Genomic DNA, 142,909 nt, shown 5'->3' on the forward strand with positions numbered 1-142,909 from the left:
CGCATCGTTACTTTGAGCCCCGGGGGCCGTTTTTGTTGTTCTAAGCTGGGTACAGGACTTGCAGGATAGCGCTTCCCTCGCACTGCTCGGCAGCAGCGGGGCCGGGGACTCCGCTCCAGGCCCGGGATTCCCCTCAGCCCGGCCGCCCGGGGGAACCACAACTCCCAGCGTGCGCTGCGCCGCGGGGCGCCATTGGCTGAGGCCGGGGGTCGGGCCTGCCAGCGCTTTCCGGGCGCCGCGGGGAGGGGGCCCGGAAGTGTTCTTGGAGAGCACCGGAAGCTCTCCTGCCCCTGGCAACGGCGGCGGCGGGCCCGTAGCAACAGGCGCGGCCATGCCGGTGTGGCTGCGGGAGTTCCGCTGGCGGCAGACGCCCGCCGCCGTCTACCTCTCGCTGCCCTTGCGCGGGGTTCGCGTCACCTCCGCCAACATCTTCTGCACTGACCAGTACCTGAAGGTGGGGCGGCCGCGTCCCGCGCCCTCGTTCGTCTCACGGGGCTTCTGTGGTGCAGAATCACCGCCTTGGGATGCGTTGTGCCCGTCGGGCCTGGCGCTATTCTGTAGCTCTGTTAGAAACCACATGCTTGATACACCATAGCAGCGCTGTCAAGTTTATCATATTTTATGATATTTAGTCTATAATTTTTCTTTGTAAACTGCAGGCTGTTAAATAGCTGTCCCACTAGAGATAAATGGCTTTACTACTGTTTGTTTTCTCTGCTAATGTTTTTGCTACTCAATAGGTATCAGCTGCTTTTCCTCTTACAAGTGGCCTTATACACATCTGCTGATATTATGAATAATAATTACAAAGCTGAGGTCTACAGCTCCTGTTGCAGTGCTGAACAACCAACTTCTAAAATGTCTTCTATCATGTCTAATAAAATATGTAACCTCCGTACTGCATACTAAACAAATTAGTTTTGTCAATAACATGTGTTTCTTGAGGTTTGCTGTATGCCTGTGCTGAATATTTTGAATATGTGAGATTGAATTAAAAATTGAAAATATTAGTACAAACTAATTATATTTTTGTAGGTAAGCGTCCCTCCCTTTTTATTTGAAGCCATTTTATATGCTCCTATTGATGACACAAATAGCACAGCAAAGATTGGAAATGGAATAATTTTCTTCACTTTGTATAAAAAAGACATGGCCATGTGGGATTCCCTAACTCTACCAAATGGTAAGTTCTCTATTGTGAGAAGTAGGTTGCGTGTAAGAAACCCAAATCTTTACAAACAATAACAGCCATCATGAAACTTCTGCCACTAGATATCTGCTAAATTAAACCTTGTTGTTCATTGTTAAAAATAGAAAGTACGTGAAAACAGACCAAGAACATCTGCTGGCTCTAGTGTGCACAAAACAAAACAATGTTTCTTGTAAAACTTACATTTTGTGTGTAAGCAAGTCCTAGTTTTTCTTCGTTAGGGATGGGCTCAATAGAGGCTGCTTTGTGGAATTTGAACCATGTTGGGTTTTCTGAGACAAAGTAACAAAAGGAATTGTGCTTTTATTAATATGGTATATAACAGTAGAACTTCAGGCCTAAATTACCAAGATAGTTTTTATTTGTTGTTTAAGCTAACAAGGAGAAACTTCAATATCTAAGAGAGAATGCTGTTCTAAAAGCCCATGAAAAGGCAAAAGAGGAGACAGAAGCAAAAAAAGTTACAAAACAGGAACACAAAAAATACGCTTTGGAGGCCACAATGAAGGTAAACTTAAAAGGAACAAGACATATATATGTAAACAGTTATCAACTAATCTAGCAGCTGTTTGGTTAAATGTACCTTAAAAATATGAAAAGTACTCATTTTTGTTACAGTGGTGGAGAAACATATCTGTTACCAATTTTGAAAATTAAGAGCTCAGTTTTTGTTGGTTTAAAGGAGACTACAATAATGTGGCAAAACTATATTCTTTGGTGCCCTTTGCATCAGTGCAAGTGTTTAGTCATTTGGCACTGTCAAAAATACTGATTTTTAAAAAAATCTTATCTATCAATTGTTATATTTTATATTGGACTTGCTGTTTATATTTTTTATTAAAAGATAAGACTTTTACAAGCTAATCAGAAATCTTTACTCTCCCAATCATTTTTAAGCGTCTTTCATAACTCTGCTTGTACGATCACATTAACGATGATGCTGTGCTTGGCATGTGAAACTGGAAGAATAATGGTAGCTTTTACTTATTCGTCTTACTATTATCAGATGTTACGTATCTCATAGGTTTATCGTTCAAACAGCTAGAAGAAGCAGAAAGAAAAAGAATTGAAGATCTGAAAGAAAAGGAGCGGCAGAACGTCACTAAGGAGTTGGAGTTATGGAGAAAAGAGCAAAAAGATACTGAGAAACAAAAGAGGGTACAAAAAGAAGAGGAACTATATCAAGAAGCAGAGCAATTAAAGGAGAAGAAAAAGGAAAAAATGAACAACGCTGGGATTCCTAATGAAGGAACTTCTAAGACCAGACTCAAACCTACTAAAGGTTGGATTATTGGAGTGTATTTTATTATTCTTTCAAGTGTGGGTATACCTTTATTACTAGATGTTTCTAATTCATCCTTTATCTTTGTCTCTACCATACTGAACTAATTCTCTTTCAGTTTGCAGTTATTTTAGTGTCTTCATTTTCTGCCAATTTATTGAGCTAAAGCATGTGAGTTCTTAGCTCTTGTTTAAGTCTTTGGAAATAGAAGGACAGGTTTTGTTCTGAGCTTTAGAAAAACAAAACAAAAAAGCCTTTCTGGCAGTGTAATGCAGCCTTTCTGAGGATGGAGTTTACGTTACTCTGAGTTACCTCATTGCTGGTTTTCATGGAAATATGCAATCTCATTTCGTGCTCTCTATCCCATGTCTTTGCCACACAGAGCGCTAATTCAGGGAACTAAACCAAAATAAAAAATTTCATTTTTGGTTTGTTTGTTTTGGTAAGGTTAGTGTTAGCTCTTGCAGTTGCCATGCCAGAGAATTCTATAAGTGACAGACATAGAGGTGTAAGAGGAGTTTAAGTTCATTTGTGACAGATAATCTAGCCAGTAAATAGATGGCATGATACAGCAAGAACAAACATTTTTTGAACCTTCCCTTCAAAAGAACAAGTCTAAACCTTTCTCAAGCCATTAGAGGTCTAGTTCTAATATGCATAATTTCTAAAGTAAGTGTACTTTGGACTTTGGTAGAAAAGTAGAAAAATCCCTTTGCTTAATTTTTCATTTTCAGTACTCCAATTCTCTTCATAGGTTGTGGTTCCTATAGTATGTTTTCAGAAAATTTAAAGGAAGAATGGTTACCAGCTCCTCGATCTGCTGCTACAATTAAAATCAACTTTACACCACGAGTTTTTCCTACAGCTCTGCGAGAATCTTATGTTGCAGAAGAGGAGGAGGTAAGGATTGCTCTCTGCTTTAGTATGAGGCTTCTACTGTCTTCCAAGGTGGTGAATTGTTTACTGCTTTTTCAGTAAGATGACAAAAATGTTGCATCTGCCAAGGAATGTTACCTGTGCAATATTCTTATCTTTCAAAGAAGGCAGCCTTATTGAAAGTAAGATTTAAATAAACACTTATATAAAAAATAATTTTTACCGAGCTTATGATTGTGCAGATTAATAAATAGCATGTTCCTTGTTTTTTCTTTGGTGGTGTGGTGGTTTTTTTTTTGGCGGGGGTGGGGAGAGGAGAGGGAAAGGCAGCAATATTAATTTAATTCCTTGAAGTACAAAATTTAAAATATCTTTACTCTTATGTTTAAGATACTTTAAGTTCCGTCTTCTTAAAAAGAAGTTTGCAGTCAGCTCTTTTGAGCTTTATTGAATGAACACAGAGTCATTTTGGAAGTTCTAAAACAAGCAAGCAAACAAAAATGGAAACTTGGAAGTTTTTCATATCTGACATCATTAGATATTTCTCTCTGTTCAAAATATGTGGCAAGTAGAATTCTTTTGATAGGAGTGAGTCCATAGATTAAAGCAAAATACTTTTTTGGATTTGAATTTTCCTTCAGAAATAATACTTTTGTGTTATATATTTACAGTGGCTACGTAAACAAGCAGAAGCTCGAAGAACAATAAATGCTGATTTGTCTGAGCTGGAAGATTTAAAAGAGGAGGAGAAGAATCCAGATTGGTTGAAGGACAAAGGAAAGTAAGTTAGATTCCACTTGAAGGTGTGTTTAAATGAAATATTAGTTATATAGTATGTGCCTATTTTTTAGTTTGGATATTTTCTATTTATCCTTGACACAGATGGTGAATGTCTACATAGTAGAGAACTTACTGACAGCTTATACGATTTGAACGTGATAAAGTCACGAGATGCAACTGCTGAAGCTCATGATGAACAAAATCATTGTGAATGCATAATGCTTATTCTTCTATGAGAACAGCTAAATCAGTGCAATATTATACCCAGGTGGATTTCCTTTCATTTGTACTCTTTATTGAGAGGTTAAACATAGGTCTAAAATGAACTTTAGGAATTTGATAAAAATATTGGTAAGTTTATATAACTGTGTTATATGAAAAGGTTTGATTAGGCAATCATAATCAGATATGTAGCTTTCAAAATTGGTCCCATGTCTGCATAGATGTGTCCCCGTCTTGCTGTTCTTCTTTGCTTTTAAGCAGTGACTATTTTTGTGAAGTTGTGTGTCTAAATGCTATGTTGTCAGCATCAAGTTTGACTGACCTTCAGCTATGTTTTTCATGGGAAAGGCTATAAATGGCCATTTCCAAGGAAAAGCTGCTAAAACTTTTTTTTTTTTTTTTTTTTTTGGAAAATGAGTTATTAACAATAAGGGTTTTTTTGTGTCATGTGTCACCTTGTTTAAAATGCATGTCTTGCTTTTTGTTTTATACTTAGCAAAATGTTTGCAACAGGAAACTATCTTGCAGCTGTAAATGCATATAACCTCGCAGTGCGGCTAAACAATAAGCTTCCCCTGCTGTACCTGAATCGTGCTGCTTGCCACCTGAAACTGAGAAATTTACATAAAGCTATTGAAGATTCCTCTAAGGTATAAAAATGTAGGTTCTCAGACTGCCATCTTATACACGATTGTCATTTATTACTGTGATGCTTCTGTTTCAAGCAGACTTATAATTACTTATTAGCACGATTCAAAATTTTTAAATTCAAAATTGATGTAATGAAGCCATAGTGAAATATTTAAATTTGATAGCAAGCGATTAATGAACTTCCAGAAATTTTAAAACAACACAACAACCTCCCCTACCCCCTAGCCACGCTTCCTCGTGTTTGGGTTGAATGGCCATATGTTGACTTGGGACATGATTCTTTACAGGTGAAATATTGTAGCAATATATAAACTTGGAAAACAACGCCAGCTTGGAGCAGAGAGGAATTGTATCAATGTTTTAGCAGCCACTATTTGTGCAGGGAGAGAGAAGTGATCTCAAATGGCACCTGAGTCATTTGGAGAAAGTTGTCCCAGAATTATTATTTTTTGAACTAATAAGTACTTGAGGCTTGAAACTTGTATTTTCTAGTAATTACTGCTGTAACACATGGACTTTTAGAGGGCTGCTCTTTTTGTAGCATGGTATGTAATGTCGTGTATGAAAACAGAGTACATTATTTGACTGCAATAATCATTTAGCACAGTATTTGTCAGTTTTTAGCCATGGCAATGAAACTGTATTTAGCAAACTGTGGAGTAAAAGATAAAAATCATAATGGCTAGTTTCACAAGCCATATAAATTTGAATAGTTATTTTCTATTTCTCTTTGAATGGTTACTATGTTCCTGTATAATAATAGTAATTAGGTGAAAGAAGTGTGTGTAAATGAGGGAAAAAAAAAAAAGGAAAATCTACCTCTAAATGTTTTGAGTGTTTTCATTTGTAAAGGCACTAGAACTGCTTACACCACCTGTTCCCGATAATGAGAATGCTCGAGTAAAAGCATATGTGAGACGTGGAACAGCATTTTGTCAGCTGGAATTATATACTGAAGGTGAGACTTTGATTTCATGAAAACATGCGGATAAATTTGTAGTGACATGCAAGTAATTCTGTTTAGCTCAATGAGACTGCTCACACCTTTATTTTTCTGGCAGGGATGTAAAAGGAGACCTATACAATCTATGTCTCTTTTTGATATGAACCTTTATACCACTTTTTAAAAAAAAAATTTATTTACTGGCTGATTGTAGTCTTTCTGTGCATGCTGGCCAGCTAGTGACCACAGCAGCTGGGTGGCCATGGAAGGTATTAGTGAGAAATGAAGAGAGGTCAGAGATGAGTTATTTGCATTGGGAAGCATTCAAATGTAGGATGCAAACTGATATGAAACTAGGTTGCGCTAGTTTTGCTGTTCATGAAGCAATGTTTTATTGGTTTTGAGATAGTATTTACAGTATTTCCAGCTGTAGAACAAATTAACCTGAAATATTTCTAAAATATTTGCTTGTGAAGTGCTTAGTAACATATATTTGTAAAATGATGGATGAAACCCATATCGGTAACCAAAATGTTTCATCAAGTAATGTGGTTTGTGTGAATATATCTGAATTAACGGTGTCCCTACTGAGTTCTCCAAGAGTATCGGTTCAGTTTTGTAAGGCAAATTTACAAGTGAAAGTGGATAATATAAAGAGAAGATTATTGAAAATGTTAACCTTGAAATACTAAGCTTTTCACATCGGTTACCTTTTTCTACTTAGGAATCCCTTTGTCATTACCTCACAGCTTCATTTGCACTCGGAAACCTTATTAAAAAAAGACAAGTTTTTATTATACTTCCTGTACTCGTGCTTTGCATTTTTTTTCCTCAAGCTCTAACATTCACAGTTCATGGTTTATTTTTCCTTGTTTTCATGTACTTTCGTTCTGTTATTCAATTTTTCTCTCTTCTGCAGAACACTTGAACATTCCTGTCATGCCTGTGTACAAATATATGTATATATACATGTATATATGAATGAAGAGGCTCTGTTTTCCTGTTTCAATGTCTGAAAATGTTTATATAGTACAGTGTTTCCACTAAAATGTTTTGTAAAATAGTATAAATTTATTTATTGACAAAAGTTAAACCTAGTGTCATTCTGATTCCATCTTGCTCAACAGCAAAACTCAAGATCAATACTTTACACATATGATTAGAGACCAGTTATTTCCAGTTAATTGCTAAGGAGGACACTCTTGCATTATTGATTCACATTCTTATTAATGTATCTATCTTAGGTCTCCAGGACTATGAAGCAGCTCTCAAGATCAATCCTAAAAATAAAACTGTAGAAAAAGATGCTGAGAAGATTCGACACCTAATTCAAGGAACAACACAAGATTCTTAATAAAAAACAAAAACAACCTTTGAGAGGGATGCCTTTTGAGGGCATCAGAATGAATCTTAGTTCTCTTCAATGTGTTGTTAGCTAGACATTTTTCTGTTTCACTCAAAACACCTACAGAATTGGTAAAAGTCTGGGTATATGAATTACCATTTTTTTGAAAGTATATTATTATAACAAATATGATTAGTTTTATTTTATGTCATTTTGATACCAGGTTATGACATTTTTGCTTTCTGTGAAATATTGGCGGGCCGAATACTAAAACATGCTCTTTGTACTTGATTTAAAGTTAGTTATAACTGAATGAAATATTTGTCTGGAAATATCTGCTGAATATAGACAATGTGTTTTCAAACAACTTGAGAAGCTCCATGTAGTCAACACCTGTTAACTTCTTAGCTTTTTATTCTCCACCAAAGCTGTAACAGTTCTGTGTTACATGGTTATGGTTATATATACGCTTTTCTCTTTTCTTATTGTTCATAGTGTTTGGCACATCTGAAACTAAGACAGTGAATTTAGATACTCTAATTCAGGCATGTCATTTGGAAAACCTCCACCTGGACACATAGAGGTAGATTTTATGTAGTGCAGAACATTCTTTTTAACATTACGTAGTGTACATTGAATATTTTCAGACTGTTTTGACACATTTGTTTGGGCTGACCAAACAAAGAACTGGAAAAAATGGTAAACTTGTAGTATTGCAGTGGTAAATTAATTCTGTGATAAATTGTCCTATCAATGAATATGACTTCTTCCATCCTACCACAATTAATAATCTTATGGTGTAGCTGTATAGCATATTCAAAAACATTGCTATTTATATGAGAATATATATTTTTCTTGAGCTGGTATTTTAATTTGTACTCTGACATTGGCTCGTATCTCAGGAATACTGGTGTGATGAAAGATTCTCAAAGAAGGGGTCATCCTGGTGAGGTAACAAGCTTTGTAAAATGGCATGAAGCATGACACTGTGCTTTGAAATCCTGCACCTGTTGTTTCGCATAGTGGAAGAATGTAATATAGAATTGTATTGCTTATATAGATATATAGTATGTTAGCATTTGTATTACTGTGACAATCTGAAACCTGGACTTGAAGTGGTTGTGTTTTGTTTGGCATTTTATCCAAATTGTGACTGTTTCAACTACACTCCTTTCAGTAGCAGTTTTAGCAGACTTCTGAATTTTCCACCTCAGTCTGTTTCCTGAATACCATTTATGACTAATTTATGCCTTTAGAAGTAAGTATTTGTTATGCCGATGTATTTTATTCTGTGTAAATGTTATACTTGTGGAACAGGCAGAAGGTGGCAGGTGTTAACGTCCAGTTGCTTTGAGTGTTGAGAGGAGTGCTGAGGCAAGTCAGAAATATCAGGGGTAGCTGCTGTTCCTCCTTTGCTGCAGATGCCCACTGCATTGCAATGGAAGGGGGTGAAAATTCTTTACAGCAGTTCAGGAGTTTGTGTCTCAGTGGAGTGTAATGGTAAGGAGGAGAGACACTGGCAATGGGAAAAAGAAAATGCAAAGCAGTAGATGCTGGTTGTAAGTTCCTGATTTTCTGTTTTGGTGGAAGAGCCTATTAGAACAATCTGTATGCAACTGTATGAGCTTTTGTATTGTAGTGATGGATTATAGCTACTCAAGGCTATTTTTGATGTAGGCAGGCATCTTTTTCTACTGCTATGAAATAGAAAGAGTGTCCTCTTTAAAGGTTAGGGAAGCAGATGTGCTTGGTGGCATGAACAACATCTGCCTGTTTCATCTGATCATATTGGGAGCAAATGGATGTTAAACTTCTGAGTTCAATAGCTGAGCTGATGGTGTGTACACCGCATCAAAGTCATGTGCATTATGTTGATATTAGCGTCCTGTGGTGTAGGAATGTGCAGACTGACTTCAAGCTTTAAAACCGGACACTTAACTCATACTTAACTCTTTCCATAAAATCAGAGTTCCACATTTATGATGCCCGTTTCAAAAGTTTTATTTTAATGGGTGTAGGTCTGATTGAGAGAAGTGTACCATCCAATGGGCTACATCCTTTCTGATACATCTTATTCAACCCAGCAAAACCAAAATAAATCAGATATTGACAGTTATTCCCAGAATGACCCAAATAAGTCAGACTTTGTATTTATTTTTTTCTTTTTTTATTTAGCTAAGTGTTTAGTCTAAGTCTATGGCATAAAGATGCAGATGCATTTTTAGAGAGTATGCTGTAAATTGGGGTAGTCATGTACCCTACTTCTGTCAATGGCTGTGTTTAAATAACTATTTTGAGATGACCCACAAGTGAGTAGGTGTTTTGAAAAGGTATGATCCACTGGATGATAAGTACGGGGTACCATCTGTGAGATAGGTGGTATAGCGCCATATTCACTTGAAGTTGTTTTAAACAGTAAAACCTGAGGCTTTGCCAAAGAACCACTGGTCCCAAATATTTTGAGGTCCAGCATACAGGAAAACACTGGATTGCCAGGATTTGTGCAGAGAGGCCGATGAGGAGATCGGTTTTGCTCAGTGTTCGGACTTGGTGGCAGCTGCTCAGCAGAAGTCATCTTCTTTCCCTACTAAGGAGACAGATTTTAATTCAGTTTTTAAACTAACAGGGCAAATCATTTCACATTTGTTAAATGTCTGTGGTCAGGGCAAATGTTGCTCAAGATGTGTATTGAAATACATGCATGGTGGAGAGTGAGGAACTAAACACTTCGACTTTTGACCTTATTTAGTAAACAATGCACAGTGATAAATGGACTCATGTTGACTAGGAAGTGTAGTAAAAATTTGAATTTGCGTCAATTTCTGCATTAGTGATAATCTTGAGCATAGAATATATCTTAATATGTGTGAGAGAAATAATTAGTATAGGTAATAAAAATATGAAAGAGAGTAAGAATATAGTGAGGCTTTGTGGATGGTTTGTTTTGGTTTTGACTTTTCTAATATATAGAAATACGTACACTAAAATAGAGCCCTAAACAAACCTCCTAATACTGTACTTCCTTGCTCATGTTCACATGCCTGCGTTGTTTTTTTTTTCCTCCATAGGGAGTGAATTAACAGTTACTGCTTAGTGCATTCATGGCAAGTGCTCCAGTGCTGTACTGGTGAGCATGTGGTAAAACTGCCCAGAATAAGGTACCTCCCTTTGTTTTGCTGAGCAAGCTGTTCAAAACCTGTTGTTCTTCAGAGGTGCAATGAAATCTTTTTTCGTTGTTTCTCCATCATGTAAGAGATGAAGAAAACATCTAAGCTGCCAGCTTAGATAAAACTCAAGTAAGAAATTCGGACTTTTCCTTTTCTTTGTTTATTAATGAGGCCCGTTGTTGTCTCCTGTTAGTTTTGCACCACTGTTAGAGCACTGCTGGGGCCCAGGTCTGAGTGTGGGATGTACCTGTGGATGAGATGTGGTCTCGGTGCAGGTGGGAGCTGCCTCACCCGCAGCTACAGGCAGCTCTCGGGACAGGACGGCTCCTGAAGCGGCAGGGCTGCAGGTCGCTGATTCCAAATCTGTGCTGTTGGGAAACTTTCAAAATTAGTTAATTCAGAGTCATCAGAGTTTTTCCACCTGCCAAAGACTAGAAGGATCAAGTATTTCTAGTCCATATACTACACTTCATTTTTTTTGGTTGGGGCTCGGGGTGTTCTTTGGAGCGCTTCTTGTTTGTTTGTTTTGTTTCTTTCCCTTAGTACAAGCGCTATTTGCATGTAACGGAGCGCGTCCCTTCAGACCTGGCTGCCCCGTTGCCTGGTTATCCTGTGATTACATCTGAAAAAAGCTCCCCGCGCTGTCGGTGCCTCCGCGCTCCCTCCCTCAGGGCCGAGCACCACCACTGGGCGGCCTTCCCTCCCGCCTTCCCGCCCGCCGCGTCCCAGCCCGACCCGGCCGTACCGCTACCGCTGTCCGAGGCACCGCGGCCGCCGGGCCCGCTCTCAGAGCGTGGCGTTGCCATGACAGCGGGAGCGCCGGGGGCCCGGCGCGGGCGGGGCGGCCGCCCGCCGCGGTGCACTCTGGGCGCTGTAGTTGGCCGGGCGCGCCGGCCGGCCGGGCGCGCCGGGGCGCGGACTACGCTCGCCAGGGTGCTGCGGGACGCCGCCGCCGTGCGCAGGCGCGGCCCTGGCGGGTCGGTGTTGTTTTTGACGGCGTCACGGGCGGCTGCAGCCGGCGGCCCCTCGTCCGTGCCGGGCCCCGCGCGGGGCCGCGCTCAGGTAGGCGGCGGGACCGGCCCGCGAGGGGCTGCCGCCCTCCGGCCTGGCCTCGGTGCGCGGCCTCCCGGGGGGCGCGGCGGCCGGGCGTGCGGAGGGGCCGCCCGCAGCGGGGCGACCCCGGGGGCGGTGGAGCCGGGGCAGCCGCTGTTGGCCGCGGGGGGCGAGTAGCCGGGGCGCTGCGGGGCCGGCGCGGTCTCGGTGGCGGCTGAGCGGGCCCCGCGGGCGGCGTTCCCGCCCTGCCGGCCCGGCCGCGGGCGTTTGCCAACTTCCTTCTCTTTCATCATCTCCCTCCCCGGCTGATGCAAGGTGTGCTGTGCCATCAGCTGTTACTGTTGCCTTAACTGCTGTGGCCCGGGGCCGCTTTCTGCGGCAGGTGTGATAGAACACCTGCTGAGCACGGGGTGCCCGGCTTGGGGGTGGGTTGGCTTTTAGAAGCCACACTTGGCTAGTGCAAATCAGAGTGAGGAAACGGTCTTCATGGGTTGCGAAATATATTCATAACGAAGAATGTTACTTTGGGGAAGAAATTATACCACTTAGTAGAAATAATAAGCTTGCATGAAAACCCTGAAGTATAATACCACTGTAATGTGGTTTTGTTTCTGCTGTGCGGCAAAGAAGCTACTGTAGAAGAGAACTGTGAGTTTTTACTTTGAATGACAGCACAGCAAACTCGAAAGAACATCGATTCCTATCGGTGCCTTCTTCATCTTTGTCAATGCTTATTGAGGTTTTTGTAGGTTAGGAAATCCTCTTTTAAGATGGAAGAACGTATGGGTTTGTTTAGATTGGAATGGTTATTCTTTCCGAGACTGGTATTTATTCTACTTCATTGTGGATAAATAGGATGTGGTATCTTCTATTTATTTTTATATAGATATATGGGATAACTTGGTATTATGTTATCAACAGTACATACAGCTGAAAACTTTTACACCTTGTGCTTCTGGTTTGCATTTTAGTAAGCTTAGGAAAGCAGTTCACATTTCTGATTCCCTGACCCCTCAACAAAAATACAGACAGATTGAATTCTGAGTATGATAGATATTTATTTTGTCTAGACGGAAATGTAAAAGGAGATGTCACTCGGAGTGTAGGACATTTGTGGGCCTAGAATCAGCTTTGCAGTTTAAACTGGAATATAGAAGAACTTGAACTGTAAATTTCTTCTGGAAAATAGTGGCAATGAAGGTATTTAGTGAGAAGACAAACCAGTGAAGCTGTGTGCGTGGGATGTGTTTTTCTTTTTTTCAATCTTCCCTTCTGGCTTGGCCTGCCATACAGAAGATGTGGAATACTCTACTGTATCCTCCAGCTATCCCTGCTGTTGTTGGACTAGAACCCATCAGCATAATCTTGATTCATTAGGAAGTTTGCAGGCTTCATGTCTGTTTAATTCCTGCCTCGAGCAACTTTTTTTTTTTTTTAATGGCTTGCGTTCAGGAAGACTGTGTCAACCGTATCCAGCACTTTTGGGTGGGTAGGATAAGCCTCCTCAGCCTTAGTGTGTCTTTGTCATTTGATGGCAAAGAATATAAGCTGGGGAAGATTTTATGAATAGGTCAGTTGATCCACTGCGCTCAGATTAGTCTTCTGTGTTTCTGTTTACTTTAGGGACTGGATTTGCCCTCAGATTTAGTTATGACTGTGTGTGTTTACTCTAGCTGATGATGAAGTGTAGAAACGCTGTCCCTAGGTATTTTTTTTCTTAAAGCTTTTTAGGCTTTTTTTCTTTTAGAGCTAACTAATTATAACATAGCTTTACTTTTGATAGCTGTTTCACACATGTATGTTTGCTGAATGTGCTTGTAGGAATATAGTGACCCTAGGAGTGCCCTTCAGTCTGATGCCTATCTATCTATCTATCTGTCTATGTCAATCTATCATCTTTGATAAAGCCATCTGTGAACTGTGATCTGTGAACCTTAATGATTTTGTAATTATTCTTTTCTATTCCATTCTTTTTCTTGATATTAAAAGCTTTTCTGTTTTGGAGATTGATCACCTGTATTCAGTTAAATATGCGATATTAGTGTAATATTCAGGTTGAATACAAGATAAGTAACTTTTAAATCAAAGCCATTGTTTGTCTGCTTGTTCCTCTGTTTGTTTTATTATTTTTTATTATGCTGATACCTACATAGTTAGGTCCTGAAGCTTTCATTTGGGAAGGCAGATGTTTAGTGCTCTATGGAGCCTGAGGCCATGGCTGTATATTCCGCAGAACTGGTTTCATGCGGTGCTCAGTCACCTGCCAGCCTGTGATCTGGACGGAGAGGGGGACAGCATGGCACTCCTGTGGAGTTAGCCAGGGCCCCTGCTGAAATGCTGAGTTAGCCAGAGGAAGACAGACACCACCAGCACAGAGCCTGCTGTTAAAACTTGCCCTTTCAAAATTTGTAAATGCACTTGTATCAACAGATTTTTTATTTTTTTTCCACTGTTAAAGGATTTGCATTATGTGACTTCATTGTTTTTTGTCTAGCACTGAGATGCACTAAAACTGGAATTGTCATGTTATGAAGCCACAGCCTGAATTTCTTCCACACTGGAGATCAGACTCGCTAGTAAGAACAGGGCTGCCTGTACTATATTTGCCCCAAACTGTATTTTTTGTTGTTATGCAAAAGGCTTGGTTTTTAATGACTATAAATTTTGGTACTCTCATGATTGCGCTATTCACTGAACTGTAAAATAATTAAACGGGGATGTTTTTATACCGAATGGAATTCTCAAAAGATAATTTCAGATCACCAGTACAGTTTTTGCAACATAGCCAGCGATGTTTCTGATAGGTGGCAAGTTCTGGTGCCGGTAGTTACCTTCCTCTGAAAGGAATGCTGCTGCTGATCGCCTGGTCAAATTAAAAATAATTTAATGCAGCAAGCAGATGTTATTGTCTCATGAGAACTCAGGAATGCAGTGTTTACCATTTGGGCATTTGTTGTTTTGATGATTGAAGAAGTATGATTTAAAAAAAAAAAATCACAATTTGAAAAAAAAAAGATGAATACAGTATGATTAAAAAAACCCAAACAAACATGACAAAACAAAACCAAAATCATCATCAACAACAACAAAACAAAACCAACCCAAACCAAACACACACAGCCCTGATGTTCCCTAGCTGAGATTCCAGGAAAAACACTAATGAAGGAAGAAAAAGATTTAAAGGAAATTTACAACCACGTTCAAAGTAGGGCTTTATAATAAGTAGAAATCCAGTTGCTCTGTAAGTTTGACACCTAAGTTGATTGTTAGTGAATATTTTTGCTTAATAAACTGTAGTTGTGATTTTACAGAGGAACCCCAACTGTATTAGTTGATGAGGAAAAAGTGTTATATTAGCAAAACACATGATAACTACCATAATGCAGATATATAATACAAGTATTTGATTTTTTTTTAAGAAAGCTAAATGAAATTGGAAGTTTGATTTGTTTGGTTTTGTTCCAATTACTAGCCACACTGGCATAATTAGGTGTTCTAATTCAATGTTTCTGTATATTTTATGTGTTAACAAACTGGGAGTAAAGACAGGATTGATAATAAAGTAGAGAGTAAATAAATTTAAACAAATAGGTGCTTTTCTCTGTGTTCTTACCAGAAGTAACTAGTTGTGGGAACTAAAGCAGATGTCTGAAGTTCTCAGAAGTCTCTGCTTTTCTGTAGAAGGATGATTAAATGGACAGCTTTATTGAACCATTATTTCTTTAGCTGTTTTATTACATTGGATGTATAATGTAACATACAATAGATTGGAAATTGTTAAATTGTTCTGGTTTTGGGAAGATTTTTTGGGTTTTTTTTGTGGTTTTTTTGGTCGGGTTTTTTTGGTGGTGTTTTTTGTTGTTGTTGTTTTTTGTTTGGTTGATTGGTTTTTTGTTTTTGTTTTTCCCCAAGATAAATGTACAGTAAATTTAATTTAACAATTTTAGATGTTTTTATTTTAAGGAACAAGAAACGCATTATATTTATTTTTAAGTCATTCTATTAGTTAAGAACTTTAGAAAATAATGAATACTCAGTATTCGTGGTACAGGAGAGATAATAAACAGGCAGCTGCAGCCAGACAGCTCTTCTGAAAATAACTGTCAGAGTCATCTGGCAGTGTTGTAACAAGTAAAATTTGTACTTCAGTTTTTTCATTCTGTTTTTGTACCCTCCAGGTACTCTCTCAATTTTCTTCAGAATCAGCATTTTTCATAGTACTTGAAAGGAATGAAAGCAACACGAAACATTATTTTTTTCCCAGTAGTTGAAGACAATTAGTTCCAACAGACCCTAATTTGTGTCTTCTCTAAAAAAAGGTGTTTTTCTTGAATAAACTGTAGTTCCTGTGCATGTAACAATTCAGAAATGACTTTACCTACTGAAACATGACTTAAACAATGATGCTACAGAAAAATTTTAAATCTTGCATGTTAAAAGAACCTACTTTTACTTGCAGTGTGCTTTGAAAATGTCTGAGAATTCCAGTGACAGTGATTCATCTTGTGGCTGGACTGTCATCAATCATGAGGTACACAATCTCAAATTAATAAAATTCTGTCTAAGACTAGCCATATGCAGTGAAATATTATTTCAACTTTGTAATTTTGTTTTGTGTGCATCTTGCATATCGACAGGGAATATAGAAGAGAGATTTATGAATAAGAAAACATAAAACTGCTCTTTAAAAATGCGTATCCTTTATTATATCTGATATAAATTTTGTTGTTTAAAATAATACTTTTTTTTAAAAGGTTTTACTTTGGAGGATTGCTAGAATTTTAGTGATATGTTTTCCGGTGTTCCCTCTTTCCTGAAAACATTGACATTCTGTGTGGCTTGTCCGTTGCTTATTTCTCCTTTTCCTTCCAAATCTCCTTCCACTATCCTTCCCCTGACAGCGCCTCCCCCCCACCTCCGCAAGAAAAGTTTGTGAGTTTGGGAATAATGGCTCAAAATACTTGTCTCTTAAAACCTATTCAACTGATGTGTGGTGGTCCATCAGATTTGTATGGCTTCAGTTGTGTTTCTGTCCATCTTTTTTGATCTCTGCTATACCTTCCTTTATTAGGCATACTTTTATTTGGGATGAAATGCTAGAATTCTCCCATTCTTTGGTCAAGTCTTGGAGTATAGCTCTTTGTAAAGTCACTATTATGTTCGTGTGCACTGGTTTAATTTGTGTGTTTGTTTCCCATTTTCTGATGTTTGACTAGTTGTATAAAGTGACTATGGCTTTATTAAAACAAAAGTAATTTTTAATTCCTAGTAGAATAAAGCTTGCGACGAAAGGTCTGTTGGGATGAGATGTGTTGTTGCCTAGGCGTTGTCTACATGGTAGGCATTTGAATCTGATGTTAGGTTCTACGTTTGCATTCGTGTAGATTAAATCAATACAATCCATGGAGTCTGGAGAGCAATAATTCTTACGTTAAGGTCAACGCTTACATTTGATCAAGTGACTTGCTGTCCTGACTCCACTGACTGTATTGATTGTAAAGGTGCCTTCAACAATTTGCTCGGGTGTAGACACTTGAAGTAAGAGAAGATTAATGTTTTATCTGATTTTCCCCTGAGGTGAACAAGGCAGGCCTAAACGTTGCTCAGAAACTCTGCGGGGCCCTACCTGTTAGTGTGGGCCTCCAATGTACTTTTCTTCTTTAGTCCTCAGGATTTTTGTATCACTTCAGATCTTGGTTGATGTGTGAGTGTGGTTTGGTCTGGTTTTTGTTTTTTAAGCATTTAGCACTGTCTTGTAAACTGAGCAGGTTGTTGAGCCAGAATCCTCAGAGCAAATGAGTTAACTGTTTTCCTGGAATGACACTCGCATATTGGCTGTCTGCATCTCCTTGTTTCCTGCCCCAAAACATTTTCAAGGAACAGGAAAATAGGAAATAACGGGAAGAGATCATGGGTAGTGATCAGCTGTTTCTCCTTCACTGCAGATTATAATGCGAATCTAGGTAATTCGGAAAGCAAGCCATTGCAGGCTTGTGATTGTACTTAAGTTTTGAAAACTCAGTTCAGTTTCAAAAGCAAAAGATAAGGTTTGTGGCTTATAAATGTTGGGTCATTGTTTCATTTTTTGTTGTTAGCAAGGTGATATTTAAGAGATCATTAAAACTTTTCCTTGTTTTGTGTTGGATGACAAGTTAGGAATCCTGTCACCAAAAGAGGAGCAGAAAACCCACTCGGTGCGGTGCCCAGGGCTGAACGGGGCTGCAGCACACGGCCGGCCAGACTGCACAGGGAAAGGCTCTGGGAGATTCACACAGCCACACCAGACCGCGCGTGTTTAAAAAAGGATGGCTTACCTTGTACTCAGCCTAGTTTCTTGCTATTTTAGCTGAAATTGTAATCTGTTTTAAGCTATATTCCTGATGTTTGCTTTGTTGTGGAGCCTAGGCAAACTAAATTTTTGTTATTCATTCTTCTTCACAACTTAAGAAACAAAAGTAATGGTTCTGTTACACCAGAGAGCAATTTTCTATATTTCGTATGTACAAAATACGTAGATATTGTGCGTCTATATACATATATACACATATTGTATATATACAAATAATTTTGTTTTTTCTTTCCTGAGATTTCACTCTGATTTTAGTAAGTTACTTATAAGTGAGTGGTGAATGTCTACGAAACATTTGCGATTAAAATTGTGATGCTTTTGTAGTCAAAATTAAGAAATACAAAGTATTTGCCAACTTGCTAAAGCAGTTAATTTTCAAAGGCTTTTAAAAAGGAACATAGCTTTGTAATGTGATTGCAGAATGTATCTTATGCAACTCTTTTCAAGGTATCTAATTTTCCTGAAGTAGTCTCTTCTTAAAAACGAAAACATACATGTTTGCCTGAGTCCTGGAATGAAGCATTTAGGGAAACCGATCTGGAAGTATTACTACTACTGTAATTTCACACCTGCTGTTGCAAAAATAACTATCTCTGTTTACAAAACCAGCACAAGTTATTTATGGATCAGAATGACTTAGTATTTTTCAATTATGTTTTGCATGTTTATAGTTTTCTAATAACCTTACTTGTGTTCCATCAGTTCTTTCAAACAAAAATTACCATATGAAGATTAAATATTTAGAGTTGTTAACCATGTTGCTTGCCTGCAGTGCCCTGCAGCCTCTGAGCATTGTTTGTCTTCAGTTCCTGATTCAGTCTGAGGTTGGTGCTGACTGGCAGCTGACCAATAACTGAGACTCCTTTCTGGATTAAACACAGAAATCCAATTTAGAGATTGTATAAATGTTTGTTTTCCTGGTGTCAGAGATTTACTATTAAAACAGCCATTCACATTTGCTGACAGCAGTCGAGATGGAGTAGAATGATACATGGTTTTCCTGCTACTGGTACTTGTTAGAGTTCGCGGTGGTGCTCCTGAAGTTCCATTTTTTGGGGGGGGGGCAGGGAGTGGTGTGTTTACATAAAATGCATGGACCTGTGTGCAAGAATTAGATCCCATATTCAAAACTCATTTGAAAATCTCCTTTGTTTCTTTAAATTCTGTTTAATAAATAGGTCTAATAAAGCTAATAGAAAATAATTATTTAAAATACTTAGCATAGTTGTTAATTAATGCCTAAATTGTCTTTTATTTTTTCCTAGAGTTTTCCTCCTCTGCCTTTTTTCAATCATGGTCATAAGTGGTACACACTAACAGTTGTTTCCCTCTTGTCAATTACTTGGTAGTTCTCTTGCTTATTTTTGCTTAAAATCTTCTTAAGTTTTAAAGGTTTTTATTCTTCTCTTCCGTTTTCATTATTAATGTCCCGTTTCCTTTGTAACCCTTTCCTTCTGCTTTACTGATGGAAACCCCAATAACTGTAATGTTCATTTAAAATTCTTTAACTCCAGGGTTCTGACATAGAGACGGTGACTTCAGAAAATGGAAGCACAAACGATAACCATGAGTTTGTTTCAGAAGAATATGTTTCTTTGCAAGAAGAGGAGCAACCAATTGATTTGCAAGGTTAGATGTTAAAAGAGGAGCAGTTCCATAAAATAGGTGCCTGTAGCATTGGCACAAAATTAGTATTTTTAATAAAGTTTGCACACTTCGCAGGCCTCTGTCAAAGTTCTTCCTTCATCATTGTCATGGAAAATATTCAGTCATCAACTTTACGAAAGTATTTTTTCTTGGAACAGAGGAAATTAGTAGAATATCTTTCATTTCGTCAATACTTCAGATGTGTTATAGAATAGTATGTACTGATGTTGCCGGAAAATAGTTTATAGAAGTGCTCTTGATAAACGAAATTTTCTATTTTAAACTTTCCTTAATAATGACATAGACCAAGTAAGAGTAATTTGGAAGGAGCCATCGATACTTTTACACCTATAAGATAACATTGTGGCACTAAATTTATGACTCAATTTCTTAATACTGGTATGAGAACACAGACTTTACAGGTTCAGTGTGTAGTTGACTGAATTTGAGCTTGACCATGTTTCCAAATTCATAACTTCGCCTTGTAGAAAGAGGATGCTCAAACTCCAATGACTAGCTGGAAAATATTTTAATTATCCTAGCATACAAAAGTGCAGTGGTATCAGTTTACAGCGTAGTGTTGTTTTTTATCTAACTGTGCTTTTTATTTATAGGTTACTTGCATTATGGCCAGTATGAGCATTTGAATTTAAGTATCCTCCCTGAGTGTATTACGTAATGATAAATTGGATTCTGGTGTTTGTTAGGGGGATATTAAAAGTGAGATTGTGTATTTTTAGGAAACCTTCCCTAATTTGAGTAGATAATAAAAAGCTGTCACAATTATGCTTGTTTTAATATTATGTGAGAGTGGGCATAATTTGTTGAGTTACTGGTTTTAATCCCAATGTTTGTTTTTTGCTCTTTTTATTTATATAGCTCAGTGCAACACTGATGGAGAGATACCAGTGGTAGATAATACTCTTTCTGCTTTTGAGGAAACTCAGACAGTTCCAGAGGTAAATTACCTTATGTCGTTCAGGTGCTTCTGTAAGCCCCATCTGACAATGCCAAGAAATGTTTTTAAGGCATCAAAATAAAGATACTGATTTTTCCTTTTCTTTAAGGCATTAAGAATTCTTACGATTTTAAAAATCACTTCATATTGTATGTATCTGAATAAATTTTACATTGTCCATTTCCCTAGGAAAAGAATGAGAACATCCCTGGTGATGGATCCTGCATTGGAACTATTAGCGATGATTCTGACATTGTTACGCTTGAAGCTCCAAAACCAGAAGAAATTCAAAGTCAGGAGGAAGCTCCAGCTGATGGTGAAGAAGCTCCAAGTTCAGAGCATTTTAACATGGGTTCCTCCTCTAGCAGTCAATATGCGTTTTCCCATCTAGAAACTGGTAAGAGCAATAATTTACTAAGCAACTGTATGCAAAGTTGTCACTGGGGAAAAAAAATTTAAAATCTTTGCTTAGGGAACCTTTCTTTGTGTGAAAAGGAGAAAAACTATTGGTCTTGTTGAGTATGTGTCCAAATATTTGCACTCTCTAGGACAACTCTAGTTGCCCTAACTCCAAAACTTTGTCCAAATCTATGTCTGCAATCTTTTTATTTGAAAGTGCTCTCTTCCATTAAGTGTTCACTATTTTTAAATAGAAAGTAAATTTCTAGCATATTTTAGAGAATTAAAATGACTTTTAGTTCATAGAATAATTGTAGGTTTTCTCTTGGCTTTTTTTTTTTTCACTTTTATAGAGTTGGCATAAATAACTAGCAGCTGGGAGAGAACTGATTTTTTGGGCCATGAGGACTAATAGCAGAATGACTACAAAAACTTTTTGCTTACCTTCATAGCTATGTAGAATATATAGCTACGTTTAAGATACTCCCCGTACTTGGCAGAAATGCAACTCATGATATTCAGGAGGAAGGATATGAATACTTGGCTAATTAAACAAAAAACAACGAACCCAAACAAAAAGAAAAAAATTACTGTTGTGTTACTCTTCTCTAGCTCTCTAGTCTTCCTTTTTCATTCTGTTTGGCTGCTTATTTGTAGTCTTTTCTGTTCTATTTATCCTCCATAACAGTTTTGTGTTACTGAGTTTTACCTTTTTGAGTAAGTTTATTACAAGGGCAAGATTTTTCTTAAAATACTATTTTATCTTTATCTAGGTATCATTAAATGTTCATGTATCTGTATAGCATCCATTGGAATGAGAAAATTACACTTATGACCAGTGATGATTCATAAAAAAGCTGTTGCCTTCTTTAAGTCTTCTGGATGACTTGACTTAATTTTTAATTTAAAATTTAGTTGACTTTCTTTTAGGACTGAGTTCTAAAAATGTATTTTTTTCCCCCCATGGTTTTGTGCACAAAAGTCAGTTGGCTGGAGAAGTTGAGGAAGATTCCTGATTGTGTGAGGGGATGGGGAAATGAGGTGAAACACCATGTGTCTCGCAGTCTTCCTTTCCAAGGTGGTGTGATTAAATTTGATCAGCTTGTGTAAAGCTGATTGCTTATGGTTTGCATGGAGTGTTGTTAAAATTATCAGTAGCAATTTGACTTAGTCTTATAGTAGTGATATTCCAAACAGATGCTGAAAGCCCATCCTCATTGAAGAATTCAGCTAAACTGTCAGTGGTTTATTTGCTTTTTTGAAAAATGTTAAACTTACATGTAAATTTGGAATGGGCATCAGTAACCTTTGTAATACATTTTAATATGTATGCTTGACCATTTAAATGAATGGTTCTTGTTGGATTCCAAATCTATGTGTGATGGGCAAGAAGAATTTCTTCCTTCTAATTTAAGCTGATTTCAATATGGTCTTTAGTGCTTAGTATGTGATTGACCAAGTAGTACAGAAAATGTCTGGAGTACTTTTGCATTTATTTTAAATGCCAAAGTTTTAGCAGTCAAAATTTTCATGCCACTTTTTGGCAATGGAAATCTTTGCAATCCACTTCTTGTTGATTTTTCTATTGTGTTGGAAAAGGATGAGCTTCAGATTTTCCTCATGTAGATACTGAAATGCTCTACAAGGATTTTCTGCCGCTTTTACTTGCAAACTAATTCCTGTTTAGGCTGTCTTCACCATGCAAACAGAAATATTTTAATATTGCTTGGTGAATTAAATTAACTAACAGAAGTGCTTGAATGCTGAAATAAACTGCGTCTAAGCTTGAGATGTGTCTGTGCAGAAATGTCAAAGAAAATGACATTTTGAACTGATATTGTTACTTCATCTGGGTTTCATTGTAGACCTGACACTTCCAAATCACAGCAGAAGCTAGAATTTCAGACTGTTAATGTGGTCACACTTTGTTTCATTTATATTCCTTTTCATCCTCTGAATGTTAGAGTACAGCTTTGTACTGAGTTCGTAGAGCAGCTGTAAGGCAATGTCATTCTTGCCTGGAAGTGTAATGCTGTTGACAACTTGCCAGCAAGTGCTTATGAATGCCTCTAAGTGCCTAACAGCTTGTTGATTTTTGCTTTCCGATTGTCTAGGGTGTGTGGTGGTTGCTGGGTTTTGTTTGCATTAGTTTGTTTTGTGGGTTTTTTTTATTCCCCCACTATACTTTGTTTATTTTGCTGTCCAGCGTGTATCAGAGAATTTCCCATTTGGCAAGAAGCAGCTTGTTCCTTAACCACTTTTGTAGTCTATACGTATAAGCCACTTTGGTTGTTGAAACAACCCTAAAAAAAACCAAATAAGCAATAATAAAACCTGTCTTATTAAGTATGCCCTGTATAATCCTTTATAATGTCTGACCTCTGCATTCTAGTTAAAATATCTCTGTCCTGGCTAATTTCTGAATGCCTGTCTTTATTGTCCAGGATTGGGGAAGTAGGCATCTGCTTAAATGACTGATTCTAAAATAGTGTCCTTTTCTGCCAAGCTACAGAAATTCATTTAAGAATCTGCAAATCTGCATGTCAAGTAGCCGTTTAAGTGATGTGACCTTGTTGCAATGTCTGCTTGGTCAGTCTGGTTTGACTAATTGACTAAAATGGATTTTTTTTTTTTTTTTTTAGTAAGGGAGGAAGTAATCTTTCATTATCTGACCTGTTGCTTGTCCACAGAGTCAGAAATTAGATATGTATTATGTATTCCAGATACTAATTGGTACTATTTTCTGGGGTTGATACAAACACTTCCATGCAGTCGGAATTCATTTTCAGTAAAGAACCTTAACTGGTAATGCTTTTAGCTCTGCTTGGCATTCTTGTCTGTTCAGCAATGTGTGCATGGCTCTGCTCAAACAAATGATTCTCAGCTGTGAAATGTTCAAGGACAGTAACTCTGTCTTTATCTTTTTACATTTGAGTGATGATCTCTGATACGAGAATGAACAACCATATTTCTAGAAGGGGCATTAGCATTGTGTAATTGCGGGCATCAAATTTAGAACTGTCTGAGCAGGAGCACGTTGTCATGTGCTGGAGGCTTCATTCATCACATTGCATCTATTTCAGGCATGTGAACACAGACATTTGAAAGCTGCCTTTTCACCCCGCTACTGCTTCCCCTTGATATTTGCCTTACACTTGAAAATGATGTGTTCAAAGGAGGGAGATTAAATAATCATTACCTATATACTGGATTATATAAATTTATTTACGGTACATTCAGCAAGCATTTGTACTACTAATAGCAATAAGCAATTACAGCTCTGTTGCTATTTTCCCAGTTAGAATAAATGGCTTTTGTGCCATAGGAATATGAACATACAAATGGTATCATAAATACTATTATACAAAAATGCTATAAAAGATAATTTGTTTATGGTTAGAATTTGTTCTTATCTCAAGTCTTGGCTGATTCAATCTTCCAAACAGCCAGATCATAGGAGTGTTTTGGATTCAGAGTGTTAGGGAGAGACAAACCCAGAAGCACCCAAGTAGTTCTTTTCCTGTGCAGTAGTGGTTGAAAAAGGCTTTTTTGAAAGGTGGTATATGGCAGATATTAAAAGCAAACACAATTACATATTTAAATAAACTTGCAATGCAAAAGTTTGTTTGGATATTTGTAATACCTGCATTAATGGAACTTTAATGGAATTTTGTCTGCAGCTGCATGTAGATCACAGAATGAAGTTTTTTGAGATAATAGGACCATGTCTGTCTTTTAGGTGGCTTTCTTTAAGCAAGTCTTTCTCTTGCTCTTTTGTTATTAATTAGTTCAGTCTCAATATATGTAAGAGAAGGAAACCTGAATTCTTAACCTTTCTACTTCACGTGTATTTGCAGAGGCAGTACATGCAGGTGCTTTAAGAGGCAGGATTGTCTGAAAGAAACACTTTCTAATGAGTGAGTGATAAGGTATAGGGAAGTGCCATACATTTTTTTTTGCCAATATGTTGATTATCTATGTTTTCCTTTTAAAAAAAAAGAAAGGAATTTTTCACTGTGTAGACCAAGCATTCCTTGCATAATATCCAGCATTACTTATCACATTGAGGATTTTTATTTTGTTTATTAATGTTCTCTAAGATAACTGCCCAATACGTTTTTCATAAACATGATGGATTTGGGTACCTAAATTGATTTTTTTTAAAGCAACAATTAATGCATTTTAAAGACTGTTCTTGTTGTTTTTCAGTTTTTTCGTCTCAGGCTAGCAATGATGAATCGAGTAGCGATGAAACTAGCAACCAGTCCAGTCCCACAGTGCGAAAACGTCGGGCTAAGAAGAGGCTGGTCTCTAGCTCTGAGGCTGAGGGTGGGTCACCTGCAGAACCCGAGTCTGAACCTCCCAGAGAAGAGCAGCACAAACGCCAGTTCGGCAGCGGCCTGAACAGATGCATCATCCTGGCTTTGGTAGTTGCAATCAGCATGGGCTTTGGACACTTTTATGGTGAGTTCATAGAAAATAAAATGCACAAAATCAACATCTTGCATAACAAAGACCATTTTATTCTGACTCTTGATTGTTTTTTTTTCTTGTTCTCTGCTAACAATCTAAACCTAAAAATTAGAAAAAGCAACTGCTAATGTATGGATAATATAGAGAGGCCCTTCAGTGCTGCAGTTGTATTTAATATACACCACATTAAAATTAAAGTAAATAAAAAGAAATTGATTTTGTGTTGCCCTTCCAGATAGAAATTTCTTGTTGTTCTCATAATGCAGTGTGTACCTTTCATTTTGCACATCTTTTCTTTTGAAATAAATTCGTAGTAGTGCTTAGCATTCCCGACAGCATTCACAGAGCTATTTCAGGCTTTTGTCCCATATGTACTCATCTGGTAAACGTAAGAGCAAGGCATGTTTTTTACAGGAGTCATAGTATCAAATTTTTTTTCTCTCTAGTGGAGAAAAATACACTGTAGTTGTCCTTGCAATTCCAGGGTGGTTTAGGGAATCCAGGACAGCAGCAGTTTTTCTGTGTTCAGTGTGTTGCCTGAAGTTAAGCATTACACAGATTGTTACAACATTTAACAAAACAGCAGAACTCATTACAGATCTAAGTCTACTTACTGCAATCCTGATCTTCTAAGATACATGTGTTCCGATAAAAATGATAGAGGGCATTTATTTTTAATAGTAATTTTTCCTGAGTAGTTTTGGTTTCATATGAAAATGTGCCTTCATAAGAAGACTTATGATTCAATTTGAGACTGGGAATATGGTTCAAGTTGGATTTGATTTTGACTAATTTTTAGGGTTCTAAATTTTGACATCTATTTTGAGATTTATACTAATTTTCACTCGACTCTGATTTTTTTGTTGTTGTTGTGCTTAGGTAAACCTGAAGGTAAGAGTCATGAGTGATGTACTGTGGATGCTGTGCTTGCATTCAGATTTTCTTTTTAAATTGTGAGTGTGTATGTGTACAAACGCATCCATATATGTATGCATACTTACATGGAAAAAAAAAATCAAGTCTTAAGAATTACTCGTGTATGCAGGATTATAGGAATGACTAATCCAGTCATGTAAAATACTTTTTATTTAGCAGCTGCCGCTAGTAGTAGCTGTATAAAACCTGACTGATGTATATTGGCATGCCAGAAGCAGAGAGGAGCACAATAGCTAGACCGATCTTTGATAGTGCTTTGTGGTGGTAACTTGAGGTTTCACTTCTGTTAATCATTTTATGGTGTTTAAGTTGGGGTTAGTGGTAAATACTATCCTTTTAAAGAACTTTGAGATCTATGGATGAGAAACAGCTTTTGGAAATGTACTCAGGGTCATATCTTTATTAATGAATGCACTGTATTCATTGAATGCACTGCATTCATTGAATCTGTACTTCTAAATAAAAATTGTCATCACTGACAGTGCTGTCAGCATTCTCAGCAGAAAGAAGGCAACTTTGTGTGGCTTTAGTTTATGCCTCTTCAAGTGAAAAATCTTCATGTTTATGTGGTAACTAATCTTTCTACCACTAGAAAGGAAATCAAATCCTGCTTTCCATCTTCCTGTGTGTTTTTATTCTATTTTTTTTAAAGCACCCACAAACCTGCAAAGAGAAATCCATCTCCCTGGAGGACTAATTTGCATTTTTGTGATTCAGCTTGGAATGAATGTTTTCCGCAGCAGTCTTTTAACGCTAGGCTAGTTGCCATGTAAGATGATTGGAAAGGGTTACTTTTTATGAAATTACTATTTTTGGGGGAGAGTGGGGTGTCAGTATCAGGATAGTGTTTTCCCTTTAGACAGAGCTGTAGGACCCCTTTGAGACTTCTAAAGATGTAGGAAGCAACTAGGATTAGGTTTAAATCAAGAACTGTTTCCTAATCGGTATTAAAAGGAGTTATCTGGCTTTATGATGTTCTAGGAAAGAGATCTGGAAGAGGGCAGCTTTCCAGGAAAACAGGTAACTGGAAAAGCTAAAGTTAGGAAGCCCTTGCCAGAAGAGTCTTCTTATGGACATTCAGATATTTATTTTTTTTCTTTAACCAGAATCTGCAAAAGGGAATATTGCTGCAATGCTAGGGATTTGGATAGATTACTTAAACAATCTGAAGGATAATGTGACTTAGAGTGCCAGCGGGGAATGGAAACCAATTACTGAGGAATGGTACCTCATTATGTGCATTTTGAGTGTCTTTGCTGCCAAATGTCATTTTTGCTTACCGTATCTAAATTATGATTCTTGATAAGGAGAGAAAACAGAGTTTGTGTTTTTTCTATAATCCAGGTTCCTCTCAACATGAACCCTTTACACGAAATGATGATTTTTCAGAAGCAGTCTTTAGATTCTTAGGACTTCAAAAGTACCTGTAAAACACAAAAATGAACAAGAAGTTTACTGTCAGTATACTTAAATTCACTTATGCAAGGATCTTTGCTTCCAATAAGTATTTATTAGGACTCCGCAAACTTAAAATAATGGGTGTAAAAATGTTGCTTTCCTGTAGCTGAATTGAACTATTGAGATTCAACTTGGTTTAATAGAGCATTGTATGTTTTTAAGTACATACTTGAGAATACATTAGATAGAAATTGAGAGCACAAAAAATTCCTCAGTATAATAGTAGTTATAGAATTTCTTATGTTTAATATTATAGCCCCCTTTAAATACAGAAATAGAATGCAGCATATGCTGCAGTGGATTGAAAGAAATATATAAAACCTGTTGCCATCTGCTGTAGACTCAATTCAAGAGAATCTTAAAGAAATAAAAACTCGATCAGTGTTAGTATTTACAGACGTGTATAGGTAGGGAAGTACCAGTAAAGAAGTTTTACTTGATAGAAAAAATCGGTGGCTAGTACAATGAAGGTATTTTTTTCAGAAGAATAGTGTGTCTCAGCCTTTATCTGACAATTAAAAAACAGGAGATGTGCTTATTCTTCAGCTTTCACTCGTGGATAGGACTGACAAGATAGGGCCTGCAAATAGTTGCTGGTTTGTGAGCAGTGTGTAACGATTGTGTTTTGGCATGAAAGTTTAAATACTGTGTGAAGATCCTCTTATTCATGTAACTTTACTTAGAAGTAAAAGTTGTAGTTCTGGAGTGGATAATGCATGGACTAATGGTCTCTCTTTTATCCTGATTGTCTTGCATGCTACTAAAAAACAACCAAAAAAATCACACATTCTTTCCTGCATAACTTTCGTTGTTTTGTGTCTAACTGATTTCTAGGTAGTGTTCCAAAATTCTTTATTTGTTATCGTCAAAGAAAAGCAAATTTTTGGCTCTGTTTGAGAAATTATTTATCATTAGAAGAAGCATAATCAGTGTGCAATAATCAGGTTTTATAATCTTTGTTTTGTTGCAGCTAAACAGTTACTAATTGCAGGGTAAGCATGCTTTTGAATTTGCAGAGAAGATGAAGATGGTCTCTGAGTTTGTCTGTTCCTCTAACTACTTAATTTAAGTCAGACTATCAAAAGGAAGTTTTTATCTTTGTAGGTACAATACAGATCCAGAAACGTCAGCAGCTGGTGACAAAGACACGTGAATTAAAGGATATGAAAGATGACCTTTACCAGTGCCAACAAGTGCCAGGAGATAAAGTGGGGGTACGTATGAGTTTAGCTGGAAGTCATTGGGTTATTCTGTCGTTATGTGTGTAATTTACACAAACTGAAATTCAATCAGCACACAAATCCATTACATTTTTTTCTTTAGAAAGTTCTTTCTGAAAATGTATTTTTTTAGTTTCCCTTGAATTCTTGACAAAGATTTGGTATTTTGATCTAATTTGTTGCTGGAATGTGTTTAAATAAACTGTTATTTATGTATGTAGTCTAGGAGTTATCTGGACACAGAGACTGTCCCTGTGACAAAAGTTGCCATTAGTGAAGACAGCTGAAGTAGAACAGAGTAGGTAAAAACCTACTAGAGGTTGAACCTACAGGTTTTGTGAATTTGCTTTCTAAATTGGCAATGTTTATTAGTTTTTTTCAATACTTAACCTGTGCTTTTAGTTTTTTACTGTTAGATCATTCAGAGAGAAGATTAGGGAGTGCTTTGTGTGTGCGTGTCTCTTTTTTCTTTAAGTTTTCTTTCATGTTGCTGATAGCATTTATATATAATTCTGTATGTTTAGATCTACAGTTTGTCAAGGATGCCAAGAGACTGGGGAGATCCTTTTGTGTTAGGATATAGTTACATGAACGCGCATTTTCAGCAGCAAATTTCGTTCAAAATCAGTTCCTGAATTTCTGCCTCAACTGTTGAATGCCCTTGCTTCTGCTCATGTATTTTGTTTTGTAATCTGTAAACCCAGTTTACTGAACATAAATCAACGGCAAACACACACCTTTTTGTTTATTTTTAAGATGGATCAATTCATGTTCCCAGTTTGCTATCCTTCAGCTAGTTAAACCAGTAAAGGTGAGGGGTGATGGCCTGTGGTTGGAAGGGGGAGTCTCTCACGTGGTGGTTGTTGCCAAGAAAGCGTTTGTGTGTGTATATCTGAGATAAACAGTCTAGCTCTATTTTTGCATCTTGCTGTGACATCTGTGTCACTGCATCCAAAATGATAAGTAACCTCAGTCTGGGCTACCTTGGTCTTTCATCTTTCTAGCTGAAATTGCAACAATTCTAATTGTAGTATTTTTGCTTGTTTTCTTTTTGTTTGTATTAGTCACTCAAGGGAGATCTTGCCACATGTTTGACCTCTACTGAGGTGGAGAAGAAATCCTTTGAATCTCAAAAAAAGAGTCTTGCTGCAGAAAATCAGCACTTAAGAGAATCTCTAGAGAAGGAAGAAAAAGCTTTGGCCTCACTTCAGGAAGAATTAAGGAAGCTAAGACAACAAATTAGAAACTTAGAAGATAAAGGTACTAGCACTGAGTCTATTGTAATGGAAAATCAGAAACTAAGGGAACATTTGGAAGAGGAAAAGCAAAGAAACCACAACTTTCTTAGGCAAAAGGAAACACTCTTTGCAGAAGCACAGATGTTAAGGAGAGAACTGGACAAAGAACGTCATGTTACAGAAGCTCTAAAAAAAGAACTGGAACAGTTAAGTTCTCGTCAAACACCTGACAATGCTGATGATGATACATTAAGAGAAAATCAAGAAATAGAAACTCTGCGAGGAAGACTAGCAGAACTAGAAAAAAAGCTAAACTTTGAGCAACAACGTTCTGACTTATGGGAGAAGCTGTATGTTGAAGTGAAAGACCAAACTGAAAAACAAGAATTGAATGAAAAGGGACAAAAGAAAGGTGCTAAAGGGCAAAGTAAGACTAAAAAGAAATCAAAGGAATCATTTTTTGGTTCGGTTAAAGAAACTTTCGATGCTATGAAAAATTCCACGAAAGAGTTTGTAAGACACCATAAAGAAAAGATTAAGCAGGCTAAAGAAGCAGTGAAAGAAAACCTGAAAAAATTCTCTGATTCTGTAAAGTCTACATTCAGACACTTCAAAGATACCACAAAGAACATCTTTGATGAAAAGAAGAAGTCAAATGATAAAAGACATGAGGCGAACAAGAAAGCTCGAACTTTTTACCGAGAACATAACTCCTATGAGAATCTGAAGCACATGCATTACAGGGGACCTAGCATGCCAAAAGAGTTCAAAGATGGAAGAAAACATCAGTTTACGACATTTGAAAAAGATACAGATTCACAGAAGTGTCTCCATGATCCTTTGTGTAATAGAAGACATCAGTTTGTCCTAAAGGGCTGCTCTGGTATTTTTGAATGTGCTCATCAAGAATTCATTAGTCTCTTCAACAGTGCATCGGATCCTATCAGGGTGGATGAATTTAATCGGCTAATGAAAACATATTTGCAACAAGTTGCACATAATTTTCATCACTGGAGAGAACTAGAAAATTTCATCAATAAGTTTTTTCATAATGGGGTATTTATACATGACCAGATGCTGTTCACTGATTTTGTTAATGATGTCAAGGATTACCTGGAAGATATGAAGGAATACCAAAATAATAATGAAAAGGTTTTCGAGGATTTGGACAAATACATCTACAGATACTACTTTCATTATGATAATTTACCCCAATATGGACCCAGGTTTGTTTCCATGTTTCCTGAACTTGTTAACAAAATGAAGTAGTCTTCATAAAGGCAACTAGTGGCCTCGTTCTAATAGGTGGTTTTCTAGGGTATATGTGTATGTGTATGTACATGCATGCACGCTAGAATACTTTTTGAAGGACTCCATGGCAGTACTAGCTTGTGTTACATAAAGTGGATCTGTAGTTCCTTCTATATAAATTGGGGGGGCGTTAGTTTAGGAGTGTCATGGTTTGATTGTGGGGTGACAATAAAACCGCGGCAGATGTATTGTTAAACCTCTCTCTCCCCGCTTCCCACTAAGGACAGGCGATTGGGAGGGAAAGAAGGACAGAGAAGAGAGTTGGAAAAATTAAAAATGTTTTACTAATGCTACCAATAAAAATAGAGAAAATAATACAAAATATACAGAACCAATCTTGAAAGTCCCGGCAACTGCTCCGGCAGATGTGGGGCCGGCACCCGAAGTCCTGGACTGGACTTTCCAGCCAACCGGAGCTGGATTCAGTCTGTCACTAGGCCTCTGTTTGCAGGGACAACTCGCAAGGTCCTCTCCCAATGTCGGCCATAAGGAAAAAGGGACGAGATCCTCGTGATCTTCCACTTTTATATGAAGTATGACGTGAATGGGATGGAATACTTTAGTTGGTCAGTTTTTCAGTTCACCTCCTGCTTGCGCATCTCGCAAGATGCGTCATTATCAATGACCTCGCATTCCATTGCTATGCCTACCAAAACATGTATCTAGCTTTCAGGAAAGCTGCAGTTATTTAGAAGGCTTTAGCTGACAGGGAAATTCACTAAAAAAGAAACTTGTTTTTTAACAAAACCAGGACAGGGAGGCACTACAGTTCTACTGTACAGAGCACAATCTAATATTTCTACTGAGTTCTTTAGCGAACTGTGTAACTGCAAGTAGGATTAGACTGAGCAGCTATGATTGCCTGTCTGCTGGAGTGAGTAACTAGTTCAGAAGCAGCATTAACTAGGACTTCCTTGTTGTCCTTCCCCGAATGAGGTTTTTGGACATATTTGAGCAGTCTCAAAGTCCTGTTCCGGTAGGTAGTCCTGCTGGCTTACTGCTCTTTTGTAGCTTCGTGTAAAACTGAGTTAGACTGTATGCCCAGAGCAGAGCTACTCAAATGGCAAACTTTAGTTCAGATCCTGACCCTCACTAAATTTTATTCAGACTTGCTTGCAAAGGTTCTTGGCATGAATTGTTTCCTCTGTTACTTTCCGGTATTTAACAGTGTTCTTGGGGCTTCTGCTGAGCAGTTGTGGTACACTAGATGTGATCATGGAGCTAGATTGGGTGGACTGTTTCTACTGCATAGACTTTGGTGAAAGAAAATTAAGCTAGCAGCCTTAAGAAATTGTGTGGAACTTGCTCTTTCTGGAACATTTATGTATTAATATATATTATTAATATTTATGTGGCTTTTAGTATCATTGCTATTACAAAATTGGCTGTATGGTCTCTTGTGCTAATGTTTATTCTGATCAGGTAAGAAAAAATGTGATGTATTAACTAATTTATAATACACAAGAAGTTGTCCTTGTAGCCATAATAGAACTTTCCCTGTGCTGGTGTTCAGTGCAAAGCATATTTAGTATTTCAATCAAGGTGCAGTTCTTCGGTCAGGTTTCTCTTTGGGCCTTGTATTATTTATTATTTCATGTGTTTTATTGCAGCAGTAAGTCTGAATACTTAACTACTTTGAGGTTATTAAATATTATGTGAGGTAGTACTTTCTCTTATTAAAAGTTGAACCATAAGGATGATATTCCTATCAACTACTAAGTGACCTTTTTAGTGCATAGTTTTGGCAAACACATGGCATAGGATTTATTTTTTAATTTATAGTCCAGGTACTTCTTACTAATTTGTTATTAAAATGAACTATAATTTTTAATTAAATACTTAAAATTAAGTACTTTAATTCTGTTTGCAGAAAAACAGAATTTCAAATTCATTTACTGATAATATTCTACAGGAGTTTGTATGATACTGAGGATGAAAATAACCTTAACTTAGCAGGCTAGAGATGCTAGTCATATGAGAACAGCATGTAGTATAATGGGACTGCATCAAAAACTGCAGCAGGTGAGCAAGTGTTTTGTCAGTGCCCCGTCTTTGTATAAATGTACTTACTGTACATGAAAACCTCTGAATTGCCCATGTTTACACAAAGCATGCTTTCCTAAGGGTCTATCGTTTTCATTATTTTTACAGGGCAGAATGTAATAGAGTAACTGAAAAACAGATTGAGACTGCACTTAAGCACCACAGTAGGGATAATCAAACAGCTGCTTAGCTGGCTTTATTCTAAAATGAACTTTGGGCAACCAGCTGCAGAGCATTTTTGTTTTTAGAAAGCATTTATTTCAGATACACCAGCTTATTGATGATTTAAACAAACTAACCTCACCCCTATTTTGCTTACAAGAGAAAGGACTACTTCATAGAACTAATTTTGTTTTCCTTTCAGTCAACCTCAGCATGTTAAAAGCTGTTGACAATGTAATTGTGTTTCAAAATGCTTTTAGAGAGATGCTTTCATAAGAATAGTAATAAGCTTTTGTTTACTCCTTGCAGTCGACCTAAAAGGCCTTCTTTTACACAAACTGAAAATTCCAGACATGAAAAACAAGCTCAGAAGTACCACCACCGTAATAAAAGAGAAGGTAAATGGCACAAACATGGTCGCACTAATGGAAGACACATGGCAAACCTTGAAATAGAATTGGGGCAATTACCCTTTGATCCAAAATATTGAGTAATTTATGGTAAAAATAAGATTAGAATTAATAATTTACATCTTCTCTGGAAACGAATTGTTTTTCAACAAAGCAGCAAGATGCAAGTTTTTTCTCTAATTTGATTTTTACACATTTTTGTTAAAAGGCAGAAGTCAAGCTGTCTAATTTGCATATTCTGTACTGTTGCTTTAACTGTTCTTTGGAGGTGACAATAGTTTGGGCGCCAGCAGTATTGTTGCAGAAACTAGGCATGCAATGACTTGTGTATGAAAAATATGCTTAATTGCATTCCATTAGTGTAGTTCAAGCTAGAGTCATGCATAACATACCAATAATTAACTGCAATGTTTGATATACTAACTTCATCTCATCGTTCAAAAAATAGGACTACATTTTGGTAATGTATTTGTCAGTGTTTTATAATCTTCCACTTGCTGCTTGTCTTTGGGGGGATGGGGGGAAGGTCAAGAGCCTGTTGAATTGTGAAGAATTTGCTATGCTGCATTCTAATCAGCTTGCTGATTTAAGCACTTGAAATGTCTTGCATATCTGCATATTGTAGAGGAAAAATAAAGAGACATTGTGCATAAAAGTCTTTATTTATAAAACAAACTTAGCGTAGCTGTACAGTTCTATAAAAATGGTCCGGTCTTGTCTAATTTCATTGTTTAAGTAGTCACATGGTAACTTTGGTCTTCCTGATGTTTTCTAGTGTTGTAAGGTAGGTCAGTACCCCCACCCTGCCATACTGCTACTGAAGTTGCCTTCAGAAAGAGGTTTAGGTGCTTCCAGCCAGCCAGTGGCTGCCTAATCACACTTCCCCGTTTGACTTACCCAGTTTCAGACTCACTGCTCTCTCCTTTCTGCAGTACAAGATCTTCTAAGCATAGTACTGCAGAGCAAATCTGACTTCACTAGGTCTTAAGTCTAGAAACTGATCTTCAGGTGTAATTCATTTCAGTTTTTTTCCTGTAGACATAGATGTGGCTTCCAACTCGCCCTTCAGGTACATGAGTGTGGAAGACAGTGGCCATTTTCTCATAGCGCCTTAAAGCCAGAAATGGTGATATTTCCTGTAAATGAACATACATAAGTTTCCACAGTCAGAAAGTATAGTCGGGAGCATCAAAACAATGTTCTGAACTCCTCTGAAAACCATCAATTCAACTGTCCCCTGGAAGTTTTACCCTTTATTTTAGGAAAGACTGCTAGAAAAAGAGGTACCTATCCTGTTTGATCCTGTCCGGAGTGGGTATTCACCAGATACTGTTGTTTGAGTATGTGGACTTCATTAAAGAACTGATGAGAAAAGGTACTCTGACTGCAGGCATTTTTGCAAGTGTATGGTTCTGGGAACAGACCACACATTTGTTTTAATATGGCCTGAGAATTCCATAAAACAATATCTTATGGAATGCAGAATTTGCACAAAGGGCATACATGAATATTAAGTACCTAGCACTGGAATGGTATCTGTACTGTATTATCGACTACAGGGTTCAATTTTCATTTAAGCTGTGTTTTAGAACATTATGGACAACAATTTTCAAAAATCTTAACTATAACTTGCCCTTAATTCATTTTGTAACTTGATCTCAAAACTAGTTTGTTTCATCTTGCAGTTACCATACCTGTTCTAGCACACTGAAGAAGATCAAGTGGCTGGGTAATAAGGTATCATTGTAAAATTCCTTATTAAGCCAGACAAGTGGATTAGAGTAAAATGCATCTGCTTCATCAATATAGCTCTCCTTTCCAGTTAGGTCTGGGGGACACTCGAGGAATCTCATTTTTAGAGGACAGTGAACATGACTAGGGAGAAAAACAAACACACACTTTAGGATAAACTGACCAATATCTAAGATACTTAAACATACCTCGGTCAAGGCCAAATTGAATGATTTCCCCCCCGCTCCGAGTAATATTTTTTCTCTTTTTGTAGTTCATATGAAAGCTAAAGTATGGACAGTAGAACAAGTAGATTTGGCTCCGAACTGCTGTGACTATGCTGTTAGCAGTTCACAGAAAGCAGATTTATCTTAATTAAAAACACCATCTGCGTAACATCGGTTTCTTACAAAGTTACTTTTCTGTATCAGCTTCACTGTTTGTGTACTTTAATGTTTTGTTTACTTGCCAGGATCTATTGCAAACTTTTTGGAATAGTGAATTCAGTCATTGTATGTTGTAATGACATTTCTTTACCAGCAGAAGTAAAGGTATAATGGAATACATTTTGACTGTAACAATTAAGTCTTTAGTTTTGCTAGAAAAGTTACTGTAACAAAGCAGTATGAGTTACTTTCAAACATCCTAAGACTTGCTGCATATCCTCATAAAAAGCTATTTTACAAAAACTGAATAAAGCTGAGATGCTGAATTTTATTCTATGGTATAAGCATCTGGCTTATTTTCCCCATACATTCTGTATTAACTGTATGAAAAATCAAAATTCTTCCTGTATACATCTGTCCACCTCAATTTATTAAGCTTTGGGGAAAAAAAAATCATCTTAATTTCTGCTTAAGTGTATGGATTTTAATGTAGTACACTGTTAACTATTTTAATACCTATAAAATGGAGTAGAGTGGCACGGCATCATGATGAAGACAAAAGCTTGTAACTGGTAGGAGTTCTTACAGAGTTGCTGTATGTGACTCATGACATCAAGGGAGCCTCGCTGGTGAATCAAGCCTGTGTACAGGGCTGGAATTAAGTTGGATAGAAGCAGGAAACTTGCTGTGGGTTTCTTCCATGCTTTCAGGTGTTTCAAAGAGTATCCTAGAGAAACATTTGAGTACATTTTAGAGTTAAATACTAAGTTCCACACAGTATTTTTGACAGTACCATAACTTACTGGAAAACCATTACCCAGTTGATAACAATACCTTGCTTTGAGGTATTTTAATACAGTGTTCTTGCAGTCTTTACTCTTTAAATGGAAATGTAAAGGTTAAACTTTGCCCTTATTAACTCTTGAATGTAAATGTTAATCCCATACCTATCTTCTGAAAGTACAGAAATAAGATTTCAAAGCCAGTGCTTTGTCTCTTTAGAGCTTAATTTTAAGTTCTGGTGGGGGGGCGGAAATAGTCCATTCAGTAGTGTGGATGAATTATATGTTGCAACTTACTGATGTGATCTGATTCACGCATATCCAAGTAGAGCCTGAATAAATGGTAACTACATGTGCTTTGGTATGGCTGTGGTATTCTTTTTCTCCAGCATGCTGAAAGCTACAGCATTCCCTTATTGTTATTCAGTTTTGAGCTACTATCCTTGGAAAAGCTTACTTCTACATCTCTTCCCATCTCACATCCCTGCTTTTCTTGAAGGAGATAACAACAGGGAGAGCCTTTTCTCCAGGTGGGCGATAGCTGTATAAACCTGTTTCTCTCAACCACTACTTTGATGAGCCTGGCAGGGAAGGCAGCTTTACATTGCAGCCAGTCTGGAAACCCTTAGTAAGTCAGTATTAGGAGACAGAAATATTTTATGCAGCCTAGCTCTGTGACCACCTTTACTGAATCACAAGTTAGCAGAGGCCTGTTTCAGAAGTCAGTAATACGGTGGATTAGTCGACTTTCAGTGGGTCTGTTCCGACAAGTTGCAGATCTTTATCTCAGATGAAAACAAAGTCCACTAATTAGCCTACGGTTTAAACATAGGTGGACACATTCTATTACAGACATTTTTTACTGCTTTTGTGAAATGCTCTTAGCTTATCTTTCAAGTGTTCTTAGAAATGACTTGGAAATTAATGGGGGGGGGAGGGGGTCTGCTTTTATTTATAATGTTTTGAGCAATTTAAAGACCTCTTTGTAATCACCAAGTTATCAGAAATCACTTTTGTCTATTTTTGTTTACTAAAGTATCCAAACAGATGACAATTAGCTCTTGATAAGTTGAGGTGATGACCTCATTTCGTTATACACATGGCAGTTAAGAGGGATATTAACGAAAAATACAGCTTCATGTTCTGGAAGTTTTAATCTTCCCTTTGTAACTTTACAGTATACTAGACTTCACATCAAGATTTTACGTTTCCTATAGATACCCTAGTGTAGTTACATGCCTATTTTTGCAAAATACTTCCTTATTAGGCTCTTCTCTTTGTTTAAAAGAAAAAAAAAACAAAACAAAACCGGAAAAAAGATAAATGAATAATCTAAAAGTGTCAGAAAAATCTCAGTGAAAGCAATATGCTTGCCAGTTTAAACTGTTGACAAATTCTCTTTAATGTTTAAGTTAACCACATCAGTTTAGGGACCTTATTCCTCTTTTAACAAATTCACCTTACTGTGTCTGAAGGAAAAAGCTATCACATTAACTACTCTAAAACTTCTGGGGGAAGTGACCTCCAGCTGGTGGTTGGTCAAGAGCAGCCAGAAAACTAGCATCAGCTACTAATACACCTGAATCTAGAAAAGGATCATTTTATGGTTCTAATACTTTAATTTTTTTTGTTGCATACTCAAAGGCATATTTGAGACAAGCAGGTGGAAAAATACTACAAAGGACCCAAGGAACAAAATTCACTTTAAGGGTGGCATTGCTGAAAAGTTAGGAGTCGCTGAGGCAATTTTCCTTTTTTTTACAGGAAGTACTTTTATGCATGCTAAGGATTCTCCAGCTCTATTTCAGTCACTTGCTGTTCCTCATTCTGGTGCTTTTGTAGTGTGTGGTTGTGGTTGGTTGGTTTGTTTGTTTTTCCCTAGCTGTAAGAAAAGGTTAGACTAGTTTGAAGCATCTTTTGTCAAATACCTACATTAACAGTCTCTCTTTAGGTAAAAATTATATACAAAGAAGGTTCCAAGACATTTTAAACCAATACTTACCACAAAAAAACATGCAAAATGGTAGTACCGGATAGATGAACCTGAATTCTTTATGACTCAGCGTGCTGTAATAAAACAGATATAATACTACAGCGAAAAAGTTAAATGTATTGGTTCTGTTCACAAAATGTGTTTTGGAGCATGGAGGACTGGAAGAAAGACACTTGCATGTACTAAAAGCTTTTGGCATTGAAGCAGTAAAAGTGCAAATTGTCACTTTTTAAGAACATAATGAGTACATTCAAATTAACATTATTTAGTCCATTTAAACCAAGCACTAATAAAAGTACCTGGCTACTACTATAGCAATTAAGTGGTCTGATTGTATGACTATTAAATATAACTTAGGTAGTTCTTCACCAATTTGCTTTCTGTAATAAAATGCAATAAAAAGTGTGGATGGTAAGCTAAGATTCAAGTACATGTTTGTATTTAGCTACGTAACTTTCACCCCTGCTAATATAACTTTACACAACTTTCCATGCCAATTTTGGGGGGCTTTTGGGGGGATTACTGCAAGACTTGTGTCACAGGAACCAAACAGGTTCTTACAAGACTAAGAGAGACAAAAAAGGCCTAAAACCAACAGAGCTACATCCAGTTGTGAGTTGGACTGAAAGAAGAGATAGCCTTTGTGGCCTCACTACTGTTTTGCTGTACTACTGTAGTTACTCTTTATTACTTAGTATTTATTTATTTGATGTATCTTTTTCTGCCTGAAAGTGTCCCTTTTGTTTAGTCTACAGTTAATTCTGATGCTTTAGAAAGAGCTTACCTTCTTGTCTACATAACTTAACATGAGACATACAGTCCCATGATAAATGCTAAGAGATGTGTCTAGACTTGTGAATGGAGTAAGTTTTAGAGGCCTAAGAACCGCTCATCTTACTGGGGATGTATTAAATCAAATGAAATGCTATTTTCATGGATGAGCATCTAGTAAAGAGTTTTCTAAGTAGTTCTATTGTGGCTTAAATACCTGTTAGCTGATTGATGGTGGGGTTTTTTCCATTTTCCATTGAATTTCACATTGAATTATTTTATTCTTTAAAGGTCTAATCAATTCTAAAAATACACATTCGGTAATGATACAAGAAGTAGCATTACACAGAATTCTATAAATTATTGTATAATCGACTGCATTTCTTAGAGTATTTTAATAGTTTAAAGTTTTCTGTCACTTAGCTTGAATTCTATGCTAATTTGTTTAGAGAGGATATGAGCTTTGAAAAAAACACAACCAGTGAAAGATAGTAGTTACACTTAGGAGAAATTACCTGTATATCAACACTGTCCAAATCACTGCCACTAGAAAGATGCGATACCTTTTTGGTGCCAGCACACAGCCATGAATGAAAAAAGGCAGATGGGTACCCAAGATGACTGGTAGTCCCTGAGTGAAGTACCAATGCCAAGGATGAGATCCATAAAATGTTCCCAAATTCTGCAGCACGTTGAACTTCAAGAAGTTCAGCTGAACCAGTACCCACTGGGAGATTTAAGGGAGGTGGGGGGAGAAGATGTTAAATACAAATCCAAAGCGAAAACTAACAGCTAAATTGAATTACAGTCATCACTGTCCTTAAATGATACAGCATCTTCATTCATAATTATATTTCTTCTAAGACTCATCACAGACTTCCTATATTTAGCAATTAAACACAGAAGTGTGTAAGTTTTGTTGTTTGTTGGTATTGCGAGCTGAGCATACTGATTTTAAGTAACAGCTGTCATTTAAAGTAACTGAGAAGTCAGTGTTTAAGGGTTTATGGCCTAGGATATGTTTAGGGATCGCAGGCCAGACACACTCACAGAAGTAACAAAAGTTAAAGAAGTCTGAAGCATCTGTCCATGTTACAATGCTAAAACCCAACCTTTTTCTTAGAAGTCAAGATTAAAGCAACTTACCTCACCAAAAAACACACGGTCAATTATTAAAGAGGTTCCCACTGTGACCAATCTGAAAAAAATGGAAAGTTGATTGCACTGGTGTTGCCTGAATTACTTTTGTATCATTTTCTACTCTTCTCCAAATAGCTGTCAGAACTCCCTCAATAGTTATTCCTAATCTTTTTTTGAGATCATCCATACACATGGCCATTTTCCAGTGGCTAGCTGCCATCACTCAGTATCCTTGGCACAATCCCAGATTAAGCTGGAATGCTGTTCATGTCTCATCCTCATGAAATCTCTCATAGTGCTTCTTTGCACAATATACATTAATTTAAAGGAAGCATGCCCCTTCTTTAAACTTTTGCAAAAGGAATCTATTCTTTTCCTTGTGTTTTACATGAAATCAGCTTTTTTGGTTTGTCTGCCTTTGTGGCGGTAAAATCAATCTTAAGATACAACTATGCAAAGTCACAGTTTAAACTCATAAAGAACTTACGCAACTGGAATGCAATTGTGTAGGATAAAATCTGCTTTCTTCTGTTCTTGCAAAAAATGACTGAAGACCAAAGGTATCCATGGGATAATAGCGGTGGGACGAATAATAATTGCAAGTGCTATCAAAGCTAAATATTTGCAACTAGAATGAGGGAACATAAAAAGAACAGAAGTTTATCAGAAAGTTTGGTCAATTCTTTTGCAGACAGTGACATTTCAACAATTTAAATGCTGTCATGTCTCTGACCACAAGCTTTTCATACTGCAGATACTGTTTTGCTTGGAAGGCTGCCAACTATGTAATTGCTTTATTAGCAATGCAGTTGCTAACTGGAAGCACATACTTGCTTTAAAATACATGGCTGGTAAAGAAAGTTGTGACTACAAATTCATCTGGGTCTGAACCCAAACAAGCTTTTGTTATCTTTTCCCAAGTTACCACAAATTTCAGTCAGTTAAAGCTTAAATTACAAAGTTTCCCATAAAGTGATACTTTGCATAAGGGAACTGGAGAACAGTAATTTTATATACCAGCTGTATCATGGCTTCGAAAACATTTTTAGAGGAAATACCACAATGCTGATCCTTCCAAGATAGAGGAAATACCACAATGCTGATCCTTCCAAGATCTGGAGGTCTCGCTACATGAATGAGGTGGTATTGGAGGCCTTATATTTTAAGATAAAAGTTAGCATTTTAAACAGTTTCAGTAGATTGCTGTTATCTCAAGCCAGAAACTACCAGTACTGTTAGTAGAAAGTTTCTCACCTGCTCCCCATCTTGGAACCTTTTATCGGATAGTAGGAAAGAGCAAAAATGGTAAGAAGAGTTTCCATGGTGTTTGTTAGAGTTCTGGTACAGGAATACCATGTAAACCAGGAACACAGCTGGCAGAAGTACTGAAATAATTATGAACAACAGGATGCACAAGGAGAAATGTTAAAACATTCTGTGTTTTTAAGTGAAGGTGATAATTCTTCACAGTGTGACTTATTTTTTAAAGGCTGTGACTCACCACACACTTTGCTGTTTCTGCATTTTCAAGGTGTTGCACTAATGAGTAAAGCTTCACATCAGCAAAAGCAGCCAGCACTGCTTGTGCAAGTCTAGGGACCCATATCTATGTAAACGGAGAGAAAATCATACTTGCAACAAACCTGTTATATTCCAGTTTCAAACAGAGGACTACTGAATTAGCGGATGACTGTTCAGACATGAAAACAGTGAATTAGTGAATGCTCTCGGTAGCTTTTTATGATTTTTTTTTTTTTAAAGTAAGGTCCTTTGATACGACTGGTATTTCTGCCAAAACAAAGGAAGTCTAAATTTCAACTGAATGTGTTCAGAAGTTGAAAGCAGAATTCATCGCCATTCATCTCCAACAGAAGTCAAAAAGGGCTGTTATTACTGACTGTAGTACAAATATATATTCCTAAACACTTTGGAAAACTGAACCACTGAGCAATTATGACGCAGTGGCAAATAACGTCAGTATGAAACTCAAGGAGATTGATGGAGGCCAAGAATAATCCTCTGCAGTCACAGGCACCAGTACTGTGACCGGTGACCCACGAATGAGCTCTGTACCCACACAAAGCCCTTCAGGGAGCTCTCTGTGCTTGTGCTTCTCTAATTGCCAGATTCAAGGCTTTGCTTTTTACCTGGACAACGACAAAAATACACTGAATTTAAATACAGTGCTTTAAAGTTGATTACACTCACCAGCAGCTGGACGTCATCCTTAGCCAGCAGCTGTAAAGCTTTGTAGATGCTTGCAAAGATCAGTGGGTACGAATAGCCCCTTAAGCCGTGTGCCCATTCCCAAGTTAAGTAGCCATAATTATTAATATTAAGGATAGATCATGAACAACTTGACACCCCAAGCTTCATTCGAGTTCTGTTATTCTCGGACTTGTCCAGGGTGAGACATTGACCCCTGTGGCCCAAGCAGGGGGTCGTTACCGGCCCGGCTAACGCCTCGCTGCCCTGCGAACCTCCTGCCGTCCCGCTCCCCACATTGCGGGCGTGACACTCGGGCAGCGCCGGCGGCAGGAGAGGCCGGCGGCAGGAGAGGCCCGCGGGGCGGCCCCGGGAAGGATATTTGAAGACCATGCGATGCGCCACCTCCAGTGACTGCCAGTACTCGTCCGGGACGAAGCTGGTCCGCACCAGGAAGCAGTTGAGCGTGCGCAGCGCCACTGTGAGCGCCAGCAGCGGCGCGGGCCCGCGGGCAGCGCCTGCGGGAGGGACCCGTCTGTCACCGGCCCGTCACCTGTGCGTCACCGCGCCCCCCCCCCGCCGCCCTTACCGGCGCCCCGCTGCCCGGCGGCTCCTCCGGAGTCGCTGTACAGCACCGACCGCCGCTTGCGCAGCCGCATGGCCTCCGGCCGCCGCGCCCGGGCCCGCGGCAGCAGCCCGCCGGCCGCCTCCGTCCGCATGCGCGACCTCACGGCGGCGGGGGCGCGGCCGGCATTTCCTTCCGGTCGCTCTAGCGAACGGGAGGCTTCCGCTCTGTGGTCGCCCGTCCTTCAGGTGAGGGGTGCCGCGTCTGGCACGGTGCTGCTCGGGGCCGTTGGGCGAAGCACCCCGCGGGGCGGGGAGCGCCGAGCTTTCTGCCCCCGTCCCCGCTTCCCCCTTCCCTGCCCGGGCGCGGAGGTGCCGCCGGGGAGCGGGGAGAGGCCGCGGCCCCTCACGCGCGTGTCTGTGGGCGCAGGTGCTGCAGCGCCCCCTGCCGGCATGGGGCGGCTGCCGCTGCCGCACGTGGCGGTGGCCGTGGCGCTGGGCGTGCTGAGCGGGCTCTACATCTACCGGCCGCTCTTCTCGCCCGCCGCGCCCCGGCAGCCGCCAGAGGGCTCGGCGGAGCCGCCCGCGGTCGCCGCGCCGGAGAAGAGGCCGTGAGGGAGCCGTGTGAGCCGCGCCGCTGTCCCGGCGCCGTTCCCCGGCACCGCCTCGCCGCCCGGAGCTTCGCGCCTCCCCCGGGAGGAGATGGCGCCCAAGTCCCTCAGCAGGTCGGAGCGTTCGTCGCCAGCCGGGGAACGTCGCTCCGGCGCCGGGCGCCAGCCGTGGCGGGCTGAGCGGCCTCCGCGACCCGGCCGGGCTGCGGCACCGTCCCCCAGCTGAAGATGTGACTGTGTACGCGTGTTCGGTGCCAGCCTGTAGGGACACGGATGTTGAAATATGTATAAAGTTGTGAATGCTTAAGGGTACGTCTCCATGTATAAGTTCAAATAACCACCAGGGAACTGGAAAAAGAAAGTCACTTCTGTACGGTTACACTTCATAGGTTTTTTGGGATTGTCTCTGATCTGGTCCTCCAAGTGATAAATACCATTTTTATCCACTTGTTATGGTTTCAGTTCTTAATACTTCGGTTCTTTTGGGAGTGCAGTTGTACTGATGGCTGAGAAGGGAACTGCACCCACCTCTGGTGTCCCTGTATTCACAGCTGTATATACACATACACACGTGTTCCCCATGCATATGTTCATTCCTGAAAGGATGAGTGGCTATTTAATAAGACTGAAGGTCAGATCGTACTTGGAGAAGTGCTTCAACTCAGTAGGACCGTGTTAATCTCGCAATAGATGCGGATCAGTCTGACAAAGAGCACAGAATCTGAGACTCGAGGCAACTGGATCAGTATTTCAAGACTTTAGTAAATCTAAAACCAAAACCTGTAGATTTTGGCAACAACTTCTGTTAGATTTTGATTTTAACACAATCTTGTTGGGACAGCATAAGGGAAGAAAACCTTTGCCTGGATATGCTTTTCTTTAAAGCCAGGAATGGTGTGACAGCTGGAGGCAGTGGGCAGGCTTCCCAGGAGCTCAGATGAGAAGATGGCAGTAAAAGGTGGACTGGGAGCTGCAGCTGATTGTGATAAATGTAATTTGGACATAAAGTAATGCCACAAGTCTGTGATGAGTGCAAATGCTGTGGTGACTCCAGCAATGTTTTTTATTTACAAGATAAATATATATTGAAAAGGCTATTTTTAAAAGGCTAGTAGGCACTTTGTTTTTAAGTATAATTGCTGGAAGTTTGTCCGTAAAGATGGGAGTTGATTTTAAGAAGTCTCGAGAAAGAATGTCTTAACTGGTGCAGTCAGAAAGGGTTATTGATGCAGCTGAGCCTAAGACTGTGCTTGCTGAATCCTGGAGATTGCTGGCTTTAAAGTGGGTGTGTTGAGCAGCTGAGCAAAGAGAATGTTCTTTCCTCTTGTGAGGAAGGCAGCCAGCAGGCGGCAGAAAAAAATCACTAAGTGCACAGTGGTGGAAGTTACCTGACACCGCGTATTTTCTCTTCAAAACCCGCTTCGCCTCTCATGAAGTTTATTAAACGCGCGTGGTCTTTCAGGAAAGCGAGAAGTACGGCTGCAGGGCCAGCCTGTTTAGAAATGGCCTGGGTGTGAGCAAAGCGAGCGGCAGGAGGCAGCGGCCGAGCCCCGCACGGCTGCGGGCCGGGGCTGCCGTCCCAGAGCGGGGGGGCCGGGCCGGGGCGGCGCTGCCCCGCGGCCGGGAGGGGCCGTTCCGGCCCTACCTCGGGCCCTACGGGAAGTGATGTTGCCTTGACGGAAAACACACGCTTTGCAGCCCAAAAAAGGGCAGGTGCGGAGGGACGCGGGTGCCGGTGGCCGGGGAGGCGAGCAGGTAGGGGGCAGCGAGCGGGGTGCGGGCTCTCCCCGCCCTGCCCGCTCCGACGGGGCCGCCGCAGCCGCGGGAGGCTCGGGGGGGTCAGGGAAGCGCCTGCGCTGCAAAAGGAGTTAATGGGTCGTCTCGGGCACCCCCGGCCCGCAGCCGCGGCGTGGGCGCTGCTCGGAACCCGCTGCGTGGGGTTTAACCAGGGGGGCTCATTCCTGAGATTAAAGAAGAAAGTCGGAAGCCTCGGCCTTTCAACAGCTCGTACGTGTGCTTAACTTCACAGCTGCTGCCGTGAACACGACTACGCCGATAGTCCCTCTCAGGCCTTCACATGTAGCAGCTGTAGGATGTATGAGTTTCCCACAGCTCAAGACGTGCATTTCTTTTGTAAAAAGGAGAAATGGATTACATGTCTGATTTTTTAAAAAAAAAGGCCTTTAAAAATGGTAGATTGTTGATGGAGCAATATAAATCTGTTTTATCTGTTGAGCAAGAACTTAAATCTTTTGAGTATCAACAGGTCTGTTGCTTCTTTCTGGGTGCTGCATGTTTGTCTGACAGTCTGCTTGCTGAGAGGGTTCAGGAGGTCTAAAATAATGCTTTGATGATCTTGCATCTAAAGAAAGCTAAACGCATCAGAAAAACATCTTGGTTTTTCTAGCTCTGTCAGTAACTAGGTTATATAATACATAAGTAGTATTTTCTATGGTGCTAGCAAGGTATAAAGGACATGCCTAGAACTGTCAAAACCACCCAACTTTAATTTTTATCTCTCCCTAGAGATGCATCAGGTGTATTTTGAGCTTTCTGATCGTATGACTCCTCCAGCATTTTCTCTAATGATTAGTTATGTTGAGTTTTTCATCAGGATAACACATATGCGTGTTTGAAGTTAGGAGTTCTGCTAGGCGTTACTGGCAAGGTGATGTTTCTCTATACTTACAGTTTTTATTTAATATCTACAAAATGTTTATTGATTTCCACGCATAAAATGCATTAGCAGCACTAATCAGTTTCTACAATCTATTCTGCCCGTCTGGTCTTGGAAATTTATTCTTATGTAGACTTATCTTCTCAGCCCTTGTTTCTTTTCATACTTTTGTGACTGTTCCAGTATTTTCCAGCCTGGGAAAAGCATATAGTACCACATGAATTTCAAATGTTGATACATAATTGTAGGAATAGTATTTGTGATGCTAAATGGATGTCTCAAAAGCATGGTTAAAAAGATGGAAAAAAAGAACAGCATGTTCCTGTGTTTCTAGTTCAGGATTCTAATTTTACATCTACTTGATCTCTTGCACAAAGGAGTTCTGGGTGGGGAAAATGTGCTACAACTCACACTGTTTTGTTTTTACAGTTAATAGAATTTCTCATCTGCAACCAGATATCTAAGACCAGACTGTACATTTGTTTTTATCACTATCGTTAAATGTGGGAACACATTATTTTATCACTTGACTACACATTTCCTTTTCTTTCAAAGAGAAGATTGGTGAGATAAAAGAACTTTTAAGTAGCTTTTGACATTTACAGTAACAAGTATTATGAGCAGTAATCCTTATGTGTCTTCTTTGGCTTCTTGGTGGTCCTGTTACTGCCAGGTATCTGCTGTGCTGGCAGAATGACCATTGATTAGTCTGTCAGTTTTCAGCATAACCCTGAACTTGCAGATCAACGCCGTTACTAAGAGCAGTCTGTCGTCATCCACAGAGGACTGGTAAGAATATAATTTAGAAACAAGCAAAATTGGCACTAGCGATGGAATATAAGGAATGACAACTCTATTTTCCCCTGTGAATGTCTCAGCAAACAATTATAACAAGGTGCATTTAAAATGTGTTAGACTTATGATTTAAATAGTTAATCATCACATACTCTCTTCTGTCTTAAAGCTGAGTTATCGTACTCCACTGTACATGTGATCTGATCCTGCATAGAAGTTTGTTCTTCAATAATTTCAAAGGGTTACTTAGACATTTATAGCTAAGCATTTTTTCTGTGCTGGAGATACTTTTTTTTTTTTTCTATTAGTACAAATATATTCTCAACTAATCTTCCTCTGGGAATAGCTGTGTGGTTATGAGATTTCTTTTCCTCATTTCTCTTTTGGTTGTCTTAGTCTGAAAACTGCATCCCTGTCAGGAGGTAGCACTAACTTGAAGCACATTCAATCAGCTGAGATCATACCCTTTTACTTCCAGTGGAGGTAAAACCATAGTGAATGAGAAGTCCTGGCCTCTAATTTCTTTCCTGTTTTGTTTTCAGACATAATACAACAGAATTTACTTTTGATCATTGTAATAAGTACTCTCAATGTCTCTGATTTATTTCCCAATCTAATAAGCTTTGAAGATTAAGTTATGGCATATAGATTAAAAAAATTACATATAACCAGCATAATTTTTTCCTGTGATGTTGCTGTGGCTTCAAGAGGTTGAAAATACGCTCGTAAATGTCTAACAGTTTTGCATAGTACTGGGCCTTGGAATCCTTTTTACTTACTTGCTGGCTAGCACTTTGGAGCTGGCCTGACAAGTTCTTCAGTATTTTAAACTACTGCAAGGAAAAGAAAAAAGCAAACGTCCTTGCTTTTTTGACTCTGAAGAGAATATCAAAGTGTACACCAATGCGGTGCTATTTTCCTGAGTTTGCAAACCCATTTCCCATAGCTGTTCCCTTTCTCTATGTCAGATACTTGTGAAAAATCGGTAAGACTAAACCATATTAGATAAAGGCACTTCTGGAAGACAACGTGAAGACTGGCAGTAAGGTAGGAAGCAGGCAGGAAGCAGCAATGAAGATACAAGCTTAGGAGGAGGAGTACAGCTTTTCTAGAAATTTGTGGTTTGCAGTGGAAGAAATGAGTTAGTAGATACATGAACAGTGTTTTTAAATTAAAAGTTAAATTTGTTGGCGCTTGCAAATAGTATATTGAAAATCATTCTACACTTCTGCAGTGATTCTTTGTGTAAAAGATGTATGTGAATGAAAGGACTGTAAAGAGTATACCTAGCTGAAATATTTATGTGCAAATAGAACAGTGGATGGGTGTAAGGATGACCACTACACAAACCAAGTAACCGATTCCAGATTACTTTTGGAATTTGCAATTGCAGTTTTGCAGTGGCCATCTGACTGCTTGGGTGTACAGCTATCGGTTGGAAAGGTGATAAAAGAATAAATAGCAAAATAGTTGAGTATTACCCAAGATTCAATTGTTTTTTCTTTCAGGTAAGGTGAGCTCCATGGGTAGAAGTATTGCCTTTTATCAGACCAAATTATGTTGTTGGTAAGGGTAGGTGAGCTTTCAGGTATGTAAGCCCCTTTCAGGTTTGAATTAGAAACAGCAAATACAAAACAAAATTGAAAACAATTGATAGACGATTTTTATAGTACTTCTGTTAAGCATATTGACCCATGAGGCAGCATATGTCATTAGAAAGCGATGAAGTTTCTCTTGCAGAAGTACTAATGTTTTCAAGGCATCCTCCCATTTCTAATGAAACGCTTCAGAATGGCTGTGCTGTCACAGTGGCTGCTATACAGCCATGAAAGTGAACAGCATGTGCTCTCCAAATCAACCAAGTTTTACTCTGAGGGCCTATCTCATTTTCATAACTAATGGATATTCTATTTGGTTCTCATAGCTGCTCAGAGCTATAAGGAAAAAGGTTGCTCTGTGAGCCTAAAACAATTCTTTCCAGTAAAATCCTTGGGGAACGGGAACGTTTGGACTATACTGAAGGCTGCTATTAGTGATAAGGACTAATAAAGCATGTGTGTTGGGTAGGAGGAAAAGAAAATTTGATTCATTTTTACGATAAAAAAATGCAAGTTTTGTGGTTTTCTCGTGTGTCTCTGCCAGTCTTGCAATATAATATTTCATACTAGTAGTTGCTGAGGGAAATTACATTCCTTCTGGAAATGCCTGCTGATAATTGCATGACTAACATGGTCATGAGTGCGTCACACATGGGGAGTGATACATTTTTGAAACTTCAGGATGTCACTGAAAGCTAGCAGTTGTGGGAGCTGCTTATGCTGCAAAACTGTTTTATGCAAGGTTTGCATGAGAGATGAGTTGCTGTTAAAGTTATTGCCAGTGGGTGGTGCTTTCCAAGTTTGAAGCCTAGCTAACATTCAGAATGTGGATTATAGCAAAAAGTAGAATTTTTTTTAATTTTTATTTTTTTATTGCAAATCTTAATCATAATTCTCCTCCCTTCACTTGTTTGGTTCCAAACCAAATGTTATGCATGACTGAATGTGACCCAAAATACAGGTATCAGATTAGATTCTAGCCCTGCTGATACCATCCATTTGCAACAGAGTGTTTCTCATCCAGCACTTTAAAATCCTGTGCATGTAACAGCACATGCTCCACTGACTTTCTCCTCTAACAATAATTCAGCTTGACAGGTCTTTTCTGCTGGGGCATGAACTGTCTGGCTATACTTAACTTTTCCATATTCTTTCCTGCATTACAGTGGTGTCAGGATAGATATCTTTATACAGAGATGGTGTCATCCAAGTTTGAAAACAATACTGTCTGAATTCAATTGTACTTCTGAATCTGACAGCAACACTCTCATAATTTTAGTTTGGATAAACGCAGCCCTAAGTTGGAGTTGTTCAAGTAGTAGGTGTGTGTGTGTTTGTTTGTTTTTTAATGTTCTTTAGCTATGAAGTAGAAGAGGTGACTATAAATCTTTATTTGATATTTTTCTAGAATTGTTAGTTTGGATATAGCACCTGATGAACAGGATGGGGACTGATATCTTGCTGTGTGTCAGTAGAAGCTGAAGAGCAGGCTTTGGAAGACCTATGAAAAGAACATGCTGCAAAAGTAGAATCATGCTTTCTAGTAGATTTAAAAACAAAACATAAAAAATTCCCAAAATTTTAACTGCTAATACAGTGAAAGTAAACTAGTTTTTATGCTATTAACTTTTTATTTGTAATAATAGATGTGCTTAAAATTTAATTTGCTTTTAAACAGAAAATGTCTTTAAATTGAAAGGAAACGTAAAATTGAATGGTTGTCACAGTATGTGCTGTGGCTGGTCTGGAGCAGCGCACGTACAACTTGTCCAGCTAGAGGGTGCCCCTTACGGAACTGAAAACCCGTAACTGCCAACTTGCACTGGAGGCGTGCAGCTCTTTCCTTTATCCACCTGCCAATTTTTCACAAAGTGTATAGGAACTTCATATCTTTGCAGCTTCTTCCACTCTGTGAAGGAGCTTTAAAACTGATCCACAGATTCGAATGTTGGGAGGGAAGGCAGAGATGACAGAAATTCCGTGTCTCTACTCCTCTCTCTAAGAGGCTTTGTTTCCTTAGGAGACCAGGCTCAGAGCCATGTCCTCATTTCAGCTTTGGTTTTTGCATTGCAAATTTGGGGCTTTCCTCCACGGAGTCCTTCTTGCATTCATAATCTCCAGGGTGGTGTGTTGAGCCGTAGGGTATTTTTCTTGTGCCTAGCATCCTGAGGGATCATGAGGAATGGGAGCAGTACCATTTTTCGTAACTGGGAGTTGCACAGGGATTTGAATAGGGCCAATGGAACTCAAACACCTACTTTGGTAATGTCCTCCAGAACCACCACCTGTACAAGCCCACCCACTCCTCTTGCACACCCTGAAGAAGATAAGATCAACCAGTCAGGTTAGTTATGTTTAACTTTGGGAGTCACTGAATAAATGAAGGAGCTCTAATGTTAATGATGTTCACAGTTTAAGAAATGGTAAAGGTGAAAACCAGATATCGCAGGTATCTAGTGAGGTTTCATGTGCTTCATTGTATGGAAGATTGAACAGTAATATAGGACAAAAGGAAAACTTTGCTGCAGTCATAAGAGGCATATGTCTGTATCTGTCAAATAGGGCAAATAACCAGCTTTTCAATTTTACCTCCTGAGAGCAAATTTAAAGTGTAAAAGACACTGTTGTCAGCTTATGAGAAGAGTGAAGGACTGCTTGCTCTGTTAAGTAGATTTACAAAAGATATGGACAGGGTCGTCTTGTGCTGGAAAGAAAACCTAGCTGTGACCGAACTGGAGCTGTGCTGAGATCAGTTTTAAAAAGCAGTGTCTTTTACTTGGCAATGATGTATGGAATCAGGTAGTGCATATCAGTTCAGCTTAAGCATGAACATAAATATGAAAGCAACTTTCAAGACTGTATTAATATGATTGGATTGTAAAACATTGAAAATAATTTCTAAGGAAGCTGCAGTGCGTATGTTCCTTTGCACTGGTACAACAGCTTCCTGTAAAGCTACTGTGTTTTTAAATAAAAAATACACTTAGTCATCAACCCTTTTAATATGTAGATAAAGATGACTGATCTAAAATGAGATTTGTAACTCTTCAGAGTGAAGATAGAGACATCAGATTATTTTGCAGCTTCTGACCGAAATGCAGAGACACTTCTGCCTGTGTGCATTACTGTTCTGGGTGCTCTCTTCACGCAATCAGCCGCCCTCTTCATAAGTTTTACAAAACATGGAACCAACATAAGTCTCACAGAAGAGCTGTGGCATGTTGAGTAATTCATCCATCTTTAGGTTAAATATTCCTGTTTTAAGTACAGATGATGTAATTTGAATAGTGTGGATGTTGCCAAAATACCGTTTCCTACGTGCAAAAGGATAAATTTGTTCACTTCAGTCAAAATGAATAATCTTGTTTGTTCTTATGCTAATACATTTTTTTGCCATTTTAAATACAGAACTTTTTATTCACCATTTCTTGGTGTCTTAACACCTGTATATGGACGCTGTATTTTTTTCTATTATTTTCTTTCTAATATTTCAGAACTGTAATAAGACAGAACCTGATTCAGGATTTCTTTTTTGTTTTTCCCCCCTTTGCATTCAGATCTGGAGCAAGCACCCACACTCATGGCTTTGCCTCGGGATAAACTGTGCCTGTGCTGACGTAATAAAAAGTGATGGTGGAGGCAGTAAACTTGTAGTTCAACGGTATTGACAAATCAATTAGATCTGCTTGTTTGGGATAATTCTACCAGTCTTTTCTGAAATACTAATGGGTTCTTAAAATATAAACAAATTTTATTTTAGGAAACAATGTTTTGATGTTCTTCCTGCAAAAAAAGATGACAGGGTTTGGTCTAAACTTTCCCTAAGTGCTGATGTTGAGTGCCCAATTGTTGGGAAGGATTCCTGTCATTAGGCAGTACGATGTTCCATGAAAACAACTTTTTTTTTTTTTTTTTTCTAATTTTTGAAGAAACCCTGGTAACTCTTGAAGTTAGTCATCTAGAGCCTCTCTTGCAGGGGACTATTTCTAAGAAGTGCTTTTCCATATAAAATGCTACTGACCTTAAACATACCAATACTTTATCTCTTACAGTGCTAAATGAAAGCTCGGTCACCATTACTAGAAACTGCCTAGATTGGCTTATAGTTGAAACAACAAAACATGGAAGTTTTACTTTAATCTATAGTATTACTAAATATTTAGCAGATGTGCCTTTTGGGTAGCAGGAGGGCCTACCTGACATACTTTCATTTTAATCAGTGAAGGGGTATTTCATGATTTGATGCTGGAAAGTTCAGCTATTACATTTCTGGTGTGAAAGCCGATCTTCTGAGTGTGGGCTGTCTTCCCTTCCTCTTTTTCTTAGAATGATATTGGTGAGAGGAAAGCAGAAAAAAATCAATATAAAGGATTTTGTCTCCTCCTTTCAGGTATTTTTAGTGCTGTCTTGAGGTACTGGCGTGTTACGGCGTTTATGGACTGCTGCAGCAGTAAGTTGCAAGCTCATTCACATGACAGCTGGTCAATTTTCCTTTGCAGCGCATCCTGTCATCCCCTCTAATTTTTTCCAGAGTGTCTTTTAGTAAGAAGCTGACTTTCTTCTAAGGAAACAACTGTAATTCTGCTTTACAGTTGTAGGAATCTGTCTGCACCAATTAATACGTTCATATTTTTCCCATTTACTTTTTAAATCATATTTTCTTTTTGTATTTTGTAGGGTTATTCTCTCACTGTGAAATAATTGCTGTATAGCATGTGCTCTGGCTCTTCTTGAAGTTTGCCACCGTGCATGTGAATCAGTTCATAGGCAGTGTGTCCTGGTGGCTGCTTTTCCCTGCTGCATTTTTCAGGTTTCCTCCTTGATTGCCTGTAGAGGTTTTGTGGAACAGATAAGATTTGTGAGTGCTGAGAAATAAAATTACACTTGGCTGCCTGCTGGTTGGTTTTCATTCCATAGACTTGCAGGTCATCTGTTGAACCCACGTGTGAAAACTATGGCTGTTGGTAAGGGCGTGGTGAGTTTTTAATGTGTGTTGGAAGAAGCCATTAACTGATGAGAGTGCTGAAGGGGAGCCCTCCAAGAGAACTGGGTAAGTGGAGTGGAGGCAGTTGGCACTGCTGTTAGTCGCAGCTTTAGGCTTTGAAAACAGAGATGAGTTATTCTGTAGCATTATCTGAGATGGACTGTTGCTAGATCCTCTTCCCCCTTTTCTGTCTCCAGTGGCAGATGTCTTAATTCCTGCAAGAACCGTGGTCAGACACATAACAGTCCAGCATTTTCTTCTAGGGGAAGCACCTGCTTCAGAACAGTTTGGACACTTGCAGATTTTCTCAAGAGTGTGGAATGTATGAAGGCAAATATGCCGATGCTTGTGATGAAGAGTGCTCCACACTGTCCACTGTGTTTGACTGTCCTCAAATTTCCTCCTAAATTCTTTGCCCTGTAGAGATTATTTTTACAAGAAGGCCATAAATTCCATGTATTCAGGTCATCTTGTTCATACAGTCTGCTCATAAAACTTGTTTGTATAAACGGTGGGAAGATTTAATAATTAAATAGGTGGCCATTCCTATGTAGAACTGTAGCTTCAAAACTACATTTCAGAGTTTCAGGACTTCACTGGAGTAATTTTGATCCCATACATAAACTTAGAAAAATGTCCAAGCTCTTGTAACCCCCTGAGATGGGGGTAGCGGGGAGAGGGAGGCTCGCTTTGGGCTGCCTGCAGCCGGTCCTGTTCCAGCTCCTGCCGCACGGTTTGCGTGTGTTTCCTGCCACTGCGGCAGGGCTGGCCCAGCTGTTTGTGCAGCGTTTGCTGAGACCTGCAAATGTGTTTGTTTAAATGTGTTCAATGTGTTTGTTTAAAAACCAGAGACTTTAGGTAACCAAACATTGATGTCCTCCCAGTTTGTAAACGGAGGCCCTCTGTTTTGGTATTAACTCTGCAGTTTGAAATCAACGTAACTTCAAACTTGGAAAAGCAGCTTCATTTCAGCTGTACCTTCCTAGCAAAGTCTTGCTGTTTCAGATAAAACCCTTTCCTGGAAGACGGAAGGGAAAATTAGTTGGTATTCCTCACAGCAAGTTGCTAAGAGGAAAGGTAAACAGCCTCATTTTGTCCTGGGATCAAATGCTGAAGTCTGGGAATTATTTATGAATTGTTTTCCCCTTAAAGATGGCAAAAATCTCAGTGTCAAAGAGCTGGAACTCCATTTCCATTGCTGGTTGAGAAATCCAGGCAGGCAGTTTGTGTTCCGTGTGTGTAGCCACCCCCCAGGGCTGTTTGCAGCACAGCAGCAGGCTTGTTGCTTTGTCAACGCTTCTCATCCTGTTCCCCCTCTGTGCTCTGGAGCACATACCAGAGATTCGCGTGTGCTTGTGGTCTGAATATTCCTTCACAGTAAGCAAATGTGATGTTATCGATCAGGGAAGCATTTAAAGATTGAAAATGTTAATGTTGCTGAAAATTCAACCCTTTTTTCTTGCATATGGGAGCAAAAAAGAGACTTTTATGTTCTTCTGAAACTGGTGAAATTTATAGAAAATTGGAACAAGCCAAGAATGGGTAGAGTTTTAAAAATTATAACCCGTAACAAAATGTAATGGGAATGGATTTTAGCTAAATCTGGAAAAAATGCTAAGGCAGGGCATGAAAAAGTGTTCCACCATTTACAGTTTTTTGCCAGCTCTGTATAACTGTTCACTGGGGAAAGTGCAATAAAAATTTCCTTGATTCACAGGGAAGGAGGTGGGAGAGTTGAGCACTGAAACAAGTGAATCAAGGAGCTTGTGGAGTTCTTGTCATTACTGGTAGATGAATACATCAAGGATATGTTAAACGTTACAGCAGGCTGTCTGCAGCACTCCTTAAATTATAAGACTGGAGAGTAGTCTTAGAAACATTCTTAATTTCCTTTCTTCTCTGCTTTTGAAACACCATGAGGAAAGAAACTGAGACAAGAAAGGGTTGTGCAAGGGGACCCGTTTTCTGTAAAAGCTCACATCTGCTAAATCTGACATGGCGAGCGCAAAACTTGCTTTGTCCTCACCTGTCAGTCCTCTGCTGTTAGCACCTGTAATGCCAAGGGTGTTTGTGCGAGGGGACTCGTGGTGGCTGCAGGCGGCTGTGTCGTTCCTCTCACCCCTTGGACGCAGCAGAGGGACCTGCATCCGGCGAGTGCCGTGGTGTGGCCACCAGAGCCGCGATGTGGCCAGACGTGGATCTTGCCTGTTGAGTGCTTGTGTCAACAGACCATGATGAATGGACTCGTTGTTGAGGAGGAGCTGGCTCACATGTTAAATCAGTAACTTTATTTCCTCGAAATTATGTGAATGTTTAAAATGTCTGCGTGTATCTCTTAGGATTGGGCAGGGGAGGAGGGCTTGCAAATTTAGCTGCAACGGTTCAGAAGGTTTCTGGCAACATCTTAACTCTGGTCTTTCGTTGGAGCTTGTTGCCTTCAGAAGAGGTTCAGCAGAAGGGGCTGGACATGGCCACCCCCAAATCCCTGCTGCCCTCCCGGATCCTGCCAGCTCCTTCTCACGTGGTCTCACTCTGGTCTCTGTGCCAATGTTGTTATTGGAAACTTTTTCTACCATTTCTAAAGGTGTAAAATAAAACCAGACTCAAAACTGAAATTCTCAGTTAGGTTTTTGGAGCTTTTGATACTCGCTTTATTTCATTATAGTACACTACTGTGTTTGCTGTATTTTTATTTTTTGTAATGAAACACACTGCAACTTCCTCCCTTTATGACAAGAAGGAACGTCAGTAGTTTATGCAAAGGCTTAATGTTTGTTACCTGGTTCAGGGAGATCTAGTTAGCGACGTTGCTTAGTTTTAAAAGGAGGAAAAGAGATCACTTGATCGGGCAGTGAGGCCACATGACAAGCAGCTGAGTGTAATTAGGTGGGTAGGGTGGCTGTGTGGGGCTGGCAGCTTTGCATGTCAGTGTGAATTTTAGAGCTGTTATTCTGAGCTACAGTATTTTGGTCTTATTTTCTTTCTCTCCTGATACTACCTGTAGATGAGAAATGGCTCTTTTTGCATGACTATGGTATTCAAGAGATCTGAACTGTGTGAGGAAACTCATCACTGAAGTACCCTTGGAAAACTACAGATCCATTTGCAGCTGTTAAGCATAGGTATGTAAACACTTTATTTTTTTCATGGGATTTATTATATTGTTTTCCTTGAGCTGACAGTTGTGTGCCAACTGTTCCTCTGTTCAGAGCTTTGAAACAATGTTGCTGTACTTGTAAGAAACTGCCTGAAAGATTTTGATTTTGAGAGACAGTTCAGCATTGCTGCATCCTCATGTTCTAGAGGGAAAAGTAAACTTAAAACTGGGAAGTATGCTGGCTTATGTAAAACACAGGCTTTGGATTTAAATAACAAAACTGCAGGCCTTTGGTCATTGCTTTTCCCAAAGGAGCCAGTCAGATTTAAAGAAACACCTAGATAAGTTTATCATTAAGATTAAAATAAATGACTGCAGTGACCAGTGTCTAGATTCAGTAACTGTAAGATGCCCTTTCTGGTCCCAAGTCATCAGCCTACATTTCCTTCTTTTGTTCTACAGTTAGAAGGTAGAACCACCTTTGGTCATAAAGTGTCCTGCACAAATAACGTTTCATAATACAGAACAAAGTAACTCAGTATTTTTAAATTTTGCTTGAACGTATACTAAATGTAATGATGATAAAAGGAATAAAAATGGTGTGTTGCACAATCTGTTATTTTTAATTAGCAAAAGAAATCAGACTGCAAGGAACCATGAGAGCTCACCTAGTTCACGTGTTTTCAACCATATAGTAATAGTTTCCATCTTAAAATTAATTATGGTAAAGGCAATGTGGAGGTGGGATGTTATTACTGTTGGTTTGTATCTCCTCTGGAAGAAACTCCAAACGTATGTGCCCATCTGACTAGGTCATTCCTTGCCACCCCAGGCATGAATTTGTGGTCAGGCATCCTTTCTAGCCCATGTGTTTGCCAGCGTTTTTCTAACCATGGAGCAAACCTCCCGTTTTTGTAGACTGTAAATAACCAAGGGGGAGTTGTTGAGAGAACAGAAAACCGTATTCTCCTCCACTTCTGTGGGAAGGTCACAAGGCTTTCCCAGGGTTTTAATTGATACCTAGCAAAGAGTATCTTAATGATTTTTCTAGTCCTGATCATCACCCCTTGACTTGTTTTTATGAGAAAGAAGTGACAAATTCATAAATGTAGTTAAATAAATGTTTTCTTGTTGTTTCCTTAGAGACATCCTCAGTATATGAAAAAGCTTATATAAAAATAACTGGTAGGAAGGATTTTTGTAAACATTTGTGCTTGACTTAATGATTTTTTGTGTATGTGTGCTGGATGGATTGGTTGTCATAGTTGCTTCATTGAAATTTACTATTATATAATGCTTCTCAATTATTGCATTGTGTGTGCATTTTGAATGTGTGTTATAAAAACAATTTCTAGTACGTGCTAGGGTAATGATTTCTATTAGCCTAAGTTACTTGAGGATTACATTTTGATAATGTTGGGATTCTGTTGTATAGAGCAAAACAATATTCTAGCTGCCTCCCTTATCCTCACCATACTCCCAGTGGGTTTCAGTATATTTGCTTTTTTTCCAGCGTGTCTTTCATTTACAACACTATTTTAAACAAAACACCCTTAGGAATTAAGCCTGGTAAAGACAAAATAGGAATCTAATTCATCTGGAATTCTTTAAACATGTCACTAAGAATGACATCGAGGAGAAATAGTTTGGTGGTTTTTTTTCCTTTAAAAAAATAAATTGAAAAAAAGACTAACAAAAAATCTGAAACTATACAAAATTTGAAGAATGAACTCAAAAAATCTTAAAAGCATTTAATGGAAAAAAACCTGGAATATATCCTAGTGGAACGAGGGAAATAAGCTCTAGTCAAAGGGAAGTAGAAATAACTTTTTAAGGAGAAATTTCTTTGGTCTAAAATGTTTGACTTCCTAACTAGGAAATAATATAGCTCTTGCTTCTGAATTTTGTTTAAACACTATGTCATAGGGATAAAGTTTCTTTACATAAATTCAGTTTTAATGTTTTGTGTTGCAACTGTTTGTATAAACAGAAGTAGAACTGGGATCCTGGTGAGGTGGGAATTCTCTGGGAGTGAGAGGCCGTGTATATTAGCAGAGCTGTACTGAGCAGTGCTGACATTTTCTGTTTTCACACGCTGAATTTTTTTTCGCTGGAATCTCATTACTGGATTTTTATTTCCTTCTCTAGGAAATCATATGCCTTGGTTTAAAATCAAACCAAACACTGCAAGCCAAATTCAGCCTTTTAATAGAAGATGCAGTGCCTGCTTTATCGAGCCTTTTCAAACAGAAGCTCCTGTGGGGTAGTGCCATTGCATACTCCCTGTTTCTTGTGACTTGTGCACGGAAGTGCAGGGTTGAATAGATTCTTTCATATCTACTTAACCTTTATATCCCATTTTTCAGTTCAGACGTTTGATGCCTTTCTCAGTCATAATGTAGAATGTAAAAAAATTGCAAATCGCTATATGAAGTTGGTTTGTCAGTTTGTGTGAGACTTCCAGATTCTTCATAAGGATGCAAAATTTTATACTTAGTGTTAAGTCAAGAAAGCACAGTCTGAATCCACTATGTCCTCGATGCATTTTTCTACAGGGAACTTGCATTTCTTGGATCAATTACAGCAGTCTGACTGGCAATTTGTTTTCTTAGAATAACTGTGTATTTTTTCTGGAATTGGGTTATAGAGGTGGTTGTTCTGTAAGTTCACAGCTGCTAAGCCATTTATTAGCTATAGCAGAAACATTCTGAAAAGTAGTTTTAATTGAAGACTTTTGTGGGGAGAGGTAGGAAATGGTCTGTTATTGTAGGTCAGTCAAAGTGAAACCTGAGGATACTGTATGTCTGCATGAAATGTTAAGGAGGAATTCTGCAGGAAGGCCTCTCCAGCTGGAAAGCTGGCAACAGCTGCCAGGTTTCAGCCAGGGATGTTACTCTACAGCCATCCTGGGGCCCTACCTCAATCTGGGAAGAACTAAAATGAGCAAACTGTGGTGTTAGACTTGTGATTCTTTTTGCTTTCCTTGCAGGGCTCGTATATACCTCCATTACAAGAATTAGTGTAAGAAATTCTAGTTTGCTGTGCCATTTATCTGAGCAGTCCTTGCCGTGTATCAAGATTTACCTATAATTCGTGCTGCAATACGGGATTCTGATCAGAGCAGTAAGATAAAGTATTGGCAACTCATGTTGAAAAACAGCAGGCTTTTTGAATGGAAGCTTTATGTTGTGCAGTTTAGTCCACTTAATCGGTGCTTCTTCTGAATTATCCATTCCCTGAGGCTCTAGAAAAGAAGCTGTGCTAGGATAGGAATTGAAGCAAACATTTTGCCAAAGCACTGTCTGACTATTTCGGCAGACTGCAGTGCCTCAGTAGAAAGCTTGCACAGTGTTAGTACATGCTACAGTTCTGGAGCTGTTCAAATGGGAGATTCAGTGGCTTGTTCAAAGTATGGGCTTACTTTTCGATTCTTGGGGAAAAAAAAAACCCACAACAAAACTGTAGGTTTAGCTTTGCTTTGTTAGAAGAGTTTAAGAATGATACTTTTGAGCCACAAACGTGCTCCAAAATGACTGTCTCATACTGTCACAGATCAAGGTTCCTCCTCCAAGAGGCCACGATGCCTTGTGGTTACCTGTTTTCATTTGGCAGGAGCAGGCAGCCTAACTTCTGATGGACGTAAAAATCTTTGGAAATTTCAGACTCATCTAAGTAACGAGAGAACTTTTAAGTTCCCGAGGAATAAATAGCCAGAACAAAATGTAAGAAATGCTGAATACTGTGTCCCCCTGTTGTTTACTGTTGAACTAAATCGGGCAACTTGCGCCAAAAATAAGGACAGATCACAACATTATAGAAAAGCAATAATGCTAAAGAATGGTAGCAGCTGCAAAAAAAAAAAAGTAGCTTTTGCTGCATCTTCCAACCAAAAACCAGAGTTAGCAAGGAGCAGATTTTACCTCCTATGAAAAACAAGAGAAGCAGGTATTACCCAGTACAAAGGATGAAAAGGTGAATTAAATTCTGCACTGAAATTCTTTGCTGCCTCACCCCTTTGTACACTTGCCCACATCATGTTAGATGAATGAGACAGTCTTATAGTCCCATTTGTATCATATTCGTGTAGGTTTCACTTTTATCTAACAGTGACTATAAGGTGTTTTCAGATTGTCTGTTGCGTGACCTTCTCCATAGACTTTTAATTGACCTAATAATGATAATTTATTTTTGCTAAATTATTTCCCTCTAATGCAGCATGTGCAGAATGTTTCCTTCATAAGCTGGGCAGTGTGACCTTTTGGAGAATCATTATCTGTATTTAAGGTATCTGTCCTATAAAACAAGGTGGAAGGCAGCTGAGAACTTTCCTGCCCTGGAGGAGAAAAAGATATATATATATTTTTAAAAAAGGTGCAAATATTTTCCTCTGGCTGTTTATGGTGTGTGCTTCAATGGGCTTAAACAAAGAATCTGGCCTGACTAATGTGTGTTGAAGCAGATCTGAATCACCCACATAGGCAGAGCATAAAATATAATACTTTATTTAGCATGGGTACATGTAAATGTTTTCCCTGATTTATCGCTTCATTCATATTTTACCTGCACATATGAAATTGCTTTTGTCGGTTTCTAGGTTTTTTTACCTTTTATTCCTTTTATTCTGCTTTTTTGAGTATCTGCTTATTCTAGCTGTCTGCTGGAGATTTTTCTTATCTCCAGGAAAACCAAAGCATTCCTTAAAGAAATTCTTAATTTGTACGATCCTGTGTGATTTGTATTATCTTCCCCTCTATCTTTCAGTGGCTATTTCTGAGAGCAGAAATAGAGGTATGCGCTTGTTCCTTGCCCTTCTGGATCTGGCAGTGCTGCTGCATTGAGTGGGCGGGCAAACTTCTGGACATGTCCCTCCTTCTGTGAATATGACCAGCTCCGTGGGTGAAATGGTGGCTTCTGTGTTTACTGAAAGAGTTGGAAACTGTATAAATTTATGTAAAACTGTCATTCATAATTCCTTGATACTGTCAAGAGCAGGTACAGAGTAGTGATGTGTTACAGACGTTAAGGTTAGGCGGTGGGTAAGCCGTGAGCTGGGTCCCAGAGCAGTCAGAATTGTCACCTCAAGGAAGGATGCTGGGCATCGCTCTCAGTTTCCTGTTTACAAGTTAGTGAAAAAGCATGGCGTGTTAACTTGTCAGGCATTGTGGCTTAATGTACTTATCAGAGGAGCAGCTGAATGGTTGAGGCAGGAATAAGTAGTATGGAGCTGTTCTTAAAAAAAAAAAAAAAAAAAGCTTTCTTTTTCCCAGTCTGCTCTGGAGTTTATTCACATGGTATGGATGTTTGCTACAACTTGAAAGCAACTTCTCGTTCCCAGGAGGGGGACAGGTCCTCTGAGAGAGTTCTACTGTTTCCATCAGATATTGTTGCAAATTTTTATTTATCTACAGTATTTTCTTACTATGAAGCACATGAAAATGTTCGAAACTTATGAGAGGACAGAGATGGTGCTGTGCTTTTTGCAGAGAAGTTGAAACTGCACAGTGATCCTTCCCTATGGGTGAGGTTGGAGTATCACCTACAATGGTCCTGCTTTTATTTTCCATTTTCTTCCAGTGCCGTGCTGTCTTTCATTCCTTTGTGTAACTGAGCCATTCTTTGAAATTCAGCCTCCATTTCGTTGGTTTGGTTATGCTGAAATGTAGATGTAGTTGCAAAACTAACTGTTGTTTCCTCTCCTGGCTTCTCCATTCCCAATTTCCCCTGGTTTTCTGGAAATGAAGTCCAGAATCTGCTGTTGCCTTGCCCGGTGTGTTGTGCAAGGTTCTCTCTCACCACATCTGCAGACCTGTTGCTTCACTTACCACTTTTGTGCCCCCTTTCTTTTGGGGATCATGATTTTATGCCTGGCAGCTCCCATTATAACTCATTCTCAGAGTGCTTTGTGTGCCTGTCAATTCTTTGTGCTCTGCAAAATTCTGCAGTTCTAGCAGTGCTGACAAAGTGTCCTGGAGATCCTTCAGCTGAGACAGAAGTGACATCAGTGTTTGGAAGCTAAAGTCTTGCAGCCTATTTTTTTGCATGTATTTTTTCAGACTCCTATATGTATCCTGAGCAGCCTTAGAATGACTTAGGTCCTCCCGAAAAAGAGGCAATCCTTAGGCATTGATCCTATAGTTCCTTAGAATTCCTGTATAGTTGAAACTACAAAGGTCATAACTGAAACACGTCAAGTAAAGCAGTTGAGAGTAACCAAAAGATAAATGCTCAGAGCAACTGAATCTCTTCATTTGTAACAGGAAGGGGTATTTTCCTTCTTGTTATTTATGTTACAGAAGAGTCCCAGAAGTTGCAGAAAGTGTCATTTTGGCCAAAATTAAAGCAAGCCAGGTCATGTATTTTCCTAAGAAAAAAATAGTACAGCACAGCGTATTTCAGTAAAGTGTTTATTTCTTAACTCTTCCCCCAGCACAGCAGTTACTTGAGTTTATTAAAAAAAGTTATCATAATTTGTTTATATTACATTTGTACATGTCTGGCCGCTTTTAGCCAAAGGCATTTCTAATAAAGTGTTGACTAAGCTGGAACACTGTTTTAACTCCCTGTCCCTTGTTTCGACAGAGCTGGCAAGTCTCTGACGGTGACCAGTTCTGCAAGCATTAAGGTGCTACCGAGGCTTTCAAGCTGGGTGAGGCCGCTGGTTACGCTTCACCCACACTGGGCAAGAATGTGGTTATTGCTTTGCTGCAGTGTGACGGGAGTGCTGGTATGACAGGATTAGTGAACTTATTCCTTTGAGGTCCACATCACTTTCTCAGTGCCTCTGCTTTAACAGATCGGCTGACATATAAGGCAGCTCTTGAAGTTGTTTAAGTCTATGTAGTGCCTGCGTGAGAAACTTTTATGTATGAATTTACTTACAGAATGATCAGACCTGTACAAGTGCATTATTACAGTGTACTCGTATTTACACATTGTCCATCAAGAGATCCACAGTATCTTCCTTTTCTGTCTGTGTGGCATTTGGACTCCTCTCAATGCCCCATGTCAGCTCTTTAATCATAAGCATGCAGCCTTAACTGCTTTTTAGGTACAAACCCATATTTGGGGAAATGTTCATTTGAAAGAGTTTTTGAACTCTAAATAGCATTGACTTTTTCTTGGTGTATTTACAAATATGACTTGATTATAATGTGATGAAATGTGGTGGTATCTTAAGATATGAATTCATTATTGGTCTAATATCTGTGTTTTGGCAAATTTTTATTATTATGTCTCTCTACAGTTGTGTAGTGTATCCTACCGTGTTAGTCACTGGTCTTATGGCTGGCTACACTGCAGATCCGGGATGCTGGGGTGATGTCCGAGTTGTATAGAGAGTCATTTCACTTGGTATGAGGGGGGAGAGTGGGTTGAGTCAAATATCTGGTTTTATTCGAGTAGTTTCATGCAGAATAGTGTGGTTTTTGCTCTTGGGGCTGGCTAGGTGGTGTAGTGTGGGGAGGACTCCTCCTACCCCCAGAAAGCTTCCTCATATATTGCTTCTCTGAGAAATGGGGTGGTGTTGCAGGTGTGGTCTGAAATCATGTCAGACGTAATATTAATACTTTATGTTCCAGTCTTTGCCAAATAATAATTTTATCATCTTTAGAAATCTATGGTATAGATGGTGTTCACCGTGGTACTCATGGGGCAGCAAGGTGTCCTCGAGTCCGTACAAGAAAGAAAGGAAGAAAACAGCAGTTTGCATCAGAGACTGCTGTATCCTCCTCGCACCCAAGAGAGGAGGATGTAAAGCTATGAACAGAACTGAACAGCTGTGATCCATGTACTCCGTCGTTAATACATTTTTGTGTGAAAACACTCGTTAGGAACAATGTAATTGTATTAAGGTGTGTGAGCAATTTAGCAGACAGTTTACATCTGCTCCTAGGTAGGTCATGCACAAATGTATTCTGAAATGCTGTTTGCCTCTAGGAATAAATGGGATGTGAACTGTGTAATTGCTTCCCAGTCGTGCTGTCAGTCAGCACCCTCCTTAGACACGGAGACATGAGGCACACCTCTATATCTCTGAGCACCCATCACCGTGAGTGCAAACAGCTGACACGTAAGCCTCTTGGCTGTGTGCTGAAGAGGTGGTGCTAGAAAAATACTCTTACTGGAAGCACTATCTCTTGTGTGCCCTAACTATTCCTTTAGCAGAGTTGGGGTAAGTGGTATACTTTACTTTAAATTGATGTGCTTGAGGACTGTGTGATTGAGAGCATGTTCAGATTTCCTGAATTTTACACTCTGTGCGTGTGTGTACACATTTTTATTTGCAGCTCAATGCTTTTTTTCTGTTTTGGCTTGTGTTTTCATTTATTCGTCTCTCTGTGCCTTCTTCCTTTTTCCTTATCCGCTCCATCGGCTCTGTAGTAGCACAGGACTTGCATGTTTTGTGTAAAGCCAGTTCAGGAAGCACGTTCCCTGTTCCCGTACTGCACATGTAGGGAAATCCCACGTGCCAAGCCGTGTTCTTTAATTTCGACAGGTGCAACACTGCCGTAGTCTTCAATGTTTTATCATGCGATAGGGTTGTGATATTTGTGTCCTGGAGGCAAAAATATGAGCCTGTTAATGTTGATGCCTGTTAATGCGAAAGTAACTTGGACTAGGAAATCCACTGAACGAGAGCAGCACTTGCTTTGCAGAGCATCCCTTCTTGGCAAGCCGCGATCTGGCCGTGTGGATGTGGAGGCTCCAGAGCGGCAGCTGTATAGGCACGGCTGAAGTGATGGCTCTGGGGTCCTGTCAGCAATGGGAAAGACCAGTGAGTGGAGTTTTCCCAGCACTTGATCATGTCCCCTGTCCATCCCCATGCTCGGTGAAGCGCAAAGCCAGAGCTGAATGGGATTTATGGAGGAGTTTACAAAAGCCAAAACCCTGGAGGGCTTGATGTGGAGCCTAAAACTGTGTCCATCACTGATTTTTTTCAGTCAAGGAGCTCTTACTCTTAGAAGCAAGATTTGGGAATGATCATTCTAAAATGAATTCAGATTTTTTTTAATTTTTATTTTGGTGACCTGATGAATTATAATTGTATCATCAATTTTCTCAGATTCTTCCTTTTCTACCTCCCACTCTTCTGATAAGATGAGGAATAGAAATGTGGAAGGAAGGACTATAAAGCCCAATTTAAAAAAAAAAAAGGCAAAATTGGAAGGAAAAAATGGGATGGATTTTTAGTGACAGGGCTATGGCTTTTAAAAACTGCACAGCAGTTTTTCTATGAATATACTTTGCTGGGTATATATTCTTATTTCTGTTGTGTGGAGCTGAATGTATCTGGGCACTAGGACTGCAGGTCTTGGAAGCAGAGGGCGGAGATCACTTTTTAAATATTTGTACAGGGAGGAGGGCATGGCTTGAAACTGCTATGAAAATAGCTCTTTGCATGTCTCCAAGGATAGGTTAACTGTGCAGGGTTTCACAAGAACCACTCCCTGGAGATATTTGAATAATAGATTGACATTATGGGGTGCAGTGAAAGGTGTGTGCATTTCAAAAGCCTAAGGAGAAAATTTCCTTCTCAAGCAAGTCATTTAGAAGGCATTTAATGCCCTTCCTGTGAAGGCTTCCTAGTCCTCCATTAGTCATTGCAAATTGTATTTGTTACCAGCCATATGGAAAACTGAGGCTTAAGTGGTCCGAATGATGTGGCATATTTGTCCGAACAGATACTCTACAAATCCGATGTGACACTAGGAATACCTTTACATTGTACTTCCCCAAGGTCTCCCCTTGACCTTTCTGTTCTAACCAGAGATTTCACCCAGCTCTGTCCAACAGTTTCTTACAGCTCCCAGTAAGAGCTGTAGCGCCCTTTCTTCCTCCGTAAAGTCTTGCACAAGGCACCTGATAAATTAGCTTTCTTACAACATAAATTAGCAGTGATTAGGTGTCACTACCATTTGTATCTGTTATTAAAAGTATGTTCTATGTACCTCTAGCTAGCTAACAAAATACCGATAAGGCAGATACTTCTGTACAGGTGGGACAGCACAATAAGAGACATGAGGCTAGCTTGTCTTTGTATAATATACTGGCCCTAAGACTTGCATTTAAGCCTCTGTAAGCAACAATTAATTTAGGGGTATTGAGACTGAAAGAACATATACTTGAGTAGAGAGGGACCTTACACAGCCCTTTGCCATTGGTGATCATCTGAGGGCAAAAAACCCCACCTTATATGAGATGGAAGTCTAAATCAAATCCTGTCTTTAGTTAAAACTTTCTTGCTTGCTTTTTGAAGTATTCTCCCCTTTCTTCTAGTTCATTTCAATGAAAAGACTTTATAGACCTACAAGCTAGGCCATCTGATTGTACTTTTTTTTTTCCTTCCTCAGCGGGGGTAGGATTTAAAAAATGAAACAAGACCCCTTTTGCTCGTCTGTGTGAGCATATCTAATGGAACAGGGCTTTTAATTTCTTCTAAAATTCTCTTACGTCAGTGCGTGGCTGTCTGTTCAACTTGCTGACTTGAATATGCCGCTCTTCCAGACCTGCGTGGTGGATGCAGGTCTGCAGTTGGTATTTATGTGAAAAGCTCACTGATGGCTATTACTGCAGGGGTTTTTTGTGTGTGTCAGTCTTTTACTCTGCTGCAAAACTTTGTATTAAAACACAATAGTGGAAAGTGAATTAGGTGGCTGTGGTGTGGTAGTGAGAGTGAACTCTGTCACCTAAACCCCCTTTCTTTTTTTTGCTGTCATTGATGGCATAATGTCAAATATGCCTTGGCTGGGGAAAAGGAGACTTCCAAACTGGAAATGGCAAATAAGTGTCACATGCTTTCTGCTGGCTCTCCAGCTGGAGAGTAACTGGGTGTAAATCTGACCATTGTCTGCGTTTGGTTGTGTAAGTGCAGCCAAGGCTAAGCGGACTAATCACAGTTCTGTCTTGTAACCCAGAGCAGTGCTAACATAAAGTTGAAACTTTAAAGATAGTTATGGTTTTAGCTTAATGGTAGCGATTGAGTGACTTGGAATACGGAGTTTGTTACAAACCTCAAGCTGTGAGTTGATAGTCAAGAATGAATTGGTGTTTTGCCACTGCTTCAGTGTTTGACTTGAAATGAATAATTTTATCTAGTTCAAGCTACAAATAGTTCCAAAAATACTTGCTTACAGTTGAAACAGCAGATTTTACTTTTAAAAAAAATTTATTTCATTGCATCGTCTATCTTATTTTTTTGTATTTTGGTATTTATTTCCCTCCATCATAAGAGGCAATTTAATGCCCGTTGCATGTTGCTTTTAGAACAGTTATTTTAGGCTTATCTTTTCACGTTCAGATCTTTGAACACAACAGAAGGCAGTTCTCTGCTGTTTGTTTTTGTGGGAGAGAGGCTCAGTAGCTACTCAACAGGAAAGTACTAGTGCACTTACATCAGTCTTTCTAGTATGCATGACATTTGCCAGTGATTCTTGTTATACATTCTAGCTGTTACTGCACTTTGATCAGACTATACCTAATATGGTTATTTTTTCCAAAGGCACAAAAAGGATGAAGAGACATTTCTTAAATGTGTACAGGCCATGGGAAAATGTGTATGTTGTTTAATGGCAATTCAGGATCAATATTTAGTTTGAATGATTAACTAGCATAATGATAAACACTTTAAAAACTTTGGAAATTGGTCCTCTAAACAAACCAAACAACAACAACAAAATGTTGCTTGGTTATTTTTCCTTCTCATATGAAAAAACTTTCAAGACTGAAAAATAGCTATTAACAGAAGATGATTGCTGTTTTTATTTAAATTATAGTGAGCAGTCTGGAATTTTTTTTTTGCATAGGTTGTTAATGTCATGGTGAATGTGAGGTCAAAATGGCATTGCTGGTACATTTAAGTAGCTTTTGCCAGCTTCCATGCAAATTAAAACCAGTTCTGCAGTTCATATTCCAGATGTCTTGGATACTTTGACCTTCATTTTCAGTCTTTCCTGAAGGAGTTAAAATTGTGTTGCCTTCTCTTTCTAGTAAAAGGGATGTAGTAAAATTAACTATGCACTTTTTTGGTGACAGCTGAATTTGATATTGATAATTGGCATAATTGAGAGTTTAATGTGAAACCAGTATTAAAGAGTACAGAACTGGTTCCACTGCTGGATGCTTTTTAGTTCAAATAGTGCTTTGTCTTTTAAGCATGTGTCAAAAGCAGCCTTGGCAGAGTTGTTGACTAACTAATCCTTTTTGCTTTGCTTTTTCAGGTGTCTCCTGAATTCTCACTATGTCTGATGGGGACTATGATTACCTCATAAAATTTCTAGCACTCGGTGATTCTGGAGTAGGAAAGACCAGCCTTCTTTACCAATATACAGATGGCAAATTTAATTCCAAATTTATCACAACAGTGGGCATTGACTTTCGGGAAAAGAGAGTGGTGAGTTTTCACAAAAAGTGTGCTACTTTAAAATGGTATCTGTCTTGGTGATGGCTAGAATCTATTTTTTTAAAATCTGACCTGCCAATCCTGCTGTCTAGGCATGCCATCAATAGTTACTGTGTACTTAATCTTGTGACAAGGAAATGATCTCATTTTACTTGGTCATTTTTGTTAGTGTGCGTTGTCGCCCCATTTCTCCCCAAGTTGAAGAAGAGCTGATTGTAAGCAACCACGTTTTACTGCTCAGCAAGTGTTGATGAGCATATCTGCTCTGTGAGTTGTGCACATAGTACCTGGAGTAGCACTTTTACTGTTGAGCTCCCTCCATGAGGAAGGATGGGCTGTAGTAAAAATGTTTTTGCTGTTTGTGAACTGAAATAGCTAGTGAACAAAGACTGCAATGTTAATTTTAAAACCATTTTAAAACATGTGAATGAAATGGATAGCGTGTTACATGGAGCTGATCTGGCTTCCTAAGCAGCTACTACTACCTGAGAAGAATTGTGAAAAATAAGGGGGGTGTGTGTGTGTGTGTATATATACATAAACTCCTGAATTGTTATTAAATTAGGCAAATGTACTTTTGATAAGAAGCTGAGCAGTGCATTACGACAGCAAATTAGATGCTGGCCCTTACTGCACTGAGAAATTGAGTTGTCACAAGTTTTTTTTCATTCTTATGTAGAAGTATTAAATGGCTTTCAGTGTAGTCTGGTGATTTCCCACGTGTCCAAAAATCTGGATGGTGTAATGGGCATTGTGCAGACTGGCTTTTGATGGGTCACGTGCACCGCAGGAGTGCAAGGAGTGAATATCTTGGTGAAATGCAAAACTGGTCTCTTGAATAAGTATTCCCTTTTGTGGGATAGTAACCATGGTAGGTTTACTTGATCAGCATATTTCATAACTCAGGCTAAGGTACAGGTGTCATAAACTGAATCGTATAATCCACAAATACAGCAAATTTGTGTGTCTCTAAAGATGTGTTTGTAACTCTGGTAATCTTGGGTACAACAGCAGTTGAAGGTAAAGAAGATGACCCAACGTGAAGTGAATGAGAAATGAATCTATTTTTATCTGATCCTTCTAGAGCTAACAGATGCCCTTATTTATATTTTCATGCTGAGTAAACTCTTCAGCTTTTACTGTTATCATCCAGTTTCTGCTTTTTAACCTACGATATGATAAAATCTGCGCTCAGCTCTTTTTCAGCAATCTTTTGGCAGCTAAGAAGAGTACATTCTGTTTGCTAATGAGGTTCTGTTAGTAGTAGAAATATATTGCCGTATTGCTTGATCCGATTCTTTCTTTCTTATATTTCAATTTGAACCCAATACAAGACAATAGCAAAAAGAATCCCTCCCCCAAAACCAACAAAAACCCCCAAACAAAACAAAAACAAACAAAAACCACACAACCACCCCACAAATAAACAAACAAAACAAACAAACCACAAAACAAACAACCAAAAAAAGGCAAACCCCCCCAAACAAACACAAAACCAAAACCAAACCAACCAGAAAATCAGAATATGAGAATTAAGCTAATGGAAGTTACTGGTCACTCTAAATATCTGTTTGGAGCCGATAGTCTATTTTATACAGTTTTCCAGTTTCACTTTTACTCTTATTTTTAAATATTCAATCGGATGCAAAATTAAAGCGCAACCCCTATTACTTTTGTCTTACAAAGCAGAAGGATTGAGTCGTAGTTGGGATCTTTGCATTGTCAGTGCTAGTTCTGCTGCTTTCATTTATTTGGTGTTCTGTAGAGGCTGGACTGCTAACACTCAGTCTTGCAAGTTTACCTTTTACAGGTGTATAGACCCAATGGGCCAGACGGCGTTGGTGGCAGAGGACAGAGGATCCATCTTCAGCTCTGGGATACTGCCGGGCAGGAAAGGTACGTTCCACCCCTGACTTGGCAAGTAAGGCAGTTGTCATCAAGCTCGATGCAAATGGAACCGAGTACATGAATTCTCTTTATCGATTGTTACCTTTTAGTTGTATGACTCAAGATGGGAAAGTGAACTTTAATGTTAACAGTGATGGAAATAACATTAAGACTATAAGTGTTGCTTTTTGTCTTTTAGAAACTTTCCATTTATTTTTTCATTGCCAATGCATATAGATGCTTTTGAAGCTTTTCTTTTTTCACTTTTCCTTAAATTTCTGAAAATAACGTTGAGGTCTTAGGGAAGTCAGACAAGTGACATTACTTCAAAGGATTCTCTTCTATTTGTCTATCAAAAAGGCTGGCATCCTAGTGGTTGATAGTCTTAAAATCAAGACCTGATGTGTAGGGGACAAATTTCTGATCAAAGTGTGAATTTTATTATTTTTTAAATTTCTGAATGTTGATCAAGTCATGCTTTATAGTAGAAGACTTTGTCTAAAGCTGTCACACTCGAGTGAGATGTCTCCTTGACTTCCTTAGGCCTTTTCTAGACTACAGGAATGTTAGCAATTCTTGTCATGCAGTTCCTACGTCAGCAAAACAATTAGGATGAATTTTTCATTCTAATTAATTCAGTCTTGATTTACCTCCGTTTTATGACTGTATGCAATTATATTTTCAAAGTAACTTGTCAGATGAGCCAACTAATTTCACTGTGCTCGTCTAGGTTTCGTAGCTTGACAACGGCTTTCTTCAGAGATGCCATGGGGTTTCTTCTACTCTTTGATCTGACAAATGAGCAAAGCTTTCTAAATGTCAGGAACTGGATAAGTATGGCATTTCTTTATTTTTTCTTTTTTCTTTCATTCTTCGTATGGGTGCAGAGGGGACTGTGCTTGTAAATATGGAGTCTCACCGAGAAATAGAACTGAAAGTACTGTTTTTCATAGCTTTCTCAGTAAAATAAAGTAAATGTTGCATTCATAATTGTTATAGCTGCTAGTGGTGGCTTCTAGTGCTTACCTGAAATTCAGCTTTGCCTACTGAACTTGACTCTTAACCTACATAAAAGCGGCTGAGAGAACAGCATATCCCCGGCTCTGATGATATTCAGTAATTCAAGTGTGTGGAAAGCCTACATAAAACTCTATTTTGATTCACCTGAAGCTTTGTCAGCAAAACTCAATGGAAGGCAAATGTTACTAGACTGGTATATCTAGGCGAAGCTGTTCCTAAACTGCATCATCCATCAGGAGAGGGAAGTATGTCCTTTCCTGGCAGCTCACTGAAGATGCTTGGTGAGCATAACTCCTTAAGCTACAAATACACAACTTCTATGCTAATTCTGCCAGGCTTCTGCTCCCCTGGCTTGTTCCCTGGGTACATGGTAGTGGGTGTCCACCTGTTCTCTGGCTCCTCAGTGCAATAGCAGAAATCCTGTGAGATAACAGAGAACGTACTTGTTTTCTGCTTTTCAAAGAGTTGTTTTCCTGAAAGACTTTGTGTCCTTCGAAACGTGGTAGCGTTCTTCATGAGCTTTATGTGTGACAGAAGGTGGTGACCCCTATTCATGTTGTTGCTGTTAGGTCAGCTACAAATGCATGCATATTGTGAAAACCCTGACATCGTATTGTGTGGAAACAAGAGTGATCTGGAAGACCAAAGAATGGTGAAAGAAGAAGAGGCTAAGGAACTTGCAGAAAAATATGGGTAAGTAACTTCCTTCCAGTTATCACTGTGTTTAAAGCAGAATGAAATGGTTTTTGTAATGCTTTTTCCATATACTGAAGGGTTATTGTGAGAATCAGTATTTTAGAGTGCTTAACTGGCCAGACGATGTATTTTTTTCTGTCAGAGATTAATGTTTTCTGCATTGCTGAAAAATTCATACTTAGTATTGCAATAATGTTGCACTGGAGATTGCTTAATCTTCTTCTTTCCTTGGCAGGAAACAATATAAATTTTCACAGACATTCTGGAAAAAGGATAGAATTTAGCTGGAGAGGCAGGTGAAAGATGGAGGTCTAATTTTTTGTGCTTGCCTGTGCTGAGGCTTTCTGTGGGGCACAGAAAACCGAGGTCTCTTACGAAGTGAAATCAAAAAGAGCATTTGGTGAGGTGATCAGTGTCACATCAGATTTTAGGGAAAACAAAAATAATACCAAGCAATGATATCCTAATTTACAAGCTGAGTTGTTTTACAAAATTTTGTTGTAGGGTAGCTGTTGTCTCTGGCATGGCCATGGAAATACGCAGCCTCAGTTTCTTTGAGAGCCTCGGGACCCATTCACCAGCATTCAGAGCGTCTGCTTGCAGAGTGCTGAGTTCCCACAAAGAGCAGTGCTGGTCCAGACCACAGTTCCCCAGTTCTCTGCTCCCTCCCCATTCAACCTTCCATCAGCTGCTGAAGCAATTTTGTTAGGACTGTACCTTAGGTGAATTCTTAGTGACTTGACCTCGAAGGGGCCAGCTGTGTTTTCTCGCAGGCATCTGCAATCTTTCTAGCATGTGAACTGCATTCCTTCTCAGTTGAAAACTGAATAAGATGATGTGTTCCAACCAGTAATCTGCATTCAGTCTGGAGGAAGGGATCAGAGCTGGTCCAAAGTGAAGCCCACAAAGCACGTATAGAGTGAACACTAGGTCCTCAGTGCTAACTGCCTGCTGCTGCAGGTCTAGTCCTGTTGTGCCATGCCATTTCCTATCACATAGTCACAAATTACCTTTCCCTGACCTTGAAGAATCATTGGAGGCAAACCAGAGGCAATCTATCCATTAGAGACAAATGGGTTTAGTGCAATATTGCCTTCTTACTTTTTCCTTCTCCTGTCAAAATGCTTGTTTGGAGTCCATGTTACACAGAAAACAGCAAGTACATATGGTACTGTAACCAGCTGCTTGCGAAGGAGCAAAAGCTTTTAAACAGCAGCAGATGGCACGTAACCATTTCTTAAAAATTTGAAAGAGATCTCTTTACATGTGACTTCTGGAAGTCATTCATGAAAGGTTTATCTGTGTGGCTGAAAATGCCAACTCAGTTTAGGAGCAGGGAGCTAAAAGTCACAGTTATAGATCATATCCAATCTATAGGCAGTTACAAAGTTCTCTGCCCTGGAGAGGTGGGACAGGATAGCTGCTAGGAGTGACTCCTGAGAGGGGACAAGATAAATCCTGCTGCAGCAAACAGTTCTCTGATAACAAGTGTGAGATAGTGAATATCCTCTTCCTGTGGAAAGGGCTTGTACTGGTGATATTTTTTGAAAATTATTCCAGGAGACCTACACACTGAGGCAGTAAGATAATATTTTTGACCACTCATTGAATCTTGCAAGTTAATATTTAAAATTATGAAGTGATTATATCAGTCACTTCAGGAGTAACACTAATGTGGCCACTCCGGCACCACCCTATGGGGAGCACTTGAGTGCAGAAGGTCAAAGCCTACAGACCCGCTATTGAAACATCCTGGTCCACAGCAATAATGAAAACTAGCAATGCACAGGGTGTTTCAAAAAGGTGGATCCAATTTGAAATCACTGCTGCTTTGAAACTGGGTCTATCCTTCTGAAACACCCTGTGTTTTCAATACCAAGGTACCCAGAAACTTCTGTTAGCAGAGACACAGGTTGTCTGAGCACTGAGACAGATAGATAGATATGTGGGGGGTTTTGTTGTTGTTTGTTTAGTTTGGTGTTTTGTTTTGGGGTTGTTTTTTTTGTTTGGTTTGGGGTTTTTTTGTTTTTTTTTTTTAATGTAAGAATGTTTATAGTTGAGGCGTCAACAGAAGAAACAGTCACTTTTTGTGATAAGAGAACCGCATGAGGAGTCTTTACTGCCTTGCCTGCAGAGGAACGTCCGTACTGGCATTCCCTCTCTTGCAGTGACGCCCTAGCTGATGCAGATAGAAATCAGTAACGAGAACACTTATGTGCACAAGGCCATATAAAGTAATTGCATCTCTTGTGGGGAACAGAGCTGAAAAAAAGAGACCTCAGAAGCATAACTTCGGGAACTCAGGCTGACCAGTGTCTCTGTAAGTGATGGGTAGACTCCATGATGTAAATTAAAGCTTATCCTTCCACCCTACCTACAGAGTCAGCCATTTCATTAATTTAATTTGCATTTCAGACCACTGACCACTTAGTGTCCTTGTGCTATGGAGTAGCAGTAACACCATTTGTGATTCCTAAGTATGTGGCAGTAATCATGTGTAGTTTTTTCTCCTGTGAATATAAACTGTGCGATGTAAGTTTGTGGGTTTTGTCTTCTGCAGAATACCGTATTTTGAAACCAGTGCAGCTAATGGGAATAATGTAAGCAAAGCCATTGAAACTCTGCTTGACCTCATTATGAAGCGCATGGAACGGTGTGTGGATAAATCCTGGATCCCAGAAGGGGTGGTGCGCTCCAATGGGCACAGCTCTACAGAACAACTGAATGAGGAGCAAGAAAAAGGCAAATGTAGCTGTTAAGTCAGTTACAATTAAGTTTAATGTATATGCTAAATTATAGTACAGTTGCAGCTTAACTGTTCAACTCATGGACAAATCACATTGTGTAGTTCTTTAATGAACTATGTTAATTTGTGATACTAATTTTGTTTTTTTTCCTCTCAAACAACATTGATCTTTGCTTGCAAGGTATGCAGTTTATTAGTGATGGGACAGAGGTTTAATTTCGTGTAGCACTAGATATTCCTCTACTTATCTACTTTAGAGGGAAAGAGAGGAATTTTCACTACCCAATTTAGAAACATCTTCTTGTGTGGGCAGTGAGAAGGGGTTGGCTTCTGAATTGAAGGATTTTCAGTTGCCCTTTGAAGGCTCCATTAACTACACAGACAAGGCACTTAGATTAGATACCATGACAGCTCTTAGTCTCTACTAACAGCAAGCTCACCAACATGGTTCTTGGTTTGAACAGAAACATTTAGTAATTTTATCAATCGGTAACAATCCTAAAGAGCAAATCCTATGTTTTCCATAAAAGCCTGAGAGTAGCTTTTCCTTGCTCTCTCAAACCATCAGTTTTTAGTGATGAAAACCCAAAGAAAGCTATTCTATATAGAAAAAAAACCTCCAGAAAAGCCTGGGGTGCATATGTAGAGCACTTTGGGTATGTCGTGAAATCGAACGTGTAAACTACAACCGTACTATAAAAAATATATCCAACACAGCCTATGAGACCTCCTGGCATCATTTGAATTTCTAGAACATGCATATACATGTATTTATGTGTAAATGGCATAACTGTACATCTGTTGTTACGTTTCTTTTATGTTACCACTCGTGTTTTAACAGGAATGTAAAGCAACCTAGATTACAACAAAATTTCATGAGGGCTAGTGCTTTGTGCTGAATTTGTTTTACCAAACACAGATTTGGAATGTTTCTTCAAATTCGAATTGAAAAATGAATTATGATTGTCTTCTGGTGAGATGCAACTAAGATACTAGTTCTGTCTAGATCAGTATTTCTATAAATTTGTAATGCTTATTTTATTCTGCCAGCCTTTGTGTTCTGTACGTGTTGGCTATCGTATATTCATTTATGGCTTGTTTATTTCCTTTAGGTTGTGTTTAAAAAAGAAGAGAGTTGCTTTTCTTTTTCCCCTCCTACAGATCACATAAATGTCAATTTTGGTTTCAGTGGATCATGTTACTCTTTGATCATTTTATTTATTCATACAACCTAAGGAACAATCAGTATTTTTGGGGTCTTTTTCCCAGACTGATTTATAAGATGTGCCTACCAAACTGTTTTCTACCCCGCAAAGTATTGCCAATTAAAGTCATAACATGCCAAACTGAGTCTTGTAACAGACTTTCCACAGTAGTTTGTTTACAAAACTCCAAAGCTATTATTTCTTTAGAAATTATGTATTTATTTATTTAAACATTCTAGCTACTGCAATTTCAGGCAAACATTGATACCAGTTGTGAACATGAATTCACAGCATAACAAATTTTTTGAAGGACCAAAAATGTTTCTAGAATAGGAGCTAATAAAAAAAAATATATATTTGATATAGCCTCTGGTTATTAGTAATGCAAGAATAAGTGTTAAAACTTGGTTCTTAAAATATTTTATAAAGTAATGCATTGTTCTCTAACAAACACAACATATAAATATTAGATTTTTATCACAGTCCACACAGAATATTTTAGAAGTGCAATATAATTTGACTGCATTGGGGCTAGGACAGAGATTAAAGCAATTTATATTGGATAACTATAGAGGGTTTTTTTCTACTATACAATACCAAGGTTCTAAAATGCTCGTGGACCAGTTACTGCAGTTTAACTTGGAGTGCCTTTTGATTTTATCATCATGTTTCTGCCCAGTAGAATATCAAACTCTACTGTAGGACACAATACATTTCAATGTACTTCAGTGTCTGAATTTCTTTTAATGTAACTCTGCTTTTCAGAGAGTTGCAGTGGAACTTTGTCAGGCATTAACTTTAATGGGAGTTTTTGTGCTTATAGCTCCATCCAGGTCCTGGAAACAGTAAGGATTGTTGTAACCAACTACTGAGCTAAGTGACTACTGAAAAGGTGTAAAAATATTTCCTTTTGAATACTTATGTTTAGATTGGATATTAAATATTAAGTATTAAATACTGAAACTGTCATTTTTGTGTCATGGGTATTATATGTAACTATTTATAAGGAGAGTCTATATTAAATTGCTTTGATGTCAGCCTTTGAAATGTGCCATAAGATTTATCTGTTAGAATTATTCTGTGACAAAACTTTTTTGTTCCTTTTTGAGCTCTCATGAGAAAGAATGGTACATGTTTCTTGTCAGTGAATTACTCTATTCTTACTAGTCTAGCACTGGTTTTAAAAAACAAACAAACGAAGAATTCTCATGTGGTGAGAAATTGTCATTTCAAGTAAAGTTATTTCCATCCAGTGTCAAACAAAAATGTTAATCTGTAATGGAACAAAGTTTTGGATTTCCCTTATGGTGCTTTGTCCCAGGATTTCTTATTAATATAAAATAGTTAGACATTCCTCATCTGAACCTTGTCAGCATTTGTTGAACTGAATTGTAGCATTTACTGTTGTCTCAGTTCAGTATCAGTCTGTGTCCTTTTGCACTGTCCCTATGCATTATGGTTTTTTTAGTTCAAATGCATCTAAGTTCTCTTCTGTGGCCTGGGTACTTCTTGCTGTTACCCTCTGGCACTGACCGAACCAGTTGGAAAGGAGGCCAGTGCATCCTGGGTGATGCCAGAAGGAGCTCAAACCCATAGAAGAGAAGAGAGGCAACACTTCTGTGTTTATAACGCATTCAGAAAACTGCTAATGTGGGCATGTAGCATGTTTAGAGCATAGGGAATCAAGCAATATATTTTATAAAATCTACTCCTTCTGCAAAGGTAAGGAGCCTTATTTTTCAGAATAGCTGCTTCTGTCAAGAATGGTGTAGATGACCAGGTAGGTTATGATATGCTGGAGGGCACAGCTGCTATTCAGAGGTGCCTTAACAGCAAGAGACATGAACTGAACTAAACTTATATTAATTCTAACAAGGGCAAGTGTGACTGCGTATGCCATCTGGGTTGGAATAACCCCATGCAGTAGTACTGGCTGGAATCTCCAATCCTTGAAGACACTAAAAACTCAAGTGGATTGTGGCCCTGAGCCACCTGGTGTGATTTCTCTCACTTTGAGCAGGACTTTGATCTAGATGACCTCCGGAAGTGTCTTCCAACTGACATGATTATATGCTCTGTGAACCTGATCCTACAAGTGCACATGCCTGAGAGTTGTCTGTTCTTTTATATGACTGTATATGACAGTTTATATGAACTGTATAAGACAGTTCTTTTATTTGTATTAGGAACATGGACAAGTATGTGAATCTTTGTAGCCCAGGGCTTTGCTAAGAGTTTAAGGTATTGAGTTGTTTGGTGAAACAATTCTTGCTGTGGTAATCTGCATCAAAAATCAAACAAATGAACCACTCAGTTTGCTGCAAACCCTCTTCTTCCAGCGAGGGTGTTTTTCAGCTGGTTACCTAATTCTGTCTGTGAATAACTGTTAATGGAATAGAAGTGCCTTTTCTTTTTTGATAATTAATCTGGATTCTGACTCCAGCAACCGTCAATCTATATTGCCTTTTAGATCAGGAATAAGCACTTCATATCCACAACATAATGGCCTGAACTTGAAGAGGAGATTAGCACCTTGATATGAAAAAAGGAGGGGGGGAAATCCAATTGTGAATGCTTGTAGGAACACTGTGCTCTCACATCCCATCTATCTGCTGGAGGCATTGGTGACAGCCTATAATCCACAGTGTTTACATTATAGAAGCCACCAAAGACTTCACAATACAGTGTTCTGCCAGGAAAAAAGCTGACTTCAGTGAAATAAATAGAGCCCATGGGGGAAAAAAAGCCATGTAGACAGGAAACTCAAAGTAATCAAACTGAAAAAGAAGGATTGCAATTGCAAATGCCAAAGCATAGAAGACCTAGACCTAAGGAAACTTATTTACTATTTGGTTTTGCCCCAGCTGTAAACTTGGTGTCCTCATAGCTTCCCTCATAAAATTACTTTGTGTATGTTTGTCTGCTATTTCCTCTTATCAGCTGGGTTGCCATCTTCTCTCATAGCAACAGCGCCTTTGCTCTGGCGTGCAGCATGAGACTAATATCCTGTACCGTCCTATCTTGCTTTCTGTCTGTGAGTCAGTTTGGAGCTGTTGTTCCTAGGGCTGGAGGTGAGTACTGGTCACCAGTCATATGCTCTCAACCGTGTCCTGCAACAGCATGTAGCTGAGGTCTGGTTTTCAAAAAGATTGGAGACAAGTTCTGTGCTGATAAGGTTAGTGATTCTACTATGCTAAAGCAAGTTTTTTTTTTCTTCCTTCCAGCTTTCTTAATATAAGCCCAAGCTGACTGCCTTTTTTGTTGTTCTGGAAACCAGAAAGCAAAAAGTACCCTAAGGGCACATGCAATTCAACACATGGATTTTTCACCAAATACTTAGATAGTTAATTTCTTTTAAATGGAGAAGCAGGAACCGTGGTGGTAAAGCCTTAAATGGTGAGGAAGATTTCAAACTCTGAGCTGGGTTGGTGTCCCAAGACTGAAGAACAGAGTGAAGACCCTCTCCAATTCCAAACCGTTTAGGAAGGTACAGGGCCTAGCATTTAGGTCCTTTCACAGTGAACAGGTAACTCTGTGATAAGGCGGACAGGAAGATTAATAGGTTCCTTAGAGTAATGCATGCAGAGCCATCAGTTTCAGACAGTGCATAAAATTTTTCTTTAAAAATCATTCCTCTGTAGAAGACTTGATCTTACAAGCATGGAAACGGAGCAGAAAGTGATTTATTCCTGAACTCTAGAGTAAGTCAACTTACATATAAGAATCTGTCTGACTCCCTTTCCTTTCCTTAGGTTACTGTCTCTATCCTTATGTTAATACTGAGCCATTTCGGCTTAATTCATTTTTCACACTTAGAACAAAATTTTGCATTTCTAAGGAGAAGGCAGAGGAGATCAAACACAAGCTGATCACAAAGTCTTTGTATTTAATTTTCATATTAAGATATGAAAGTATGTTTCAGTGAAGTAGTCATTTGGGAAAGAGACCAGTCATCTTCTGAAGATGCGCTATTGTCTAATAGTTCATTCCAACTTCATTTCTGTGTAAGCACTGTTGTTGGTTGGTTTTCTTTTTTAATACTTTGACCGTATCTCAGCTTTCAACAGGATTCTCTCTGCTGAAATCAAAGGATGGAACCTGCTGTTACTGTAATGGATTGCAGTTAGCATGCATGTGGCTGATGTGTGTATCTGGTGAGTCAATGCAGCGTGTTCACGTTTTCTGCCATATTACTGATTTTGTAGATACTCTTCTCACTCTTTTCCCCTCAGTAACCTGTTTGAGCGATGATTTAGAAATTGTGGCTCCAGTTGGCCAATAAATGGAGCTTTCTATAGCTTCAAAGAAAGCACAGCAGTGAGAACTTCCACACAGGCTGTTGTCTCAGCATAGTTCATGTGATGGCCTTGTGGCCCAGTTTCTCATTTTTTCAGCAATAATCTCTTCCACATTTTATATATATGACTGATGGTTTATTTTTTTTTAAGAGCCCTTGCTAAGACATACGTCTCATGGTGTTTCCGGATGTTTGAAGCCTGCCAGTGCCTCGACCAGTTTGAAAAGCTTAAGCTGCTCTGCTACTCAGAGCTCAAACCAAAACGCCCAAATTTAAAAATGACACGTCGTTCCAGAATCGCTTTCCTGGGGAGGGGATGTGGCCAGGGGTGTGCTTGCTTAGGTGAGGTGAAGGGTCAGTCCTGTATTGTGATGTAAAGGGGCTGGTGTCCACCAGGAGCTGTCTGTCCGTTCTCCCGCACCAGCGGCTGCGTCTGGTCTCTCCAGCCGCCCGCAGGACAGGAGCCCCGTGTTTTTCAGGTGGGTTTTACGTGTTCCCGTGCACAGGACTCGTGGCGGGGGGATCGCTTTGTTTTGGGCTGCTGGTTTACTCGCAGGGCGGGTCGCTGCGCAGCGTGACCGCAGCGGCGCGGCTCAGCTGCTGCCCGCGGTCCGTGGCGGTGCGAGTGGAGCCCGCCGTGGCCCCGCTCAGCCCCGCGGAGCCGCGGCAGCGCTGTACCGGCGGTCACCGCCCCGCGGCTGCTGCCGCTCCCTCTGCCCCACAGCTCCTGCCGGGCGAGCACCTGTTTGCAGCCCGTGTGGGGCTGTCGGAGCTCCTGCCAGCAGGGGCTGCGCTGCGGACGCGCCTGTTGTTCGACGGCCGCAGGAAAGCGCCGCAAACGAGGCGCCGAGCGTGCCGCGCGGAGCCTGCGCAGTGCCGGCGGAGGCGGCTGTGGCCGGGGCGCGTCTGCGCATGCGCCTGCTCCGCGGCTCCCTGGCGTCCCGCAGCCGGCAGGGGGCGGCGTGGCCGTTCTCCCGGTGGCGCCCCGTTTCCGGTCAGCTGAGCGCGCCCTTCCGGCGGGGCCTGCGGAGCGGCGCGGCGGGGCCCGGCCATGCGCATCGAGAAGTGCTACTTCTGCTCGGGGCCCATCTACCCGGGCCACGGCGTCATGTTCGTGCGCAACGACTGCAAGGTACCGCCCGCCGGGGGAAGGGCGGGGCTGGCGCCCGTCAGCGGCGACGCCGGGGTCCGGGGCCCGCTCCCCCTCGCAGCCTGCCCCGCCGGGCCTGCCCCAGCGGCGGGCGCTCTCGGCCTCCTGCGCTGGCCCGGGCCAGGACCGGGGGTTCCCCTTGTACCCGTGGGGGCCGCAGGGGTACCCGCCCTGCGGGGGCCGCGGTTCTCATCCCCCGCGCGCGGTGTCCCGTCCCCACGCGGGTCGGTCGCAGACGTTGCCAAGGGCCCCCCGGGGCCGGTGCCCCTGTCCCGGGCCGGGGCGCAGCTCCAGGCCCCGGTCGGCGCGTGGCGGCCTTGGCCGCGGCGGGAGCCCCGCGGGCTCTGCCCAGGGGGTTGAAGTGGTGCTGGGCGGCGGCATCCGCCGCGCTGACGGGTTCGCTGTGTGGGAGCCGTTACGTGGAGCGATTCTGTAATTTGGCAGCTGTCGTGGCTGTCAGCAGGAGCGTGGGCTGAATTACTTGTTTTCGGTTTTTACTAAAAAACTATATGCTTTGCAGAGCAATACAAAAATCTTCATCCTTTAATTTTCTGATTTTGGGGAAGTGGAGGCTTCAGATTAGTAGCAGGTGATCCGAAAGCTTTGAACAATCTCGATTACAGACACTGTGTACTGAAGTTAATGGTTTATACCTCTGTTATGGTACTCTGCTAAAAGTTGTAACTCACTAAGATATCTGATGTGACTTACCCCATTGAGGCTGTCACAACAGGATGTGCATAGCACTTTGGGCTTGACATGATGGTGACAATTTTGTACATAAAACGTTGTGTATAATTTCCCATCCTGTGCTGTACTGCGTATCACTGCTATAGGGCATCAGAGACCCCAGTGTGAAATGAAGCTTAAACAAATAACTTTCTTCCCACGCTTAGACATCAAAACAAATACTGCCTCAACCGTGGTGCTCATCTGAGTCACAGCTTTTGGGAGTTTAGAGGTAGATGTAGACTGACACAGTTCCATTTACTAGCAAATGGCCACAAGGTGGTGGTTTCATGTGTTTTGTTGTTGTTTTTTCTTTAAGTAGCGCAACAGCAGGTTAGTTGCGAACAGATAATCTGTGAAAGAGCAAAATATAATGACAGATTTGTCCGAGTTAAGGTAAAAAAAGTAGTAGAAGAATGTAAAAAAAAAAAAATTATTTGAAGGTAGTTACCTTTACTAGAGGTTTCATATTTGCTATTCATTTTCTTTAGAAGTGACTATTAGATGGGAAGGAGAGCATGGTTGAAGAAAAATAGATTTTCAAAACCTTATGAATAACAAATGTAATTTTGGGTATTCTTAAGTAAAGTTTCGGCTCTGCCCTGGATACTAGACAGCCCAGGATAGTTCAAAGAGATGCACAAGTTTAGGGAAGATTGAGACCTGTAAATAGGCATATGATTATGTCTCTCCCCTGCCCCCTTATTTTACTGCCATCTTGTTGCTAATTTTTTTTTTACTAGAAAATATCTGTTGGATTTGGGACAGTTTGGGATAGGGGGTTGTTCTTTAGCGTGGCTGTTAGTTACATAATTTCAATACTAATAAAAGTGATATTTTGAGTGTGGATAGTGAATTTTCTTTTACGCATCCTTAACAGGCCTGAAAATATCACCTGGATGGACATAAGGTGCTTCCACAGCTACCAGTGGCAGGGGCCTAAAATGAGTCTGGCATTCTGTAGAATATGTAGAAAAATGGAAGGGGTGGTGGGGGGAAGGTCAGTTAGGATGTTTTGGCCTCTGCTTTAGCAGCTTTCAGTAAATTCAGTCAAGGACTTAACTAATGTGTTTAGGACTCCTGCTGCAGGGTAATCCTGAAGGCTTAAAGCTACATTCCAGAAGACAGACTCTTTTTCTCTGTGGGTGTGTGTATTCCATTGAAAAATGTTATATGAGAGGCGTGAGGATTTTTTGTTGTTCTCAGGATGGTACTGTATCTAAAAAGTGCTGACAGGTATAGAAAATTGTTTATTCACAGTATGTGTTTGGTTTTATTGTTATTTTTGCAGGTGATAATTCTCACGACTTGGTATATTTTATTTATAATCATCTTAATTATAAGTATTTGTGCATGTCCCTGACAGCTGTGAAAATGACTTTATAATGAAAAAACAAGAATGGTACTTGACATTCGGTTTGTTAATAGCTATATTTGAACTAAAAATATTGAAATTTGAAAGATGAATGTAAGTTTCAATGAGCAGTATTAGAGAAACTTCAGTGTTTGATATCACACTTGCAGTGGGGCAGGAATAATATGATTTGACAGTAAGCTTTTCTTTTCCCCTTCTTCTTTAAGATATTTAGATTCTGCAAATCAAAATGCCACAGAAACTTTAAAAAGAAGCGAAATCCCAGAAAGATGAGATGGACTAAAGCATTCCGGAAAGCAGCTGGCAAAGAATTGACAGTGGTAAGAAGATGAACTGGTTTGCACTTTACATTGGCTCGTGGAAATGGCAGAAATCTCTCCTCTTCAGCTTGCAAACAGGCTAGGTTAGCTAGCTTAATGCATTATCATTTAATTAGATGGGCATGGAGGATGGAGTAAGTGGAGAAAAGAGGGATTGTGGAAGAGAACGTGAGAGGTTTCTTGACTATAGCTTGGAATTTCCCATCCTAGCTTCAGTGTGGAAGCTGGTGTATCAGGTGGCTGTGTCAGTAATATGTGCTGGTTCCCAAGTCCCTTGTGTCTATAAATCTCTTGTTGTCTGTACATATACATTTGGTAGTTGTATGTCTGCACAATCAGATAATCTGGGTTACCAGGTACCCCAGGAAGCCTTCCTATGTAGACACATAGGGTGGTTACCTTTTGAAGTCTCCTTGAAGTATACAATGTATAGGAAAAGTCCTTGCATAGATACAAATGTTTCAAAACTAGCATACAAGACCTTAAAATAGTTACAAACAATTTCAAGCCAAAGTTACTTCAGTGGTAAAAACACTAAATGCTCATATTTGGTGACACAGCCCTTAATAATTCAAGAATAACTGTGACTTAATTACCTGTTTTTTGACAGAATACTAACACTTTAGTAAGTATTTTTACACAATGCTTTTTGTGGATCTTCCAAAGGGAACAATGTGACTTTATTTTTTAATATGACTCTGAGAAGCCATAATTAATTAGCATCTTCTGTAATTGTATTTCTTGCTTTCAAGTTGGTTCTTGAATTACCTTTTTGAAAAGAAGATCTTTATTTAAAATTCCTATACACATGTCTTAATAGGTGACAATATGTTCCAATTTTGAGATATATCTATGTATGCTAAGAATTAAAACAATATATAAACGTAGTGCTTTGCTGTAGTTTGGTTGGTATCCATTCTTTCATAATCCAGCTTTGGGGTGAGTGTCTAAATAGGCTTGTGATGCTGGGAAATACTGTAGTTTGTAAGAAGGTGACAGTTCTTGCTGCTTTAAACAGGTAGGTTGGATAGAGGTTAAATATATTTATGTGTTTTCCTGGGTCTCAAGGTTTTTTTAATTTTTACTAACAAAAAAGTTAAGAGGGACAAAGTCTTGCCAGGTGGTTGTTCACAAGGCATTTCCACAGAACTGTCTTATCGTCTCACTCAGAGTGACTGAGGAGTCGGTCATTCTGTCCCCTCCTGTTTGGAACTGAAAAGATCCCTTGGGCAGTATGAGGCAGCTGTAGTGTATCTTCATGCATGTCCGTTACAAGACCCGTGGTACTCTGAACATCTGTACTCTAATGAGACTGCTTTTTGCTGTTTGTGGTGTGTTCTGATACGGAACAATTCTGGATATTGTAAACAGGTAAAAGCTGTCTCAGTGTAGGATAAACTGTAGTGAATTGATGTGGTACTGTGTCACGCTTGGCTAAAAATGAATTTTGGGTAAATAAGAATGACATGTAGATGTCAGCTTATGGTGTGCTCTACAACTTGTATTTTGGATGTTTTGCTGTCCCATGGTGCAAACTAACATTTGTCTGCCTGTGGAGCCTGGCTCGTGAGTGTGTACGTGCCATTTCTATCTATCCTGTGCAGTTGCTCTCATTGGAGCTGTCTTTAGCTCAAGTGAAGATTAGCACCTGGTCTAATGACTCTGCTTTACCACTACAGAAAAGAACCTGTGGATAGGTAAAAGTCCTCAGGTAAAGATAATGTAAAGCTAAGTATGCCTAGCAAAAAAAAAAAAAAAATCAGAAACCTGTTTTTCTATTTTAAATTTTTGGGAATTAAAAAAAAAAAAATATATATAAAAAAAGAAAGAAAAAACCCCAGCTACCCAAACACCACAGTGTCATCAACTGAAATATTTCACGATTTCAAATTATTTTATATTGTTTCAATATTCTTAAAATGAAATAGTGGGGTTTTTTTGTTTTTTGGGATTTCTTTGAACCTTTTCAAAATTACAGGCTGTTGAGTAAAACTTATTTGACCCGCATTAAATGCTTTTGACTCTACAAGTTTTCAATTTAGCCTTCCACCTGTCTAGTCTGCTCTATTTCCTACTCCACATTGGTCTTCTCTGTTCCTTTTGTCTTGCTATAAAGAAAAGAGCTGTGGGAGATGTTTTACTAAAATAGTTCTCTTCAGACAATCACTGTGGCTTGTGACACTTTGAGGTCAAACACTCCACCCTGTTTCCCTCTAGTTTAGTAATCTGTAAAGGCTGTCACAGGGAAGGATCTGAGATTCTGAAAGGGAAAAAAAAAATCACATAAGATTTTAAGTTATATAAGTGAATGTTATAGTGATAATGTATGGATCTGAATACGCTTCTGTATTTAATCTGTATTTACTTTTTCTTAATATAGGATAATTCATTTGAGTTCGAAAAACGTAGAAATGAGCCAGTGAAATACCAGAGAGAGTTGTGGAACAAGACTGGTGAGTCATTTTAGAAAAAAACAAGAGAGAAACTATAGGGAGTGAACTTTTACTCTATGTGAACATGTTTCCAGAAGACTACTTAGAGTATTGACACTTTGTAGTGATTGTGTTTGAAATTACTGGAATCATCACCAAATTCTTATGTGTAGGGGTAGTTTGAGTAGTGAACAGGTGTGGAGTTTCACTTTATTTTACTTTTTTTCAGAAACTGGTTAGAAAATTAGATGCAGCATTCCTCTATTTTGAATTATCTTCAAAAACCCGTAGTGATTGTCCAACTTTTTAAGAGGCTCCTAGTGTAAGCCTTTTATACTGATGCAGTTGTTTCTTTGTTCCTGCTCATTTCACTTCAGTGTGTTTAATAAGTCAATTGCTATAAAATGGGAGAGTTACTTATGTCATGAGTGAATGCCGAAAAGGAGAAGGTCGTAACTTGCGTCTGATTTCACGTAGAGTAAGAGCCTTTTGTAGTGAAGATTAATTATGGAAAATATGTGTAAGCAGAAGAGTGGAAGCATAAATAATTTTTAAAATACACTTGATCATAGTTGGTACACAGACTATTCCCCTACCCTGCTCTTTGAAGAAGGAGTAACTTTATATAGTCTAAGAGTTGCCTCTGGTGTAGAGGTATCGTGGAATACCGGCAGTGTTGCCCTGCAAAATAGCATGTATTTTCAGCTGTAAGCACATTTAAAACAACTTTTTCTTTATTTCAGTTGATGCAATGAAGAGAGTGGAGGAAATAAAGCAAAAACGCCAAGCGAGATTTATTATGAACAGGTGAGGAGAAGTATTTGTATTACGGGAACTCTTGCAAATATGTGTTAGACAGACAGTCTTTCCAGAGAAATGAGGATCAAAAGTTTTAAGTGATCAAAAGTTATAAGTATATACACAGTCATCCAAGTGATGGGGTAAAATAATTTGAGTGGGTTCTACTACACTACCAAACTAATATGTTTTATTGGCTGTCCAATGAAACGTAGCTTTTGCACGCTCAATAATAATAGTTATATTTCCTTGTTTGTAATATGGAGTCTTAGATTTAAACAAATTTCTGGTAAGAGTTTATATAGTGCTGGCTTTTTATCTGGTTCTGTATCTATTATGTGCTTGAATTGCTTTTCAAATACGTTTCACCTTTATGTCATCATAATCTTAGTTATTTTCAGTTTACATACCTTTAGATAAGGATGTGTCATGTATTAAAATAAAAATATACATCACCTCTTTGAAGGTAATGAAATTTTGTTTTCCCCTTCCCCAGATTAAAGAAGAGCAAAGAGTTGCAGAAGGCAGAAGACATCAAGGAAGTCAAACAGAATATCCACCTTCTTCGGGCTCCACATGCAGGTAAGAACTTGCTTTACCTGGTTTGCTTAGGTTAACTTGTGTATACAATTTAATGATAAATATTGTTGTTTGTGGGTTTTTTTGTATGACTAAATCTGCAGATCAATAATCTCTATGAACTGCATGTTTGTTAACCAATACATTTATCTAAATCTTCCTTTTGAATTGATTATTTGAACTCAACAGACTATACCACTGATTGATACAAAATAGAGTAGTTAAACTCTGCTTGTCAAATTTGTTAGCTGATTGTCAGAGTAGATTTTTTTGTTGTTCACTGTGTGTGACGAAACTTACATGAAAATACTGTTTCTTCAGGGTAAGCCTAACATTTTTTAAAATATCCTGGCAATTTTACAAACTTTCACTAAAATTTGTGTTTAGTTCAGATATAATAATGTATATTGAGTGAATTGAGTTTTTCACTTGGAGAAACTTGTTGCTTCTAAATAATATTCTGGTTTCTGAACTATCAGAAGTACTAAGCTTGTGTTAGATGATGTTGATAAAAAAGGATCGTAAAGATTTATTTTTTTAAATAGTTAATGGAATAGAGTAATGGAGAGAAGTTAAAGTTTCCATGAGTTACTGTTTTATAGAAATTACAAGTGATTTTGTCTCTGTGGATGTAGGTGTGACATATTACTAGATGTTAACTAGAAATCTGTTTTATGTTTTTTCCTTCCAGTTTGCATTAACTAAGTCTAAGATTTTATATATGTAAACCAAGGTTTTGGTCAGGATGTATTTAAATTTTGTCTTAATCTGATCCTTGTTTTTTGAGGGAAGAAAAAGAAAAAACCATCTGAATTCAAAGAATAAACCTGAGTGTTTGTTTATTTTGTTTGGCTGTGTTTATGTTAAACGAAAGATGCACAATAGCATGTAGTACAGCAGTTTGTCAAACATCAGCGACCTTTTTGGTGTTTTGCTATTCTTGCTGGATCTTAAAGAGGACTTTATGGTCTTATTATTGAGAGTTAACGCTATTGCCATCCAACACAGCAGTCAGGAGGGCTTAAATCTTTATATAAAAACTAATGTGTGAAGGCCATTGTTCTGTTAAAAGTAATGCATTTCTATAGTTCTTTGCAAGGTTCTGCTAGGTATGGCCAGCTTTATCAAAGCTCATCATCCTGGAGATGAAAACATACTTGACGGCATTTTAGATTTTTCGTAAAACCAGCATGAGCTTTTCTATTAAAACAATTCTACAGTAGTTTTGGGTGGTGATGGAGGTTAGCAATAAATACTTGAAAGCTTGATGGGTTTACTCCTAAACAACTCTGTAAGCAATATTTTTAGGCTGTTTCAGCTAGAATAGATGTATATGTTGTTTATAGAAGAACACTTACTTGGGTTTAGAGAGACATCTTGAATTGAATTTTTTCTTTGCTTTGAAGGCACACCGAAACAGCTGGAGGACAAAATGGTGCAGAAGCTACAGGAGGATGTGGCTATGGAAGAAGACTCTTAAAATGCTTTTATTTTCTATTTATATCTCTTCAGCAGTTAACAGTTCCTTACTGCTTCACCTGATACCATTCAGAACTGTGCTTAAAGTCGAAGAAAAAATGAATAGTAGTAATTTACAGTTTGAATTATTTTTGGTTTTATAAAAAAGATAAGATGGATACTGTTTTTGGCAGTGCTTACCATTGTGTAATTTGAGAAAACCTTGTCAGCAGGATGGAGAATACTGCATATTGTTTGGGATACTATGGGCTTCTTGGAAAGTTACGCATTCTTTCTGGATAACTTTTCCCTGATATTCAAGGAATAAAATATGTTGGCCCCGAGCATTTCTTATTTTGTCTGTTGTTCATTTGTAGTGGCAAAAGCAGATAAAAATCTGCCTTAATGATTACAAGGTGGGGCAGGATGTATTATTTTTCATCAGTCCAGTGCAGCCCAGACTTATTTTCACTCTTGTTATTGGGAAAACGTTGCAGTTTGTTATGAATACATACAGTGTTTGGTTTATCTCCTTTCTAAGTCAGTTTCCCCAGGATTGCACGGCAGTTGACAGCTAAGCCTGGCAAAGGTAACATTGAGGTAGGACTTAGTGCTGTTTGGGAAGTTTGGGTGATAGCATCCAGTCTGAAGTTGGACCTGTCATCCTCCTGTCCTACCCGAATTCAAATCTGACATGTAATCAGGCTGGCTGAGAGATGCTCAATAAATCACACTTCTGTTTTTACCTAACACTTGGGATTATTTTGATAGAAAAGGACATCATGTTAAAGCATAGATGTCTTGCATATTGTGATGGGATTTCTCTTTATTCAGTGTGTCATCAGTACTGAGATAAATACTCCTGTTTTTTTTAAACTGTCTGCAGTTTATTTACAACAGTGTGATCAGAGAAGCCTTTCAAAGGTATTTAAAATCGTATTTACTTTCTCGTCAGTGCTGGTTATCCTGAAAAATAGTAATTTGTAGTTCTATTCCAAACTTGAATATGTGCTATATCAAGCACTGGAAAAGTTCCTCATACTTACCACCTACATGTGTATTGTGTAGTTCAGAAAAGAGTCAAGTTTGAGCATATAAAAAGGGGCAGTGGGGAATGTATGAAATAAACGGGCATTGTACTCAGTTTTTCATCTCTTATGAGTTATGTTTAGATATTTAGAAAACTGATTATTTTAGTGAGATAGAAAGAACTGAATTTTAGTCATAAGAATAGGTAATTTCTTCCAATTTTCATGAAATTAAGGTTTTGCTGTAATTTAAAATCTGCTGATAAGGTGATAAGTGGTAAGTATTTTTAGATGTACTATATTAGTATCTCCCCTGAAAACTGTAATATAAGTAACAACTCAAAAGCATATGGTAAGTTGGCCAGAAAACCTATGTCCATGGGGTGAAATCACTGAGATGCTCTAAGTATAATCCTTGGACACGGTGAAGAGAGACCTTCACAGAACGCTTATCAGTGTGTTTATGTGTGACTATATAAATTAACTCAGTATTTCAGCTTGGGAGATGTGTTTTTGTGTGGCCTGTTTTACCACAGTATTTGATGTCCTTAATCATTGAAGAGGGATACTTTATCTAAAAATCTTATTACATATTTATTTTTTCATTGGATTTTAAAGATATGGTGAGTGCCAAGTTTTAATTTTTTCCAAAAATAGTAAATCTGTGCAAAGCAGAGAAAGGCAGAGAAAGGATCCCATTGAATGTTATGCAGTATTCATATACAATCTTTTTACTTCATATGAGGTTTTTTTAGCATTAAATAATTTATATTACATACTAACTGTAGTTTTTCTGTTCACATATCTTTAAATGAACTGCAGTTCTTGTTTGTATGCTCTGCAAGTGTCTCTGTGGGGTTGTTAACCCTTTCCTATGAAGGTCTGTGAGTGAAGCAGTCATTGTGCAGCAGCTGAGAAGAGCCATTTGGAGAGTACGCTACAGCCATAAATCCGAAACATCCTGTCAGTTGTTTGAGTTGCTGAACCTGTGTACTGCAATACAGCCTGTGCAATGGTATAATTGCAAGCAAGGGCTATTTGAAAGTGAATACTGAAGTTGTCCATCATTGTGGAGACATGCTATTTCCCTGAGAAGCTGAGACTTGCAGCCTGCTGTGTATGCCTTGCAAGTATATGTAGGAGGTAGTTGAGTTTAAGGATGTCATGAGCTTAGAGCACCTCTTCTGAAGGTGCCCTTATGATTTTTTTTTTGTTTCTTTAAATGTAATTGCCATAGCGTCGTGTTCTCTTGTCAGTGTCAGCTGGAGCAGGATGCTGCTGAGACAGCACATGGTGAGTATGGAACAAGTGCATCTGAAAAACAGCGTGGGGCTGGTGATCTCCATCCTGCCCGTCTCCACATGAACCACTGCATGCAGAAACCTTCCCGAGGAGCTGCTGAGCTGTGGAAGAGTGGTGGTTTTTCTTTTTCTTTTAGAGGCCTGGCTGTCAAATGGCATTTCTAATGGGAATTGTTCTTATTCAAACACTGGTGAAGAGCTGTTATTTTCTTTGCTTGTTTAGGATGAAAACCTTCAACTAAGCCAAAGCTCACTGAAAATTCCTTTAGATTTTGGGTTTTGTTTACAAGATTTGGAGAGAAAATGTCCAATTGAGCAGTAATCTGGTGGTCATGGAGAAATACTGCCAAGTATCGAGAAGTAAATGCATTCCTCATGCCACTTGACCAGCTCTAGCTCAGATGCTGGCTTGCAGAGGGCACGATGTCGTGCAAACAGGGAGCCCTTGTCCTGTGGGGCTGAGCAGTGCCCAGTCCTTTGGGAAGACAGGACCTGTCATGAGTTCTCCCTTGAACAGCGAATTGGAGAGACTGTATTTAATGAGGAGCACATCTTTATTCATTAAAGATCTGTTTTAGTGTCATACATCCAAATCACTGATCCTGTCTGTGTTGAGATCTAGCAGGAGCAGAGCACAAGGTGCTGTGAGTACAGTCTGTTACAAGGCAGGTGATGGTGTGTACATTTGGTTCAATATTTAATCAGAAAAATAATTTATGAATAACTGGTAGTGCTTAATTCCAGTATACAGTCCGTCTTGCTTAGCATTTACTAGATCCAACAAAGTCTTGCAATTTTGTGTTTGTACTCGATGCCATCAGCAGCCTTTCTTCAAAACAAGGTATGATGGGCTTGACCAGAACAAATGTGATACTCTGTGCTGCTTAGTTTTAGCTGCCGTCATCTTTTCGTACAAAACAAAAACAGATGTAGGTTTTTCTTTCTTACAGACTGTGCAAAAAGCGGAAATGTAGATTTTAATAGTGATTTATGAAGTGTCTATTTCTCTTATTTCCTCTTTTCCCTTTTAATCCATCACTTTAACGATCTCAAGCTAAAAGCTGGCTTTGTTTTCAGGAGCACGTTAACCCTGTGCTGGCACATTTTGGCTGCTGCCTCCCGGGCAGGCCTGCGGCCCAGTGAGGCTGCAGCGCTGCCCTGAGCCCCCAGAGATGCCTTTTCTGTCTTTTATCAAGTTTCACTCTTTTTCGGTATGTGATTGACATTGTAACTATCCAAAACCTGACCGCTCAGGGGCAGTGTGTGGGGAACCATTTCTGTCATGCTTGGGAAGCCTGCCCTGAATGATGCCATCTTAGAAACAACGTTTGCTTTGGGTTTTATGGCATGCTGAATTAGTGAGGGAGAAAAATAAGTATTTATTTCTGCATTTTGAGCTCTGAAGCAAACGTGCATCTGTGGCCGAAGGTGGAGGAGCAGCGCGGCGGCGGCGGCAGCGGGTGCTGGCCGGGCAGGGGCACCTTCCTGAGGTAAAACCGCCCTGGAGGCTGCCCCGAAATGGCCGCTGTGCCCATGCAGAGCTCGGGCGTCCTCTGCGGGCCTGTGCTCTTCCTCAGGTCATCTCCACGTTTTCACACGGAGTTAAACCTGGAAATACTTCTTTTTACCTTTGGTCATGGGTTGGTTATGCAATCCGTTGCTTGTTGCTTCAGTTGTCTGTGGAGTTTGTTTTCTTGTCAAATTTTGATCCCAAGAGAAAGACTGGAAAGGTGAAGTGGTAGGTGGTGGTGTTTTGGGTTTTTTTGCTTTGCTTGTTTGTTTTGTTTTTAAGGAAAAAAAAGTGCAAAAACCTTGTTGGGCTTCCCTTTTAGTCTTTCCTTTGCAAGTACTGACTAATACAGTTTGAAAAAAGCGAAAATTCCTGTTTTCTGTATATTTGAATTGTGCTGAACTGGTGCAAATTTTCTTCACAGGAAATTAGGCCTTCTGGTAGTTTGAAAGATCTGACCCTTTAGTACTTGGCAAGAGAAGAATCTTGGAGATTCTGTGGGTAACAGTAATTTTGCAAATGAGCTGAGAAACAAGAGAGGTTAGATACAGTAAATGCATTTTGGAAGTAAGATTTTTTTTCCTGTAACTATACTGTAAAAGCTTACAGCTTAAAAGCTTTGTTTGACCTTTTTTTCCTAACCTTCTAAATATTAGATTTGGTTGGATGCCTTTTAAATGTTGAAAAACAGGTTTTGAGAGAAACTTGATAGTGACTGGAAACTTTTATTTTGCAGTAAAATGTTGGCACGAATTGTCATTTAGGAAGCTAACTGAATTTAGGTGCTCTTACTCTTAGAGTAACAGCGTGATGGAGCCCAGAACACATACAAGATCTGTCCTTTTGTGACAGGAACATAAATCAGTTCAATATGTTGACATGGTTATATGTGTCAATGGCTGGAAAAGCAATATAGACAGCTGCTAATAGGTCCAAAGGCTTATGTCCCAGGAGATGATTTTTCAGCCTCCAGGCTGTTCGATTCCTCAATTACTGTTCTGGCCTCAAAAATTCAATCTCCTTCACCAGCCCAACTTATTTATGGGTTGCACTGAACTGCGACCAGGGAGAGCAGAAAGCTGAAATAGATCGACCACTGATAAAATTGTTTAAGTCTGCTTGTTGTCTATCTATTTTTAGATCTCAATTTAAAAAGGCCTTATGCAGAGAAATGCCTAAGATTTTATTTTATTAGTATCAGTAATAATTAGTCTTTGGTGTATTTTGCTAGGTGTGACTTCTTTTCCCTAATCATGACCTAATTGACCAGATTCTTGCCATAGTGTTTTGAACAAGCAGCGTTACTTGACACTGGGTAGGAACAGATGGAGAAATAAGGATTTGTAACAATAGCTTAGTTGGGTGACATTATTTACTGGTTTTGGTTGTTTGTTTTTTTTCCCTAGCCCACCCACCCGCCAGGTTTTTCATATTGTATTTAGTTTGGTAAAGTCACTCTTGTTTCTTAAACTGCTTGTTGCTTCACCTTTAAAAAGTACTCAGAGAACATTCTGTATTGCACATATATATGGCAGTAAAGGTAGGTGCTGAGTGAAGCGGGATGTGGCGCTAGCTCTACCAGCAGCGTGATTTATTAGTGACATTGTTTCAGTCCAGGGAACTGGCTGCTGAATGGAAATGGATGTGTTGTTTACAAGGCAATATTTCTGTGCATCTGCAATTAATCACCTGGAATCAAGGCAGGGGTCTGTGCATAATTGAAAATAAATTCTTATTTACAGTTATATAAGCTGTTTTTTTGTAAGTTTCCACTGCACACTAAACTTGCTGATTAAGTGAATGGCTTTGATAATCCACTTTGACTGAAGTGATTCCTGAGTGGAGAATTTGAGAGATTTCTTGGTACCTAACAAAATTGAAAGCTGTCAGAAATTCTCTCTTGTGTAGAAATTAGCATTGGTTACAGTGTCTCTGTGTATGCAAGATGTTGCCAAAGGTAATGTTTTCATTCTTTTAGCCTCACTGCAGAACTTGGCTCTCAAAAGCAGCACCAGGTAAAGTGAGTGGTGGAAAGAGCACACTGTTTTTGCTCGTACAGCGACCATTGCCTGCTGCTCCCAGCACCGAGCAAGTTCAGATTGCACTGCAAGTCCCCATGTATTCAGGCTTTATGTACTCCCCGACGCAAAACTCGGGGACAGAGTTGTACAAGCCATACAGGTTTAGCTTGATTGATAAGGATGGCAGAGCTGAACCCAGCAGTCTTCAGACGCAGCTGTGAAGACAGCTTTTTCTTTTAACAAGCCTAATAAACTGCTGGTGGGTTTAGAAGTCAGAGAGAACCAGCCAGGCTGGTCTCCTGCTCCTGCCTTCTCTTTGGTTAGTGGTGCCTGGGTGTGGATGGAGAGTCATTCAAGGTTAATTTGATTAGTTCTAGCCAGCTTGTGAACAATCTCTCAGGGAAAAAATCTTTCTTTTGAAATAGAAGATACAGATATTGTAATGTGATGCTAATTCACATGTGATATTTAGAAAGAAATAGTATTTATCCTTGAGCTAGGAATAAATTTAGAATGATCTATGCATGAAGCATGCTCTAATCGAGATTTCTTTAGGGCATGGCCTTGCTACTACTTGAGATACCTCATATAGAGGATGCCCCAGGATATGTGGGGAATACTGTGATGCTGCTTTTAAAGAACTTGTGCTTTTTCTCCATAGATGTCTACCTCCGTGTCTGCTGCTGACTTGGGAGGAGATCGTGTGCCAGATTTTGTCACTGGCACTGTCAGAAAGCTGTCATACAAAGGTGAAGGGTAGCATTCTTCACTTTTCACAGCTGATGTAGATTCATTTATTTTGAAAGGGAAGGAGCTGGATCTCTGAAAATTGCTTTTACTGGCTGTTGAGGGCTTTCTACAGCAGAAATACAGAATTCAGGTTCTGCTTAAAAACACATAGCTGTGAATGCAGGAGGCATTCTTAGGTCAAACTAAAGGTGTCTGAACAGGGTAAAAACCTGTAAGCCTCTAATAACAAATTTATCTACTTTCTCTGCTGATAGGAAAATGGTGTCAGCAGGCAGCCATATTGCAAGCTTTTCCAGTGACCATCATTGTCTGCACTTCACTCAGTTCAATTTGTTTTCTTATTATATCGTATGTAATGATCTACATGAACCTGGTCCTATGAGGTACATCTAAACCATACTCTATTTTCTAAGGATATGCCAGCTTTTGCCGAACTGTTTCCCCATACTGTTTAAGTTTTTTGGCGGTCATTTAAATCTGTCTTAATTACATGAGTTTAATCTGTTTGTCCAAAATTTGTTAATAGTTTTTCACTTTTCATAACAATCATGTTGAGTCCAATTTTGGAAGCCTTTTAACACCTTTACACTTCGAAGAGTGCATCTGAGTGACCTTTTCCATGGTTTTTCTTCCCAAATTCAAACAGTCAGTAATTTAGGGATTTCTTTGGAAATGGCTAGTGCACCAGTCTTCTATGACTATGTCTAACCTAATTTTTAACCTTTCATTTCTCAAATGCGATGTGGTGATAAATACTCCTGTTTAATTGTTTATTGTGAGGGAGAACTTATTTGTGATTTGGTTTTGATACCGTTGGGTTTTCTGTAGTTCTGGTATTGCAAGAGGCTGAATAATTATTCTCTTGTCACCCTCTCTGCAGTGTTTGCTATGTTGTGGACCTTCAGTTTCCCATTTGCTAAACCAAAGGCTCTTAACCTGTTATTCCATTCTGCAGGAAGGCATACTCCTCTCAGCATCTCCGCCCTTTCTTGCATCTACTCTTCTTGTCTGGTTAGTGGGATGGAATGATGAGAAATTCTTGCAATATTGAAGATATGGATGTGCCCTGGATGTCTACACTGTTTCCATTTGTTCTTTGTTTCTTTTGTAACTAACTGTCTTTTCGACTGATATGCCTAGCTTTTTCCTGCATGTTTTCCAGAAAAATAATAACTTTCACTGTTCACACTTCTTTTGATTTAGAATTTGCCAGGTCATTCGCTATGTTTTCTCTTTCTAAATCTTTAGCGAACAGACAAGTCCATGGCTACCTGAACGCATCAGAGATCATGGTCAGGGTTTTGCTTTTAAGAGAAGCGAGATAGACAACATTATAAAAAAAATAAACGGACACAAAAAAGAACTGCAAAGGGATTAAATTCTGTCAAAACAGATCTGAACAGATGGGCATCAGCTGCTCTCAACGAGCCAAGAATATCACCTTGAATGCTCTTCATTCATGAGAATTATGACTTGGAAGTGAGTGGGGCTGTTGTCTTAAATGCTTGAGTGTAGTTGATCATAAATGCAGGGAACTCTTCACTGGTATGGAGTTTTATGAATAATTTACATTTTTAGAAGTCTGACATCCTTAGTACAGCATGCCATTTCCCTTCTCTCACATTACATGCAATAGCTGGGTGGCGAGTAGACAGCTACAAGTCAGCAGACTTGAATTATATTCCTGGTTCTACTTTCCTCAGTAATTTTATTCAAGTTGCTCAGCTTTTCTGAGTCTGCAACTGAAGTGAGATTTACCACAGCAATTAATCTTAATTTTATCTTAGAAGCCTACAGAACATTCTTTATATCATTTCAATCTTACTTTCCCAGCTCTGAAACAGAGTTCCTTTTGTGTTTGTTTTTTTTTTTTTTTTTTTTTTTTTTAATAGGTTTGCATCACCAACTGGGCTCTCTAGGGCTGGATTCAGTCCTGAGACAGTTTTACTGGTTGCTGTGGAAGTCAGATAGGATTGCCAATGTATACACCTGATCAAAATCAGTTTAATATAAATTAGACACAGTGCCATTCAGTAATGACTGTGTTGGTCTGATCCTGAACACCTGACTGGGAATAAAGAAGCTCTCATGTGAAAAAGAAGTTGACTGTTGTTTTAGTAGGCAAATGCCTAAGGGATGGGACATCTTACTTATTTCTGGTTCTTCTGCCGAAGTTAAAAAATTGGAAATTTTAGTAGTTCTTATATCTAGTAACACTTTGTATTCTACATGTTTTTTCCCTTAAGCCATGTTTCAGAAACTCTCTGCTTATGTAATTTGGAAGTTGTAATAGACCAGCATAAGTCTAGTAAGCAACCAAATTTAGCACTGAAATCTCTGTGTTTATTATCACTAGGGAGACAGGACAAAAGAGCTCTTAATATGCCTTAACTATTCACTGAGTATATAGTCACATGTATTTTGTGATTCCAAGGTTGCAGATTTTATGATTTATAGCATGAAATGTAATCCGATATTTTAAAATGTAATTTTAAACATTTTTCCTTAGCCCTCAAGCTTATGAAGGATGTATCTCAGCCAAGTACAAATGCCTTAAAGAAATGACATCTTATTCAGTCTGCAGACAAGAAAAAGAGGTAGATAAAAGGTGAGAGGGATTTCCACTGTTCTAAATCCAGTTTTAATTCTGAAACTTGTTTTAATCAAAATCAGAATTGTCAGCTCTTCAGCTTATTGATCACAGTAGCATTTGATTTCATCTCATTGTCGAAAAGTCACTCTTACTACCTGACAATCCAGAAGGTTTTTAAGCTGAAGTTGTTGATGATGATCAAAATCTTTCTGGCATACTGAAAATTCAGAGAAAGGCAAATTCAGGATTCCAATAAAGAATATACAGGTTGCTATACTAACTATATCATGTATTTCATAGGTAATTGTTAAAATTCCATATTTTCTCTGTAAAATAAAATGAAGAACGCCTTGTTAATCAGTGTCAGAAAGAGTGGAAAATTATGAGAGAGTATAGGGCCCTTGGCTGAAATCAGATTTGTATGGCCTGTATTTTAGGAAGTTGATCTGCTTGAGCCATTGCAGCCTGAAGGAAACAAGTATCTTTCTTGAAAACCTGGTGATGGGATCCCAGATAATCAGTAACCCAGGGCATACTCCTAAGGATGCGGAAAATGCAGTCAGAAAAGCTTTCCTTTCTTAGATGATAAAAACTTGAAATGAGTCTCAGCATTCAGTCATTAGCATTCAAAGCCCTATCCAGTCAGGGAAATGTCTTTTTGCTCTTCTTTCCTCAGTATTATATTTATTGGATGGTAAGAATTTGATACAGAAACTAGAACCTGTAGGTGGTGTTCAGTGTATTGTGATTCTGCTGCCCGGCAAAAGATCTCACTTTGGCAGTCCCCGGGCTGATCTTGTGAAGTGCTCCTGAGGGAAGGAGATTTCTTTCCAGAACTGTCCTCCTTTGGTGTGACCATCTGTCTCCATACAGTCATTTGGGCAAAACTATAAATTACAGACAGGAAATTCGCTCTGTTGCCAGATTAGCTGCAGAATACGCACTGATGCTCTATTCACATATGAGGATTTAGTGCCAGGTTACTTTACTAGGGATAAAACACTGTATCATATTTTCTCTTCCTGTTGGCGCTGGATTATACACTAAATCCTGCTCAGTTTACTTTCAGAAGTAGTCCCGAAGGATTTTGGTGGGATTAACTGCATATGAAAAACAAGCAGGATTTGACATTTTGTGTACTCTGAAAATGAAATAGAGGTAGACCTTATCAAAAGCTTGAACTTACTGATGCTATTTCAGCTTGTCTTGTAATCTGAATCTTTTCTGCTGAACACTTATTTAAAGATGCTCATGTAACTTCAAAAGAATCACTTTAAGTTCTGGAAGGGAAAAGGAGGAAATCCCTGTGTATAGGACCCCAATTCAGCAAAGACTTGAAATAACTACTTAAGTCCCTCTTCCTCCCTGAAGTTAGGTATATATTTAGGTGCTTTGTTGAATTTAGGAGTTTAACAATGCACTCTTTTTTTTCATTGGATGCACATTTATTTTTTGCTGTAGTTTTTCCTCTGTAATACTCTAAAGCTTCTACTGAGGAGAGGATGTCAAACACCTTTATGGTACGTTGGGGATAATGCACTGAAAAAGCTTTGGTTCTATGGATTTAGAGTGTGCAGAACAGATTTTAATTCTGGAGATAATGTGGGTGGATATAGGGATGAAGAGCTCAAAAAAGTAAAAGTCAATACCTGATGAACTTGAGACAGTTAAAGCATCAACTGTCCTAGATTTTATGCCATGGGGGAGTGCAAAAAGTTATCTCAGAACAGATCTAAACAATTTTTTTTTTTTTTACCCCTCCAATCTTTTGTAATCTATTTTTATGGCTTTTCAGTGAGGCTATTTCACCTGCCTCAGTCTTTGACCTTTTTGAGGTTGACAACTTGTAATTAAGGATTGATTTTTGAGTGCTGTGTGGAATCTGTTTCAATTACTTGTTCTCCTGCAGTTTAACTGAGTTTACAGTACTCTAGAAGGATCCTTTGAGGAAGATTGGCTTTCCTGGGGAGGGAATGGAGGGAATCTGGGTGTCCAAGTGCCCTGGGAGCACAGAGCACATGTGGGCAGGAAGATCAGGGAAGACAGAAGGTAACTTACCCAGATGCTTCAGAGTGCATGGACCTAAGGGGAGAGCCGGAGTTGCCTGGTTAATCCCAGTACTTCAGGGGCACCATCAGTTTTCAGAGACTAATTTCAAGATCCTGATGATCAATAGTAATCTTGAGTGGAATCCGTGGATTTGTGTGGAAGCTGAGCCATGGAGAGAGGAAGATGCACTGTTTGATACCTTGAGCACTAGAGCTGCAAGGTTTCTGTGCAATGGGGGTTCCTTGCTCCTGTTATTTTTCCATCTGTAAAATTAAAGCTAAATATTTTGCAACGGTAACAGTCTGTCTTGGATGTGTTGTGCTTTGGGCTAGAAAGTCCATGATTCTTGATCTGAATTCTTTGTTCCAAGGAAGCAAATTAACTTCCTGAATGAACTGAAATGACCTACAATGGCATGATGTGGCTTTCCCTTGGGGCAAGGACACAGTGCTCTCCTTGTCTGTATCTCTGCATTTGCCATTTTACTCAGTTACCTCAAATATCAGCAGCACAAAAGTCTTTGTGGCGGCATAGGTAATAAATCCTAAATGATAACTTTCTTACTGCTGTTGCATGATCTGAGTGATTTAATGCCACCCTCAGATGGTGACAGACAGCAGCAGAAAACACTAGACCACAAGAGCTAGATGTGAAATAATCGCTGTGGTGCTCCTTGCCTCTAATTCCAGACAGAGTGGAGACCTGATACGTGGTTTGTGCTGAAATATGCAACGTGTTTTTAGTGTTTTTATGGGAATCTTTCACATCGTGTTTAGGTACTCATCCATCATGTGGTATACTGGTTATTTATCAAAAAAATTCAAAAACCAAATGCATGAGTTGATATGAATGAAGCACAATTTTTGTGAGATGCTGGTATTTAAACACTTTTGACTAAAAGTTAACAAACATAAATAAGAGAAGAAATTCCTGACATTGTTTTTCACGTCCATTTTTGAATATTTATTTTGAGTTATCCTGATTTGATCTCAGAGGCTCCCCAGTCTCTTTGTTTCAGCCTGTCTTCTCCGGACATTGACAGTGATAGATGAAAACAGAAGATCCTATTACTTAGTCTTCTTACACATGCTTTCACTTTTAGCAAAGCGGCAAGGTGCAAAACCAGAGCATGTTTAAGACAGTTTCAGTCCTCATTTTTAGTTGTGGTACATTACCTCTATAAGAACCAGCTGATAACAGTACAGCATAACTGCTAGAGTGAAATCTACGTACTACATCTTTGAATTCTCAGTGCCTGGCTGTTTAGTATGAGGAGCTATTTTATTGATTAGTATTGTTCTGCAGCATCATTACTAGGGAAATTGGAAACATATAAATAGGTTCTACAGGTACCCCAACATACCAGAGAAGCAAGCTTGTTATTTTTATCCGTCTACAAATTTACCCGCTCCCTACTATATGAAAGATACATTTAATTTATTTTTTTTGCCTATATCTTATCGATCCCACAATTGTCATGCTTTTAATTTTGTTTGTTACCAAATCTGGACCAGTCTGATCTTGTAGCATCACATTTAGATTTTAAACCGCGTCATTGTCTTGCCATCTGTTAAAGCCCTATGTCTGCTGAGCACTATTGTGAGAGAGCTGCCAATTGCTACCCAAGTCAGAGAAGGTAACAGATTTTTAATTATGCAGACAGGATGGGAGTGGTGGGGGACTGAACAGTGAGTGATTATTGCTCGGACGGTGGTTGTGTCTCTCGAACAGCCTGTGACAGCATGCAGTCTACCAGAAGCAGCTAATGTTGTGCATGCGTTACTGCTCTTTGGAGATAAGCTGAGGGAAGTGGGCTTCCTGGGGGTGTGGTCTGTGATAGATGGGTATCCAGCTGTGTGAGAAAAATGGACACAAAATTAATTTAATCACAAGTTTGGTAGCTGGAAGCTTGCTGTAGTCTACTTTCTGACCTAATGTGTGCTCAACCTGTAGCTTCTTGCTTTGACAAATGAGAAGGCCTGTATAAATAATTGTTTCCTCTATTTTCCATTAGTTAGTATTCAGGATAGGCTAGTTTGGAACTGAAATGAAGAGATGAGGTGTACGTAATTTCTGCCTGTCAGTTGCATACAATCTTCAGACCACTTTGCACCAACAGGTTGCTGGGTGCTCACTCAGCCAGTCTCCACATGCGGATCTCCATTTCATCAAAGGAGACAGGAGGGAATAGGCCCCAGCAGCTAAAACCAGGTCTGCTGTTTGGTTGGGACAACAACTGTCTAAGCTTTTACAGAAACTTGTTCTGCTTTATTTGCCTTTCTGTGCCTTTACAAGTGTCCCTTTACGAGTGTCCTTGTAAAGAAAAGGGGATTAAGAACATCTATGGCAGCAGTAAACTGAAGATCAAAGAGCAGAGCCTGCTTGCAGGGGTTGTGGCTGCATAGTTAAAGCCTAGTTTGGAGGTGGCCTATGCAGTACTAACTGTTCCCTTAGAATTACTGAGGGCAAACTGTGCATAGAATGAATTTATTTAGGATACAGGAAGGAGGGGATTCCATCTCTAGGCAGCAAGGCTGCCTGCAAGCAGTTATGGCAGGTCTGGGTCTTCTGAGAGTGCTGTGAGTTCAGGATCCTGGGACTGGGACAGGGCTGGAGGTCTTAGGCTGCAGGAAGGTGGTATATCCCCACCACCATACACAACGGGGCTGGGAAAGAAGAGGGATTGCTCTGCTTTTGGGTTTGAAGTGTGGCTATTACTCACTTGGGGCTGACATTACAGCAACAGACTAGATTGATGGGATGGAGCTTTTCACAAGTCCTAAACTGTCCTGGCTAGTGTTTTCATTTCAGTTCTGGCTCCTCTAACTCAAGGTGTGGTGGTGTTTTGTTGTTTGGTTTATTTTTTGTTTTGTTTTTGGTTTTTGTTTGTTTTTGTTTTTCTTTTTGTGTGTGTGTGTGGTTTTTTGTTTGTTTTTTTGTCTTTTTTTTTTGGTTTGGTTTTGTTCCCTCATGGAAGAAATTTTAAAAACGACAAGAAAGTCCAAGTTTGTGTTTCCCTTTCATTTCAGTTCTGCCTTTCTACCACCTGCGATGCTGAATGAATCTGTAAATGAACTTTCTCCGCTGCCTGGGCTGTGATGGCTGCAGGTGCTGCCTGCCCCAGGCCAGTCGCAAAGGGGAGAGAGAAGCCTGGTTTCTCACACATTGAGACAGCTACAGATGCGGGGATGGGCTCTGGTTCCAAAGCACCGTTGATGTCCTGCATTTGTCAGTGCAACCTGTACAGGGCTTGGGTTATTTTGCTGCCCACATGTGGGCTTTTGCGTTGTGGGGCTTCCTGCTCAACGGCAGTTCCTGCTTGTGCACCCAGTACAAAATGCACTATCCTGGAGGTTTCTGCCAAGAATGCTGTTGGCTTGCTGATTAATCAAATGACTAGTTAAAAAAAGAGAAACAGAATGTATGCTATTGATTTGATTCCCCTCTGCTGTGCGCTTCGTTAGACTACACTAATCTGTGTTATGACTTCTGAGATTTTCTCTTCTGTTGACATAAATATAGTCAATGAAGTCAAAGCCTTATGGAAATTTAATTTGCTGAGTCATCAGATCTCTAATCTTGCTTGATTACAGCCCTCTTTTCAGAGCCAGGCTTCACATGCTTCAGATTCCCAGATTGTTACTGAATTGTTTAGTGTGTAGCTGAGTGCATCTTTGCAGTGCTGCTGAGAGAAATTTACTTGCTAGTTGTCAGTGAAAGCACCCTTCTGGGCTGATCCAAGGGTAGCTTGTTGGAGAAATGTCAATAAAATTAGAGAGTTTGGTTGTTTTGGGGCTTTTTTGGTTCTTGATGCAGGTCAGATATATTGTCAGCATGGTACTAACTGGATAGGCATTGCAAATGCAAGCTTCTGAGCCAGCACAGAGCCATCCAGATTAGGAATTAGAATGAATAGTACTTTTTTTTTTTTTTGAGAAAAATAAATGAATCTACAAATGTACCCATTTAAGCTAATAAATCTTTTCATAAGTATTAGTGCCATGTCATGGTGTGACACTAGCAAATACCAATTTTTGTCGAAGAAAAATTGAGAAGAGTTTGTGTAGCTGCTAGTGATGCGTAGTGTAAACAATTCCAGTTAAATGAGGGTGGATGAGGAGCATTTAAAGGTGTCTTGAAATAATTTGTAAATCTGATGTATTGTGACTTGTAGCCAATATAAGAGGTGCACTTCTAGAAGTGGGGAAGTATAAATTTCATGGGATAATACGCCAGGTATCATTGACAGTCTCGTCTGTACTTTCATCTGTATTGCTAATGTGAGTAAGTTTCAAATGAGCTGTCTTCAAGAGATTTCACTGTCCTGTACAGTGCCCTGTACAAGATACTAGTGCTTAGACATCTGCTTCTTTATAACTAATTAGAACCTTGTCAGTGTGGGCTCTGGTAGACAACAAATTTGATTATCTCTTAAGTTCCCTAGGCAAATACTGAGGGACGGTTGTGTGCAAAGCAGAAAATGCTGCTGGTTAGTATTTGCTGACTAAAACTTGTAACAAATGTAACTTGATTATTTTGATATATTACTCTTCTGTTCCCCTGTATATGAAAGGCCAGCACATGGTGATTTTTAATTTTTTTTAATTTTTTTTTTCCAGAAATATCTCATTTAAAAATGGAAAAGAAATATTCAACCCCCTCCCTAGATATATCCAGTATTAATATTACTGGCACAGTATACTCATCCAAGCTATGAACATATTAATGATGTGCTTTTATATGCCAGTAAAACTTGCCTGGGTTTGTGAGGATGCTCCCAATGAAGCTCACCAATTCTTGCTACGCAATCTGGAGTTTCATATCACGAGCTTCAAGGATACACACAGAATTACAGCTTTCAGCTTGTGTTGACACATTGTTAAACACAACTGTTAGTGAGTTGCTACAAAAGTGGATCATCCACTTGCATGAAGTGTTTTTTCCTTGGAAGATCAGATGTCTCTGTTCATCAGGTATGTGTGCGTGGCTATTGGGGTGGTCCTGGCAGGCCAGCCCCAGCAGGTTGCCCTGGGACGTTGCTTTTACCTGCCCTCCTGCCATGGTGCCTGGTAGGTTTGCTCAGTACCAGGCTCTTCTGAGCTGCCTTCAGATGGTAAAATGCTGAAGTGCAGAGTTTACCAAAGGGAAGGCGAACAGAGCAAGCGTGGCAGAAAGGGCACTGATGGATAGTGCTGCTGGGTGGGTGAAATGATGCATTTCTTTTGGCTGACACAGCAGGGACAACTTGGATGGAAGTCATGGGCACAGAAAGTAACAAGGTGATTTTTTGTGTTTCGAATCCTCTACGTGCCCATGACAGTGACAGAAAGAAGATGAAGAAATCTTTTACAATAAAGAGGAGCTTCTAGGAAAATAAAAATACAATTTGTATAGAATTAATTAAAATTAGTTGAGGGGAAAAACAAACTTTAAGAAAAAAGCTTAAGACGTGAACACATTTCTAGAGCTGAGCTAGGATTCTTTTTTTTTTTTTTTTTAGCAAAATCTTTTAAAGTTGTTGAACAGCCAGAAGCTCTTTTGAGGCAAATCCAAGGAAATAAACATTGTACAATAAATAAGCTAAAGGTTATAAAACATCAGCATTCTAATGACTGCAAAAATATCATTAGTATTGAATCATTTGACAATGTAATAAAGGAGGTATTTTTAAAACATTTTTTGAACATATGCTCCATGACTGGTTATGATCTGAATTTTAAAGTTGAAATATTTAATACACAATTGTAGAGATAATGACTATGCTTGTCCTCATTAAGATCCTTATTTGGAAAAATAGGAGAGGATAATAAGTGTAAGTAGGTATCTAGACAGCAAGGTCAGTAACAAGAGTAAGAATAGCCATCTGCTAATGACTGGGAGCTATACTTACAGAAGGAGAAATTAAACAGAGAAGCAATGGCTTCTAATTACACAGCTAAAAAAATCCCTGGCTGGCTGTTTGCAATACGCTGCTGAAAGTATAGTGAAGCTAGGGCATAAGAAGAGATAACCAGTCCTCTGATAAATGGGAACTGGGAATGTGCAATAAAGAAATACCACTCACGTTGAGATTTTGTCTTTAGTGATGCCTGGTTTCATAGCCTCTGTAGAATCTTCCATTGACTCTGGGAATTCTGCCCACGTAAGGAGTGATCTCACCTGCCAAGGAGGCATCTAGCTAGAGAAAAAACCCAATTTCTGTGTCTTGGAAGAAAATATTGATGTAACGTGATCGTAGCTCTGGAAAATGTGAGTGAGTCATCTTTGAGAGCTTGTTTCTGCTGGCTGAAACTATCCAGTGTTACCCCCTCATGACTATATTGATGGGTGATTTGTCTACCTAAAGGTGAGGCTTAGCAAAGCTCCTTTACTTTTAATATTGGTGCAGTCGCTAATCAGGCCTAAAAATCTCAACACTGTGTCTCTGGGTTTTGAGAGGAAAAAACAATGTTTAACTTTTAGCCTCATATTTCTAAGGGCTAGAGAGTGGATTGTATGATTAATATTCAGAAAAGGTACTGGCTTGTGTCAAGTTGTCAATTACAAGCATATCGGCCAAAATCAGCTGCCAGGAAAACCTTGATAAAAATAATAGAAAGACATTTATCAAAGAAAAGTGCAATTTCATTAGAAACACGCATTGGTTAACTGGTGATTTTGATTAAAAAGATACTGTGGTTGCTGGTGGACCTTCTCTAGGACAGACCAATACTTTTCATTTATCTTGCCTTAGAAAAAGAAGCTGATAATCTGTTGAAGGAAGAGTGAAATTAAAAGCACAACCAGGGGAATACAAAGGGAGAAGAATGAGAATTTTCATGGAGAGGGGTTTGAAAGTGATGGAAACTGCAGTTCTGTGGGTAGTTTCACAAACAAACTCTTATTCTCCTATATAGCAGAAATACAGTTTTAAAGTGAGTTCGATTGCAGAGCAGAACTTAGTGTTGTGATGAATTTAGGAAGATGTTTGCATCTTTTGTGCAGTGATGCAGCTGTGTTAAAGCAAACGTATGCTCCATCACATAGTTTTGTTTTGCTTTTCCCTGGGTTAAAGATACTTTATAGTAGAATTTCTTTACTGATTTGCAAATCTCATTAGAGCAAGAGGATAAATGCCAGCAGTAGGAAAAACGGAAAGATTGGCCTCAAGGCCAAGAGACAGCCTGTTGTCTGCTCTCCACTTGTTTGTGGTAGAAAAAGTCAGGTGAGTGGGGTATCCAGTGAGGCACCTACACCTCACTTCACAAATCAATTCCTGGATATCTCCCCGAGGTCTGGCACTCTGGCCATGCACAGACACCCAGTCTCAAGACTATGCCTAGAGACTCACACCATTCCACATTTCTCATGTAGACTTCTACAAGGCGAATGTTCCCCAAAGTTGCCTGTTTTTCAGGTTCAGCGGCTCTCATTGATTGGTGTGCCTGTCTGCAGCCTTTTGATGGATCACATGCCTTGTGTTATTGTTAGCACAACACATTTGTTGGTGTCACTCGAAAGAGTCGAGTGGTGTAAACTGGATCTGAAACAAAGGGAACTGTACTAAATGACACCAGAAAAGATATGTCACATTATCTCTAGAATTGTAATGATTTTGTTGTAGTTCCCTAGCTGATGTAAGCTGCCTTTTACAGAATGCTTTATTTCTGTTAATTGACTCATACTATGCACTATTAGCAGCTGGTGATTTGGAGAAAAAATTGCTTTTCCTTATGGCTGAAAATAGCAGCCTCTGTTTTGAAAGCGACTTTTAGCATGTCCCATGTTATCCACCACACTGGAACCATTCCTTTATTACACCTTTTTATTGTATCTTAGTCTAAAGTTGCTGTTTCACCTGTGTGTCTGTTATCTCAGTTGACACTAGCAAATTCTCCTCAGCCAGCACTGCAATAAGATAGCCAGAGTCCTGGTCTGGAAAAACTTGCTCCCAAACTTGTGCTCTGCTCTTACCCTTCTGTAGAGTGGCCCCTGCCATGGTTGAACACTCAGCACTTCTGATGTGTTCAGTCTCTCACCCTCCTCTCCCTCCTCTCCCTTCCTTTCCTCATCACCCTCTTGCTTTCCTATTCCAACAGGTCTGTGTGCTTGGCAGTTGGATTTTTTCATTCCTAGAATTTTTCCTTCTTTTGTTTGAAAGCTTGATGTGCTTGTCTGTGGCTGTCATTATTGGAGTGTGAATGTCTCAAATAATCTTGAATCAGTTCTTGCGAAGCTTGTAGTGCACAGACGATGAACTGAGGCACAGAGGAGAGTGACAAGGTCACAAAAGATTCGTTGACAGAACTAGGAACCGAGTTGTGTTTTAGCCATGAGGCCATTTTGCTCACTGCGTCAGGGAATAAATTCTTAATTTTCATAGTAATATTTTTTTAAAAATTTCTTGAATGATTTGGGTGTTCAGACTGAATTCAGAGGTATGTGTCCATTTCTTCTCACAGCAGTGATGATTTTGAGGGCAGGTTTTTCTCTGGGCCTGTTTCACAATAGGACTCCCACTGGCTGCTGTCCCAAAAGACTGGAGGGGGGAATCCTGGGATAGAGTTGAGCAGCAGCCAGAATGGAAATGGTAGGAGCTGCTTATGTTAGAGCTGCAACTGAAAGAAATGTAATCATGCTTAGCATCTATGCAGTAACAGGACCATCCCTTTTGTTCATTTTGGAATGGTAACCAATCTCTTTAAGTCTTTGCAAAATAAATTTTCATTTTCTGAATGTTGAGACCCACTGAAATACAACTTCCTACTAAAGACATTGCCTCGTTCTCCAGGCATTGCAAAGGATCTCTTCCCCTCTACATATAGGAATGAGGGAAATTAGTGTGCGTGTAGCTCTGTGGAATGAAGGAGTCTCAGCTCTCCTTTTGCAATTCCTCCTCAACTCATTTCAATAGCGTGCAAAATTTCCTGTTCTCTTTGCCACCCGTGAGGCCTGCAATCTTAAGCCATGCAACTGCCAAAACCAGTTCAGCCTTGTAAGCAATTATTCTGCAAATGAACTGGCTGTATATGAAATCAGGAATCTTTTCTGACTCATCCTCTTTGTCTATCAAGTCACTTTTTTTTCTTTTCAAGTGTCCATCCTTGTCTTCCCTGTTCTTTGCTACTCTTCTACTTTCCTTCCTCTTATTTTTCCCCCATTGTTATTTGTACGGGTCTCAGTTCTCCTGTTTGTTTTCTGCATTCTTCCTCTATTTATTCTCTTCTCTACTTCATCACCGGAGTTCTATTCCTTTCCTTTAGCTAGGATGCCTTCTATTGATCTATCCCTACGGAGTGGCAGACTTTATTTGTGACTTTTGTTAAGGCCAGGAACTACATGCAGCGTGTAGCTAATCTCAGCTTCTTCCTTTCTGTCCCTCCTTTTGCCTCTGATAGTTTAGTTCCTGCAGCATAGTTTTTTACTGAACACAATGTGACTGAGGGTTGGCTTTTCTCCTAGACGGGAAGATACAGCAGGCAAATGTCACAGCAGATGGGTATTGCCAGAGGGACATATAGGTACACACCACTGTTTCAACACCCCGATGCATTATGGCATTTTTGTCAATTGAAACAGCTGCTAAAGAATTTCAAAATCTGGCACGTAGACTGCAGCGTGTGTAATGTATTGTCTGTATTTGTGAAAGTGCAAATGGCAGACGAAGGAGACAGCCTAAGAACGTAACTGAAACAACTGTATTAGGCTTCTGGGGACTAGTAGAATTGGATTGCAGTGAGAAGGTCTCCTTCCAGCTGGGCTGTGTTGCTCTTGCATTTCCAGTATTGGGAGGACATGGAAAATGTGCCTGCTGGCACCCACCTCAAACATTTCTGGCTACTGCCCTGTGGGGCTGGCTACTGTCCAGAAACAACCATCTTGAAAAATCAATAGCTGATTAGAAAGGAATTTATTATTGTAACCCACACCAATTGTTTTTCTGTTGATAAGCCAACTAAGAAATGAACCAATAGCCAGGTCCTACAGGAAATATAGAACATGACTGGTTTTGGTTTCTGTACTGTAGCAGCCCAGGGTGAGCATGAAACATCAGCATGTTGCAGTCAAAAACATATACAGAGATGTTTCTGCAGGGGCATACAGCTGACCCTCCGTTACTCATGGGTGAATAACCTCAGCTGCAGGGGAATGGGGTTGCACTGTTAGAGATACCTGACTTAGCACTGCATGGATCCAGCGTGGCTGTGGCGGGATCTGCCAGCTGTACTGTCAGTATAATGATTTTTGTTTGTGATATAGCAAATATAGAAAAAATCCAATTAAGCACCTTCATAAAGATGAACTTCAAGATTAGAATATCATTTAAAAATATAGGAACACTTCCAATTTTCTGTTCTGAATTTATGATACTTTGTGAAGCTGTGTGAAGGTCAGTTACTCCAGTCATCTGAATTATCCAATGAGATTGGAATATACAGATGATCTGTCTGAACATCTGAAAAAGAACATAAAACAGACGGCTGAGAAAAAGTTCTTTGGATGGTGTTTGGTTACTCTGCAAACCATGACTGGCTAAAGCCGCCTCTGACCAAGGGCTGCCTGCACTCCCAGGGATGTGACTGCATATGGAACTGCTAAAGTGACAGGAATAACACAGGAACTAAAGCCATTTTCTGCTGAAAGTTGAATAAGACGTGCTGAATAAGACATGTGAGGTTCTGACTGTTGTCACAAGAGACAACATTATGATGCAAGACTTAGGCTCTTTAAGATTTAAGCTCTCCTATTTTGTGAAATGCAAATTTTGAAGTTGTTATTGTTGTATGGAAGCTATTAGCAATTAATATATATCTATCCTTTCTTGATAGTTAGCACACCAGAAATCTGGGGCTTTGGGTTTTTGGTTCTGGTTTTTTTTTTGGGGGGGGGGCGGGGAGCAAGGAGGCAAATGTGCAATTTTCATTAGCTCTTTTTCACTGACTGGTGACATATCTACCTTTTTAATCCATTGAAAAAACATAGAGAAATAAATTAAAACAAATGTTTTTAGTTAGATGAGAAGTCTTGATGTAGACCTAGGTATTTTCACCTGTGAAATATTCAGATCTGGATTTTGTGGCTGTCTTCTCTTTCAAAGAGCTAGGAGCCTGCATAGTGGCTGAGCTCTGGTTTTGTTGCTTTTTTGTCTTTGGTGTTGCAGCAGAGTTTTGTCCATAATAACACTCTAAAGAGTGATTTATTTAAATTGTAAATGCTGTTCTCATTAAGTTGGGAGACTATGTTAATTGGTACATATTACACTGAAAATCAAGGGGTTATGAAACAGTTTTTCACAAGCAGAGTATAAATTGTGTTCAACTGCCTGGGAAGACAGGCTAGTGGCTCTTCTGTGTGCTAGTGATCATAGCCTTAAAAATAGTTCTGCTTTTGCTTACAACTTGGGTTTAATTTATAATTAAAGCTGCAGAAGGAGATCTGATTTTTTAGATGAAATGGAGTTTTGTATGTGAGAAAACATTGTGTGTTTCTGAAAAAATATATTTAAATAAGCTTCTCATGAGACATTCTACTGACCTTCAGGCCTCAGGTAGGTTAAATAAGACTTGAATATAAACCATTCAGAATCCTTTAAAGCATCTCTAAAAATATAGCTAATGTGAAATTGCTACATTTGCTAAAATAATTGGGGTAGACCATTACCTTATGTATAGCCTTTAAAGGCCTATCTATATATAAACTTGCTTTGATCTATTTCGTTTAGTTGAAACTCCTTTATTTGATATTTTTATTTGCAGTTTAGTATCAGCATATTCCTAACTGACTTCTAAAATCAAATTGCATCTGAATTAAACTCAACTCTTTTTAACTATCTATGCTGAAATAATTAACTTGGTTAAAAAATAATTACAATTACCTTAAAATAGTGTGACTCTTTTTGTGGACAAGCCATTACCAGGAATAATCAGTCATATTTAGGCTCAGAGATAGTTACTGGTGAACAATATATGCAAAATATTACTTTGTGCCTGGGCAAAACTGATTTTCATCAATAACTACAAAAGGTGCTTCTCAAGAGGGCACTCGGATTGGCTCTCCTGTCAGTGCCTGCTGTCAGCATCCAACTGCAGAGTCTGGCTTCAAAATCTGCTGTTTCGTGTACCCGAAGGAAAGCATCAACATAGTCTCTGAAGAAGAGTCCACTGATTTTGGCTGGAAACGGCAGCAGTTGCTTTATGCTGGCATTTATGGGATTCCTGCATTTCAGGTACTGAGTGCCTGGAGAAATTCAGCTCTTGGCCCTTCGAGGCACAGAAGTGTTGTGAATAATTGCAGCATATGAGAGCCTAGAGTGGCAGGACAGGATTCTGGGAGTGAGTTATCTATTTTCTGTCTCCTTAGAGCTGTAGACACAAGCAAGATGTCTTTTATTTCGTCTCACTTTTCTGAGTTACTGTGATTTGCTTTCTGTATTTGCCTGCCAGTTACTGTCTGACTGCCTGTTCCATTCTGACCCAGAGAAGAAGCTGCGATTCAACTTAGCAAAAGTGTAATTTCAGAGATCAGCTTTTTATGGTTGTCTCTGTCCACATACAGATTCAGCAGGCACATGTGAGGCAGCAAATTTCCATATACACACAAAAAAAATTTCAAATGTTCCAGACTTCAGCCTGGACTTTCCTTTGCTTGGGAGACTGTAGAAGTGAGATACAGCTCTGCCACAGGATCACTATTCCTGTAAATATTGAGCTTACCTAATATTCCATAAAGTCCATATGCACTAGTGAATAAGACACAGCTGACATCCTTTGCTGCTGTATTGCTCATTAGTTTGCTGGATTTTAATAACGGTGGTGTGGTTTGTGTGTCCCTCCTGAACTCCTTGGAGAGGCTGCTCACCAAAGTTCAGTGTGCTCAAGCATATTTCAAAAAGCTTATCCTTCTCCCTACCTATATTTCTACAGTCTCCAGATCAAAGTCTTCATACTCCCCTTTCCTCTGATACCATAATTTCCTTTGCTCTTCTTGATTTCATCTCCTTATAGTAGCTACCTCTGTCCTTCCCATTCTAGGTATTCCCCTCACTCTGATCAGTCAACTTTGCCATATTTGTTCCCTTCCAGCACGTTATCAGTTTCACTTATTAGCTGTTTTACTACAAAAGTCCTCTCCTCTCTTTTTAGTGTAAACTATGTTGGCGTATTTGTTTGGGTATTTGGAGAGAGCTGGGGATGACAGAGGAAAGTGAGGACATTTAAGTAGGCGAACTGTCATAATATGAGTACTGCTTAGACAAATATAATCTCCTAGATAAGCTCTGATTTGTAATTATATCAGTTGCATTTTCTCTATCTCTATACTGTGTATATATATATATAAATGTTTGAAATTAACTTTTTTCCCAAGTAAAATTTTCTCGTAGCTGTGAAGGCTGCAGACCATTGAGGCAGCCTTACTGTTATGATAAGGTGAGGATTAAAGCCTGGTAGCTTCATTCTTGTGGGGCTCATTTGGGCAAACGTCTGAGCTTTAGTGCAGTCCTAATGACTTCACTGAGAACTCATGTATATTCAGAGGACAGCAAATGGATCAGGAAATAGTTTAAAACCTACAAAATTCCTTCTATTTCTAGGTACTTTGCATATTTTCTGGTTTTGTGATGGTTTCATGTTGGCTATATATATATATTTTTTTTACTTAAAGGGTTGTTTGTTATGATGGGGAAAAGGATCTCTGAAAAGAAAATAACTATGTCGTGGAAAAGATAAAACAAGCCTCATAGAAAGTACTTGTGATTGCACAGAACTTTAAGGTGAAAACTAGAAGAAATGTTTTTTTCCTTTCAATCTTTTAGATACTTCTTGAGTTACAGCAACATTGGAGTAAAAAAACTTAGATATGTGAGTTAGATATGTAAGGCTCATTAGCATCAAGATTAAATGGTTGGCTTCTCAAGTCCTATATAACATGTTAATTGAACTCTTTATCTACTACATGGTACCAAGTTTTGCAGGAGGCAGAGCTGTATTCTGTCTGTGTCCCTGTAAAGTCAAAGAGCAGTGCCCTGAATTAAACACTTCCAGCAACTGGCTGCTATGTAATTGGGTTAAGTTATGAAGCAAGTAAGGAGAATATAAACAGCTGTAACTGAAGCTATTCTAAATGTCTCCTTTGTTTTGATTTTTAAAAAATTATTTATTTTTAATGAGGTGCATCTACACACAACAATGGATCAGCTCATTTTATTATCTTTGAAAGCTGGTCTTAAATTTATGATCTCATTCTCAGCATGACTTATCGTATGCTTAATGCTGGTGAGCACTGCAGAAGTCACGTCAACAGGCTATATGGTTCTTCTATTGAGCATGTTTTTCATCCTAAATTATGGAGAAAAACCATGTAATCTGTGTGCTCAAATTTGGAGTAATTTGGCTACGAGCCATGGGGGGGAAGGTAGGGGGGTCGGGAGGGGTAGGTGAATAGAATGGAGAAAACTTAAAAGCAAAACAAACAAAAGAAATAAATAGAGCCCAAGGAAGGCTTTGAACAGAATTGTGGTGTTGTGTATGTTGCCCAGATTGAATTATTGATGAGACCATTTGTGCATGATGTTTTCAGTGACTGTAGAGCCGTCCTGGGGCCTCCTCCTGGCATTCTGCCCTGCTCTGGGTGCTCAGGGTGGTGGAAAGTTGTCTTCTCTTTCCCTGTGGGTAGAATGGGAATGGTAATATTCATCTTGCTCTCAAGGAAACAGAAGTGGGTTTTTCTGTATGTCAGGATGCTTCAGTTAAATCTGGCCTTACTGTGATAAGAGTTTCTGTTAAATGCATGACATTGGTGTGTCAGTGCCGGCTGTTGTACGCTCTGTCAGGTCCTGCTTGTTTTGAGAAAGTGTTTGGTTCTTGTCTCTTGTGAGGAGGAAAAAGGAAAAGGGCGATAGTGGGAGAGGCCCTCAAAGTCAGAGCTGTGTCAAAAGGGCCAAGGTGCTCTGCAGCTCAGCTGGCTTCACCCAGGCTCCATGTACAGAGCGTGGGCCACAGGAACCAGTGACATTTCTGGCGTTTCCGTAGTAGCTGCACCGAGCTTGTGCATCTCTGTGCTCAAGTAACAAAAAGACACATATTAAAAAAAAAAATCGAAATCTGCAGTTCCACCAGCATACTAGATTTTTAGCTGATTATCAGGAATGAAAGTATTCATTTCATTTCCAAATGATTTTGCATCCATTTTCTAACACATGGCTAATTCCTGATGAACTTCTCTACTTGGAACCCAAATAATTGTAATTTTTTGGCCACTGCCTGCTCACCCATTTTGGAATTGCTTCTGTGACCAGGGACTTGGCTGGCAATATTAGTTGGCTGCAATGGAGAAATCGACTTTGAGCGGTTGACTTGGTAAATTACAGGCTGTACTCCTAATTATAAACACACACTTGTGGGAACATAATAATACAATTCCCTGAGGTGTATCTGGGTTGCTGTGTCCAGATTTTGAAAGCTAGAGGGTAAGATATTGGGTTTTCTTTAACATTAAATTATCAAGTGAAAGCCAGGGACCTGAGGCCATATGGCTCAATACATGCTGTGCTAACAAACTAATGAAAGCCTGCTTTGAAGTAAAGCAGGAAAATCTGCCTTCCCTATAAACATCAGCCTGAACATCAGAGCAGCTTAATTCTTGAATTTTAGTCCTTGTCACAGGGCAAGAGTCCCTGGAGCATATCACCCCTGCAGCAAACTGTAATCACAGGAGACAGCTACTACCCTGAAATAACCTGGTGAAAGCTCCCAGTGCCAGGAAGCAGCAATGGCAACACAGAGGGAAGGCTGAACTGTGTCAGTGTTTCATTTATGTAATGGATAACCTCCTGCTTAGTGAATATCTGAAATCAAAACATGTTGTTTTATAGCGGTAGGTTTTGGGTGAAACATCACTCACTTTTCTACTGTACTGCAGTGTGTAAGCCTGCTCCTCATCAGCAGCGCAGCAGACATGTCGCTCTGTGTAACCTGTGTTTATTTTGCTGTTGGAGCTGAATCCTCTTAGAGTCGCAGTCAAGGAGCCAGTCTGTGCTGCAGCCCCCTCACAAGGGGACACACCACATGACACTGTACCTTCTCACATGAGCTAGTGATTCGCTTCTCATTCCTCGCTTCCTGAAACAATTTTGTCCAGTGGGAAAATGAGGCTGAATCTGCTTTTTCTCAATTTTTTTTTTCCTCTCTTGCTTTGTGCAGCAGAGTGCTATTTTCCTTCTGATTTAATCTTAGGGGAGAGAGCAGTTGTGGACATGACTTATCCTTCTCATGCTGACACTGGCTGTGTGAGGGTAGCTGTCACGGAAGTGTCCCAGTTCTCATAACCCACTCTCGCATGGCTGTCTGTCCTCTCAGAAGACAATGAATGGTTGCAGCTTCCCTACTAGTGATCAGTGATAACCTTCTGTTGTATCTTGGAGCCTTGAGGCATTGACATTGTTTAGACTTATGTTCAGAGCAGTTTGCAGCACCCAGCTGGTGATGAGATCTGCTGGGATAATAACACGTATCCAGTCTCTTGCCTTAAGATTTCTTGCTTGTTCTTCCCGTCATGTTAGCAAAGGCAAGGGAGAGAAACCATGGATTGCTAGGGACCCAGGATTGCTGGGGCCATTAAGCATTTTGTGAAAAGGTAGAAAAATTAGATGTTTTCTCTTAAGAGAAAAAGCTATCACATATTAGGAAAAAGTCTAGATGCCTAAAATGTTAATGAAATGTTGCCCCTGTTAGTGTTGAAACTGTCGAAAGGCTGCATATTAATAATGACAGTATTTCCTTTAATCTTGTCTGCAAAGTCAGAGTCTGCTGGTAGTCTTGGGAGGTTATAAACAAATTCACCAGGTTTACTTTTGGAGTGCTGCCACTTGGATTATTAACTCTGTTTTGCTCTGCGGCTTGTCAGGGTGTCTTTGTTTTGTTTGTGGTTGCATCTGGTGAGATAGCAGATGTTTGCTGTACTCTTCCTGAGCTGTGAAATTCTAGTGGAATAGTTTAGGTACATACATATAGAACCTTCCTTTTCAGTAGCTTAAAAAGAATTGCTACATAAAGCAAACTGACCATGACACATTTGTTTATTACACATGCATGCATACATGTGTATAAAATCCATATATCTATTTGCCATGCTTCTGATGCAGGGCATAGCTAGCTCAACAAAAAATACTTTGTTGAGATCTTGAAACTAACTTTTATTTTGATGACATTTCCCCTTGCTCAGCGATATATTTAAAAGGAGTTTTCATGCCACTGAATCATACCGTATACAAAGGAAGGAAAACGACAACTTTATTAATCTTTTTCCTTGCTTCCTCAGATAAAAACTTCTGGTTTTCTGTCGGGGCTTTACATATTCAGAAAGAAACTAACTCCTGTCACTGTCACCAATCTGTTTGCTGGCAAAATTTACTGTGATGTATTACTGCAACATGGCCTCACTTCAATGTAAGTACTGAAGTTTACTGTTTTACGTTAACACTGAGTAGAATTTTATGTATGTTTGTAAATCCCTTAAAAAGATGCTGAATTAACTTCTCAGGAATACTTTTTAAAAACTCATTTTGTAATGTAGCTAATGAAAAATAATTCATATCTCTGTCTTCTCCATTGTGTGAAAAAGTAGGCTAAGAACAAGTTTTGTCACGCTGTATCTGAACTGCTTCATGCGTTACAACCTGTGAGTTTTTGGCTGTGTGTTTAAGTGTTATGGCCCAAGTGGCTATGGCTTTAAGTGTATGTGTCCAGGTGCCAGGGAAGGAAAAGCTGTGTACAAATTGGAATGGTGGGATTTAATCTCCTTTCTGACTTTCTAAGTGTTAATTCAGTTTGTAATGGTACTTGTTCCTTCTAAAAGTAATAACAATTAATCATGTGAAATTCCTGTAAAAACTATTAGCAAACATCTCTTGAGACTACATGCTTAGGTAGCAGTTACATATGTTCTATATGTTTGTTTAATTCCTTTACTAAAGTAGCAAATAATTTAGAACTGCATATTATCATCTACTAGAGTTTTTAGAGAAAATAAAAGCATTATTATTTTTAAAAGAGACTATTTCTATTTAGTTTATGTATTCCTTTCAGCTTACGCTACTTACAGTGTTATTTCAAAGATTAGCAGAAAGAATTTTATGATAAGAAGTCACTTTATTTTTCCATTGTGAAGAAACTCCCAAGACATTTACTCCCTGGAGTTGTAATATAAGAGGAAAACCTGCAGAGGGCACTGTATTGTCTTAGATGAATTTGAAAGACTTCAGACAATAAGGATGTACGATTTTCTAGGTTTCTGCATTTTGGTAAAACTACAATCAGAAAATATTTTTTTCATATAACTAGTGATAAGTGGAGCTTCAAACTGGCCAGCCTCTGTTTCTTATATCTTTGAGACGAAAGAGTGTAAACCAGAAATACCACACCATGTTTCAATGTAATTCTTGGCCTCATCTTCCTTTCTTCACCAATTATTTGCCTGAACATTTCAGTGCTTGGGAAATTAATGTTGTAACTTAATAGGGTAGATCCTGAAACTGCCGTGTGTCAGAACAGGAGATCTGAAAAACACTAATATAAAATGTGCAAAATTCACTTCCATCCATCTAAAGTAGGGCTCAGATTTCAGATGTGAGCTCTCCCTCCCCATCAGGAGGATGGTACAATACAGCTCTTCTGTAGTAAGTGATTCACAAATGGAAATCTCTGTTGATAGTGATCTTCCAGAGATGAAAAACTGCTCAACTCTACTTATACAGACATAGCATTTTTGATGGTTATAGAAAAGTGATCAAAGTGTGTGTCCCACTGTGTGCTTGCAAAGTGGATTTAAGTTAAGGTTTATTGATTTTTAAAATGCAGACCACAAGTTACTGCATGTCTTTTCAAGTCTTCTTGACATCTTTGTTTAGATTAAGAGTTTCTTTGTGAACCAGCTGGTGCCTCAGCATTGCAACAGTCTGCCTTGTTTTTCTTCTGCAGATAATTATAATAAAACTTGCTTTCTAATTTCATTTTCACTAGTGTTTATATTCATGTCTGAAATACAGTCGTGTCTTTTAGATATTTTTGCATGCTCAAACTGATTCTAGTCCCTTCACATGCAGCATTTACAAAAGGGCTTCTTGCTTTAAAATGATTTATTTTTTGTTTTGAAAGCTGAAGTACGAAACAGATCTCAAGGTTGGCCCTTATTACGAAGTGGTGCTTTATAGAGAACAGTGAACAACAAAGACCTCCAGAGCTCGTGGAATGCTCAGCTAAAAAAATACAGTGATAACCTGCCTTGATATTTATCTTGGGTCTTCTAGTTTTTCGTATTTTGAACAATCTATCTTATAGTTCTGTAAGGGGGGGTTATTGTGTGCTAATGCAAGATAGGTATTCTGGAGGCTCTGTATCTGGCCACCTAGTATTTCCACTACAGTTTAGCAGTTTTTTCCACCTGTAAAATCAGGCAAAAGTAGTGCACTATAGAAAAAAAAATACAGACTGATAAGAGCTAAGTAATCTTGATTCAGATCTTGTGTTAGAAGGGCTTACAAATGATCTTCACCTTCCAGGCTTGTGGCCAAACTTTCATCCTTTGGTTCCTAGCCCCAATCTGACAACCTCTTCTAGTGTGCAGGAAAAAAATCTAATACTTGCCATGTGATTAGACCTTCCTGCAACCCTGCATTTAAAAACTGCTGCTGTCCTTAGGCATTTCCACCAAGGTGACTCAAGACAGGTGAACGGATTCCTCTTCTTTGATAAAGTAGGATTATTCAGCTGTCAAGGAAATTTATTTGGCATTGGATAGCTCCTGTTCAAGTCTTCTAAGGTTCATTGGGCTGACACTTCCTGGGGAAGGAGAATTTGCTTTTCTGACTGGACCTGTAAGCTGGCACCTGAAAATTGTGTCAGAAAAGACGTTAATCATTGTATGGCAGAGATATGGGAGCCCTCTGTATCTAAAGGCTTTTACTGAACAACAAGGAGACTAGATACCAAGTCTGTAGTTTGGTGCTCTGCTGCCATGCCCAATGGGACGTGTATTGGGACTTTAGTGGCTTCCTTAGTACCGCATGGCTAGACCTCTCACAACAGGGGGTAATGGTCACAAAAATCAAATTTGAAAAACGAATTTTTGCTTGTGATGCAAAATATTATCTATCTGTTCATCTTGATCTTTAGAATTAAGTTAGAGCAGGGTGAGCTGTAAAGTCGTGGAAAAGCCTAAAAGTCCTGGCAATATCAAAATGTGCTTTTGGCATTGCAGAATTAGCAGGTATGACAGCAAAGAACATGCAAAAAATCCTGTATTTGTTTGCTCCTGCTGTGGTCCTTGATGCCTGCCTTACGATTCCAAGTTCCTGCTAGGTATTGTGAGAGGGAAAGGTATTAGCAGCTCTGCAGAATGGTGACTAAGAACTCTGTACAGCTTTAAATTTCCCCTTTTAAAAAGTTCATTTAATTCACATCTCATGGAAGTCAAGGCAATACCAAAGCACTTGGAGAAGATAGATTTGTTCAGATCACTCAGACGATGACCCAGGGCTTTCAATAGCCCTTTCTTGAAAACCCATACTGGTTATTGCCTGAAAGTAATTATTCTCTGGTTGCTGAACAGCAATAATATGTATTTGGTTTTTCCTTGTGCTGAGTCTGGAGAGCATGTCACTCTGATACCAGAGTGAGTGGGAACTGAAAAAAAAAATCTATCAGATAGTTGCTGTGGTTTGCTGTCCTGGCTGACAAAGATAGCACAGGTATTAAAGATTAAATTAAATGGACACTCTGTACTGTTCCTGGCCCTCTCAAGTCAAGGTTCAGGCATGCTCCTATTTTTGAAGGTTCTTTCCCTTGAACTGGGAATTCTGGATACACACTGTGCTTAACATGGAGATACACAGGCAAGTGTTAAGACCATCAGACTCACTTGAACATTAAGGACTTGTGTTTTTTCTAAAATGCCTTTTGCAGACTTCCTAATTAAACTTTCCTACACCAAATGAGCAGGCATATAGGTAGCCTGTGCCAGTACCTCAGCTCTAGCAGCACTTGGGGACTCCTGGAAGCATTAGCACAAATCTCTGCCTGCCCACCTCTTCCCTGGGGTCATACTCCAGGTGAATGGCAGTCAGCTGCTGTGTGGTATGGACAGCCTCTGTTCTTATCTGAATGTAGAAACAGGAAAGGATGGAGCCATTTGCCATAGGTCTTTCTAAAAACAAGTTCCATATAAAAATAATTTAACTTGCTAGTGAGCAGCTGGCTCTGGAGTGCACCACAGTGGTTTATTAATAAAGTCCACCATACTATAGGTTGGATTACGGCAAGGATGAGATCTCTGTCCAAATGAAGCTGTCCAGAAAGATTGTATGAGCAGGGATATAATCTCTTTGATCAGAACTAGGGCATGTCATTGTCATGAACACTTCCTAACCATGATAAAACATGCTGGTGAATCTGTAATAATCATGAATACTCTGGATTGCTGATCTAGTCTGAGACACCAAACTCCATAAAGTCAGAACACTCTGAGATGCTGTTTCTGTTCAGCATCTGCTATGGGAATTATGAAGCAAGATTATTTCCTTTTTCTTTTTTCTTTTTTTTTTTCTTTTAGCCCCTAAAAAACACATCTGAAACTTTTTATGCTCTGTTGCAGCCTGAAGACAATTTCTGTCATGTAGTTATAAGCCTCCATATATAGGTTTCTCTACTGAACTAACTCACAGATTCATAACTCTGGGACTGCAAATAGTGCTCTTAATAAGCAGGAATGGGGCTACTGTGCATTCATCATTATGCATATGTTAAAGTAAAAACAGTTGTTGTCTGTTTGGGTGTATTGATTTATGTAGCTGACTACATGGCAATTTAAAGTAGATTAGAGTAAGGCAAACATGTTTTTCTCTTCTGTGCTGATTCGTGTGGGAGACTGTCTCAGCAAACGGTGATTATTATTTCACTGAAAAGGCTTTTAATGTAGTAAATTTTACCTAGTGACAGTGTAACATGACTCTTTGAAGTAGGAAATTGTACAGAAACCTTCTGGGAATACCAATAACACAGCACCAAATTAGAGGTGTATACAGCAGTCTGTCAACTACTTTTCTGCTAACTGGCATATAAAGAAATGCAGAGCAAGCAAATTCCTCACGATCGATTTTTTTGTGTTCTGTTTGCATCTTCCTCAGGTTGCACTTAAACCAGCTGTATGTGTAACCAGGGATCACGTTTTCTTCTAGGAACAGGAAAAATATTGAGCTTGTTAGAATGTCACTTTAAAAATTATTTTATCTCCCTGAAGTTTGGCTCATTTAGACCTGTCTGAGGCCATAATTACAAACAAGACATCTTTATCTTTAAATGCATACTTCTGACTCTCTCCTCATGTGTTTACTTGTTCTGCCAGTCCAAACGCTTTGACTGATAATCGTGTCTGGAGAGTATAGAAATAAACTACGTTTATCCAATACTTTCAAATAGTTTGGTTAAGACTGATTCAACAAAAATATTCACAATTTGTTTTACTGCATATTTTCAAGTTGATATGATGACAACTTGCCTTGCAATCCTTCCGTGGATTCTGTGATTCGAAATGCACTTCATAAAACATTGTGTGTAGGCTGACGCTGACACGGACAGTGCTGGCATAACCATTGAGACAAAACTAGGTAGAACTGGAACTTCATTGTCGACTAGAAAGATAGAACCAAGAAGAAATTCATTTTCCAGAAATTTTAGTCACTGTTTTAAAACAAGCATTTTGTTAAGGATTTTTATTCTAGTTGTATCTTGGAATTAAGCCACTTGAATAAATTTCCTTGTAACTGCAATAATTGACATTTCAATTACTCCTTTTCTTTTTTTTTTTTTTTTGAGGAAAGTGCCTGAGTTTGAAGATTACAAATCATCTCAAATAATAAAACTATTTTAAGCCATGTACATTGCAGCTGCGTTGTTTCTAAGGACTAAACTGAAACACGGTCTGCATAAATATCTTGGACTATATATATGAAACTCTCAGGAAGTAGTATTTAAATGTTACTGATGTTTTGTAAACGAAGATTAAAGGAAGAAAGTATTCTAGTTTCAAGTGGCTTAGTCATTTGTATGGGTTGACAATATCAGAAAATGACTATTTAAACAGCACTGTTGTAATGGCCTATGTCTTTGGTCTGTTTTTTGCTCACTTCGATGTTTATCTCTTTTGAAGCTGACATAAGATAAGCTTTGAGGCTGTAGAGGCTTTTTGGTCCTTTTCTTGGGGAAGAGGTGGCTTTACAGACTAGAGAACAGGCGAAGGAGGCACGGCAGGGAGCAAGGAGGAACAGGGAGTGAGCGGCCGGGTCTAGGACAAGGACAGGCACAACTGCCTGGGGACCGAGGGAAACTGGGCAAGGTTTGCTGCAGCTCAGCCCCCAGTGAAGTGGCAAGCCTGGAAACAAAACTGCTCTCCAGGACAGAGGACAGGAGCAGTCTCGTCTGCAAATACTGTGTCTGTCTTCTCTTCCAAATTGAGTTCCATCCGTTAAATAAAAATCCAGAAGACCCTTATACTGTCTTTTTTGCTTTTTTGAAGGCCTAACCAGATCCAACAGAAATCTGGCCAACTCGATCTCTTCTCAGACTTCTATTTCCAAATGCCCAGAACAGGTTATTACTGCTGCATTTACAAAGCAGGTACAGTCTGGGCAGGACTGGTAACTGGTGCATCTGACATGTTTTACTGTGGAAAAATTTCTACATTGTATTTTCTAGCATAGGAAATCCTTGAGATTTTACGTCCATAGATACAGAAGAGAAAAACTTGTGTCTTGGAGTCTTGTATCTTCAGTAGTTTGTTTATCTATCTGTTTTTTATTTATTTTAAATGCTTATGAGTTGAAAAGCAGCAGATACTTTTGCATGTAGTTTTCTATCTCCTCTCAATATCAGTTCCAATTTTTTTCTCATACCAATCTTAATGCTATTATATTGAAGTTTCCTTCAGTGTTTTCTAGTGTTCAATGTCTTTTTTTCTGAAGGATATAGAATTTTAAGTCCAATCAGCTGGACAGTGTCAGAGTCTTTGAAACATTTAGTTGTCTAACATAATTTAATCCATGGTGGTATATATAACTCTTACCTTTTACTGCCCCTCGGGCAAAACATTTTCTGTCTGGGTAAACAGAGTCTGGGTGTAGTTTATCATGAATATTGTTACATTTCCTGATGCATTGGAGAGAAAATAAATTTGTCTTACATTGAAATTCATGTTGAAAAAGGAATTTGCAATGATGATTTTGGGAGCTGCATCAAAAGCGGTCTTATAAAGAGGATGGAACCAACAGTGAGAAATGGCTTGCTGAGAATGGGCTTCCTCACTGGTGTCTGCTGTCCTAAATCCTATGCTAGGGAGATGCTAGCTTTTTGGAAAAGACAAAAAGGCTGGCACTTTATTCATTACTGCGATGTTAATAGTTAGCTAATTAGTAATTTTTTCTATACTATAACATAAAGGAATGAATTCAGGGCTGTAGTTTGCTTTTGCTCTTCTGTTGTGCATTAAACAAATGAAAATCAACTAAATATTTTTTGGCTACTAAGTGGTGCAGGCTGGCTATCATTATTAAGAAGAAATCTCTTCACTGTAGGCCGAATGTGACTTGGTGAGATGTAGGAAAAGACTTGTACTTGCTCATACCAAAACTTTTCAAAACCACACAGCATGTTAGGCAGTTTGCTTACCTTTCTTCTCCCCTTCCTTTCTGTGGCAACGTTTTAAAAGATTCAAGGTATTTCTGAGGTCTATGCACTTATGACTTGGGTTTCCACAGTAAAACCCAAATTATTCAAGACTGATAGCATTCATACGCATTTTCGGTAATCTTTCCACCTCCAGGAAAGATTAAAGAATATAATAGAGCTTCAGATTCAGGAGGAAAGTTTTTCTGAAACCATATAGGTCTGATCTGAAGATAATGAAGCTTGTATCACTATTTTATTAAAAAAAAAAGTAATGGGGAGTGACTAGGGCAAACACTAAGCTCCAGAGTTTTATGGACAGTGAGATCTGCCTAAATAACCTTCTGAGATTTCAGCTTTTCTGTTATGATATTAAAGGCAAGTTCAGGGGCTTTGCTGCACATTCTTAGAAGTTTCTGACATTTTCTCAGGTGTACTTCTCTTTTGTCAATTTTATGCATTAAAAAGTCATTAAATACTTCTTGCAATATCTGCTTTTTAGTTCAGTTTATAATCAAAATAGGGAAGATAACACCTTCTAAATTATAATTTCTCAGTAGACCCCCAGCAAGTTCTCTACAGTCTGGCATTTCTTTCTAGCCCAGTGGTTGGGAAGCTTTTTTTCACCTTGTTCCAAGGGTACATTTGAGAAAAATTCCACATAAAACACAATATAAGCATAGAAAATCAGTATGCCAAGCATCTAAGTAATTATTTCTTGTTCACTTCACAGTAAATAACAATTCTTTTCTGTGTAACCATTTTTAGGGACAATTTTCAACTCAGCTAAAATTTTCTCTCCATTTTATGCCATAGTCCTACTTATAACCTTTGTTTACCTCTAAAAAATGTCTTCATTCCACTGTTACTGTAATGGACTGAAGTAATGAGTCATGGCAGGAGGGAGCCCAGACTGGTGCTGGAGTTCATTTGTCCCGTGACAAATGGGGGGTTGGCCAGTGGTGCAGTAATTATAACATCTCCTAGAGCTTTTGAATAGCTGTGGACAAACATGTTTTATATTGCCTGGAAGGCAGGCAATCAGTGAATCAGTCTTTTCTGATGGAGCATAGGAACTAAGTATTGACTAATACTTAGTTTTCTTAGGTGCTTTTTCTCCAGCTGGGCATTGTATGCATAAAAGTGAGATCAGTCTGGTTCGATAAACATCCTCAGTGATGAAGTATTTTGCACTTTATGTTAGCAACAGTGTATTATAGTTCGCTCCTCTGTAAACGGCTATGTCAGTCCAGCAGTCTAACTAAAGCGGGGAGACAGAGACGCTCAAACCGGTTTATAAAATTGTTCCTTTGGTCTTTCCATAGTTTCAAAGTGTTGTTATGTGTTTGTTCACATTTTTGTTAAGTGCAAGTTTTAAACTTTGAGTTTTTTCTAGGTTTCTCCCTTTCCATCCTTCTCCCCTTTCCAAAAGAGAAGAAACTTTATGCTACAAATGCAAAGAAGTCTTACATTTTGCCTCAAAAATAGAGATTTTTTGGTGAAGTGTCCTTTACTCTGTAGCTGTTCTGAACTCCAATGAAAATAAATTTTCTACTCCAGGAAAGGTATTTTATCACGTATACTCTTTACTTAGGTTGCACTCAAGGGAGTTCCTAATGCTCAGTCACAATACAAATTGCACCTATTAGTCTGCAATTTTGCCAAATTACTTCAGTTACAAATAATCCGACTTTAAGCAAACTGTGGGACTTCATAACCCAAATAAAATCAGTTAGGAATTTAAAATACCTTTTTTTGGTGAAGCAGAAGATACATGTAAATGGAATCAAAGAAGATGATATATGTTTTGGATTAATTGAATGACAGACAAGAGAGAGATTTTTCCCACCCCAAACATTTCAAATTTAAATTCTGAAACAAAGCTCTACAGTATTTTTCAAGCTTATGACAGTCTCTAGTAGGGCCAAAATGTAGCTAGTGACAGTTATAAATAATGCAGGCTGTATTAATGCTGTGTTCTGTGGTGTGATTTGTGTTTTAAGGAAGACCAAACTCAGCTTTGGCAGGGAGGTGATTTTGAATGGAAGGTTCCAGCAAGCCATAATATTTTATTAAATATCTGACATTATTCCTGTCTAAACATAAAGATCCAGGGTGACAATTTTAAGCTGACATAAAAACTCGTTCAGGGAAAAGTCAGGGTTTGTGACAGATCCCTGGTCAATATTTTAGTGTCGTTTGCTGAATGCTCAGAGCAGCTGCTGTGATTGCAATTCATACAAGCCTTGGTCTTCTACTCCCAAACAGCAGTAAGAGGAGAAAGGTGGGTGCTCACAGCAAGTAACCGTTAGCAGAGTGGATTTGGGCCAGGTGAACTTCAACAATCCAATACCTTTCTGTGACCTACTGCAGCATCAAGTTCTCCTTCAGTAATTTTCCTTACTTTCTGCCTTCCATTAATACCACCTTCTAGCAGCAAGGGAAATTCCTTTACATGTACCCTGTTGGTCTGACCATCATCTTCCATCTAACTCTTCCTGGCTGCAAACTATTCTCACCAGTTTATACCTGTCACAATAAAAGGGCTATATTTTGGGATAGTGAGGGTCAAGAAGAAAAGACTTCGTGAGGAACAAATAGCAAATAAAAATTGACATATTGTCAAAATTGACATTGCTTGCTTACATCTACTAATAGATATGTGTTCAAATGATAAAAAAGATAACTTCTAGATTTAATTTTTGGTGTGGTGGGGCTCTAAGGCAGACAGAGCTTTGAAGAGGACCTGCCTAAAATGTCTGCTAAGTGAGGTGCCCAGAATGCCCAAAAGGCTTTAAACCATATACTTATAAAAGCTTTTATTATAACTAAAGATTTAATATTTAAACAAAAAAAATCCAAAAAGCCCAGAGAAGGTGGAGCAGGAGTTAGAGTTTATATATGGTTCTCCAGCCCACTGTTCTTTCAGGTGAGTCTATGTAATAAGTCTTTGTATTATCTAATTCAAGAAATTTTGGTGCTGCAGCAAACTCTGCTCAGTTTCCTTTAGTCCCTGGGAAGTTCTACCCTGAGCAGCTCTTCCTCCACTGTTTCTTTCTGTATTTCTGCTTAGCCCTTGGACCGTTTCCCTGTCCCACACATCCCTGTGTCCTGTCTGCCCCTTCCTCCAGAGTCTTCTGTCGGGCCCCGCTCCTTCCCAGGGTCCCGTTCATCTCACCGAGATTGTGTGAACACAACAAATAACTTGCCTCACTTTTTTTTTTTTTTTCTAAAGTTTATTGTGGTGGGGACACATTTGTCTAAAAGGCCTGTTATGGAATGGTCTTCTGCAATTCCAGATGGAGGGGGGGATAAAGCCTTTTGCTTTTTAAGAGGATATAGATAAAATCCAGATGGTAAAATCCAGAGAGAACTGCATGGCTTTAACTCTTGCAGAAATTACAGTTTGGAGTAGGGTTTTTCTTTTGAGTTTTACATACGTCTGTGCAGCATACACTGGCTTTTCCTCTTCACATATCATCTTCATATATCATCTTCAGCTTCTTTGTTGTACTTCTGAAATTATGTAACTGCAAAGAACTGTGACTGAACAAAGTTTAAAAAGTGTTGAAACATTTATGAAGATTTTCTTCATTTCTGCTAATGATTTGAATTAAATATTTTCACCAAATATTATATATTTAGCCATTTCTTTTTCATATAAATTCTTGGTTGTTTCTTATCTGAGAGGAGATGAAAAATAAATCTCTGCGATCTGGATAATGTGAAGAGCTTAAATTCAGACATAAAGTACAGAGAAATCCGATAAATTTTATTTTCCTTATTTGTTATAATCTACTAGCTATTAAAAAGTGAAATTTAAATTATATTTAATTTAAATTACACTTAATTAGGCTTCTCTCACTTGTAGTAATAATAAAATAGGAGAAAAGATTTATTTTATGCTGAAGCAATAGTGCTTGCAAATAAACTGGTATTTAATCAATCAGCTGATCTGTGTTAGACCTCAGCCCTTTCTGTTACTGCTTCTGAGGTTTTGGTTAATTTGCAGCACACATTACTGAGATGTTAATGAGAATCTACTTCTAGAAGTATTGGGAAAATACTAAGCTTTGTAAACTGATTTCTCATCAGATGAAAAACTAGCTAAGTGAAAATTTATGCTGTAAAACTTCAAGTGGCTGGATTCAGAGAATGTTTACATGTATTTGCAATTAAGCTAGGAGTTATTTTTGTGAAACTGCTATCAGGTAATTGATGGCTCTTTCATGAGAGGTAAGATGACGGCAGAGGTGCTCTATAAATCACTAAAATTAATGTATGTCTTGCACTATGCACTGTTCTTGATTAAATCATCTGGGCTCTGCTCTCATTCCTAGAGAAATCTTAGTGCTGATGTTGAGCAGACTGTCAGAGCCTCATTCAGAGAACAAACAACCTGGCTGCTCTCAAAGGGTTTGCAGTTCTTACAATGAAAATAGCCCTTTCAACATAAATCAATATCCCAAAGTTGTGGAAAGTCTGTAGCAAGGCAAATAAATAGTTGCACTAGAATATCCTTGGGTCCTCTTTATACATTTTGTGCGATCACTCAAGTGCTATAAACGTTAGCAACTTCAGAAATAAATGAAATAGTAAGTGGCTCAGTTAAGGTAGTTATCTAATTAGGTTGGGTATAAAAGCATGCTTTAATCTCCCTACCCACCTACCTACGGGAGGAAGAACAGTTAATAAAATGACTTGCGTTTTCTTCAGGAGGAATACCAATGTAAGACTCTCCTTTCCTGGAAAAATCCTTCTTGTGAAAGCAAGACATAGTTGTGTGGGTGGGGAACAAACTGAGTATTCAAAAGGCAAGTTATACAAACTGTAATAATTCCATTTGCATGAAAGTATGGATGTTCACACTGGGCTAGCTGATCTTTAAGTTTTGTTTGTTTTTTTTTTCCCCTTTGTTTCTGACATTTTTGGGACTTTAACCTCATTATATGTGTCAGTGTGATGTAACGTAAGTTAAAATATCAGGAAAAAGAAAAAAGGGCATTAATCTTAGCCCTACTTTAAGCAAGAAAGTGAACTAGATCTATAGAGCTTCTTTCCAAAATAGTTTCCCAAAGGTTTTTCCTGCTGGAATTTAAAAGGAACTGAATGTTGTTAGGGCTTACATTTTGCAGGGACATATTAAAATATTCTTCAGGTTGTTTTTTTTTTGTTTGTTTGGTTTTGTTGGTGTTTTTTTTTTTTTTTTTTTTTTGCAAGATGTACAGAAACCAGAATATCAGCTGTCAGTGTATCTCCTCAGTGCAGAAAGGCATATACTGAGCCTGAAGAATCGGGTGAAAGCAAACATCTGTGTCTATAGTGAACTGAGTAACAGCAACAACCAGTGAAATGGGCTCACTGTCACGCCAGCACTTTATCTAACAGTAAATTCATTTGGAAAACTTTTCTGTTACACATTTAAAATACTCTTCTTTTAACGAGACAACCACCCCTGAAAATTGTTTAGGAGATCTATAAGCTACTGCAGCCATCCTGAATACTCTTTTCTGGTTGCGTTGCATCCTGATTCCCTGCTCTTATAGGAGGCACAGCAAGATTCTTAATTTCCTATATCTAGTCAAAATTTTACTTAAAGTAGACTGAAGTGAACATATACGTTGTATACACTCAGCATGTGCTTCATTGGCTCTTCCAAATGTATGTTTCTATTAAAATAATAACCACCATAATAATAATAGATGGCGACCCCTGATGCCTGCCCTCCTTGCTGTGATGATGCCCTGGGAATCTCAGCTCAGGGAGGCACCTCCAGGCTCCCAGTTTTATTGCAGGGAACCGGGAAGTGCTATGAAGAGCTGGGACAGATGGGATGCAAGGAGGCAGGCGAGTGGGCAGGAAGCCAGAAAGCTTCAGTCGTTAGAGCTGACTACACTGACTTGTCCTTGCAGAATTTTGCTGGACTGGCATTTTTCTGATGGAAAATTTTAGTCTATGTCTGTTGAGGAATGATACCATTTTTGAACACAGAGCACCTTCCCTGCCAGGCTGGATTTGTCTCCTCACTGTCTGTACTCCTTGCAGCAGGGCTGCGGGGCCAGGGCAGGTTGCTTCCATGGGACAGCATCATGGTCTCTGACATAGACTCCGCACCAAAGGGCACCTGGCACCCTCCACCGAGACCCTGGGAGTGCACGCCAGGAAACTGGGGCAGTCACAGCATTTCCAGAGTATAAAATCTGGAGAACTCTCACTCAGTCCTTAACTTGACTGGACTAGAAAGAGACTAGTCTATTGGTCCATTTTGTTGAGCTCATATTTTCTGATTTCACCCTGAAAATGCCTGAATTAAGTGAACAGATTTTAAGGACCCTGTGAGATTTCTAGAGTGTGTACATTAAAAGTTCCTTAAAAACACCCTTCTTGTTTTCGTTTTGCAAGTACCCAAGAGGAATGATATGTACCATTACTCTCTGTGACACTGTTGCCACCGTTAATGGAGCCACTTCCTTCCCTGTGGGGACTTGTTTCCAGTTTCTTAGAAAAGTTACTTCTATTTATTTATCTATTTATTTATTTATTTTTAGCAGAACCAGTTATAGCAGCTGTCTTGCTTCCTTTGCCTTGCCTTTTAAGCATGGAATTTCGATCACATCCTTGTCACCTCTAAAGGATGAAAAGCTATTTACTGTATTGTTGACATGTCAGTTATAATGCCTTCCCTTCTGCTATTCAGAGAGACTACCAAAGAGGATCGTATTTGAGGGAGATTACGTGTTTTTGATGATCAGTTTTAATATAGATAGATGAACAGAATTTTAAAATCAACTTTATTGTTTGACCCCAGGGAAGAAAAGAACAGTATATGCCATGATGCTTGAATATAACTAATCTTCATATACTTTTTTGTTGATTTTTTTTTTTCTCTCCCTCCTTAGTTTAATAAGAGCTTTGCATATTCATGTGAGGAAACTTACTGACAATATATTGGTTTCTGCAAATTTCCCAGTGCAAATTATTTTTTGAATAATGATTTACTTTATCTCAGACCATTTTCCAAGTTTTCTAATTGAAATTGTGGTTATTAACCAGATGAAAATATTTTTTCTATGTTTTCTTACTTTGACAATGCTTACTAACTGATAAGTGCAAACTAGCAGGTAGAAAAGTAAGATTTGAAAACTTTGCTTGGACAAAACAGGAGAAGGCCAGGATGTTAGAAGAGTCTCCTCTGCTCATTTTTCAACCATTTGTGTGCCACACACCACAACAGACTGTACAACCTGCTGCCATGCCAAAGTGGGCTGCTCATCCATATGTGCCCAGCTAGCAAACACAGTACGTATCAGAAACATTGGATTTACTGCCCATGCACAGATCACCTGTGCCACATATTCACAGCAGGTTCCTGGGTCAGATTCCATGTGGAGGATATACAAATGGCTGAATTTGGACATGAGGTTCAACTCTGAATTTTACAGTTTTTTAAACCTTTTCACTAATAAAGATTTTCTGCTAGAGTCTATCTGAGGTTTGATTTATAACTTAGTCATGTCTTGATTACTGGGCAGAAAATCTGCAATATTTGCATTCACATATGGTGAGACCACTGCAGAACCTGAACTAACAGAAAAGGAAATCTACCTTAAGTAGTAAAATGGAAAACCTTGGAGAATATTTGTTGTTAATGCAAGTAGGGTTACAGAAGGATGAGGCATTTGCTGCCTTCCAAATAATAGGAAAAAGTCAAAAGAACAGTGATTGTCAGTGGACACTTTTCTCCTTGTTTTTCTTCAGAAAGATTGATTTTCTTCTGATGGATCCAAGTAAAAATCCAATGTCTTCACGCTAACAGCTAACAGAAAACAAGCAACAGAAAACAAAGTTGCCAAAACTTATGTCCCTTTGGGATCAAGGATCTTTGAGTCATGCAAAAAGACACTGAAGCAGCAGAATGTAGAAGTTGTCTAGAAGAAAAATAAACCCACAGAGATTTACTTCCCTCCCATTCACTAGGTCAACACGCACACTCTCCTTTTCTGCTTCAGTGTAATTTCTCCATGAGAGCTGCTTAGTCAGATCCAGTGAAACAAAGCAGCATCAGCTGCAGTGCTGTGAAAATATTTTTGCTCACGGAAACATGCATTTGTCATGAGTAGATGTAATGTAAATTGGCATAGTAGAATGATGCTTGTTGTAACTGAGACTGGGGGCTGTATTGCTTTCCATGAAATACCTTTTATACAGCTTGTGTTAATTCCTGCAGGAACGTGTGGCCTGTACAGAAAGGAGTGTTGCATTCTTTCTTTTTCACCGTTATATGTTTTAATGTGGCAGTGCAGGTCTGGTGTCTTTCCTGGGCTACAGCTATGAGAAGTGCAGAGTGTAAGTTTAGCATTTCTACTGGCATCTTAGCAGGGAGAGAGTTCCTTCACTGGATGACTTGGAAATATGCTGGCTCACAAAGGACTACAGAGCCAGAAATAACCTTTTTGTAGGTGTGAGGGATGTCAGAACTGCATTTACAATGTGGAACTTTGCTCTGCTCAGGTGGCTTTAGCTGGGTGTTGGGGGGAAGGCAGCCCGGCAGCACCGTTGTGGCTCCGTGCTGAGGGGTGAGCAGGGCTGGAGGGGAGAGGAGACTGTGCCTACACAGGACACCTGGGCAAGCAGCCCCGGTGAGAGGCACAGCCCACTGGAAACCTGCAGCAGGAGAGCAGCCCAAAGCCTGTCCCATGGCTGAGAGAGGACTCCTCCACAGGGGCTGTTCATAGGCTTGAGGAGTTTGTTGTAAATCTGGAAGAACTGAAAATTGCTGTATTAGAAAGTGAAGAGCAGTGGAAAGAATCACTATGCAAAGGCACGGTAGGAAGAGAAAAAGAAGTTTGTTCTCAGGTCATTTAATTTTAACCCATCCATCCCAGCAGGTCTCTGTTTTCTTGCTTTAAAAGGTTACCTTGGTGTAGTTTTCCATATGTTTCATTTTAGTGAAACCTGGCTTTACAGATTGGAAGCCTTTGGTGCCTTTTGTCTTTGAAGTGGAGAAGCAGTTCCATCCTGAGGTACTGGCCACTTCAGGTCCTGCAGTATATGGCAATCAAAGAGGAAGAATATATATCCTAAGATGTCCAGCAATTTAGAAATACACTCTTGGAAAAGGAATGATAAAGAAGAAAAGCAGCTTCTGGTAAAAAGCCCCAAACAGCCGAAATATCTAACACTTTTCTAGTATTATTCTGGCATATGCTGGTGGGAGGATCTAAGACAGTTTTATTGCTTCAGTTTAGAAACATAAGATGTAGCACAATGCAAAAGATCTCAGAGGGGAAAAAGCCTGGATATAGAGCGTTTGCATTTGTCATTTTCTTTTTTGAAAGTTAAATGTGTCTTAACACTATAACGAATATAGTCAGTGAACACAGACTGTCAGATTACAGCAATATTTTCCTGTAATCCTCCTATCCCAGGCAAAATAAACATGCCCAGCATCCAGTTTACATGTTCTCCTCCTACAAGGTAAATTCTTCACTTTCTTCTTGGGCTTCATAAATATGCAGGGGTATGAATCAAAACAGAGAACTACTGTTTCTGCAGAAAATGCATTTTTTTTTTTCAAGCTATGGCTATGATCCTCAGGGCATTGTCAATGTCAGAGAATTTGGGTTTGTGCTGAGATTACTTGGCTAGTTTTTTTCACATTCTCATTCCATTTCATAAGAAATTCAAATGCCTTTCAAAATAGTTACCTTCACAGTTGTGTGCTTTTAAATCGGAACTTATAAGCAAAGTAACTGTTCAGGGTAATGCTGGCATCAGATTCAACAGATACTTCAATTTTACCTCTGTGCACCCACATTTTAAATTTACCAGCCTTCCCTCCTGGATAATATGCTTTCACGTCTACATTCTCCTGCTTAAGATGAAAGGGAAATTTATCTCCTTCATGTAAGGATCGTTTTGACTAATTATGTTACCCGTGTACATATAGTTAACCTCTTAGTATGGCATGAAAAAGCATGTCAATGACTTTTCTAAATACCTACTTTATTTTGCTCGAGTGCCTGTTGGAGCCCTTAGCTTTGCGTTGCAATCAAATAAATGTTAGAAAAGTGGGAAGAATGTTGATGACATTGAACATTTTTGCTCCAGGCTTTGACACTCTAAATCTGGCTAAAATCTAAACTCTTTAATGTTTCTTTATCTGTACGGACAAAAAAAAAAAAAAAAGCATGGACTGAAATTCTGAATGTTCACTGAAATGCAGCAGCACAGTGACTTCCTTGCTTTCGTTATGAACCTTTCTGTTTCCCTGGCTGTTTAACTAAAATATTTTTTTCTCTCCTGTAGCAGTTTGCAGGCTAGTGATTGAGAACCTTTTGGAGAAACTGTGTAGCATAGCAGGAGGTTATTCAGATCCTATCTTTACTATTAATTTTTTAACTCCTATGGTTACAATTAATGACAGGTTTGGGGAAGGCTGGTGGCTGCTTTGTAGTTTTTCCCTCCAGCAAGACTCGCAGTGTCGAGCACTGCATGCCACTATCCTAATCACAGGGGCGTGCTGCTGCAGAGCTGTTCTTACTGTGTTTTCCTCCAGACCTCCCATTCTAATAAGGAAAGTGCCAAGCGCCAGATTTCTATATAGTAAACTAATGATTTCTGATTTGACAAGCAGACATGAAAGTCAAATATTTTTTAGGCAGTAAGGGAGTTCTACACCCTGCTTGTTTGACACTACTGAGGCACTTTGCTGGTAGCGTTCCTGCATATTAATGAGTCTAATGTGAAAATACTTGGTGAGAATCTAGAGAAACTTGGGGGTTTTTTTTGTTTTTGAGTTTGTTGTTGTGGGGCAGCACAGAAGGAACACTCTTGCACAAAACGTATTGAGACTTGATTAGCAGATATCTTCGACTGCAAAGTGATAACTAGGTGTTGTATCGCAATATCAGTCCTTTCTTATTATCAGTCATCTAGGTCGAATTTACTAGCTAAGACCAGGCAGTTTTAAAATCAAAAAGTGGATTTCAGATTGATGAAATCTACATTTTTCTTTCTGCAAACTTTAGCTTTTACCTGTAACAGGTATAGTGTAAAGACAGATAGATATGCAGTACAGATTTTCAGAGAATACAACTTGGTAATAACACATGCTTTAAATAAGTTATCAGTATTACTGTGCAGGGTCTTTTAAAATGGAAGTTGTTGCATGAGTGGTGTTTTGTGGCAACAAATTTGAAGAAAATTGTAATAAACCAAGTCCTTATAAGAATTGAAAGTGCTAGCAGAACTTAATTACTGGCAGAGGGCAGGGGGAAGAAAACTGTCAGATGAAAAGCTCCCCTAAAGGTTTTAATTTTTAATTATACATTAAAGAAAGCCTATGCTGAGTTCCCTAACATCAATATAAAATACAGATCATTCATCCACACTACAGTGCACTAGTGGCATAGTTATAAATATTCAAAAAGAAAATGAAATTAATACAAACAGACCTATTTTCTGAGGACAATTACTTCAGCTTATAATACTTCTATATGCTGTGACATACTGCAGACTGTGCAAACACAGTGGCCATTTCCCAAAGTCTAGAAGTATGTAACAGAAAAAATATGTAATTAATGATTGCATATATTCATCATGACTGAATTTTCCCCAAAGGTTCCTCCTGGTGGATTTTTGCCCAGCAGGTGAGCAAGCTGCATCGTTATATAATGACATTCTCAGAAGGCAGAGTGTCTGGCGCAGCCCTGGGAGCCCAGTTCACTTCAGTGCAAGAGAGTCATACTTCTTGTTTAACTATGGCATTTTATTGCTTTGCTTAATTTTCACTCAAATTTAGTTGCTAAATTACTGACCTTTATCCACTCTGAGACTGTTATTCTGAATTTACTAAATTAATAATTAATCTATTGAATGATGGTGTTTAACATAGCCAACAACCATGCAATTCTGTATGAATGAGATCAGATTTAATTTTAATGTTATGAACCTTTGATTCTTTTTGTGTTCTGAATAATGTTGAAACAGGCACATTTATTTTAGTTTCATAGTTAGGTAAGAGTATTGCTTTTTCTTTTTTAGATACCCTTTTGAGAAGTGAAGTTACCTCAACTGACAATTTTCTGGAATAAAGCAGCTGTAACCCAGGCAGACCCCCTGGTGAGCTGGCTGCATGGCTGATGTGAGCTCTGCTTACACTGTCTCCAGAAAGATTTGTTCTTAATTCCTGGTGCTGCAAGCTATCTCACTTTGTTGTTCACAGGTTCCTAAAGACACTGACATGGTAACTTTTGTTTAATGAAAGCCAAAAGGATGTAAAGTTACACTGGTGGGAATGAGGAGCACATAGTGCAGGAACTGTTTGCTGCAAATGCCAAGATAATTAAGAGGCTTTCACTGATCCTGGTTGGGGAGGTATCTAATTCACCATGTAATTAATTTCTTGCAATTACATTTATAAGTCAACTTAACAAGACTACACCAATATTCTTTTAGTTACCCATCACTCTGTCAGTACTGCTGGTTGGTGCCATGGAGATACTGTCTGTTACTCTGGTTTGCATGGCAGAATGCAACGTTGGAGGCAGAAATAAACTGGTGACTGAGGAAGACTGTACCTTTTAATAGTATTTCAGCTGAAGGAAACTTGTCACCTGTGTCAGGCTGCAAAAGGGAATTGCTTCTGGCAACAAAGGCCTTGAGTGAGACAGTCTTAAAATACACAAGAAGTCTTACGTGCTGATCTGTGGGAATGTTGTGCCTGGTCCTGTCTTCAGCTCGTGGAGTCGATAGGGAGAACAGGACACAAAATCACATGAGTAGCACACCTGGAACAGCTGAGGTTACTGGCAGGGAATTAATTCTTTCAGGTGCTCCTTTTTGGTGACCTCCCCTCCCCCAAAACTCTTATTAAAGAAGATACTAGAGATCCAATGACAGGTAACAGCTGTATCCCTTTGGGTATGGCAGCCCATAGAGAAATGTTAAGTAATGTTACTTCTGTTTTACCATGTAACAACTTTAGATGTCAAAAATGTGAAAGCTGCTTTGCACTCGCTAGCAACACACAGAGCTGTAACGAGGTGGACTTGCTCTGCAGGTATGGTGAAGACAGCTATTCAGACAGGTTTCTTGGTGTTGCTCTTTAGCTGTTAATGTTCTCTGAAAATGTCCAGAATCCTTCACCTTTCAAGAATGTGAATAGAAAACTTTGCACAATAATTCTGGCTTAGCAGCCATTCATTGTTTGTGAGCTCTTGGCCTCTGCCTGCAGTTGGCAGAAGCAGGTTATCTGGCTGTTGAGATGCTGCCTGCAGTGCTCTTCACTTGATGTTGCTGTCTGAGAGCGCCGAAGGTTGGGGCTGTGGGATGTATTTCTCCCAGGTAGGAAGTTGCAAGAAATCCCAAGGTCATTTCAGCACCAGATGTCATAGAAAAAATATTGAGGTTATTGGTACAGGGGAAGAAGTGAAATTAAAAGGTGAAAAACTAAGATGCAAACATTGGATGCAGCTGGCGGAAGCATCCTGGTCATCAGCCAAAGCATCAGACTGCAATACATACAGACTGACGTTTCAAGGCAGAACAAGTCAGTATGTCTCTAGCATTAGATAGCATCCAAGTGTATATTCAAGAAGGAGCACCAAAAAAAATTATGTAAGGATTTTATTTTAGGAGTCTTTGTATACATCTGAGAAAATAGTAAGTCAAGGATGATGCTTTAAAAATAATGTGTGACTGTACAGAGACTCCTGAGTTGTGCATTGCAAACACTGTCTCTATTACTGTGAGGTGGTTTCTCAGGCTTCTGGGAGGGCTGCATGGACCCCTGCCCTATGCTCTGCAGTTCTGGAGTTCACTTCCTTTTGTCAAATGACCTTGTCAGAACTCTCTGAAATTAAGATAAGTCTGACATGAGCTACTCTTCATTAAGCAGTGCTATTGCTTCTAACAGCAGTGCCCCCTGTGAATGGCCTTTCTGTCTTCTTGTTATGACTCATATTTTGTATGCATATCATTGTAGTTTTTCCCAAATAGTTTAGAATACAGAAAACTGTATCAATATTTTAAGCTCTTAAGACCTTGAATGTCACAGTGAGAGGAGGCATAGTTCAAAAATGAAGCCATAGGAGGCAGGAGTTGGAAGAGGTTTGGTCACAGATGTGTGGGACAGCTGTGTAGGACTGCCTCAAGCTCAGGCTCTTGTGCTGCGATTAGTTCTGCTGACTGCAGAGGGGACTCTACATACTGTAAGATACTGTGCAAAACAGTAGAGTGTGATCTTTAAATTTTTTACCATATTTTTGTCTGTAAAACATTTATTTCTTTCACAGAGGTGATACAGATTAACCGATCATCTTACATTCATAAGTGTAAGGGCTGTTGTTATAGCAAAGCAGGTTACTGCTGTGTAGAGAAGGTGACTTCCAGTTAACAGCAGGAGCATTTCAGGAGTATTTTGCATCATATCTAAGCAACTCCAAATTTACTATCTGCAGATTAAAATCTTACAGTGAAATTTGGCAGCACATTGCAATTATCTAGGCTCTGTCTGTGGCGGGGCCAAAGCGCAAAGCAGAACTTCATGGTAGTTCCTGGAGTTTTCCTTCTGCTTACAAGTTTTTGTGTAGCTAATATTATTTTCATTAAATTTGTTATTAAAAACCAAATAAAACTACTAGTGCAATAAACATAAGTATGTCCAAATTTGCATGTATTTTTGTTGTAGTTATGTCTGGAAGAGTTTGGAGTTTTGACTCCAAAGTTCTCTGTACCAGTTGAGAGGCCAGTCTTCGTACATGGATTTTTAAAGCAATCATACGAAGGAGGTTGGAAGGATGGGCAGAGGAAATACAAATCTCAAAATGGGAATAGGAAGGCATAAGGCTTGAAGACAAAAAGAAGAAAAAAATTGCTGTGTAACAACTGTATCTCACAGCCTGTATCAAGTCTGCTTAGTTTACATTAGTAAACTGTTATTCATATTATAATTTGAGTTCACATATTAATATTTATTGAAGGATTATTTTCTTTCCTGCAAACTTACAGGAAGCATCATGGACAGTGACTAAACTGAAATTCAGTCCCCCCTCCCTCTGCTTTGGAGCCCAACTCCTCAATTCCTTCTTCCCATGCCTTTCTGCTGTGGGAATTAAACTTCAAAGATTTCAGAGGCTTTTTTTTTTTTTTCCTTATGGCTTCTTTCATCAGTACTTTAGAGTCCTGTTTGCCTGGATTGGAATATTAGGAGGAAATTTAACCCATTGGTTTAATGGAAATCATTTGAGTGTGACTGAGAGCACATTTTGGTTCCACTGGCACCTCATGGACCTTCCCTCTGTGAAAAACCAGAGCAGGTTGTGCATCAACAGACATTATGGCCTTTCCAGTAGTGAGAGGGGTACAAAGAACAGGAACGTATTTCAAAGTCAAAGGGGAATTGAAGCTGCCAGGGAATAATTACAAAAATTGGAGCTGGGCCAGCGTGCAAGGACTGGTGCCCCTGACTTTTAGAAATCGCTCTATGAAATATTAATGATGAGAAAATGTCAAGTCCTCAGGCTTTATTCCTTGGGCAGAATGTCATCTCTTGTACGTATTCCCTGAGGTCTTGTTGGGCTGTTTGCTATCCCAATAAAAGGAACCTTTTCTATGAATCACTGGTATAAACCCATGTAACAACTATGGTTTTGCAAAAGGTCTCCCATTCAGAATATTTCACTACTATCGGAGTTTAAACCAGAGATTTCAAGAAATTGTACAACAAAGATATGTGAATTTAAGAGTCTTGCAAAATTGAAGAAATATAGGAGTTGCCTTCATTATAAAGTAGCCTTAAAACAGTTTTGCAGAAAACTTAAATTCTTATGGTGTTCTCTAGAGTGAACTGTCATCCTGCTATATTGATCGGCTGAGAAGGGAAGCCAAATCTGAGTTTGCTGTTTTATACCAATGGACTTGATGTGCAATCTTACTGTAAAAAAGGTCATCATCCATCAGCCTGTGTGGTCCTAGGAGGAAAAACTTGCTCTCTGAAGAACACTAGAAGCAATCTTTAAAGAAGCTCAGAGTATATAGATTTTTTACTTAGGTTAAGGATTTGGAGACGTAAAATTAAACTAAAGAAAATATCAAACATTTGCAGTACCTTTTGTGAGGATTAAGCTATCAGCTGCAGTTTTGTCCAGAGCTTTGAAAGAAAATATTATAGATCTTATTTACTTTCTGCAACTTTTTTCCCCCTTGTTTTTAATTCCCGAAGAAGCTTGGCAAGTATGTTAACTACATCGTGTATTTGCCCTGCACATCACATATAAATTTAAGTAATAGAGGTTAGGATCTGGTTGATGTCATTTGAACTGCTGAGTACATATTAAAAAAGAATCAGGTCAATTTTATAGACAAATGCTGATCTATCATCTCCTCCCAGACTACTGTCTTAATATTAA

At 39.1% G+C, this 142,909-nt stretch overlaps 6 protein-coding genes across 10 annotated transcripts; 4 read left to right on the plus strand and 2 right to left on the minus strand.

The window, feature by feature from the left end:
- The first annotated feature begins 313 nt into the window (after positions 1 to 313).
- DNAAF4 (dynein axonemal assembly factor 4) lies at positions 314 to 10,176 on the plus strand. The gene is made up of 9 exons (XM_065641879.1): positions 314 to 454; positions 1,036 to 1,183; positions 1,585 to 1,718; positions 2,252 to 2,492; positions 3,247 to 3,392; positions 4,040 to 4,149; positions 4,867 to 5,020; positions 5,874 to 5,979; positions 7,209 to 10,176. Exons 1-9 carry the CDS (start codon positions 332 to 334, stop codon positions 7,316 to 7,318), a joined length of 1,272 nt encoding a protein of 423 aa, XP_065497951.1. The 5' UTR covers positions 314 to 331; the 3' UTR covers positions 7,319 to 10,176.
- Positions 9,531 to 9,884, minus strand: PIERCE2 (piercer of microtubule wall 2). The gene has a single exon (XM_065641877.1). The coding sequence runs from the start codon at positions 9,882 to 9,884 to the stop codon at positions 9,531 to 9,533; it is 354 nt and encodes a 117-aa protein (XP_065497949.1).
- A 1,264-nt stretch (positions 10,177 to 11,440) lies between the features above and the next one.
- Positions 11,441 to 36,978, plus strand: CCPG1 (cell cycle progression 1). 4 transcript variants are annotated; one of them, XM_065642219.1, is made up of 11 exons: positions 11,441 to 11,538; positions 15,989 to 16,060; positions 19,393 to 19,507; positions 20,405 to 20,484; positions 20,673 to 20,880; positions 21,865 to 21,960; positions 25,092 to 25,346; positions 26,235 to 26,246; positions 28,854 to 28,963; positions 30,034 to 31,433; positions 34,033 to 36,978. In XM_065642219.1, exons 2-11 carry the CDS (start codon positions 16,001 to 16,003, stop codon positions 34,211 to 34,213), a joined length of 2,517 nt encoding a protein of 838 aa, XP_065498291.1. In that variant the 5' UTR covers positions 11,441 to 11,538; positions 15,989 to 16,000; the 3' UTR covers positions 34,214 to 36,978. The 4 variants fall into 4 exon arrangements, with proteins under 4 accessions (XP_065498291.1, XP_065498293.1, XP_065498294.1 ...); XM_065642221.1 differs by lacking the exon at positions 26,235 to 26,246; XM_065642222.1 differs by lacking the exon at positions 21,865 to 21,960.
- Positions 35,128 to 43,860, minus strand: PIGB (phosphatidylinositol glycan anchor biosynthesis class B). The gene is made up of 12 exons (XM_065641917.1): positions 43,731 to 43,860; positions 43,527 to 43,659; positions 43,145 to 43,265; positions 42,438 to 42,542; positions 42,191 to 42,321; positions 41,424 to 41,564; positions 40,943 to 40,994; positions 40,312 to 40,523; positions 39,035 to 39,099; positions 36,767 to 36,977; positions 35,828 to 36,008; positions 35,128 to 35,269 (listed from the first exon to the last, which is right to left on the minus strand). The coding sequence occupies exons 1-12, from the start codon at positions 43,858 to 43,860 to the stop codon at positions 35,138 to 35,140; spliced, it is 1,614 nt and encodes a 537-aa protein (XP_065497989.1). The 3' UTR covers positions 35,128 to 35,137.
- Positions 43,861 to 43,907: 47 nt separating this feature from the next.
- Positions 43,908 to 78,448, plus strand: RAB27A (RAB27A, member RAS oncogene family). 2 transcript variants are annotated; one of them, XM_065642077.1, is made up of 7 exons: positions 43,908 to 43,954; positions 57,375 to 57,492; positions 69,683 to 69,855; positions 71,675 to 71,760; positions 72,482 to 72,585; positions 73,341 to 73,464; positions 76,028 to 78,448. In XM_065642077.1, the coding sequence occupies exons 3-7, from the start codon at positions 69,703 to 69,705 to the stop codon at positions 76,224 to 76,226; spliced, it is 666 nt and encodes a 221-aa protein (XP_065498149.1). In that variant the 5' UTR covers positions 43,908 to 43,954; positions 57,375 to 57,492; positions 69,683 to 69,702; the 3' UTR covers positions 76,227 to 78,448. The 2 variants fall into 2 exon arrangements, with proteins under 2 accessions (XP_065498149.1, XP_065498147.1); XM_065642075.1 differs by lacking the exon at positions 43,908 to 43,954 and adding an exon at positions 45,943 to 46,071.
- A 4,255-nt stretch (positions 78,449 to 82,703) lies between these two features.
- Positions 82,704 to 90,900, plus strand: RSL24D1 (ribosomal L24 domain containing 1). The gene is made up of 6 exons (XM_065641855.1): positions 82,704 to 82,847; positions 85,176 to 85,289; positions 87,670 to 87,742; positions 88,465 to 88,528; positions 89,016 to 89,101; positions 90,505 to 90,900. The coding sequence occupies exons 1-6, from the start codon at positions 82,767 to 82,769 to the stop codon at positions 90,576 to 90,578; spliced, it is 492 nt and encodes a 163-aa protein (XP_065497927.1). The 5' UTR covers positions 82,704 to 82,766; the 3' UTR covers positions 90,579 to 90,900.
- Positions 90,901 to 142,909: the final 52,009 nt, after the last annotated feature.

Source organism: Caloenas nicobarica, chromosome 10, assembly GCF_036013445.1.
Source record: "Caloenas nicobarica isolate bCalNic1 chromosome 10, bCalNic1.hap1, whole genome shotgun sequence".
Lineage (NCBI taxonomy): Eukaryota > Metazoa > Chordata > Aves > Columbiformes > Columbidae > Caloenas > Caloenas nicobarica.

Bases quoted from the DNA above. Each gene is read 5' to 3' on its own strand.
- DNAAF4 (XM_065641879.1), top strand. From the start codon at position 332: ATGCCGGTGTGGCTGCGGGAGTTCCGCTGGCGGCAGACGCCCGCCGCC. The intron at 3,393-4,039 runs GTAAGGATTGCT...ATATATTTACAG, and splicing joins ATGTTGCAGAAGAGGAGGAG to TGGCTACGTAAACAAGCAGA. The intron at 5,980-7,208 runs GTGAGACTTTGA...TATCTATCTTAG, and splicing joins GCTGGAATTATATACTGAAG to GTCTCCAGGACTATGAAGCA.
- PIERCE2 (XM_065641877.1), bottom strand. From the start codon at position 9,884: ATGACTTCTGCTGAGCAGCTGCCACCAAGTCCGAACACTGAGCAAAAC.
- CCPG1 (XM_065642219.1), top strand. From the start codon at position 16,001: ATGTCTGAGAATTCCAGTGACAGTGATTCATCTTGTGGCTGGACTGTC. The intron at 20,881-21,864 runs GTAAGAGCAATA...TGTGCACAAAAG, and splicing joins GTTTTCCCATCTAGAAACTG to TCAGTTGGCTGGAGAAGTTG. The intron at 28,964-30,033 runs GTACGTATGAGT...TGTTTGTATTAG, and splicing joins TGCCAGGAGATAAAGTGGGG to TCACTCAAGGGAGATCTTGC.
- PIGB (XM_065641917.1), bottom strand. From the start codon at position 43,860: ATGCGGACGGAGGCGGCCGGCGGGCTGCTGCCGCGGGCCCGGGCGCGG. The intron at 41,565-42,190 runs GTGAGAAACTTT...CCCTCATTCTAG, and splicing joins GGTTCCAAGATGGGGAGCAG to TTGCAAATATTTAGCTTTGA. The intron at 40,995-41,423 runs GTAAGTTCTTTA...CATTTTTTTCAG, and splicing joins CACAATTGCATTCCAGTTGC to ATTGGTCACAGTGGGAACCT.
- RAB27A (XM_065642077.1), top strand. From the start codon at position 69,703: ATGTCTGATGGGGACTATGATTACCTCATAAAATTTCTAGCACTCGGT. The intron at 69,856-71,674 runs GTGAGTTTTCAC...TACCTTTTACAG, and splicing joins ACTTTCGGGAAAAGAGAGTG to GTGTATAGACCCAATGGGCC. The intron at 72,586-73,340 runs GTATGGCATTTC...TGTTGCTGTTAG, and splicing joins AAATGTCAGGAACTGGATAA to GTCAGCTACAAATGCATGCA.
- RSL24D1 (XM_065641855.1), top strand. From the start codon at position 82,767: ATGCGCATCGAGAAGTGCTACTTCTGCTCGGGGCCCATCTACCCGGGC. The intron at 82,848-85,175 runs GTACCGCCCGCC...TTCTTCTTTAAG, and splicing joins TCGTGCGCAACGACTGCAAG to ATATTTAGATTCTGCAAATC. The intron at 89,102-90,504 runs GTAAGAACTTGC...TTTGCTTTGAAG, and splicing joins TCTTCGGGCTCCACATGCAG to GCACACCGAAACAGCTGGAG.